At 37.9% G+C, this 144,179-nt stretch overlaps 1 protein-coding gene across 5 annotated transcripts; it reads left to right on the top strand.

Annotated features, from left to right (window-relative positions):
* The first annotated feature begins 38,287 nt into the window (after positions 1-38,287).
* LOC127429142 (transcription factor 7-like 2) lies at positions 38,288-140,004 on the top strand. Of its 5 annotated transcripts, none has more exons than XM_051677998.1 (12): positions 38,288-38,618; positions 38,715-38,781; positions 39,918-40,021; positions 104,974-105,088; positions 112,747-112,825; positions 117,561-117,647; positions 121,493-121,609; positions 123,798-123,960; positions 124,714-124,821; positions 126,387-126,463; positions 130,071-130,119; positions 139,781-139,923. In XM_051677998.1, the coding sequence occupies exons 1-11, from the start codon at positions 38,436-38,438 to the stop codon at positions 130,117-130,119; spliced, it is 1,149 nt and encodes a 382-aa protein (XP_051533958.1). In that variant the 5' UTR covers positions 38,288-38,435; the 3' UTR covers positions 139,781-139,923. The 5 variants fall into 5 exon arrangements, with proteins under 5 accessions (XP_051533958.1, XP_051533957.1, XP_051533956.1 ...); XM_051677997.1 differs by having other exon boundaries at positions 139,758-139,923; XM_051677996.1 differs by lacking the exon at positions 126,387-126,463 and having other exon boundaries at positions 139,781-140,004.
* The last annotated feature ends 4,175 nt before the right edge of the window (positions 140,005-144,179 follow it).

The raw sequence follows: 144,179 nt of genomic DNA, 5'->3' as shown, positions 1-144,179 counted from the left end.
TTGGATTTAGACCAATTAACTCTGTTTCCCGGGAACTTAGAAAAGGAATTAATAATTCTGTGGAGGCAAGGCATAGATCTAGTAGGGTCGGAGACGAATAATAAAATATCATCTGCCTAAAGCAAAAGCTTATGCGCCACACCTCCTGCCACCACCCCTGGAAAATCATCCTCCTTTCTTATTGCGGCTGCTAATGGTTCCAGGGCAAGACAGAACAATAATCGGGAAAGAGTGCAACCCTGCTGGGTGCCCCTATCCAGAGTAAAATAATCTGAAATTAATCCATTTGTTTGTACCGCTACTACCGGGTGTCTATAAAATAACTTAATCCAACCAATAAAAGTATTCCTGAACCCATACATTTCCAAAATCTTAAAAAGATAATCCCATTCTACCATATCAAATGCCTTTTCGGCATCAAGTGAGATGGCAGCGACCGGAGTCTGATCATGATATTGATGAAATGCCTAATGTTATCAGAAGAGCTACGGCCCTGAATAAACCCCACCTGATCTATATGTATAAAAGATGTCATAACATTATCGGTTAGCCAAAATTTTTGACAATATTTTAACGTCTAGCTGGATCAGGGAAATTGGATGGTAACTCTTACAATCACTTGGATCTTTGTCCTTTTTAAGAATCAGACTGATCCGGGCTTGCATCAGGGTTGGCGGAAGCTTTCCATTCTTTAATGATTCCGTATACACTTCTAGCAAACGTGGAGCCAGTTCTGTAGCATAACATCTAAAAAATTCAGCGGCAAAGCCATCTGGCCCCAGAGCCTTGCTTGTAGGCAAGGCCTTAATTACCTCACCAAGCTCCTCCAAGTTTATCTTAAAATCAAGAGAATTGTTTGCTCAGCCGTCAGTTTAGGAAGTTCTAATGGTTCCACAAAGTTTATAATATCCACATCAGTAGACAAAGAAGTGGAACTATAGAGATCAAGATAGAATTCTTTATAAGCATTATTAATATCAATGGTTGAGGTAAATATTTCACCACCAGCAGATTTCACTGAGGCAATGGTAGGAAAAGACTCTCTCTGTTTTAAATATCTAGCCAGATACCTTGTCCCCTGACTCAGAGTATGACTGTCTTGCCCTGAATAGTCCAAACTCCACCTTCCGTGACAAAATAGTTTTATATCTGTATTTTAATTGGATCAATTCTCTGAGGCCATCAGATGACATTCGGTGCTTCAGCTCTGCCTTGGCACTTTTAATATTCCCTTCCAACTCCACAAGTTCTCGTGCTTTGGATTTTTTGGTGAATGAGGCATACTGTATGATCCGGCTCCTCAGAACCGCCTCCCAAGCAACACCCACATAGGATACTGAGGACCATATGGTTTCCATATAAACATTGATTTCAGCCTTTAACATTTGTTGGAATTCATGATTTTGCAAAAGGGATACATTAAAGCGCCAACAATATGACTTCCTTTTCTCCATATGTGGCAACACCTCTAATCTCACCAGGGTGTGATCTGAGACTTAAATGTTAAAACAGATGAAATGAGCGACTAAGATATAAAATTTTTTTTTTTTTAATGTATTCTAGAATAAATATTATGGACTGATGAAAAAAATCAGAGATGCACCGGTCGACCAGCCATTATTCGGAACCAGACGGTTTTTTCTTTACTTCAGCCGATCTGTGTTCTGGAAGTGCACCCATGCACACAAACTGCTTTGGAATAATTTCCCAAAAAGTCATTTGTGTGGAAATATTACAAAGTCTGTGAATAGGATGTTAAAATTGTAACCTGTAATGTCTGCAAAGGAAAAGTTAATCGCAGAGGAACTACAGCAAAGACGTTCGGCACGACAAATTTGATCCGACATTTGAAAGTGCATCACCCAAAAGAACACGATTCAACCATCGGTACAATTCATGTTCCAGAAAACCCAGAGCTACAGCCGAGATTGTCAAAAAGCACTAGCCATTACAAAGAAAGTAATGGAATTTATTGAATTAGATGACCAGCTGTTTTCGGTTGTAGAAGATCAAGGTTTTCGCAGTCTAACTAAGAGCCCTGTTCTGGGCTAGGTGCTCCGCATGTGGCAGTTCCCTGTAAGGTAACCCCATGCGATATATATCTTCCACTAATTCGTTTCCTTGTTGGCAAACTGTGTCTTCCTTGGGCAGAGCCCCTCTACCCCAGTCTCCATGTTTGTAGTAACTCCTCCCCCATTGGGTAGAATCTACCTTGAGACTCTCCACATGGTCATCAAGACCATGTGACGTATTTTTCCACTTAAATATCCCCCCTCTCTTTGGGCGAGGTGTGGTCTCCGCGGTGTCCTCCCCTTGGGAGGGACACCCCCCGACTAGACCTGGTGGCCCAGTCAGATAATCCCCCTTCTTTTTTAGGGAGTGGAAAAAAGAAGGGGAAAAGACGCCACAACTGGGTTAGCCTGTCTCTGTTTTTGGGTAGTCGACTTGTCCCTAAAGGGCCGTTCAACACTCATAACTATGTTGGGGGAGGTTACGTGTCGGCCTGGTGTGCTGGCTACGAGGCACACAGTGGTCTTCCTGTCACACACCGCCAGTTCACGTAACACAGTTCAGCCAGTTGTGGCGTTTCGTATAGGGACCCCTAGTGTCACTACATCGACACAACGTCGAGTGAGTGACAGATAGGGAACATCCTGGTTACTTGCGTAACTTCTCTTCCCTGATGGAGGAAACGAGACTTGTCCCTCCTGCCACAACGCTGAACAACCCGCTGAAATGGCTGGACCTTGTCTCGGCTCCTCAGCATAAAACCTGAATGAGTGGTTGCATTCCAGCTCCTTTTATACCCGTATGTCTGGGGGAGTGGCATGCAAATACCACTGGCCAATTTTCATTGGCCTTTTGTCAAAGACTAGAGGTGTCTCGGGCTCCCAAGAGTGACCCCTAGTGTCACTACATCGACACAACGTCTCGTTCCCTCCATCAGGGAACGGAGGTTACGCAAGTAACCAGGACGTTTCAACCCGATGGAACAGCACATATTATATGTTGTTAAGTCTTATGGAGCAGAAGCATGCTTTAGGGGCATATGCTGCAGACTATGAATTACCAGCAACCCTTACTTCGTACCAATGGGGTCTAATCGAGAACATCTTGACTCTTCTTGCACCATTTGAGGAGCTTACAAAAGAGATCAGCTCTTCCACAGCGACTGCGGCAGATGTCATTGCCTCAATCATTGCATTAAAACGTCTCCTAAGAAAAAGTGCTGAAACAGATCATGGTTTGAAGACGTTCAAAACCACTCTTTTGGAAGCAGTTGAGAAAAGATTCAGCAATATTGAATTGGAGCCCATGTACTGTCTGGCTATGATCCTCGATCCAAGGTAACAACAATGACAACAACAAATTTGTTAATAACAACAACAGGCCTAGCAGAATGATATATTTAAAATGGCATTTAAGAACATGTACATACGACTATTAAAATCATACGAGTAGTTCTAATAAAAATGTAGGTCGTCTAGATAATAATGTAATCAATGATGTCGTTTTGTTTAATCAGAAAGGTACAAGGATCGATATTTCCCCAACACAGTCAAACATCAAGTATGAGAAATGCTTCAGAATGTGTTACAAACAGAGACAGGACAGAGGCGGGACATGCAGAAGACAGGAGCAAAGAGGAAAGCACAGATGCACCAGCAGAAAAAATACCACGCAGAGCAAGCTCACTGTTTGCAATGCACGATGAGATATTGGAAGGAAATTCTGAGCAGAATCAGGTCATGGGCAGCCCTACAGCATTGCAGATGCAGAGCTACCTGTCCGAGGTGCAGATACCAAGAAGCTAAGAGGCGTTGGTCTACTGGAGCACAAATAAGAGCTGCTTTCCTGCACTTGCTGAAGTTGCGCGAGCGTACCTGTCTGCACCCTGCACGAGTGTAGACAGTGAACATTTGTTCAGCTCAGCTTCTCATGTGGTGGACGAGAAAAGAAAATAAGCTAGTCTGAGCTTGTGAAAAGCTGTTGCTTAAATAAAGAAAAAAAATCGGCAATCAGTATCGGAATTAGCCCTTTTGCTTGTAAAAAATCGGCAATCGGAATCGACCATGAAAAATCATGATCAGTGCATCTCTAAAAAAAAATTATAGTCCCTACCAGATGGGTTCAAAAGTCTCCAAATATCTGTAAGACCAAGATTTTGACACATCCTGTGAAGCGTCAATGTTGCTCTAGGGGGCTTACACACTTTTGCTCCACTATGATCATGGACTGAGTCCATCAATAAATGAAAGTCTCCTCCCAGCATTATATCATGAGGGGTGCCAGCGGCTTGCAACATCCCTTCAAGATCTATACAAAATCCCTGATCATCAACGTTAGGTGTGTATATATTAGCCAAAATAAGACTTTGCCCCTGAAATTCTGCTAAAGCAATAATGACTCTTCCTAATTTATCTTTAATCTGTTTGAGACATTTGAGTTGTAGATGCTTACTTATCAGTGTAATGACAGTGTTGAAGAAACACTATATCATATTTCTTACACTTAAGAAGAGAAATAACCTTCCTTCTTTTTATGGGGTGCCCCAACCCATTCACATTACACATGGAGAGAGACAATCCACTCATATTAACATTTGACATTTTGACATAATAGAAAAAATAGATTGTCAAACCCCAAACTTCCCCCTGAACCAAACAAGCAGAAAAAAGAAAAATGTGTGCATTAACAGTCCATGTACACCTACGAGAGCCCCCGCGACAACTTTGCCGTCAGATTGCTCAAGTCCGGTGTTTCTCTACAAATTTTGTGAGACAGAATTACACAACAAAAGATCATCTCTAAAACAAACTCCAGCCAATAGGCAGAATAAACACAAAGAATGTGTCGATTCATCCACATAACTGTCCCGAAAGTGTGTTCCTCCACAAAACAAACTCCAGCCGCTAGGCAGAACCAGCACAAAAAATAAATAAAATAAAATAAAGACACTCAGTTTCCTCGGACAATCAAACGAACGTTTAGTGAGCCGGCCCATTTGGCTGCTACTTGAGTGCAACAAATGACCAATTCACTCCAATGATTTACAAGAAATACTTCACAAAACAAACTCCAGCCGCTAGGCTGAACCAGCACAAAAAGAAACAAAAAGGCGCTCAGTTTCCTCAGACAGTCAAAGGAATGTTCAGTGAGTCGGTCCACTCGGCTGCAATATGGGTGCCACAAAATAATTTACTCAATTGACTTTATTTAGGACATCGCTTGCTGGGGACATGTGAATGTTTTACGGCCATCCTTAGCATCTATTCTCAATTTGTCCGGGAACATCAGTGAAAAAGCGACCTTCTGTTGATCTAAGAGTTTCTTGTATTCCTTGAATTGATCACATTTCTCTCTTGTCGAATTCACAAAGTCTGGGAACAAGAAAATTCTGTGGTTCTTCCAAGAAAGTCTTCCTTTACTCCTTGCCTCGCCTAACATGAGATCTTTAATGGATGATCTCAGAAATTTGGCCAGAAGCTTGCTCAATTTCCAGCTTATGGCCTGTTATGTCGAGCAGACTCAGAAAGAGCCCGTACAGGAATTTCACCAAATCCTGACCCTCTTTGGCCTCAGGAATTCCAACAATACGGATGTTATTCTGCCAGCTATGGTTCTCCAAGTCCTCCAACTTCTCCCAGACATGCTCCAAATTCTCCTTGGTCGCTAGCGGATTAGCAGATAACTCCCTGTCCAATGACTCCAGATAATCGATCCGTTTCTCAACATCCCCCACTCTTGTAACCACCTCAGTGATTCGTCTCCATGGCAGTGATCAATCGATGTATTACAGCAAGATCCTGGACTTGAGGTGAACTGCGATGGCAAAAATGGAGACTTCATTGTGATCAGTACAGCAAGTGATGTTGACTTACACGATTTAGCCTCTGCTGCACACCAGTCTGTACTTGGAGATTGGAACCAATAAAAATTTTTTTGTAAGTTTGCTGCCCAATAATAATTTATTAAATTTGGGAGCACCAACCCTCCATCCTTTTTTTGTCTCTCAATGAGCTGACATTTGTGAGTGATATTTATTCCTAAGTATTTAAATCTTGATTTTGATATGCAAAAGGTCAAGTCAGTCTCCATGATCTGATCTGCCTTATTATTGATAGGGAAGCATATACTTTTTGAGAAGTTTAGTTTATAACCTCAAAAGTACCCATAATCTTCTAGTACTTTAACAACATCAGAGACACATGCTCATGGGTCAGATAAATATAGTAAGAGATCGTCGGCATATAAAGAAACTTTATACTCGACACCCATTCTGTTAATACCACTAATAGAATGTGACAATCTGAGTATTGATGGCAGTGGCTCTATAGCCAAAATACATAGCAAAGGGCTAAGGGGACAGCTGTCATGTGTATTTTGTTGATTAATGTTTTTCATGTCTTTTATTTTGAAATATCTAGTTCCTGTTTCATGTCATGTGTTCCCTAGTCATGTAGTTCCTATTTCCCTCCATGTTCTTGTGTCTTGTTTTCATTGGGTTATTGTCTTTTTATCTTGTTATCAGTTCTGTCTGTTCATTGGTTCCCTCATCATTGCTTTACCCCTTGTCCATGTATTTAAGCCCTCATGTTTTCCATTGTATTATGTAGTATGTAACTTTGGTTGTGAAGTCAAGTCAAGTTTATGTCAAAGTCAAGCTTATGTCAAGTCAAGTTTATGTTTATGTTTCATTCATGTTTGTAGTTAGGGTTTTGGATATCACAAGTTGGAATAAATTTGCTCTTGGGTTTTTTATTTCATCGCCATCGTCTTTGTCATTGCCAGTGCCAGCAACAACATTACAGAACGTTAGAAATACCTGACCTAACCATGAACCCAGCAATCCAACTCCTACGCCAACGTCAGGGGAATCATCCCCTGGAGGATTATGTGGATGATTTCTGTGCCCTGGCCTGCCGGGTGGACTTTAATGAGGTCGTCCTCAAAGATTGCTTCTGTCCCACGTCATGGTCGACGAGCCAGCGCCCCACATCATGGCCGCCAAGCCAGAGTTCCACGAAAATGGCCACCGAGCCTGAGTTCCACATCATGGCCACCAAGCCAGAGTTCCTCGTCATGGTCGCTGAGCTAGCACCATCTTTAGTCACGCCTCAGCCTGCTCCATGCCATGTCACAGCAACGCCTCAGCCTGCTCCATGCCATGTCACAGCAAAGCCTCAGCCTGCTCCATGCCATGTCACAGACACGCCTCAGCCTGCTCCATGCCATGTCACAGCCACGCCTCAGCCTGCTCCACGCCATGTCACAGCCAAGCCTCAGCCTGCTCCACACCATGTCACAGCCACGCCTCAGCCTGCTCCACGCCATGTCACAGCCAAGCCCCAGCCTGCTCCACACCATGTCACAGCCACGCCTGAGCCTGCTCCACACCATGTCACAGCCACGCCTGAGCCTGCTCCACGCCATGTCACAGCCACACCTGAGCCTGCTCCATGCCACATCACAGCCAAGCCTGTGCCTGCTCCATGCCACGTCATAACCACATCTGAGCTATTGGACCTGGAGATGGCTCCCGCCCGGTCTTTCAGCCTGTTGGCTTTAATGGGGTCCCTCGTCCCTCCAGCTCCACCTTGGTCAGTAAGTCACCTGGCTCTGCCTTGGCTCTCTGAACCTCTGGCTATGCCTCAGTCTTCCGATCCCCCAGCTCCACCTTGCTCCTCCGAGCCTCCGGTGCCGCTTTGGTCCTCCCTGCCTCCGGCTCCACCCTGGCCCTTCAAGTCTTTGGCTACTTTCCGGGTATCCAGTTTTTCATGGCTCTGCCCCTCGAGCCTCTCATGGCTCCACCCCCCACAGGCTCAGCCCTGATCCCATGCTCCACGCCCTGCCAAGCCATACCTCAAGACCCCCCCCCCTCCAGCTCCCCATTGATCTTTGAAAATTATGCCATGTTTTATGTCTTTTGTTCATGTGTTGGGGTGTCGGGAGCCGCCCCTTAGTGGGGGGGATATGTCATGTATATTTTGTTGATTCATGTTTTTCATGTCTTTTATTTTGAAATATCTAGTCCTGTTTCATGTCATGTGTTCCCTAGTCATGTGACTCCTGTTTCCCTCCATGTTCTTGTGTCTTGTTTTCATTGGGTTATTGTCTTGTTATCTTGTTATCAGTTCTGTCTGTTCATTGGTTCCCTCGTCATTGTTTTACCCCTTGTCCATGTATTTAAGCCCTCATGTTTTCCATTGTCCTTTGTCAGGTATTATGTCCACCGCAGCCCGCCCCCATGGCCCGGCTCCAACGTGGAGCCCTCTGCAGGAAGTAGACGCCACCCGTCTCGCAGCCAGCCGCTAAGAACCCGGAGCCCCCCGAGACGGGCGACCCAGGGGCGAGGAGACCCGCTTCTCTGTAGCTGGTCGACAGATCACTCCATCCCCCAGTGGAGGGCCGGGATGAGAATCTTTTGTTGCCAGCGGCACCCAAAAGCCTGACAAAAGAATGGTTTCCTCGTCCCTGGGTCACATGTCCGGTGCGCAAGGCCATCGTCATGACCACTGTCCACGTCCCATCTTGGCAGGTATGGCGCTCCAGCGGCGGACCCCCTGCCCCTGTGCGCCCAGCTGTGGCACAAATACGCCCACACGGGATTGGTTCCGGTGGACTATGGGGATGAGATCCCACCTCCCTCCTCCTCGGCCAATCTTATAGTGGGCGGCAGGAGCCAGGTAAGTGCTTTGATGTCCCTGGACTCAGCACGGCCACGGGGCTCGAGTCCCCTCAACATGGCACCTCGAGCTCCACCCCGCCACGAGGCCCCTCCCGCCGGTACGTCCGACGTGATCATTCCCTTGGTCCCCCTCACCCGAAGTTTGGGGCGTGGCTCGTGCTTTCCAACCCATCGCGATGGCTAACCCGGACCGTCCGACTCGGCTATGCAATTCAGTTCACCAGGCGCCCGCCCAGGTTCAGCGCTGTCCACTTCACCTCGGTGAAGGGCGAGAACATCAAGCATACGGCATCAAGATTGGTTCACGGTGGTAGACCTGAAGGACGCGTACTTCCATGTCTTGGTCTTACCTCGACACAGACGCTTCCTGCGGTTTGCCTTCGAAGGCCAGGTGTACCAGTACAAGGTCCTCCCCTTCGGCCTGTCCTTGTCCCCTCACGTCTTTATGAAGGTCGCAGAGGCAGCCCTTGCCCCACTAAGGGAAGTGGGTGTCCACATCCTCAACTATCTTGAAGACTGGCTAATCCTAGCTCACTCTCAAGAGTTGCTGTGCGCACACAGGGACCTCGTGCTCCAGTACCTCAGCCGACTGGGGCTTTGGGTCAACTGGGAAAACAGCAAGCTCTTCCCAGTTCAGAGCATCTCTATTCTCGGTTTGGAAATGACAGCGTGCCTCATGAACGAGCGTGCACAGTCGGTGCTGAACTGTCTGAAGGCGTTCAGACAGAGGACAGCAGATCCACTGAAATCTTTTCAGAGGCTCCTGGGGCATATGGCATCCTCAGCGGCGGCCACACCGCTCGGGTTGATGCATATGAGACTGCTTCAGCACTGGCTTCAGACTCGAGTCCCGAGATGGGCATGGCACCACGTGACACATCGCATGGCCATCACGCCGATCTGTCGCCGCCTCTTCAGTCCTTGGACTGACCTTGCATTTCTACGGGCAGGGGTTCCCCTAGAGCAGGTCTCCAGGTGCGTCGTGGTTACAACAGACGCCTCCAAGACAGGCTGGAACACCATATGCAACGGGCACACAGCCGCCGGCTCCTGGACTGGCCCGCGGCTGCATTGGCACATCAACTGCCTAGAGTTGTTGGCAGTACTGCTCGCCCTGCGGAGGTTCCGGCCTTTGATCCAGGGCAAGCACATGTTGGTCTGGATGGACAACACAGCGACGGTAGCGTACATCAACCGTCAAGGCGGTCTATGCTCCCATTGTATGTTATAACTCGCCCGCCGTCTCCTCCTCTGGAGTCAGCAGCGCCTCAAGTTGCTACGAGCCACTCACATCCCGGGTGAACTTGACACCTCAGCGGATGCGCTGTCACGTCAGGTTACCCTCGGGGGAGAGTGGAGACTCCACCCTCAGGTGGTCCAGCTGATTTGGAGTCGATTCGGGCGAGCACAGGTAGACCTGTTTGCTTCCCGGGAATCCTCCCACTGCCTGCTTCGGTATGCCCTGACCGAGGCACCCCTCGGTATAGATGTGCTGGCAAACAGCTGGCCCCCTGGACTACGCAAATATGCATTTCCCCCAGTGAGCCTACTTGGTCGGAGCAGGTCGTCCTAGTAGCAACCTACTGGCCCACTCAGACGTGGTTCTCGGATCTCACACTCCTCACGACAGGCCCCCACGACGAATTCCCCTAAGGAAGGACCTTCTTTCTCAGGGACGGGGTACCATCTGGCACCCGCGAGCAGACCTCTGGAATCTCCATGTCTGGCCCTTGGACGGGACATGGAAGACCTAAGTGGCCTACCACCCGCGGTGGTAGACACGATCACTCAGGCTAGGGCACCCTCTATGAGGCACCTGTATGCCTTGAAGTGGAGTCTATTCGCTAAGTGGTGTTCTTCCCGACGCGAAGACCCCCAGAGATGCGCAGTCGGATCGGTGCTTTCCTTCCTGCAGGAGAGGCTGGAGGGGCGGCTGTCCCCCTCCACCCTGAAGGTGTATGTAGCCGCTATTTTGGCTCATCACGATGCAGTAGATGGTAAGTACTTGGGGACGCACGACTTGATCATCAGGTTCCTGAGAGGCGCTAGGAGGTTGAATCCCTCCAGACCATGCCCTGTCCCCTCGTGGGACCTCTCTGTAGTCCTTCGGGGTCTACAGGGAGCTCCCTTTGTGCCCTTGGAGTCAGCTGAGCTTAAGGCACTCTCTTTGAAGACTGCCCTCCTGACTGCGCTCACTTCCATCAAAAAGGTAGGGGACCTGCAGGCGCTCTCTGTTAGCGAATCGTGCCTGGAGTTCGGTCCGGGTTACTCTCACGTGATCCTGAGACCCCGACAGGGCTATGTGCTCAAGGTTCCCATGACCCATTTTAGGGATCAGGTGGTGAACCTGCAAGCGCTGCCCCAGGAGGAGGCAGACCCAGCCTTGGCGTTGCTGTGTCCTGTGCGAGCTTTACGCATTTATTTGAATCGCACGCAGCACCTTAGAAGCTCCGAGCAGCTCTTTGTCTGCTTTGGTGGACAGCGGAAAGGAAGCACTGTCTCCAAACAGAGGATCACCCTCTGGGTCATTGACGCCATCACGATGGCATATCAGGCTCAGGACGTGCCACCCCCTGCGGGGTTACGAGCCCACTCTACCAGGAGTGTGGCGGCCTCCTGGGCCCTGGACAGTGGTGCCTCTTTGGCAGACATCTGCAGAGCAGCGGGCTGGGCAACACCCAACACATTTGCGAGGTTCTACAATCTCCGGGTTGAGCCGGTCTCGTCCCGTGTATTGGCAGGCAGGAGCAGGTAAGTTCTGGGACAGCTGGCCAGGTGTACCGCTTGCGCATAGCGCCTTTCCCCTCCCTTGAGGTGAAGACGTGTGCTCTTGACTCCCAGTCATGTTCACAGACTGTGATCCCTGGATGACTTTCCTCCTTAGCCCTCTGGCAGTTGAGTTTGCAGAGAAACTCGCTGACCAGCCCAGTATGTGCGCTAATAAGCCCCTGTACTGAGGTAGGTGCTCCACATGTGCTGGCTCCCCGAAGGCGACCCCATGTGATATCTTCCACAAAATAATTTCCCTGTTGGCAAACTGTGTCTTCCTTGGGCAGAGGCCTCTCTGCCCCCAGTTGCCATGCTCTGTAGAAACTCCTCCCCCTTCGGGTAGGACCTACCATGGGACCTCTCTACATGACATACTTCCGACAAGACTTGGTAAGACCATGTGACATATTCCACTCAAAATAGTTGGGCAGTCGACTTGTTCCTGATGGACCATTCGATGCTCATAAAAGTGTTGGGGGAGGTTACGTGACGGCCTGGTGTGCTGGCTATGAGGCACACAGCGGTCTGCCCGTCACACACCACCAGTCCACGAAACACAGTTCAGATAGTTGTGGCATTTTGTATAGGGACCCCTAGTGTCACTACATCGACACAACGTCGAGTGAGTGACAGATAGGGAACGTCCTGGTTACTTTTGTGTCCCTCTTGCCACAACGCTGAACTATGTGCTGAAATGGCCGGGACCTGGTCTCGGCTCCTCAGCACAAAACCTGAATGAGTGGTTGCATACCAGCTCCTTTTATGTCCGGGGGAGTGGCATGCAAATTCCACTCGCCAATTCTCATTGGCCTTTTTTCAAAAAAGCAGAGGTGTTTGGGGCTCCCAAGAGTGACCTAGTGTCACTACATCGACACAACATCTCGTTCCCTCCATCAGGGAACGGAGGTTACGAAAGTAACCAGGACCTTTTCCACTTTTTCCACAATACAGTGATAAAAAAGCAATATTTACCTACATATATGTTTACAAAACACTTTGTGTGTGTGTGTGTGTGTGTGTGTGAACAGGGTGTGCAAAACTTACTACTTCACCCAGTAACATTTTGAAATTCAGTTGTTACAGTATATATTAATATTATAACCCAACAATTATTTATTGTTGCCAAGATTGTCATTACAATATGATACAGTATTATTATTATTACTTTGAGGATTTGTTGTATACAATAGTAATATAGTTCTGTCTTATTTACTTTTACCTGGAGCTTATATTCTAATGCTGCAGTGTATTGTTCATCGTGTTGCAAAAGGCTGTATTTTATGCAGGCTAAGCATCATAGGCAATATTCATTACAGTATTGTAACAGTAAACATACAAGCCACGGTGGCCCCTCAGCACACTAGAGCATAAGAATAAACAAAAACATTGCCATTTATCAAGTGCTGAAACTTTGCTTGTTGCAGAATAATCTGGAATAATGTTAAAAATGATAAGAGTCAACTCTTTGCAGCCTGAACTTTTTCAGAACGTTAAATCTTTGTGACACCTGTGCTAAAAACAGTCTAGACGCAGCGCAATGAATGAAACAGAATGCAGGTGTCTCAACATGCGTTTTTTGAACCCTGAAGTTATTTTTAACTTGACACAGAGTCTAAAAATGTGCCAGTCCTGCATGAGACACTGAAGAAACAGCAAGACATGGTACAGCAGTCAAGGATGTTCGTCCAGCACATGTTTACATAGAAAAACAATGGAAAAACAGAGTAGATGCACGCAAAAACACGTTCACGTGTATCTGTGTGACAGTGCGTGGGTGAAACAAGTTCGGAAGGCCTGTATATTTATTTCATAAATTACAAACCCGAACCCAAAGTCCTACTGACCGGAACCCAGCAGCTTCGTGAACCACTCTGAGACTGCAGACAACGGCGTATTCACGTGTGTACCCAGAACAACATGTCACCCCTCAAGCGGTTTTTGTAGAGCTTTCCTACTTGGGCTGGGGGGCCCCCGACGTCCGGAGCCCCACGCAATTGCGTGGTTTGCATGGTAGTTAAAACCACTACTGGAGATAGAGCAGGCGAATTCAGGATCTAATCCTGCAAATAAGTACTTCCATTCAATTATATCAAATGCTTTCTCTGTGTCTAGACCTACCTCAGGATCATTCTCAAATGAAGGAGAATGCACAACATTAAGAAGTTTTCAAATATTAATAAAGGAGTGTCATCCCTTAACAAAGCCTGTCTGGTCCTGTGAAATTATATCTGGTATTATATGTTTGTAACAAGTTCTTAGTTCGGGGCAATGGAGGAGTCAGGAGACAACGAAGCAGGTTCAAGGTCAGACTTTTAATTTTTAGCTACACACAATCGACGGTAACCGTCGGAACACAATAAGTTATTAAGAACGGAAAGCACTCGTGGATGTTCGTGCTTGTAGGTCACTCTCTCCCTCTCTCTGATGCTTCGGCGTGCCTTTTAAGCCTTCCTCCGCTATCACTATAATGAGAAACAGGGATTAGAAATAAATATGAGCCAGGTGACGAGCCTTACCACTCTCCCTCTCCCGCAGACCGACACATGACCACGCCCCCTATGCCACAATGTTCTATTCTGGAGGCCAGTATTTTAGATAATATTTTGACATCTACATTTATTAAAGAGATTGCCCTATATGAACTATAGTCTAGGGCGTCTTTACCTGGCTTCAGAAGAACTGTGATATGAGCCTGTGTGAGGCTTGATGGTTGTTTTGACTGTTCAAGGGAATCACTGAACATACTAAGAAGCAACGGAGCCAATTTTGAGATTTTTTTTTTATAAAACTCGAAAGGAAAGCTGTCCAGTTCTGGGGCTTTACCACTCTGCATGGCCTTAATTGAATCCTCTATTTTCTGAAGTTGTAAAGGTTTGTCCAGATTCATCATTTGATCTGGTTTAACTGTGGGGAAATTCACGTTAGACAGGAATGTTGACATAAGAGAATCATCATGTGGAAATGCAGAAGTGTACAATTCTGAGTAATATTTTTGAAAAGTGGAATTAATTTCTTGGGGATCTACTGTAATTTCTTGAGATGTTTTCCTAATCTTAGATATAAACTGTGATTATGGCTGTGTAAGCTGTGTATAATGCTGATTTACTTTTTAACTGTTGGGCGGGAAGGCGACCTGCTTTTTTCGCCATGTTCGTGGAACCTGGCACGGGCGTATACCAGGTCACACTCAGTTTTTTCTGTTAATAATAAATCATATTGTGTTTAAAGGCTCAATTTTTCTCTGTATAACTCTGGCGTTGGAGCTGTAGCATATTGGTGGTCAATTTTCTGTATAGATTTAATAAGTTTATCCTGTGTTTGTTTCTTTACCTTTTTACGTCAAGCAGAATATGATATTATTTCCCCCTTATTACAGCCTTAATCATCTCCCACAGTAATGATGGTGAAATAGAATCTGTTTTATTTGTTAGAGGAAAGTTGTCTATCGCTCTAGAAATGAATTGGCAAAAGGCTGAATCTGAAAGTATAGTTGTGTTAAGCCTCCACACAGGCCACACTGGGGATCCAAAATTGTTTTAGATGCAGTAAAAAGTGTTTTTTTATTAATTATTATTGCTGCACCCCTAGCCCTATGGTTAAAATTGGAATGGTGTTTCCTGTAAAAAGGCTATTTCTGTATTCAGTCTCTTCAAATGGGTAAATATGCGATTTCTCTTCACTGGTCTGTTTAAACCTCTGATGTTCCAACTAACAAAGCATACTGCTGACCCTCTCGTACCTGTCATTTTATTACTAGTACCTGCCATTATTTGTCATTGTGAATGTTTTGTCAATAATGTGTTTTAAAAGACTTTTATATGCTAGCATGCTGTGCCCATATAAAGATCCTCTGTCCGCAGCTGAAGTCTTATCAATAGAGACAGGGAAGAAGATAGAAAAAAAAAAAAAAAACCTTTTTGGATGGTAAACCCCTACAAAAAATAGAAACTATACTACAATGTAGATTTGTCTGTTGAACAAAGACAAACCTCAGCTCCCAGCTATCACTCAGCTTCCGATGATCCAAGTTCATATTCTTACATTCCTTTTCCCCAGGGCTCCCGACATAGTTTAACAAGTAAAGCAATGCATACAATATAAAATCAGGTATATAAATATATACACTATATTGCCAAAAGTATTCGCTCACCCATCCAAATAATTGAATTCAGGTGTTCCAATCACTTCCATGGCCACAGGTGTATAAAATGAAGCACCTAGGCATGCAGACTGCTTCTACAAACATTTGTGAAAGAATGGGCCGCTCTCAGGAGCTCAGTGAATTCCAGCGTGGTACTGTGATAGGATGCCACCTGTGCAACAAGTCCAGTCGTGAAATTTCCTTGCTACTAAATATTCCACAGTCAACTGTCAGTGGTATTATAACAAAGTGGAAGCGATTGGGAATGACAGCAACTCAGCCACGAAGTGGTAGGCCACGTAAAATGACAGAGCGGGGTCAGCGGATGCTGAGGCGCATAGTGCGCAGAGGTCGCCAACTTTCTGCAGAGTCAATCGCTACAGACCTCCAAAGTTCATGTGGCCTTCAGATTAGCTCAAGAACAGTGCGTAGAGAGCTTCATGGAATGGGTTTCCATGGCTGAGCAGCTGCATCCAAGCCATACATCACCAAGTACAATGCAAAGCGTCGGATGCAGTGGTGCAAAGCACGCCGCCACTGGACTCTAGAGCAGTGGAGACGCGTTCGCTGGAGTGACGAATCATGCTTCTCCATCTGGCAATCTGATGGACAAGTCTGGGTTTGGTGGTTGCCAGGAGAACGGTACTTGTCTGACTGCATTGTGCCAACTGTGAAGTTTGGTGGAGGGGGGATTATGGTGTGGGATTGTTTTTCAGGAGCTGGGCATGGCTCCTTAGTTCCAGTGAAAGGAACTCTGAATGCTTCAGCATACCAAGATATTTTGGACAATTCCATGCTCCCAACTTTGTGGGAACAGTTTGGGGATGGCCCCTTCTTGTTCCAACATGACTGCGCACCAGTGCACAAAGCAAGGTCCATAAAGACATGGATGAGCGAGTTTGGTGTGGAAGAACTTGACTGGCCTGCACAGAGTCCTGCCCTCAACCCGATAGAGCACCTTTGGGATGAATTAGAGCGAAGACTGTGAGCCAGGCCTTCTCGTCCAACATCAGTGTCTGACCTCACAAATGCGCTTCTGGAAGAATGGTCAAAAATTCCCATAAACACACTCCTACTCCTAAACCTTGTGGAAAGCGTTCCCAGAAGAGTTGAAGCTGTTATAGCTGCAAAGGGTGGGCCGACGTCATATTAATCCCTATGGATTAAGAATGGGATGTCACTTAAGTTCATATGCGTCTAAAGGCAGATGAGCGAATACTTTTGGCAATATAGTATACAAGTGGACCAGGAGCATTGTTAACAGACCCAGTACCACATTAGTAAACATTAGAATAATGCAGTGCATCTTTTATAGGCTATTCAATGGCAATGTTTCTCCTCATCAATAATACTGAATGGACTGTTAACTAGCACGGTTACTTAAAGTGCATTAGGTAATATAGTAGGCCTACTATTTAACAAAGCGCTTTAACCTTAAGCCTGACATTAAACATAGGACCAGTAATATACTCAATGAATTATGAAAACAGGGCATTACAATTATGTCAACACAGAGAACAACATATAAACAGCTCTAAAACAAAATGTACACATAAACTATGGCAAAATAAGTCTTCCAGTCATTGTATTGTATTTGGTATTCATCATGGCTCTTCTGTAATTCACAACATTGTTGCAATATCAAGAGTTATTCACATTAGCAACCCGCTGATCGTAAAACAGCTGAGCTATATCGGGTGTGTTGAAGAATAATGTTTCATCTTCATAACAAACACGTAGTCGTGCTGGATTAAGCAACTGGAAATGTATACCCTTCTGGTACAGCAACTGTTTGACCTTTTTAGAGGCAGCGCGTTTCCTGACGAGATCGGCGGAGATGTCTGGATAGATTCTCAAAGTAGAGCCTCATGTTGTCTGGCCCATCTTAGCACTCTTTCCTTCTCCTGGAATATATGAAAACACACAACCAGTGGGCGAGGTGGTCATCCTTCCTGTGGTTTTGGGCCCAGAGATCGATGTGCTCGTTCCAGTTTGGGAGGTTTTTCAAAAACTTCTTGACCCATGACTTCCATTAGCATCTCGGACACAAACGTAGTTGTAGACTGGCCTTTCTCACTGTTCTCTGGAATGTTTTAGATCCTGAGATTTGCTCCGCGACCAATTCTCCAAGTCATCAACTCGATCCAAAAGTGTCGCATTTTGTTCTTGCAGAGTTTTGATAATTGTTTCAGCAGCAGACAGTGCACTGAAGTTATCAACCACCAGTGACTCTGTTGCACACAAGCGGGACTGGAAACCTGCCACTGTCTCTGTTAATGTGTACACGGATGCTTGAGCAGTATAATCAATTTCTGAATCAGGGCAGAAGTATCTTCCTTTATCGAAGCTCATTGCTTTGTCAGGTCTTTTACTAGCTGGCTCATGGAAACACCATCGTTGTTTGAAGAGGCTTCTTCACACTTTTCTGCACTAGCCATCGTGGCTAACTTGCTAGCTATACTGGTTCGTGTTGTTGGCGGGCATTTGCTACTGATTTGTTCTTACTCATCTTGCTATATCAATGTTATTGTATCAAGCACCACTTTGACACTTGTAAGGACGATTTAGATGCCTTGAATGGCACTATTAAAGAGTATATTATAAGAAAATGTCTGGAGCTCTGCTGTCACACGTCTGACCCTCACATTGCCAACCTGAAGTCCCTAATTAAAACATTTTTAACTTTAAATCATTACTTCTGGCCAGTGCTGGGATGCTGTTTGAAATGATCTAACTCTCGCGTGACATTCGTTCCTCTGTTGTTAACAAAGCGTACTTCTGACTTCTCACGTGAACACATCATTGTGCTTATGTCACTCGACAGCTCCGTGATGGGTCGACTGGTAGCAGGAAGCATTTTTTAAAAGTAAATAAAGTTTTAATGATCAATTTATTTTTTACACAAACCTTTTGTTTCAGAAGACATTAATTGATTGACTGGAGTCATGTGGATTAATTTTATGCTGCCTAAATATGACTTTTAGACAGCCAGCCGTCTAATGGCACCCATTTGCTTTCATTGTATGGACAAACTGAGCTTAAATGTGCTTATAAAAATCTTCACTTCGATTCTGCTGAAGAAGTAAAGTCATAAACATTTGGGATAGCTTTACAAAAACAAAAAACAAAAAAACAAATCAACAAATATATATATATATATATATATATATATATATATATATATATATATATATATATATATATATATACATATATTAGTCTTAATATGGACAGATGAATGTGGGTTCATTTGAAACACTGACACTCGTACTTTCAATACAACATCAACACCATCAAAACTAACTGTTACAAATGCAAAAGTGCATTAAGATTCTTTAAACTGGATGTAGCCTTTTTCAATGGATATAAGATGTTAATTTTTGTAGGGTAAAGATTGCATTGCTCAGTTATTTTCTCTGTGTCTCTATGAAAGTGAAGTTATTTCTGTATGTTGTCGAAAGAGAAATGGGACTGCACCTTTAAAGTATGAAGTGGTACCTATCACACATATTTCAGTCTCCAGCTCACACCCTCAGTCTCTTTTAAAATTGAGGAGCATAATTAGTCAATTAAGCACCTGTTATTGTCGTTGGCTGATTAGTAATATAATAAAAAATGTAATCATGTCATCCTTAACAAGTAACTGTAAACTGATCATGCATGTTTTCAAATGTAATATTATCTAATTACAAGTACTCAATTTATGTAATCTGATTATATTATCTGTAACTACCCAACACTGCTGACAACCAATTTTATTTACAATGCAAGAGATGCACCAACACTAAAATAGTAGCCAATCACATCTCAACAACAAGAATCCCATGATTTCTTGGATGAGGGTTCAAACAACTTTCTTCAATAGCACTCATGAGAGTGTCCTGACAGCGTGTCTGAAGGTCTTGGGGTGCGTTTATTTCTTTGCACATGAACTCCCTGTATTCATGATGTTGCTGTAAGCAAGTTGGAGAGTGAATGTATGTGCATAGAAACATTATGTTTGAATACAGTCATCATTTAGCAAAAGACTAAACACTCACTTGACAAAGCATACACACAATGATCTCAAACACTTTGAACCAGCAACTGAGGAGTTTTTACCAACGGAGTTGTGAACATTCTTGAGGTTCAAAGTCAGTTGTTTGGTGTGAATTTGACTCTGTGTTTCACATATAGGACAAACACACTCATTCAAATAACATGCCATCACACCATCATGGAGCACAATGTGTCATTCTTTAAATATCGCTGGTACTCAAAAATGTGGAACTATGAACTGTGCTTTTGTTTTTAAGTCCTTCCTCAATAATGGATTGATTTCTGTTCCACTGTGTTTCACATGCTGCGCAAAAACAACAATGTTGTGTTGTTATCAACATAAAATTATTGTTAAGGGTAATGTACATAAAAAATAACAATACTAATTCATATTTGAAGAAATTGTATTGGACAATTCTGAAGGAAAATTCATTCATTTTATTATTTGCATTAAAGGGATAGTTCACCCAAACATCCTCTCATCATTTACTCACCCTCATGCCATCCCAGATGTGTATGAATTTCTTTCTTCTGCAGAACACTGCTTTTTAGAAGAATATTTCAGCTCTGTAGGTCCATACAATGCAAGTGAATGGTGATGAAAACTTTGCAGCTCCAAAAAGCACATAAAAACAACATAAAAGTAATCAATAAAACTCCAATGGTTTAATCAATATCTTCTGAAATGATCCAATCGTTTTTGGGTAAGAAAAGACCAAAATGTAACTCTTTTGTCAATATAAATCTTGACATCAGAAGTCTCCTTGGCGATCATGATTTCAAGCTTGATTACACTTCCTGGTGCATGAGTCAAGCACTAGGAAGTGTAATCGATCTTTAATATCATTAATATGCCTAGAGACTGCAATGGAAATATGTATAGTGAAAAAGGAGTTATATTTTGGCCTGTACTCACCCAAAATCGATTAGATCACTTCAGAAGACATGGATTAAACCACTGGAGTCTTATGGATTACTTTTATGCTGTCTTTATGTGCTTTTTGTAGCTTCAAAATTTTGGTCACCATTCACTTGCATTGTATGGACCTACAGAGATGAGATATTCTTCTAAAATCTTTGTTTGTGTTCTGCAGAAGAAAGTCAGGCACATCTGCCATGGCATGAGGGTGAGTAGATGATGAGAGAATTTTCATTTTTTGGGTAAACTATCCCTTTAAGTTGGCATAGAAAGAGATTTCCATTATCTGAAAGTAGCAACTCCTATACTCAAAGTAAGTCCATGCCAATCTGTAGTGTTTATGTAAAAAGTAATTGGTTTACTTAATGGACAGGTCATCTGACATCTTCAGAATGTGGATCTAAACACAAGTTACTTTACAGATGACATTTCTGTACAATATAACATCTAAAAGACTCTCATTACTGTAATTATTTACTTAAAATTTTAAACTATATATATATTTTTTTATTTAATTTTTTTACTTGCACATTAAGATGTTGTGATGTGCAGAGTGGAGTAGCAGTATTGTATTTCCATATCCTGCAGTATACATTATATCTAATAATCTATTGTTTTTCATACGTCCGTGTTCGTGAAGCAGAAGTCGTCATATTTGGATAAACCTGAATGGCAGTGAATGGGGGACCACAGAAAATTCAATTTTATCTTACCCGTTTGTTCCAACAGCAAAAGACTAAATCACCGAATACACTTTCACAGCTTTGTAAAAGAAGATAAAAAATAGACAGTGCTGGATAACAGCAGTAAGAACAGAGAAACAGGCCAAATTTTCTGTCACTCCCTCAGCAGCTGTGTTAGAAGCCTCATTGCAGCTATGGTAACTGATTTTTTAAAACTTATTTCAGGGTAAAATAATACAAAGAACAATGTTATAAATTTACACTAAATATTTAAAAAATTGGAAATATAAAAAAGTTTGCAACATTTACATTGTTTAAGAAGGCAGAAAAGCATCATAACATGTCTGTGATAAGGGTTTATAGCTGCTGTTGTTTTCCCTCACATAGAGCTGTTCAACCAGGAAGAGAATTTGCCATGGGTTCCCTCGTAATTTTTCTTATGGGTTCTTATAATGGGGTTTTTGAACTTATGAGTAAAATAAGGTCTGTGATAAACATTACTTGACGAAACGAGGATGTTTTGTTCTACTACATAAATTACACACTTTCATACATCAAAAGTGAATTTTGAAGCCATACTGAATCATACACATTTTGTATTATTATTTTTTTAATGTATGGCAGCTTCAAAATTCACATTTGATGTATGAAAGTGTAATTTATGTAGTAGAACAAAACATCCTCGTTTCATCAAGTAATGTTTACCACAGACCTTATTTTACTCATAAGTCCAAAAACCCCATTATAAGAACCCATAAGAAAAATTACGAGGGAACCCATGGCGAATTAGACTTCCGGGTTCGCCTACAAATTGACATCACGGCTGAACAGCTCAATTCACCTTATTCAGCCCTGCTCCTTTTCCGCACTCCGCTCTTCCGCATTTTGTCATCTAACTTCTTGTTTGTATTCAAATGTACTGAGAAGAGTCGATTAAAATGGATTATGTGTAGTAGCACAGGAAGTATTTTTCACCAAGAGTTGATAGTGTGAGTCTACAACATCCCATTACTACATGAAAATGCTCGTGAGGTATTTTTCTGTCACTGTAAATGTTCATTTATTCCGACATCCACAGAGGTAAACTGGACCTGGCAGATCACATTCAGACAGCTATGACACACTGCACTTTTTCATGATACAAGCGTTTAATTGTTATACGTATAATTCTGCTTATTTCTTTAGGTTACAACTTGTTAATAATTTATGTTTATGTGTTGTTGACATGAAATTTCAAAATGACAGCTCACATAACAATTTCATAATGTTAAAGAATACAATTGTACTGTAAAAAATTGTCACCCTACATGTTTTAGAGGCTTAAATGTGATTAAAATTGTTGTAAACAGAATATAAATAAAACATACACTTTAACATGTAGGCTATATGTGTTTATGAGTATGTGTATAATTACACCCTTACCATCCCGGTATAACGCTTAAAAATCTACTCACCTTAACAATAAAACGATGGGTGAATGACACGAAAAGATGGCCAGCTAGAGGTGTTGTACAGAGATATTTTTAATGACTTTGTGTTGTCTTTTGGAGTTTCATGAGCACAGAAGAATATCAGTACGTCCACAGCGTGAAGGTAGGAACTTGTGGATTTATGAATGAAGTACTCTTGTTTTAAAATCTCCTCGCTCTGTTTCCAGTTGTTATGACATCCCCTGAACACTTTAAAATACTCATGATAGCTTTTGACAACTCTATAACCTGTAAATCCACTTCGCTAGCTAATTACACTTTGACATCAACACCACAGATATCTATATAGAACTGCTAGAACGGAAGTTCCGAGACAGAATTTTCAAGATGGCTGCACGCTAGTTTCTCTTACGCATAAGGTGAATAGATGAACCTCAATAATGACAATCTGAACTTCCTCCCTGTACCTACAGGGGTCAGTCATATTCTGTTTTTTTTTTTTTTTTTTTTTTTTTTTTTGGATAAACTCAAACATAGCTGACATAAGCTAGATATGTCCGTTCAGAACATCTTCTCTAAACTCTTAAACCTACCGTTCCATTCCAGTAGAAAATATTCTTTAGTGGAAATACATTTTTCCAGTGGAAATGTATATTTAACCCTAACCCTAACAGTAAATTTGCACATCTTGATTAATTATTTAGTTTACTGATGACACAAATACAGTATTATTGCTAACACTTCAAAATAAGGTTCCATTTGCTAACATTAGTTAACATTAAATAACAATGAACAATACTTTTACATCATTCATTAATCTTGGTTAATGTTAATTTCAGCATATAGTAATACATTTTTAAAATCAAAAGTTGTATTAGTTAACATTACTTAATGCACTATGAACTAACATGAACTAACAATGAACAATTGTATTTTTACTATTATTAACAAAGATTAAGAAATGCTGTAAAAAATATATTGTTCATTGTTAGTTCATGATACCTAATGCATTAACTAATGTTAACGAATGGAACCTTATCGTAAAGTGTTACCATTTTATTATTATTAACAATTCTTAAATTGACACACGCAAGTCATAAAATAAGTCTATATCACACCTTATTCATTATCTGTTTTGTTTGTAGTTAGGGTTTGGGATAGGATGTTGTAATTTTCATAAAATTATCCTGGCTATCTCCATAAAACTTACATGTTTAAGTCTATAAACATAAGTCAAGCATGAATATTCTACTGTGATGCGGTGTGTAAGTCGTTTTAGTATCATTGTCACTGTCATAATAGCATTTGTGCTTTTGTCATTGATTTTTTGACTTCTCATCTCACAGTCTGATGGTTTAATAACTGGATTTTTTAATAAATGTCAAGTTTCCTAGTGTGTAGCGTGTGTAATCCATTGTTTATCCCACAATGTCCCTCAGTTTCCAGAGCGTTTGGAGGTTGCTAAAAAGAGGATTTATTCTTGTTTTTCCATTTAGGCTCTTCCTTCTAAAAAACCATGCCTGTTGGGAGGAACTTTTAAAAACACTGATTTGCTACTTTACAGCTATGTTTATTAATTCATTCACTTATTCATAAATGAAGATCGTTCTTTTTGAATGATATCCAGTAGGTCCAAATAATTATCGAAATAAAAGCAAAAAATAAAAATAAAAATGTATTGTATTATGTGCTTTTTAATGAAGAAACAAATCTACAAAAAGTTCTACCAGTTCCATCTTAAATATAACAATATATATATATATAAAAGAATTAGTGGATGCAAAGTTTAAATGATAAGGCACAGTGAATAAACACATTTACACAGTAATAAACACACACATGGTGGTATGAGTTCACTTAAAGACAGTTATCCATCATAAGAATCTACATCCTGTCCAATGCCACATCAGTGTCCTGGCGCTATGGAAACACCGGCCCCAAAGCCACTGTTAAACATCAAGTCAACGTTCCGCCCGCCCGCTCACCACTACAAACACACCACACCAGCTCAACACAACTCTTCAAATCTACTCCAGCCAAAAGGAAAAACAAAGTTTGCAATTAATGCAGTAAATCAAATCAAATCACTGTTGCTCATTGTTCAAAATCCCACATTATGAAACCATTGAAAGATATGTCCTTCCTGTGGAAACCCAAGCCATGTGTATATTAATATTCTGAATTCTAAATAAGAATTTCTGACAGAATCTAAGAAAACTTTAACAAAATCAATGGAAATGTAAGGCACAGAAATATTTACATTAACATTACATTTCAGAACTATTGATTTAAAAATAGACTAATAATTTTAGAATAAAGTTAAAAATTAATTTAGGATTAAAGGCTTAAACAAATGAAAAATTGAAAGAATTTATTTTATTTTTTTTCAGGATGGGTTGGTTTCTCAGAGATGAAAGAAGGCTTGTTTACTGAAAAAGATTTCAATCAATAAAAAGTTAGTAATCAATATAGAGATCTAGAAGAGCTTAATAGAGTGTAACAGTCTTGTTTATTTGTATATATCAGAATATTTTGTAATAAACTTCAAATATATTGTTTTTTATTCTTCGCAATGCTTCGTGAGATTGTAGTTTTTTCACTCATAAAAGACGTAAGTACACAGTCTTGTACCTTAGTCTTTTTGTCTGATTTTCAAATACATTTTTGCTTCAAATCAAAGTTTGTGATCTGGTTCTTGGCTTACAACTCTTTTATGAAGGATTTTATGAAACCCCTGAAGGATCTAAAGATCTAATTGGAGTTTTAAAAGCAACCTAAGTGTGTGTGTGCCTGTGTGTGTACAGCTCCAAGAGAGCAAACATATATTTGTGTTGTACTTCATTTACGTTATTTTTTTAATTCTTTCACATAATGTTTCTTATATATTTACTAATTTCTTTATATTCATTTTATATGCTCAATTTTACTCATTCATTTTCTTTTTATACTGTTTCCTGATCTTGCTATGCATTTTTATTTCTGTTTATTACACGGGTCTCTCGAATTCTCAATTCTGATTGGTCAATGGTGCCATCTAGCGGTCTGATATTTCTGAGTAACAACCGCACATCCATTGACAAGCATTCTGTCTGTCCACACTAGGCATGATGTGACACCGTGATATTCATACACCAAAATTATGATATTTGACAATAAAATGTAGAAATCAGAACAGTCAGATGGAACAGTCTGTTTAGACACCCTTTCTACTATGGCAGACCCAAGAAGGGATAAATCCACAATTATACATAAACACGGCAAAGTTACTTTATGAATCGTGTCCAAATTCAGTCTGTTACCATTGTTTATGTTTACACTGTACTCCTGTTGTCATTTCACTGATCTCCAAGTGACAGGGAAGCGGAGAGAAAGTCAGAGTGAGCCGCTATGTCTGTCATTCCTGATCTCTTCTCCATTCTGAATTGGTGTGTATGTGACAGACTTCTGAATGAAGAGAGCGAGACCTCGAGCACAACATTCGGTAGTTGTGTGAAACCCTCAGCCAAAATGAAGTTGTTCTGAACCAGCTAGTGAGATGCTGACTTTAATATACTGTAATGAGAAGGATTTTAAATACATTTGTTGACTGGGCTGCCCGCTGTGATGTCACAGAAATAGAAACCATTCCAAAAATATAATGCCCTGTCGCTCGTCGCATGTCTAGTCTTTTTTATTTTATAGTGCTTTTCATGACACATCGTTTCACAGCAGCTTTACAGAAAATTATGCTATAACAGAAAATTAAGCTGTAATGTCTTTAGAGTCACCATTGTGCGGTTTGATAATAACGTGATTGTAAATTGTGCTTTAAAATTTTTTTATCAAATAAATAATTAAATAAGTAAATATTATTTGTATTTAGACCCCCAGTGAGCAAGCTAAAGGCGACTGTGGAAAGGAGCACAAAACTCCAGAAGATGTTGATTAATGGAGAAAAATAACCTTGGAAACCTGGCTCAAAGTGGGGGCTAGTTCCCCTCCGGCTAACAGCATGAATATAATTCCAATATTAGTTATTTATGTGTTGTAAAAGTCAAGATTTAAAATTAGAAAACTTAAGTAAGTGTTAGGGGCCAATTTTTAAACAAAAAGATTTTGTATGAACTATAAGATTAAATGACTAAAGTCTGTGAAGTCCATCCTGAATCTGAAGGCTTTAGTTGGCAATTAATTTGTTATCTAAGTATTCCATTTTAAGAGTGTAGTCCATCCTTTGACCGAGGTGATGCAGGCAGAGATCAGTGAGGTGCATCACAGTCTGGTTGGAAGCTTGTGGAAGTTCATTTTGGTGAAGTTTATCCTAAGTCTAAGTTTCAGGCAGTCGTCAGTGAAGTATTTCATGTCTTATGGTTGGAGTTGGCGTCAGTTCATCCTCTGGGAAGTCCGTCGTAGAAGACTGAAAAAAACTCTGTTTAACATGGAAAAGACACCCTTTATCGCGCTTCACGGCATCGCGTCGCGTCTGGTTAAGACATGGTGTTACTCTACATGTAAGCTAATAAAATAATTTCTACTCAAATTAATGTTTCATGTCAATTTATTTATTTATTTGGCAAGTACAGTAGTCTTGTAATAAGTTGTATAATGAGCAGTCAGACAGTCATTATTTACAAAATAACCCTAACCAACAGAAACCGGAGGTGGAATTCAGCTGTTCAGCGATATAGTTCTTCTCACATAATTACATAATTTCAACACAAATCAATATTTTATGTCCATTTATTTACTTAATTGGTTAGTAGTAACCATGTAATAAGTGGGATAATGTACAGTCAGCCAGTTGTTATCACAAAATAAACCCCTTCAACCATCCTGACTGTACATTATCCCTTACATGATTGCATGTTGTTGCTGTATTGTCTTCACAAGTTAGAGATAAAGAGTTGTCTCCATTTTAAGGTCTTCAGCGTTGTGAAGCAATAATTTTCCATTGTCTTTGCTTGGTATAATAACACTTATTGAGTTTATGCTGGTCAGACAAAGTCAGACTGAGTACTGAGAAACACGCAACTAAGATTATTCAATAAATTGTACACATTTTTACCATCACTTCATCTCCTGCTTTCTGTATTCCCCTGTTGCCACTGCCTGCCTCTTGGGCTGGTAAAAGAGTTAACATAACAAGCAGTTGATGTTGACAAGGTTTTGGATATCAGACACAACTCCAGGCACTGTTGCGCTCTACTACTGTATACATACAGTGGCAAGAAAACGTATGTGAACCCTTTGGAATTACCTGCATTTATGTATACATTTGTCTTAAAATCTGGTTTGATCTTCATCTAAGTTACAATAATGAACAAACACAATCTGTTTTAACTAACACACAAATGATTGTATTGTTCTTGTATATATTGAATATATATTATTCAAACATTCACAGTGTAGGTTGGAAAAATTATGTGAACCCTAGGCTAATGACATCAACATAAGCTAAATAGAGTCAGGAGTTGGAAAACCTGCCATCCAATTAATGAAATGAGATTGGAGGTGTGGGTTAGAGCTACTTTGACTTATAAAAAACACTCAAACAAATTGAGTTTGCTATTCACAAGAAGCATCTGCTTACGTGGAACATGCCTCCCAAAAAAACAGATCTCAGAAGACTTAAGATCAAGAATTTTTGCTTTGCATAAAACTGGAAAGGGTTACAAAGTTACCTCGAAGAGCTTAGATATGCATCTGTCCACAGTTAGACAAATTGTCTATAAATGGAGATGATTTAGTACTGCGCTACTCTCTCTAGAAGTGGCCGTCCAGCCAAGATGACTCAAAGGGCACACTGCAGAATGCTCAATGAGGTAAAAAGAACTCTAGGATGACAGCTAAAGATTGAAGGAATCATCAGACCTGGTTAACATCTCTGTTCATGAGTCTTCTATATGGAAAACATTAAACAGGCATTGTGTCCATGGCAGGACACCACGAAGCAAGCCACTGCTTTACAACAAAAACATTGTTGCACACCTGATGTTTACCAAAGACCACCTTGACACTCCATAATACTACTGGGAAAATGTTTTGTGGACTGATGAAAGTAAGGTTTAACTGTTTGGGAAGAACATGCAGCACTACGTATGGTGTAAAAAGGGCACCGCATATCAACATGAAAACATAATCCAAACGTGAAGTAAGATGGAAAGAGGATCATGATTTGGGGCTGCTTTGCTGCTCAGGGATAAAATGAATTCCCAAGTTTATCAAGATATCCTACAGGATAATGTCAGAGTGGCTGTATGCCAGCTGAAGCTCAGTAGATGTTGGGTGATGCAGCAGGACAATGACGTTAACATCGAAGTAAATCCACTACAGAATGGCTTCAAAAAAGAAAATCCCCCTTTTGGAGTGGCCCAGTCAGAGCCCAGATCAGGAAGAATAGTCCAAAATTCCTTCTGAATGTTGTGCAGTTCTAATCCGTAACTTTCGGAAATGCTTGGTTGCGGTTATTGCAGCCAAATGAAAATCCAAGGATTCACTTACTTACTTTTTCCACAGCACTGTGAATGTTTAATGGGGTGTGTTCAATAAAGACATTAAATATTATAATTGTTAATCAATCACATTGTGACTTTGATGAAGATGAGATCACATTTTATGACCAATTAATGCAGAAAACCAGCTAATTCCAAAGGGTTTACATATATTTTCTTGCCACTGTACATGTCCAATCAGAGCACTCAGAGCTCATTGAGTGCATTTACGTGCATGCCGATTTGCTAATAACTACCAAAAATCATCTTATCCAAACAATCCAACAACACAAGAAAATTGCTTTATACATGATATTTGAAATCATTGGACTATTCCATTTTTAAAATAAAAACTTAAACAGACATGCGCACATTGGATAAAGTGGTACATGCAACAAAAATGGGGGTAATGGGCAAAAATCTACCTGTGTCGATCGGTTTATTCTTAAGCCGTTTATGACCTTACGCCAATAAAGGAAAGTGATTTAAAGTGTTTTACATGACCACACACTTTGTCTTCTTAAAAGCATAATCGGTGTAAGAACACCATGTTAACGGCTAGCTTGAATAATACATTAATTTATTTATATGAAAACTGAAATAAGCAATAATCTATCAGCTGCTCAGAACAGTGCTATGGTTATTGTTAGTTATGTTTCTGTACTGGTGACAGAAGGAATATTAATGTTCTATTAAAGTATTACTATTGATTTAATGCATAATGGTACAGTAGGAATGCATAATTCATAAGAAACTTCACCTTTCCGATCTTCTAGTTTCTACTGATGGCCGTCCAATGTCATTCAATTTACTATGCATAATTAAAGGTGTGCTTCTTAAGAACTCATTATGTTAAAAACATCTAAATGATGAAGTCACTTTATATCTGACATGTGATACAACACCCCTGCTGAAAACTTAATTTCCCAAAAGATGTTATTGTAAATAATGATGCTGTAAGTTGTAAGCTCAAATGTAACCTCAGGTGTTTTATCACAGTCAGAAGAATTGCAGTTTGTAGACCGTTATACTTTTATCAAGATCAAATATCTTGTCATGAATACATATACGTAAAAGCATATAAATGCCTCTATAACCTTCAAGCCAGCAGAAGAGAGAGAGTCTGTAGAGACAGCATGCAACCAGTCTGAGACTTAGATAAATGGCTTTAACTGACAACAGCAATACTTTATTCGCTTCATTATGCATTACATATGTCCTAATAGAGTTCATGCATGAAGAGCAGTATGTGCAGTCCAGCCACTAACACAGTGTACTGTTACTGCCAGTTTTTCATGGCATGACTCATACTTTACCTAATTTATATTTCTAAGATTGAAATGAGAAATCCCTCACACTTCCACACAGGTCTCTCTTCCTCACTCCTGCATGTTTTAAGCTAAACATAAAATTGAAATGTTGAAACTGTATACGGATGACTCTCACAAAACCTCTCAAGAAAATGTTCCTATTGTACTCCAAAATCAAAAGAGATAAATAAGAAATTAAATTTAGCAAATCGAAAATGAAGCCTTTTTTGTGTGTGTGTGTGTGTGTGTGTGTGTGTGTGTGTGTGTGTGTCATTAAGATTTCTTACATTATGACATTATTTTCATGACAGTTATGCACATTTCACCCACAATTTTCATTATTGCAATGCAAAAAAAAAAAAAAAAGAAAAAAGAAAAATAAATAAAAAAAGTTATTTTATAAACCATAGTGGAACTCTCACTGCCTTTAATTTGAGCTGATTTTAATTAAAAGGATCGTTGTCCATCAGCATCTTTTTTACTGTTATAAAAACCAGTTCAAGAATAAAACCAGTTCATTTAGATGTTTCCACATTTTGTAGGTTATTTGATGAAACATTTTACAGTGTGTTGCAGTAATGAGAATTATCATTGCAAACAACTGGAAGAGTAAAATGTAGGCTTCATTTTCTTAATGCAAAATATTATCTCATATATTTTATTATTGTTTTGGGGTTAAATATAATTATGAGTATTGACTATACATGGCACTTAGGTTGTCGATTTGGTACTAAAATGAATGAATGAATGAAGAATGAATGAATAAGTTAAAATGAATCATTTACATTGACATTATTTCCTGGAAAAAAAAAAAAACAACAACAAAAAAACAATAAAGCCAAAATAAACCAAATCTCTGGATTTACTATTTATAGGTATGTGTTTGAGTAAAATGGACATTTTTGTTTTATTCTATAAAGTACTGACAACATTTCTCCCAAATTCCAAATAAAAATATTGTAATTTAGAGCATTTGTTTGCGGAAAATGACAACTGGTCAAAATAACAAAAAAGATGCAGTGTTTTCAGACCTCGAATAATGCAAAGAAAACAAGTTCATATTCATTTTTAAACAACACAATACTAATGTTTTAACTTAGGAAGAGTTCAGAAATCAATATTTGGTGGAATAACCCTGATTTTCAATCACAGCTTTCATGTGTCTTGGCATGCTCTTTTGCCAGTCTTTCACATTGCTGTTGGGGGACTTTATGCCACTCCTGGTGCAAAAAATTCAAGCAGGAATTCAACAGACACTGGAATGGAATGGCTGCCATACATGTAGAGATGCTGATTCAAGAATCATTTGGAGTGGTCTCTTCATTTTTTCCAGAGCTGTATTTATATATATATATATATATATATAACATAATCTTTTAAAGTAGCCATGAGAGAACTGCTACTAATATATTCAACTCTCACATTATTATAATCATTGAAATGACTGAAAATAAAATCCTTTACACTGAACTACTCAAACTTGATACAAATCCTTTTATTGTTTCATATACTGAGTTTATACTTCAACCTGCAAAATGAATGTGATTTTAAAAGGATAGAGAACTAAAACTGAATCTAGAACAAGTTTTCTATTTTTTATTTAATTTCTCACTTCTGTGGAATCAAGACGATTTTAAAACAACTACTGTAAAGGTGGTTGTTTGGATGATCCAAAAATGTCAAAATGCCTAATGCCTAAAATCAAAGCAAGTGCCATTTATTTGAAAGAAAAATAACTATAATCCAGTTCTCAAGTCAGACATGTTCAAAAAAGAAATTTGTTTGATTTTAAATGATTAAACAATAGATATCATGTTTAAAATGAAGGCAACGTTTTTGGTTGTAGAACATGTCCATAGTTAATGTGCTGAACTCCACCTCTGGTTGCTCTGCTAGAACATCTGTGTGAACTGGAGGGGAACTGACTTTTTATCCACTAAAATTATTTTGGGACCAGTTGGTTAAAAGCCATTGCAAAAATGGCTCAGAAAAGTGCAGTTAGATCTGAAAAAAGGTCTAGCATCGTTTGTTTACAGATATCACTTGGTTTAATATTTTGTTATCACAAGATACTTTTTGAGGCAACTTTAAATTTGAAATCCCCTCATAAGTAGTGTAACACACTGTATACATGTTTGAATAATCAATAATAGACAATTTATATAAAAAAATAATGTTTCTGTAGGAGCACCAGAATTATATAATTGTGGTTATATGAATGTTAAAAAGGACATTCTGTGCATATACATACAAACATTTATAAACTGAACTTTCCATTGAGGTAACCTACACCGGTGCAGCACATTTTTGCACGAGCGAGGTGATTGAATCTTGCATGTCTTAAAATAGAAGCCGCACTGGTTTACAGGCAGAAAGCAGAGAGATTACACTTTTTCATTAATGCGTTATGCACGAGAAAAAAAGTGAGCGTGTATGTGTGCAGGAGAGCTCGTGCATGTGCAGCATGTGAGCGTCACATATTGGTTTGTGTGTCAGTGTGGGTCTCTGAATGTGTATGTATGTGTAAAGAAGAGAGATTGAATGGTTGTGCTTCACATCAAAGACCCAGGCAAGACTCTGCATTAACAAGCTTTTTTGTTTCCTGCCAGTGAGATTACAGCAACAGGTCTCACTGCCAGTGGATTGTTTTGAGCTCAGGAGGGCACACTAATCTCACATACTATACAGACCCCCTTACTACTGAAAAAAAAAAAAAAAAAAAAAAGAAAAAAACTCAACAACAATACTCCTGCATAGTACATACTTGCAATACTTTCTGCCTGATCTAACCTTTACAAATAACTTATGCTTGATTTAGATACTGATAAAACCAACTTAAATGATGCACATTTTTAGATTAAATCCAGTTGTTTTGTTTTTAAACCAAGAGTCCATTGCAGGGGAGTATGTGGACTAATATATAAACAGAAACATTTGTTCTATATCTTTATTTAAAATTTACACACACACAAAAAAAGAACCTCTAATATGAATTTTGGTTGATTTAGTCGATTCTATAGATTGTAAAAATCATTAAACATGATTCTAGGACCTGACAAAGGGTGTAAAGGTATGATAAACAAATGAGAAGTAAACACAAATAAAGTTTTTTAATGTTATTAATGGAAGATATAATACAATTTTTTTGCTCCTTGTTGAATGTAGTTACTTAAAATGAGCCAATGTAACACAATTCTTACTTTTTTTGTCACTACTTAATTTTATTGTGTGCAATCAATTTAAATTTGTAAAATGTACATTTACTTAATCCATTTGCTTTGGGACAACTTAAATCATTTTCATGGGCCATAATCAGATGTACATGTGGTGCCAGGTTCACAGCGTGCAGACTGCGAATTAATGTCTTTAATATTTGCTTTTTATTGCAGTATTTGCACTGATAGTGTTGAGTTTGTTGTCCCTTTGGGTTTGTGTCATGTGAGTGCTTCTGTTTCCAAAAATATGATTTTTGGGTTTCATTGTCATTGTGGTTTGAGTGTTGGATGTTAAGGACCCCGTATGCCTGGTTGGAAAGCTTGATTTAAAACTCATCGGCAGGATGGCGTCCTCTATTGCTGAGACTACTTACACTTACAACAACAAAATGTTTGACAAAAAACAAAAAACAAAAACAAAAACAGAATTGGTATAAATTAAGTTGCCTCAACGTAATTAAAATGAAGACTTTGACACATTTTTATCTAGTAGATGTGACAAAATGAATTTAGGTTGGTTTAACAAGACTTAAACTAAATTAGTTTTTGATGAAAACAATGTAATTTAATTGTGTGGAAAAGTTTTCTTTAATTTTACTACGTTGGTTGAATGTTTTTATTTTTTGAGCGTGCAATATAACAACAATATGTCAATAAATACACTGTAAAAAGTGTTGATGTGCAGTTGTTAACTTGTTTCTGTCTAACACTTAAAATGACTTTAGTTGGTTTAACTTCATGTATTCAGGTTGATTTAGTGATGCTAAATAATATTTTTGACATGAATAACCTAATTTAGATGTTAACACATAAAGCACATTTTTAGTTTATCTGACATCGTGTAACATTTTCACAGTGCACAGCAAGAAACAATGTTTCTTAAAAATCTAGCAATGTGTTGCGAACATACAGTATACAGTAGCTATATTGTAATTCAAAATCAAAAAGAAGTTTTAACTGTATATCCAATTTGTTTGATTGTCATTTTTCATAACCAAGAGTTCCTGTTTACTGTGAGGAGTACAAGAGTCATTACTTATTCACAGTATAATGAAACTATTGGTGGCACATATTTGTGACATCCGAGCATTCTCCAGAGCGTGCCTGATATCGCTGCAAAGAACACGCTTCTGCTTGAAGGGTGCGGCCAATAAAAACACACAAGTGGCTTGAGTTAAGCTGTATTCTTTTGGATGTGGCCCGACCTCAGTTAAAGCATGTGATTTAATTATTTTGCTACTTAAATGTCCCTGGAGATTATTTAGGAAGCACAGTATATAATTTTTAGGAACTGCAATTTATTCTTGAAACCATCAAAGCTCATGTGGAAGAGCTGTGGTCCAGTATGAGTCCTGCATACAAGAGAAACACAGCTTGATTCTTTCATTGTTTTATTCCCTCACGGTCCGTTAGCACAATGCAGTTAGGCAAACTATTTTATTTCCTTATAGGCTATTTCCCCTTCCCTATTTTTCCCCCTTCTTGTTCTTCCTATTTTATTTCGAGGCTTAGGCAACCCCCCCCCCCCCCCCCCCACCCCCACCCCAAAATAAATAAATAAATAAAATAAAAAAGAATGAAAGACAGAAAAAAATGGCAAAACATCACCTAAGTAAGCTATCTCTAATATACTGTAGATATATAAAAAAAGGTCTAAGGTCTATTACAAATTTAATTTATGAAAGTTTTGAGACAATTTACATTCAATTGGTACAAGTACAGCCCTATCAATATGAAATGTTGTGTGTTTCACTTATTTTTTCCTGAAAACAAACAAACTTTCTGTCTTAAGTATTTCTTTCGCCATTGTGAACGAATGCGCAACAAAGGACAGATGCTTAGTTCAGAGTCTTGCAGACTTGCACTTTTCTTTCTCTCTTTTTTGTGTTACACCATTACATTTCCTCCTCCGTGGCTAAGAGAATGCTAAATTATACACTCTGACACCTGAAGTCATATACATTTCTATGCAACAGAAAAGCTAAAGATATAAAGAAATAAAGGGGAAACTGATCTAGCATAAAGCTGACATCAAAACATAAACCTAACTTACTAAAAAACAACAATGTACTCCTAAAATAAAGAGTGCAAACTAGAGCATTCAGACTATCAGTCTGAGAGCATGCTAATATAAGCTCAGTATGGCAAATAAAAACATTGAGGAATCATTAGGAAAATTATGTCGAAAAACTGATTCAGTGAAAAGCAGCTGTCTATATTTAATCAAGGCAAATAAACAAGGTCTCATTTATAATTTAGATTTGCATGAATTAAACAGCTCATTTTTAATCCATTTATTAATATGCATGGATGATATTGTATAAATATGCAACCTTATGCAAATACTAGACACATTTTTTGTTTGTATTTAATTCTTATTCCCAGCTGTACTTCATGGCAGTACATTTACTCAAATATTATGGCACAGCAGGGGAAAGCATAATTATTTTGCAATTAAAACTCAAAAGACTGTAAAAATAAAAAGAAAAAAAGTAATGCACAAGGTGTTATAGCTTGTATCCATCTCAGCAATCTACACTTGCAAAAAACTTTTGCTCAAGTTTGCTCATTTAAGACAGTCTGATAATACTTTACGTTATAGCTGATTAATTCTAATGAAGGACGTGTAATTAATATATTATTATTCTGTACCTGCTTTTAAATACATTTTGTTATTACATCGCTTGATTCTGATTGGTCAGTCGCAGCATTCTATGGTCAGATATTTTAATTGACTCTTGTCCCGGGCAAAAAATCAATTTGTTGATTTCCAACAAAGCTCTGCTAGTCTCTAATATGACTCAATGCTCTCTTTCTTCTCACATAATAAAATAACTTCTACTCAAATCAATATGCCATCTCCATTTATTTATCTGTTTGGTAAGTAGCCACGTAGGATAATATACAGTTAGCTCTGCTTAACTCCTAGGTTGGGGTCCCAAATCACCTTTCAGAGTTTATTTTGTGATAATGATTGTATATTTTGCCTTACTTAATGTTGACATGTAATAGACACTGTAATGTGAAGTTTTACCCAGTAAAGCTGAAATGTGGATAGATGTTTTAGTGTTTAGAGCACAATATTCCGGGTTTAGTTAACAGCGTTTGTGGCATAATGTTAATTTCCACAAAAAATAATTTCAACTGGTCCCTTATTTATAAAAAATAAAGAAGTAAAAATAGTGGTTACAGTACGTAAACACTAAAATACACACAATTTCAGAAGTATAGCCACAAGGCGCAAACATATTTTACATGTTAACTTGATTTTAACGGGATAAAATCGCTAACTTAACGGTGTAAAATTATATCTAATATTACAACTTTGTTGCCATGACAAAGAAACTCTATAATCCAAGTATTGGAAATAAATGTACCTCAAATTTTATCACAATAAATTCATCTTAAAGGTGCACTCAGTCACTTTTGTCTTAGTGTCGTCTTGGACTTACACTGACACCTAGTTGCTTGGATGCAGCATCATTTAAAATCAATAGTTTTCAGTATCAGATGTCATTGTAGAAATGTAGTATTCACAGTCAGCCATGATTACTTTAATCAATGAGTGAAAGTGTCAAATAACAGGATGGTTACTGAGATTAAGCGAGTAGTATTCGGCTGGTCATGTAATTCTAACATGGCAGCCCCCATGTGTGGCCCTCTCCATGTAGAATAAAACAGCTTTTATAAGGTTACTGTTATGACTGGAGTCTTCATTTTAATGTGAGTGATCATGATTTTCAACATATATTGCAAAATTACAATTAATGTCTTTAGGAGTTAAACTTTTAATGAGGAAAAAATTACTGAGTGCACCTTTAATATGTATAATGTTTAGATCTTGTAGCTAAATTTTTGAAACTGTATTTTCGTATTGATTAGCGTTACTGCTTTTTTAATAAGGGAGAAAGGACAAGGGACGAGGGACAATTTTGTTTTTATTTGTTTTATTTTTTTATATATATACACTATGCCACAAATGCTGTTAATTTAGCTTAACTTGTATTGAACATGGAACCCGAAAGTGATGAATAATGATTAGCTAATAAGAGCCTATATAATAGTGCACATATAGCTGTTTAACTACTGAGTAATAAATGAAGAACATGCATTAATTTGTAATTATTCGCGTAACTGCTTATTATCACATTTTATTAGTATTATTGATAAACTTAGTTAATTATAGTACCACGTTATAGACAGTGTAATGTAATGTGTAACCCAGATCAGTGTCAAACACAGAAAAAGTACTGAGCTGAAATCAATGTTAAGCTGAAATATGGATAGAATTATCATAGTGCAGTACTATAGTATAGTATGCTGTTCTTTGTCGTATATATCGTATAATACTATACTGCATTAGCAGTACTCTGTAATTGTATTAGTAATTAATAAAGGAACATAATATGAGTACACTCTGTAAACTGCTTTTTATTATTTTGTCAAATAAAGCTCAGTTAATAAAAACAGAGGCAGTATGTCGAGGTGAAAATGTTTCAGTGTTGAGAGGCAGATGAATAATAGTGTCGTGTCCCTTTAAGAGCGGAACCCCCCTCAGCTCATTGAAGCTGTCAATCACCCGTCGGTCCCTTTGATCTTCGCTGCTCTAAAGCAAGAGTGTTTGTTACTTTCAAGTCGCGCTGATCCACAGAGCACAACGAACTTTTCCTCTCTCGCGTGTGAACGGATCCTCCGAGCGCACAAAGCGGCCACAACAGCGACAACGACACAAACTCTATTGATAAAGTTGCCGTGTTGATCAGCGTCTGATATGCCGCAGCTGAACGGTGGAGGGGGGGATGATCTCGGGGCGAATGATGAGATGATTGCGTTTAAAGATGAAGGAGATCACGACGAGAAGATCCGCGAGAGCGCGTTCACGGAGAGCGACCTGGCTGATCTCAAATCATCTCTGGTCAACGAGTCGGAGATCAGCCAGAACTCACACTCTGCCGTAAGACTTTCAACTTATAATTGTGTTACACGACACGTTTATATGTGAGTTATGTGTGTTTATATAAGTGAAATAATGTGTTTGTGTGATGAGCAGGTGATCAGGAGAGGTCAGCAGGAGGATCAGAGACTTTACACTGATAAACGAGAACATCTGGACGACGGTAAGACCATACACAAAAGTGTGTGTGTGTGTGTGTGTGTAAGTACTTAGCTACAGTTTGGGGACAAAACTGCCCTCAGAAGTGAGCTAAATCTGACTAAACCTGCCTTTAGGGAAATTTGCAGACGTCCCCAAAGGTCAAATAATTCATAAATAAAATAAACAATGTTTTGTTGTTGTTGTTGTTATGGTTAAAATGCAAAAAGGTGTGGCGAAGAGTTGGTAATAGTCTGTAGCCATTACAATAAACTTAATAAAAAACATAAATCAATGATAGCTAAGCGTGTTTGTTTACTGAGCTATACTTAAGTGTCAGTTAGTGAGCTCAATCAAAACCTCCCTTTGTGGATGTCCTCTAACTGATAAAGAAAGCAGATAATTTTTTTTTTTTAAGTTTTATTTTAGGGGTAGCTTTAAAAACATTAGCAGTGTGAATGTGTGTACTTAGCTGTACTTTAGGGACAATTTTGTCTCAGAAGTTCAATAAATCTGACAAACGGTCCCTTTTGGGTCATTTGGGGATGTCCTTAAAGCTAAATATTATTAATAAATAAAGTTATTGGGGCTAACTGGGGTTAGTCTTTAGCTGTTATAATTTGCATTATATGACAAAATAGAAGTCTAAGGAACGTTCCCATTTAGAGAGCTAAATAAATGTGTGTGTGTGTTCAAGCTGATACACTTTTAATCAAAAACATTCATCTTGGCCATTTGCAGTGTGACGTGTAACTGATGGGCTTTTTTTTTTTTTTTGAGGGGGAAAACCTGAAATCTGCATCATTAATATTCTGTCGAGTTGTTGTTTTGATTAAGTATGTTCTAGATCAATTTCCCTCATTTGTGCTCCAGAACCAAATCTGCTTAGTAGAGGATCTTTGATTGTTCATTATTACATATTATTAAGAGAGTTATAAAAACACTTACAACAAACAGAAGCAAATCTATGTAGTATTCTCATACTATCCCTCATAGTACATAGTGGATACATAGTATCCCTCGGTTTACATAGCGAAAGAAGGACCTTACAGAGTTGTTCAGTAATTGCACACCAAGACCTTATATTGACCACTAGTTTTAAAAGAATTTCAAAGTATTATGCTTCTCTCTCTCTTCTCCATCTCTCTCTATCACCTCCAGTGCCAAAACATCAAGATGGAGGACTGTACAAAACTCCGTATTCTGGATACCCGTTTCTGATGTTGCCTGAACCGTATCTACCAAATGGGCCCGTCTCACCATCTGTAAGTTCTGTCACTTCTCGCTTCATTGCTGTTCCTCTGTTGCTGTTTTATCATTTGAAATCCAGGTGTGTTTTTAAGCTCAGGAGACCTTGATGAAATTCAGCTTAGTTTGCTGGGCCGCCGATAGGACTGTAATTACACTCACTAAATACCAAAGCTTTGATTTTAATGTCAAACTTAGAAGACGACATTTATATACTGCTTTAGAGGTGTCAGGGTTTACAACAATGCATACACTTTTCAGAAACACAGTTTTGACATATATTGATATCCTTTGTCACCTGGATTACTATTCTGACATGGTACTTTATGTCATATGAAGAAATCATAGTCACACAATACGATTAACAATATGTAATTGTGTGTGTATTTGTATGTGTGCTGGAAGAGCGTGTGAGTGAGTGTACATGCACGTTTCAATGTAAATCAACGGTGCACTGCATTTACGGTTTGTGAAAGTTGCCTAGTGTCTAGTTGCATGGACATTTACTTCAGCACTCTTTACGCTTTAGGGTGGCACATATTATGATGGCAAACGTGGCAAAACAACTTGTGTCACATTTAAGTATTTTCACAGTAGTTTTATGTACAGTGAATGTAGCGACACAATTGGTCAAAGTAATTTTAATAATGACATCATCTGATGTCTTTTTTGATTATTTTTTTAAACAGCGATCAGTGTGACCGTGTATTTACAGTTACTGAATCCTGATTGTAGAACACAGGAGGAGGTCCTTGAAACGTTTTCAAATGAAAATGTGTTACTGGCCAAAACCAAGAAGTTACATCTTTATATAATCGCCTGAAAATATTCATATTGTAGAGTTACCTGCGGAATAATATCATTTTAGTAGGTGTAGTTATAAGGTTATAATTACACAGGTGACAGTTATAACTTTTTTTGTCCTACTTTTTACACTCTCAGAAAAAATGTACTTTTTAAGGAACAAGGGCCATCACTGAGGTCGGTCCTTTCTTGTTCTGTTTTGATGCATAATTGTACCTAATAAGTACCTTTTGTGTACCTTTAAAGGTACATGCATATGTTTGGACCCTTTCGAAACAAAAATGCACCTGGATGGTACCTTTAAAGTCTCCTTAAGAGTACGAATATGTACCCAAAACAAGGATACCATTCCAGTGACGGCTGCTGTACTTCAAAACGTTCAGTTTTTTACCTTTTTCTGAGAGTGAATAGTGAGTTGTATCTTTTGTGTGTTGGGTGGTACATGTAGTTTATCTCTGACTTAAACTCTTTAATATCGGAATCAGGCTGTTTAATAATTTACGGGAGAATATTTCTTCTCCCAAGATGCAGATTCACAAAGGGATATTCAGGTGTCATACAGCAGCAACATCTACTGTAAAGTGCACATATATACAAGTTAAAACAGACATTATAGATAGCAAATCTAACATATCTGAATACATATTGCCTATGGGTGCATGAAAAATGATCTGGACTGTCGCTTATTTCTGAAATGGCTTCTATATTCAAAGTGTTGTCATGACAAAAAGGATTTTTTAAATCTCTGCTTTAATTATTGAACAATAAACAGTAAAACGGGCAATATATGCCCCCAGGAATTGATTTGCAGGTGCATTTTTACCTTTATGAGGGTATATTTTCTTATAACCATTAAAAAATGTGTTGTCTATTAATGTTAAATGCTTTATTTGAGTCAATTCATCTAAATTAACCATTTCATATTAGCTAAACATTCAACAGCACATCTTTTCAGACAGCAAATACACATATCTGACAACTAATGCAGTGTCTGCAAAGGCACTAAACCTGTCACTAGATACACATAGAATATAATTGATTATCAAGAAATATATCAAATGTTAGCTGACATATAAAAAATATCTATATTTGCCTCCACATTTTTTTCACCGTTTTTTGCCCCAAGCCTTGGTTAATTTCGGACTTTGACTTGTTTAGTTGAGTTTTTATGTCCTATACATCTTCCTCTCTGAATCTGAGTAATTTTTCACAGAGATGAGAAAGCGTAACATCTTAAGAGATGCCTTCTAGTTGACTACCAAATCCTAGGATTGTGCTCTGTCTCAGTGACATTAAAGGATTAGTGTTCATTTGTTAGCCCATTGTTTTGTGTGGAGATCTGCTGTACTAGATTACAATTGAAAGGCGCTGTAAAAGACATATTTTTTAACCACAATGCACAACTAAGCCTGATTAACCATTTAAACATTCTCAGAAAATATAATCCTTCTGATTTTACATATAATCGCCGATCCGTTTATATGTTTCATGTAAAATATCCAAACTCTATGTCCATTTCTTTCCCAAAAACCAAGAGATTGAGTTCAGCTAAAACTCTTGTGAGCTTATGTTGATCGGGGCTTGTTCAACTAGCCTTTAGTCTTCGAGTAAACAAAAGATGAAGACTGGCTTTGTGTTATAATCCATCTAAAGAAGCTCTGGCACCCTCGCTTTGCCCCTCTGACTGACAACGATAAGTAACAAACACAGAATTACACCCTCTTTAAGAAGAAAGCTCTTTAACCCATTCTGTGACTTCAATAACTACACAATGCATCACTAGAATACCGGAGTCTTAAACAAAATCAAGACTTATTGCAAATAAATCATCTTCCTCCGAAGTAAATAATTCAAATGAGAGCCATGTGATATATGGATCGCTGATGGCATTGGGCATCTCTTTAATACATTCATAAAAAATGACATCAGGCAACAAGTTGGCCCTCATATTGAAATACAGCTATTGAAAGAGAACCTATTCCACTAGTCTTTGAAGTGAGGCTGTTTAAAGTGAGCCTACACAGCTATTTATGGAGCCGGAAATATTTGTGAAATTATCAAAATGCGTCCGATCCCCTCAGATGTTTATAGCTATAATTATTGGTGCAGTCTTGTTCCGCTGCAAGAGAGAGAGGGAGACAGGTGTTTAAAGCGTTTGATAGCTATGCTTTAACGTGCCACTGCAAGCTCCTGAAGTCACCCAATTAGGGCTGTTCACCAGATACTTCTTGCATAAATAAGAGGAAAAACTTTTATCAGGTTAAAAGTCTACTGTCATGTACGGCTTTTTTAACTGAAATGGTGCTGTTGTTGTGCCGAACGACTTGACTGACTATGTTACTACATAACCTGCCCACAAACAAGATATTAACATTAGTAATTTGATTCAGTGTCTTGTAAAATAAAATCTATTAAATGATTGGTATGGGAATCTAACGATTCCGGTTCCTTAACCATTCCATTAACGATTCTTTTAGTACTTTTGAGGAAACATTATTTGGAAATAAGAAATACAGGGTGCCCACGCATCCTGGAAAACCTGGAATTTTGCAATGCAGTTTTCCAGTCATGAAAAAGTCATTGAAAATTACAAAAATACCTAAATGTCCTGGAAAATAATTATTTGTCCTGGAAAATATTTAAGTATAATAAAACTGTTTGACTTTGTGGCTAAAATGGTGTTAGTACAAAAACATGGTAAAGATCTGGACTTGGGATAAGTGTTAAAATATACAAATTCGTATAGTTATGTCACTGCCGGTGGCTACACATTGTGAAACAACGTCAGCGGTTGACTGTCATGAATGAAGTACATTCTCTGCTCATTTGCTGTCATCTCTGCTTTGTTCCGACGAAATAGTGCAAGTATTGATATGGTAAAAAATCCAATTTTTCATTCTAACATTGCTGTTTTTTGAATGACAAAAACATTTATGTTGTAAATCTTAGACAACGGTTCATGATCAGATTGCTGATTTTGAGTTCACAACCCGAGCGTGGTGATGCGGCCTTTACACCTCGGATGTGAATTAATTTTCAATAGTAAATGAACGATCCGAGTCCGCTTATATCGCGGTTACCACATGTAGGGCCCTTTGATTTCCGTGATGTGAAAAAAAGGGACCGAATCACTGAATCGAGTCACAAAAATTACATTAGCTATAAAGCGCGAAATGTCTCGGAATTTGACATATTTAGGACGAAAAAAATTTTTACATTTGATTATGTTAAATTATGTGCCAGGGTAGTCGATTAGTAGGATTGACTACTATCATTTCTATTTTTAGCGGTGGTTGATTTAATGGCAGATGCAGATGCCACTTCTTGAAGAGCGCTTTGCGTGATGATAGCTTGTTGTACTTAACAGTGAGGCTAACAGAGCCTATTTAAAGTTGTATTGGTTCCTTAACACAGACTAGTCAACTAGTCGTTCTGACAACCCACTGACTAGTCAATTATGAAAAATGATAGTTTTGCACATCCCTGGTTTGAATGCCCAAATAATCAAAGTAAAATTGTGATATGTCCTAGTGTGATTTTTAAAATGCAAAAGCCTGGGATTTAATTAAATAAATAATCTGCATGTGCTGCACGCTTCACAATGAATGTATGTAATGAATTCAGAAAAAATAACCATTCAATAACAACAATATACATCATGACCTTTCGTGTGTTTTTTCTTAAATATTACACCCGCTGGGCACATAAAATGTCCTGGAAATGTCCTGGAAAATTGTTCCTTAAAAAGAGTGGGAACCCTGATTGTAGTTCTATTTACATTTACTGCCCTCAGCAGTATGTTGCCAAATGATGAGATAATTTTAGATTTCAACAGATATAACAAATTAGAAATAAATGTAATACAATTTATGTAAAAAACATGTTTACACAATCAATTTAGAGGCATAAATGCAATTTGATAATGGATCCTAACTCCCATTCATCTGGGAATTGGACTGTTTGCACTTTGAATTCAAAAGAACTGGCTCACAAGAGTTATTTGATCACAATTTGGACTACACTGGACACGCTGTTTTTTTTTTTCTGTTTGGGAATTCCACTACATTGGTCAAGCTGAATGTTTCACGCTGTACATACAGTCGAGGAGCACTATCACTGAATAGTGCAGCAGGAAACGTTCCATCAGCATCGGTGGAAATTTGCTGGTTCAGGATCCGTTAATGGAATCGAAAGTCATGAAAATCATATGGTTTCTGGTATTTAAAAAAAAAAATTCTCAGATCCGACGAAGTATAAATAAAGTGGCTGGAGCCTAGGGCTGGGCGATAAAATGATATCTATACATTTTCAATATCGATGATAAACTTTTGAGTAATTTTCCTCTTTTGTTGTTTTTTTTTGTTTGTTTTTTTTCACCCAATTTGGAATGCCCAATTCCCAGTGCACTTTTTTAAGTCCTTGTGGTCGCGTAGTGGTTCGCCTCAATCCGGGTGGTGGAGGATGAACCCCAGTTGCCTCCACGTCTGAGACCGTCAACCCGCGCATTTTATCACGTGGCTTGTTGAGCGCGTTGCCATGGAGACATAGCGTATGTGGAGGCTTCACGCCATCCACTGCGGCATCCGCGCTCAACTCACCACGCGCCCCACCGAGAATGAACCACATTATAGCGACCACGAGGAGGTTACGCCATGTGACTCTACCCTCCCTAGCAACTGGGCCAGTTTGGTTGCTTAGGTGACCTGGTTGTTCAAACTAGTGAACTCCAGGGGTGGTAGCCAGCGTCTTTTACCACTGAGCTACCCAGGCCCCCCTTTTGAGTAATTTTCCAAATTTAGCCTATGTTCTACATCTAGACGATCAAATGAGGTACGCCTTGCTTAAAATGCAAGCAGTTCAGCAAAGTTAAAAAACAACTAGCTAACTGAATCACTCTCATGAAATCAGCCAGTTAGGAAGAATTAGCAAATAGCCCTGCTGTCATGGATACCAGCAATGAGGCTCAGTAGCTGCTAGCTAGCAACTATCTGGTTAATTTAATATCGTTGCGTACCGAACGAGAAAGCACTGACAGTACAATACAGCTATTGACTGAAAACAACAATAACTCTGACATCAACACCATTACTGTTTATTGATGTACTATTTAGTAAAAAAAATTTCATGAACCATAGCACTGTCACAGGCAAGAAAGTGTTTCTTCATCTTGTGATATTTATTGACGGTTCACAATCCATCTTATGGTGCATTACCGCCACCTACTGAGCTGTAGTGTGGAGCGTCACAAGAACGTCTTTCGGTGGAGTCAACGTCAGCTGAAGAGAATTAAATTGGCTAAATTTAATCAAAAAAGTTCACAAACCTTCTGTAGGAATCAATCCTAAACTGAGTGTACTTTAAAGGTATCTTACCCTCTGGAGCATATTTGTAAGCAAACAAGTCATGTTTAATTCATTCTTGAAGTCTAACAAACATGTGGAATTCAGTTCTGCCCCATTAATGGTATGAAATGTATTGGACCAGTCTGGCCATTCTCATGGTCATTAACAAGCAGTTTTTGCCCACAGAAGTGCCACTCGCTGGATGTTTTTTGTTTTTCACACCATTCTCTTTACACTCTAGAGACTGTTGTGCATGAAAATCCCAGGAGATCAGCAGTTACAGAAATACTTAAGCCAGCCCGTCTGGCACCAACAATCATCTAAATCACTGAGATCACATTATTTCCCCATTCTGATGGTTGATGTGAGCATTATCTGAAGCTCCTGACCCATATCTGCATGATTTTATACATTACACTGCTGCCGTTTGATTGGCTGATTAGATAATTGCACGAATAAGTAGATGTACAGGTGTACCTAATAAAGTGGCAGGTGAGTGTATAAATATAACATAAAATAGTTTTTCGGTGTAATCCTAAATGTGAAAATCTCTTGTGCTTGTGCATGGGTGGTTAGTGCAGCAGTTGCTATGGTTAGGAACGGTGTCTGCATGGTGCTTGTCCAGGTATCGCGGACTGAACATTCATTTTTAATTCAAGTAAAACTGGGGCTACACACAAACTCCAAAACATATCAGAGGAATTTGATCTAGCAGACTGACATCCACCAAAAAACGACTTAAATTGTCTGTTTGGGAGCATTTGAATGATTAAGGGTTACTGAAGATGACAGATGTAAAACATGCAAACAGAAGTCATGTACACATGCTACAAATGGGACTGGATGTTCCACTTGTCGTCCAACAACAAACTAGTGAGTTTAATATTTTTAGCTGTGGTGCTTTTAAAGTGATAAGTTATGAGATGGAACTTTTTGAAATGTTTAAGTGTGCTGATAGTGCTCGGTGATTTTACGTGTATTTACTATCATTGTAGTAAACTTTGAGAAGTTGCGTCTTAAATAATCCTCATTATTTAAAGCATTGCTTGTATACACCGCATTCAACAATACATTTCAATTTAAGTCATTATTGAACTTTAAATCGCCTGCTGTAATCAATATTCCTGTTATTATACATAGTCCACAGGTTTATTTGTGAGGTGTTAGTGGAGAGTATTTTATGGAGTCTGTTGCTGATTCTTTATAGTTACAGACAACGGATTGCTTTAATAAACTGTTGCAGAAGAAAAAACTGTTGGATGCCATGAACTACATGGTGCGCCCCCACAATAATCTTACAACTAGCACTTTTGAAACGTCTGCAAGCACTCTGTTTACATTGAAGCACATCATTCTCTGCGTAAGCGGTCTTGTGCCCTATGTTGGAGCGTCTCTTATTATATACCTTCTATTTTTTGCTGTGTATTTATTGGTTTTCCTATTGTAAGGCTGCATATATCCCTAAGAAACACGTCCACTAACACGTTCAATTGTGAACTTTTTTGCATCGGTGCTGCAAAATATGAAATTTGGCAAACAATCGTAAAACCAGTTAACCACAATTTTTTCTCAGACGGTAATCTAACCATCAAAAACTCACATCATGGCATCTCTAATTGGTACATGAATATGAATTAAAATCCACTGGTTTTAGGAGTCGGTGCAAACCAGTTGTTCCGGCCCAGAACCGCCTTTTCTGCAGTGGAAATACACAAAATGGTTCCAGATTGGGAGCTGGCATTCTGACTGAGTAAAAGGGGCTATAGTTAACTCCCAACTCCCAATAACCTTCAGCAACCAGTGCCGTTTGTCTGTCAAGTGTTAACAAGTAGGAGATTGGGATGTCACCCAGGTGAGTTACTAAACATCATCTGGATCAAGCTTGTTTACGGACATGTGCTAGAGTTAAACCAGCAGTTCATTAACCACAGGAAACTGATCAACCAAACTGGAGGATTGATGTAGGACCCCAAATGAAGAAAAAAATAATAATTTCTTGCAAGATTTATTGGAAGACTCCCACTGTTGACTCTAGTCTACAGTCTGAGGATTTGTCACCTTTTTCAATTTTTATCACATTGAGACTTTGTTTGAGCTTCAAACCGATGCCTTGCGCATATTCTGCTTATCTCTGTTTGTGCTACTGTACCTCTTGTCGTCAAAAGATGTTCTCTTAATGAATCAGCCTGCCACTCATCTTCACAAAAGCACAGTAAAAGTGAAAGAAAATCCCCCACCTCAAGGCAACCAACACTTTCTGACAGTCATTGATGTCAGTCAACACACAGTCAATGACGCATTTATGATCTAAGACGCTATTTTATCTTCCTGAAAAACAGCAGTGAATGATTTCGAGGAGACCAGGGGTCTCGGGTGACTGATGGCTCGTTCTCGCCCAGGTGTGTGGAAGTCCCTCCCCCCAGGCCCATTTGTGAGGTGTCAGGGTGGGAAGAGACCAGTCTGGGCATTGAAAGACTCGGGGGTTGGGAAGAGGAAGCACTGTTTAATGATTAGGGTCGCTATTCTGATGTAATCATGGCAGTGATAAACAAATGTGGCATTCGCCCGAAAAAGATTTGTACAAACCCCTAACCCTATAGGCTAGGGTATACTTTATTTTTCCCCTTACTGGTACGTCTTGCAAACAGTCGGCCAATCTAGCCATTCAAAGCATACTCTTTTGGCCGCATGCGCACGGATACGTTCTTCCCATGCGCACTATAACTGCTTAGTGATTTTGGGGGGGAGGGGGGGAGTTACAGTATGATTCCAGTGTTGTCATATTTTATTGCTCATTTGAAATGTGTTTTTCAAGATTATGATTACATAATCTTGAACAACCGTTTTTGAGATTTCGGTGGATCCCCGTTCAAGTTGATAGGAGCTGAACTGTCATGACTGGAAATAGCTTCCCGGGAGCATTCCAAAGATGGCCGACAGTGGACTGACTTTCTAGAAAGACTTTGGTAATAATCTTTAAATACTCTACTGTCAATTCAAAGCGCATGTGCAGACGATGCGCCAATATGCGCACTGTCCGCGTGTCTAGAAAAACTGGGCTGCATGCGGACAGTCAGCTTTTACTGTGCTGATAGTGCAGTTTGTGTTGTGCATACTATGTGCGAGATGTACTGGCACGCAGAAAGCTGAAATTTACTTTAGGATTTAATAGGGTTGGGTATCGATATCCATTTCCCGATGTAATTCGATTCCGATTCACAAGCTCTCAATTCAATTCCGATTCAATTTGATTAGATTCTGATTCATTTGGGAATATTTCAGTTATAATGTCTATTTTGCTTACATATGAAAGAAATTGTCGCTCAGCTAGTGCTAGTATGAATAAAAAGTTTTTATTTCAGGGCCCAAACTATGCAGTTCAGTTGCTATATATTTAACAGATATAATAATCAACACAACTAAAACTGAAATACATTTTAAAGTAAAAGCGAAAGATCAGTTTTGGCATTTTAAGAATCAATATCAACTGAAAATGTAATTAATCGGAAAATCTATATTTTTACCCAGTCCTATTATTAAACTTCACTTAACTCGTCCAGCACCGTTTGTACTACACCTCAGATCTTACAACTTATTGAGCAGTAATGCTTTCTTTGGAAAATGTAAAAATCTAGTTTACTTTAATGGTGGGAACACGTTTTGGTAAAACTCATTAGGTAATTTCTTTGTTTTCCTTCATGTTGCCACACTATACAAGCAATAGTTCACCCAAAAATGGAAATTCTGTTATTATTTATTCACCAAACCCATATGACTTCCTTTCTTCCTTTGGAACATAAAAAGAGATGTTGGACAGGATTTGACTGACAGCCTCATTCACCATACACTTTCAATAAATGGAAGAAAAGATGCATTGAAAGCAAGTGGTAACTGAGGCTAACATTATGCTGAACATCTCTTTTTAATCCTTATATGTGTCACACTTGTTTTAAGCACAATCATTTAGAACAAAGTGTCTTAAGGGTACATAGGATGGTGTTCCGTGATAACATGGACTTTCACACATGCTTTCACATGCATGCATGTTTCTGTGTGTGTATGTGTGTGTGTGTTGTTGGGCTGTACCCAGCTGTGGCAGTCGTGCTGTTGGTAGATGGGTATCAGATGCGAGCGGGATTAGGCTGCTGTGATCACACCCATGTGTGCCGCCCCATGTGGCTGCTGAGGCTCCAGTAGGTCTGGCCCGGCACTAATTCGGGGTGCTGGGGGCGTTGGCTGACCCCGGCAGTGGGAAGTGCAGCACAGACTCTTGTGGGACCAGCTCAACATGTGTCCCACAATTCATAGTTCCTGTTCTTTTGCCCTGATTGTGTGTCAAACTGTTTATAGGTGGACAAGGCCTCAATAAGGCAAAGAGCAATTTGCATTTTCTGAAGGAAATAGTGCTTGCAAGGCAGAAAAAGTGTAGTGTTAAAGAAATAGTTAACCCAATAATTAAATTTCAAACCCATTTGACTTTTACTCTTTGGTGGTTCTCACAAAACCTGTCAAGAAAATGGCCCAGTCATATTTAATCCCAAATCAATGCAAAAATGTATGAAATGTTATTTTGCGTTAACAAAATGAAGCACACATTTATGATAATTTTTGTATTGTGACATTTTTTTCAGGACAATTAAGCGCATTTTACCCCCTAATTTCCCTAAATTAACGTAACATATCCGGATGTTTTGCCTTTACTGTTCCCATTGTTTTCAGTGTTGATTTTCATTACCATTTTAACAGTCATATTTTTTTTTTTTTACCTTATTACAATAAAAACACTGTACAATAATTTTTTTTTCTGCAAGGGTATATTCTATGATGTTTATCTACTTTACAATTTAATATATATTTTTTCTTTCAAGTTCTGGTAATGAGAATATCACAATGACCATCTTTTTTTCGCATTGTGGAAAAGAGAATTAGGGGGTAAAATGTGCTTAACCATCATGAAAATAATAATTAATAGCACTAAAATAGGCTTCATTTTCTACATGCTAAATATAATTTCTTATTTGTTCATTTGAGAATAAAATATGATAAGCAAATTTACTTGTACTTGTCGAGTACTTGAGGGGCAGTTACATGTTCATAACTGTATATATAATAACATGTCTGACAAACATCTATGGCTGCTGCATTGTGTCCTGTTGTTCTAGTGTATCGTCTATTCATTATTATAGGCTTTTATAAAATAATATTTTACAAAATGTACAAAAGATTCAAAATATAATGGATCTTATTTTATCGTTATGTGAAGATTCGCTGTCCAACTTTGAAAGAATGTGCCAAACGCATGTCTGTCTGTTCTTCCTTCAGGTTACCGTAGTCTTCTTACTATCCTTACTATCTTAGTAAGTGCGCACCAGTTTTTTTAGTGACTGTCTGAACCGTCTATTTTCAAATAACAGGAGACGCCATAACCATTGCATTTTTAATATGCGTGATAAATTGAAGTTCAGTTTAAAGACGCTGCATTGTGTTCCATTTAGCTGCGCTCTGTCTAGCTGTTTGAAACACTTGCCTGCTGTATATGCGTTTCTTCAGCGCGTTGAGTCCACTGCCACATGTGCCTGGTGTGTGTGTGTGTGCGTGTCTCTAAATGTTCGCTCTTGTGAGGAAAGCTGCGATGCTCTGTATTGTTGTTGCTGTGATTCGTGAAGCGTTCCATTCAACTCGGAGAGTCTGAATTTCCAGCTTTCAACTGGGGAAAGTGCAATGGAATGACACTTTATATTGGACATCTAACTTGGAAACTCGTGCAGAAATCTTCAACTCCATTTCGTCGAGATACAGGTGCGTGTTACTTCACGCAGGGCAGGGAGGTTTACAATCAGTGTCAGACATTTACTTTTATTAAATAATATCCATTAACGAGTCAAAGTTCTTACATGAAATGACAATAAAACGTGTTTAGCAAACGTTTTGCAGAGACAGGTGTTCAAAACACGGTTAATTACACTCTCTTTTGATTATCGTAACGATAGCATTGCAGTGTTGTATCAGTTTGGTTGCTATGAGACGTTTCTGACAATCAGCGTACCCCTCAAAACCACAACATAATCAATCTCAAAATTAAAAATAAGCTCCCTTTTTGTTTGTGTGTTTAGTTGTCAGGTAATTGTCACTGGATTTCGAATTAAGTGAAAAGTCACATCATGCGTGATCACAATCGATCATCGTTTTCATGATCGATCATTGCTGCCATGCCCGAGTACCTGAGTACTCGAGTACTCTTGCTCATCCTTACCATGAATATGTCTTTATTAGGGGTGTAACGGTTCTCTGTAAAAATGAACAGTATGGTTCGCCACCCACGAGGCGGTAAGCATTGGATCCGCAGTTCACCTCAAGTTTAATGACGCATCTGGAGCACAAGGTTTGGCGAAGAAAACAAAGCGTCAAATAGACACGCACAGTTACAACCACAGCTAATGCACCTGAATGGATCTGTAAATGATACGCCCTGCCTGTGTTTCATGTGGGTCAACTTGATGACATCACTGTTCTGCATGCGTTGTGTGTAGTTGAAAATGGCAAGTGGAGAAAACGAGCCACTGATATTCAAGTCTCCTGTCTGGGAACATTTTCTTTTTGTAGTCAATTACAACAGCGATGGTCAAAAAAACAGGCACTGTTTGCAGACATTGTTTGCCGTGAGTGCCGTATACTGGTAATCGATATATGATTAATCTTGTATGTTGATATCACCTGGAGAAAGATCTGCAGGTGAGCCAAAACTGCAAACACTCCCTTCCGTTATTAAGCAGGCACAGGTTTAATTCAGACATACACGAAACAATAACTAAAACGCTTGTGGTGTTCATTGCCATGAAGTTATGTTGCCCTACTCTGCTGATGAAGATGTGGGAGTTCAACGTATGATTAAAACACTCAAGCCGCGATATTCCGGACCCTTCTCATTTCCATATTAATAGCAAGGTTCCTTCTATAGTGATGTACAGCTTCCGAATGTTGAATATACGTTGAATCGAGTTTAAAATACACTTTATGTTGATGCATGTAGCATAATAGTGCAGGCATTAAGTTAAAATATTGATTTAGTAATTAGAGAAAATTAGTTTTTTATAGTCCAGGTCCCTAAAGAAAATTAACCATGGTTTTACTATAGTAATATTGTAGTAATCATGACTAACCATGACCGCTGTCACCAGGGTTTTCTTTGCAGAAATCATGGTTTTGATACAATTAACCATGGTTTTACAATAGTAATACTGTAATTTCCATATAGTAACCATGGTTTTACTATACATTATAACCATGACAGTAACCATGTTGATTTTGTGGTTACTATAATTTTACTACAAATACCATGATTAAAATATGGTTACTGTAGTAAAACCATGATTTTTATTAAGGGCAAACTTGTTGAAGTGTTTGTTATCAAATACAGTATTCTTACTTTGGATTTGGAAGTAATATATATATATTTTTTTCTGAACGTAGCAAATATCGAACCGTACCGAAACCATGACCCTAAAACCATGATACAAACCGAACCGTGAGAAATTTTAACCGTTACACCCCTAGTCTTTATGTATCACTCGAGTTATACAAATGCAGGTATCTCCTGACCTCCTCACACACGTTTTTGTTTTCACCTTCGTCTCCTGTTGTTCAGTGGTGATTACATCATCTTCTAGCACTTCTTTGTGACCGCAGTGCCTCAACTGCGAGTGTTGCCACCTTGTGGACCCACTAATCAGTGCAAATATGTCCAAGCATATGCGCATACGCGTACTGCATGTTCAGATTACGCGTGGTTAGAAAAATCAGGCCACATACGTTTAGTGTTTGAGTACTTTGCTAATGACGAAATTTGTGACACGTGTCCTGTACGCAGACGCCTAGTGTTACGTCTAACCAACGTATACTTCAGTCACCATTCACTTTCATTGCATCTTTTATTTTTTGCCATGCAATGAAAGTGAATAATAACTGAGGTCAACATTCTGCTCAACATCCTCTTTTGTGTTCTAGAAGAAAGAAAGTCATACTCTTTTGGAACAATACGAGAATGAATAAAGGATGACAGAATTACCATTTTTGATGATTTATCTGTTTAAAGTTTTAGGTAAGTTTAGGTTTTATTAAATGCTATTATATCTTGTTCTGCATCTGAGCCACACTTGCGTGCCTTGTTTTTTGTCGGCTGTGCACTAGAATCAGCGTGTCTGTTGTGTTGCATCATTGCATTTTGATTGTTTGATTTGATTACTGAGCGTCCGCTTACAGGACGCATCACGTGACGCAAATATGCTCATCAGCAGAGTGCGCGAGCACTGAACATGCACAGCCCGATTTCTCTAACCATGCGTCTTTAAACACGCAGGATACGCATGCACCTGGAGTTATTTGCACTAATTAGTGGTCGACGAGGGGGCAACACTTACATTTTGAGCTGTTGCTGTCAAGAAGAAGTGCTGGAAGAAGGTGTAATCGCCGCATAACATCAGAAGATGAAGGTGAAAATTATAACAGTGGACGTGCAAGTCAAGAGCGCGTGTGTGAGGAGGTTTAGAGATACCTGCAGTTTAGAGATACTAGAGATAACTCTAGTCTGAAAATATATAAAGACATCTTTATGGGTCTAAACTCTTGAAGAGAAAGTTTGGTGTCTCATAGCAGTCGTAGGGCGCATGCACCAACCGCCTGTGAATGTGCGCACAGTTATATGGAGTATACAAGCTAACTGGTTAGCTTATTAACTTAGTATTGTTTCTTCTCCTCTTCATTTTCATCACGTCGCCACCTAGTGATACTGCGGTATGATTGTATTCTATAGAATTTTTAAGTTGCGGTATATTTAATAATTAAAAACAATTGTTCAGTTTTAATCTTTGTGGTTAAGGTTAGGTAGGGGTAGGGTTATGATTAGGTTTAGGGGTAAGAATAGGTGTAGTTGTAGGGTTGATGTGGGACTCCAAGGGACATCAAACACAGTGTATGAATTTGACATTTAAAAAAAAAGATTTAAAAATAACAGTAAAAAACATTTGCACTTACCTGGAGCTTACATAGAAACCAGTACTAACGGCTGGTTGTTTAGTAATGCACATATATAAACTCTATATCTACATAAAGGCCCATGTGTTGCCCATGTTCAGATATGTAATGCACATAGTGGTCTGATAAGCTTCCAAGTTTCTCGTACCGCTTCACATTTCCTTTTCTCCATAAAAACAGATTCTTGTCCATTGGTATGCATAACTCCTCACAAATCGATATAAATGTACCTTTGTGCCTGTGGCTATTCGACTATGTAATGGGTGATATCAAAATTTCTTATCATTATTATTGTATTTTTATGTATTTATTTATTTATATTTAATATTTATTGTCAATGTGTGATCTGGTGTGCTGTATTCTTGTTTAGTTATTGTGTTGTTGTGTGAAGCACTGCTGTAGCCCTATATTAATTGCCCTGCAGGGATTAATAAAGTTCTAATAGTAATAATAATTATAATAATAATAAGAAGAATAAGAATAAGAACCTAATACCAGTAGAGTAGAATTCAGAAAGTATCAAAATATTACAAGTATTGCCACACTTGGCTTTGCTTAAAAGCACACAAAGACGCCATCATGTCTCCTCACATCCAACACCTCGACGACACACATCCACAATGTCCCTTAGTGGACTCAGTTATAATTGCGGGATTTGGAGATATCTAGAGGGAAAGTACAGGATAATTCAGCGTTGCCCATGGCAGGCAAATGCGCAAAGGAAAATAAATTTGCGATATTGGCGTAGTGTTTTTATAGTCGACTAGCTGGTGCAGAACGAGTACTCGATTAGTCGATTACTCGTACACATCCCTAGTGGTAATAGCTGTGTAAAGATCGTTTTCACTTTTGTGTTCCACAGAAGATAGAAAATCAAACCGGTTTGGAACGACATAAGGGTGAGTAAATAAAAATAATAATTTCTGCCAATAATGATAGTTCCAAAAGTAACTATCGGCACAGATTAATCGGCAAAAATTATATTTCGGTCGACTACTACTAAATAATACAGAATTTATTTTTAGGTGAACTTTAGCCTAAAGACAAGTATGACAGGAGACAAAAGATTAGCCTGATCTTGCTGTGTTTCCGCTGTGGAAGTCTTTTTACTGTATATTTTTAAACATCTCCATGAGATGAGGACTGTAAACCTGGGAGCACAATGCAAGGTTCTTTGGAGTCATCAACAAAGCCATGGCAAAGCCAAATGCATTTGGCTTCTTTGTGCTCCTGTATTTTAAGTAACTTTTTTTCTCTTTTCAACATAAAATTTTGTAGAACATGTAGTGTAGTTTGTAATCTCAAAAGAACAATGTTTGGTAGGTGACTTCTGCAGTATCTGAGCACTATACCTGCGGCCTCTGGAAATATAGACGTTAATTTCAGCTGGAGGGGAAACATTGGGGCTTTACCACAAAGTGATCACTTTAAAAGAAGGGACATCCCAGATTTTCTGGTTGTTCCCTTTCAGATGTTATGGAACGTGGTTTTCAATGTGGGTTTTGCTCCCTTATGATCGTCTACAGACAACTGGAAAGCATTTGCCTGCTAAAAATAGCGCTCTGCCTATAGGACCGCGAACAAGGTCTTCTTGGCTCTCAAAGAAGAAAAAAGTAAAAGGCTAAAAAGCATTACTTTTTAATGACGAACATAAAAGCAAGTCTCAGCCCTTTTTTCTTTTGTGAAGTCCCAGGGTACAGTTCAACGATTTTCTGGGGAACCCCCCATTTCTGCATTCAGAGTGTGTATTTAAGTTGTTTGTTACTCCTTCTATAATTTTGTAGAACAATAATTGTTTGTATTTGTCAAAGGTTACCACTTGCTGAAGGCGTTCTGTGAGTTAAGAAGTGTGTGTGTGTGTGTGTGTGTTTGTTTTCATCAGTACGCACATACACATGCGTGTAACTGAGCTATGTGTGTGGCGGCACCACTGACATACATCCTACATCCTGTGTTCAGTGATATCAGGGCCAGAGCGAGGTTTCTCTCTCTGTGAGAGTAGAGTGAAGGTGAGGTGTGCTGTGGTTATCATCGTGAGTATTTGTGCAACTGCACTTTTACTACGATGCAAACGTTTCAGCAGAAGTTGTTGAAGAAGGAGAAAGCAAGTGTTCACCCAATCTCTCTCTGTCTGTGTCTTATCTGATGGAGGTGGAGGAGGTGGAAGAGGTGGGGTGTGGAGTAAACACTGTGTGAAGCTGCGCTCTTGCGGAAGAGAGTCAGCAGTAAACACACAGGCTGGTAACCACGCGGTGCACCTGGTGCACCTTGCTGTGAAAGACTTTAAACAGTCAAAGACGCTCTGTTTTCTTCTTTAACTCTTTCACAACTGTGGAACTGTGAAGCATTTTGATACTGCAGACTAAGAACCCAAAGACTGGAGCACCACTCCTGCAAACTCTTCACATCCTACAAACCTTAAATTAGGTGCAAAACGGAGTACACTCTAAAAAAGAAAGGCTCCAAAAAGGGTTTTACTGCTTGATGCTTTAGGAAAAACTTTTTTTAAGTTTGTATAATGACAGTAGCATCTTTTTAATTTCCTGTGGCGGAACCTTTTTTAAAGGAATATTGTGGGTTCAATACAAGTTTAGCCAGAGATTGCAGTATTTAGCAGGGATTGGCCACTTCTATTAAAATGAATGGGAGAATTTGGAACGCTCAACCAAGGAGCTCTGAGTGCCCAATGGTCAACGGATGTAGAAAGGAAGTCCCGCTTACAGTTAAAAGAGCCAATAACCTTTTAGATCCAGATATCCTCTGTCAATCAACTCTAAAACGCGCATTAGCTATACAATCCGTGGCCACATCCACGCTAATCTGTCTTTGATTGAAAACATCATCATTTTACAAAGTATGCAGTGATGGAGAATGCTTTTAAACATTCGGTTTTCAGTGAAGGGAAGCGCCTTTCTAGTGTGAATGAGAGCAGTAAACATAGCTAAACTTATGCATTTTCAAACAAAAATGTATTGGTGTGAACGTGGCCTAAGATATCTTAAGAAACGTTTTTTAAGTTCCTTTTCTAGGCAGTATGTTAGGACAACATTCGTAAGTTCCTTTGATGCCATAAAGGCGTGGTAATGTTTACCTTCGCACAGCGAAATTCCGTGGGCAAAATACAGTGATCTTAATGGAAATCCGCGCAATCGTGAATTTCGTGCAATGGACTTTTGGTGGCGAAGAATTTCCCCTTGCGGATTTTGCGTGGAGTTCAAGTTCGTTGAACTTTGTCAGGTGAATTCACCGCGTGGACCAATAGGAAGTTGGTTGGTTTGGCAGGGACCTATATGTGGGCGGTGCTTCATACACAGTTACACTTAATATTGACAATGGACAAGGATATCATTTCAGCTGTGAGTTTCTTTATAGCTTAACTCTCCCAGAATAAATAGTGCAGCATTAAAAAGAGGCTGCTTGGCAATTCGTTTTTTGATGGTTTCACATGCACTCAACATCCGCCAATGCCTTCTTTACCTGTGTAATTTCGCCGTGCAAAGGTAAATGTGACCGCGCCTTAAGATAGTAGTTCCCTTTTTTTTCTTTCAGCTTCATGTCACTTGGCGAAAATAATTAGTGATGAGAAGACGACTCTTTGATGAACCCAAGAGATCGACTGAAGAAGTATTTTTAAGAGTGTAGTTGCTTCATTAAGAAAGAAAAATGGTGTAAGATACAGGGAGGAAAAGAGGGAAATCTGCAGCTTTGAGATGATCCACAGATGTCATGTCATGAATAAAAGTTCAACATGGTTTCAATGGTCTTCCTCAAGAATTGAGGTACTGTGGAGACTCCATGTTGTTTTATGGGTGATTCACTTCATCTCCTAACAAATGTGAGTGAGATTTACAGCTGCACCATGAAGCAGGATGAGATCATTCCAGACACACAGCTTTCTGTGGTGGGACTCTCATAGCGATTGCTGCTGTGTCATCCTGCAGTCCGTACGTGTTCTGAGGTTTAAAGACCAAATGTGTCAGATTGAAAAAAATGACAGTATTTGTTCCTGATCTAAACCAGAGCCTCGTTCATTTCAGATATGTAGTCTTTGTTAATTTATGGCAACTTCTGCTTTTAATTAGGCTATATATTCTTCAAGCAAATGTTCTGTAACTGCTCAGTCTTTCTGATGAAAGAAAGAGACATTGACTCTGGTTTCTGGATAAATATGTGGTTGGAAAAATATTGTTTGCTTTTTGTTTGCTGAATGTTGGAGTCGTGTCCACAACGAGGGTCCAGTTGTTGTCTGCATTTTGACAGTTGTAAAGTCCATCATGTTCTTCTGCTAGGGACTGTGGGGTTGTAAAGGGTGGATGGGTTTGCTTTGGTAGGTCTTCTTTGGCTGCTCAAGGCTCTATGTATGTTTGATGTTTGAGTACAGTTGTGCATGGTAAAGTCTTGTGGTTTACCATGGAAAATGAGACCAGCTTGGGCCTTTTCTCCTCACCTGAAAAACAAAGCAGTCCTGCAATTAAAGGCAACGAGATGGAAACTTTTTACAGACTCGATAATCTTCAGTGCAATTTTACGTGTAGTATGGTTCTCTTAAAGTGTAGCAATTGTTATTCTATAATGAGTGAATTATTTTAAATCCACTTTTGATTTTTGGTTGTCTACACCTCTTAAATTTGAAGTAGAAGCCAGATGTACAATCTAAGTGGAGACATACTCAGGAAAATTTGAAATATATATTATTGGTATTATTATTATTATTATTATTTTTATTTGCCATTTTTTTCTTTAACCCTCTGGGGTCTGTGGGTGTTTTGGGCCCTGGAGAAGTTTTGACATGCCTTGACATTTGTGCTTTATTCAGTTGCTTAAAAATATATTAATGGCTAAAGTCTGATAACATCGTATTCAGCACAAACTGGGCTACAATAATATGGGAGCAACATGTATGTACATGTTTGTATTTTTGAGAAAATAATGTTTATGCGTGGTTTTTGAAAAAACAAATATTTTAAGTCACTGAAATAAGGCCATATAACACATAGTAAACATATGTTCACAAGAATTTTGAGAACTGGAGCCTAGAGTTTTTGCTACAAAATGATGTGAAAGCCATCCTGATCACTCATCCATACAAAACAGTATAGTTATTTAACTTTTGTAAGACACTTTTAGTGTTAGAAAGGCCATATGCGAGGAGGAGTGGATGATCATGAATATTGATGTGATTCACTCCTGAGGAGACAAAGACCCCTCCCCTGAGAGTGAATGAATGTGAGGAGACTTAATGATTGAATGTATTGTTTGTAGCTTATTCACAAATAAAGTTTAAGTTAAAAGAAGTAATCTGACTATACATTTTCTTTACATAAAGACTTTACTTTTACTTTTATTTAGACCTACACTACCGTTTAAGAGTTTTAGATCTGTAAGATTTTTTAATGTTTTTAAAAGAAGTCTCTTCTGCTCACCAAGGCTGCATTTATTTGATCCACAAACAGCAAAAACAGTGATATTGTGAAATATTTTTACAATTTAAAATAACTGTTTTCTATTTGAATATATTGTAAAATGCAATTTATTCCTGTGATCAAAGCTGAATTTTCAGCATCATTACTGCAGTCTTCAGTGTTTTTGAAAACAGTTCCTGTTAAACTGAACACACAAGTGAACATCACATGCCTGGCATTTCCAAGGTGTTACCGTGCTGTACTTCGCAAAGCATGCACTTCCGGCGACCAACAGTGGCACTGTCCTTTGCATTTGATGTCAGCTCAGCTCCTGGAACCGGTACATGGTCACTACTGGTCTGTTTTGGTGCTACTTTCTGTGACACACCACAGAGCTCTGCAATAAGCTGTTCCATGAACTCTTTGTGGGTCATGTTACAATCTAGCTCTTTGTGCATAATGAAAGCGTTGGTGGAAGCAATGTCCAATAAGTGTAGAAAGATCCACTTCATTGTTTTGTATTGTGCAGTGTAGTACTGTAACAGCTGATCAGACAGGTCAACGCCCCCATGTGTACAGCACATTTTACACATTTACACCCGAACAGATATTTGCGAGCACAAGTTTCGTTGATGATAATACTAGTTAAAATATAATCTAAACATTCATATTATTTTTATATCATATTACATATCATTTTTATGTAATAAAGTATACAATTTAAATACCTGCTTTAGCCGAAACAACATTTAAATGTAACTAAAACTTGCCTATTAGGACATATCTCAAATTTCAATCATTTGATTACTGGCTGGCAAGTCTGGAATAGTCCAACTAGTAAAATATGTACGTTTATATAAAATAGCATGTCAACTAATGTAAGTAAAACTAAATGACTTACTCATCTGAAATTGTATCCTCGGCTGGATCAAGTCGCTCTTCAAAATGCAAACGTTCATCGTCAGAGTCCCGCTCTTCTTCTGAGGAAAATGTGAACTCTTTGTCACTATCCAGGACCATCTGTAGAGCTTCCTCACCTGTGTAGTGTGCCATCTTCCAAACATGCAGGAAAGTGAATGAACTAGATGTTTTTTAAGGCACTGTTGGGGGCGTTTATCATTTGCATTGATCGCCTCAACACATTACTGTATGAATAGCTCCCTCTGCGCGTGGGTGGGATCACATCAGCGATAAATAGCTGAGCCAGGAGAAACTGTGCATCTCTTTAGTTTCATACAGATTACATTGCAGGAGAATATTTGTTTTAAATGTCAATAGTTTTATTTAAAAGTAGACATTTTAAGCTTTCTTTAGACATATGTTTCATGTTTGTCTGATAAGTATTCGCGGAGTTTCAGTTCATTTTTGTGACATATTTCAGAAAGATGCTCACGGAGACAGAGACGGCTGAAAGCACACCCTGTTTATTTTCTTTATTCTACAAACGCACAAGGTTTTGTTGTTATTGTGAGTGTACACAAATAAAAGTAGACCATTTATAGTCTCTAATGATGTCTTGCACTTATCTGTATGCCCAAAAAGAGTATTTTAAGTTGTTTCCGCTGTTATGAGGAAAAAATCCAGCAGGATGCGCCGGCACGTCCGTCGACCCCAGAGGGTTAAAAAGGTAAGGTAACTACCACAGATTTGTTGTGGTCAACAAATTTTGGTTTTCAAATGGCAGATTTTTTAACTATATCCCCAATACTGAACATAGTTACAGCCTTATGAAGTACTAATAGTTATTTATCAGTACTAACCCTAAAGCACTACATTATTTCAACCCACTAAAGATTTACAGAAAGTAAATTCTTGTTAAAAAATTTTTTCACACTCTCGATAGTTATTTTTATTTGTCTACTAACATTGTCCAATGATGTATGTACAATACATGCAACACATAAGATTTGTCATTTTTGTCATTTTTTTCTGAAAGTCATATAAATCATATCATAACGGTGTCATATCCAGCACATCTCAAATTCTGTATTGTGTCTATTAGTATTCTTTGGTGGAAATGACAATGATGGAAATTACTTTTTTAATGAATAAAATGTCCATCTTTTTTGTCTTGCAAAAACAATTTCAAAGCTAACATTTTATATATCCAAAATTCACACAATTAAATAATATTTTCATACTTTGTGCATAATTTGGCAAAATGACAACTTCATTGGGAATGACGCCCAGTAAAAATATTCTGCTCATAACTGCTTATTTTCTTCAAACATCACTTGTCTCATATTTCATTGCAGGCATGCTCTTCACTGACACGTTTGTTGACTTCATTTACAAGTACACTAACTTTTGAAAAAAAGAAAAAATAAATAAATTTATTGGGGGCAAATTTGTTTGGTGTGGTGAAAATGACGCCGCCACTGTGGAACAGTCGTAATTTTGGACTAATTGATAGAAATAATTTTCACACAATAAATATTGAACTGTTTTATGTTTATTTCGCTCTGTGTTAAGATTAACATAGTTATAAACATGTAATAATTTGTATTTTTATGGATTTAACATTAAATGTCTTGGTTTGGGACAAGGCTTAAACAGTAAAATCTGTACATAAAATGCATTTGAAAAGTACCAAAAATAAATGATGAAGGCCTAGTAATGACACCATATATCAAAAAGCAATAAAAAAACAACCAAAAAAAAAAAAAAAACATTAAAAAAAAAACATTGAAATCTGTTCATTTGAATGAAAATCAACCCCTGTGACATGAAATGGCCTGAAGTTGAAGAAACACTCATATACATAATTTATAACGTCGTTTGTATATAAAATAGTTACTTTTATAACTATTTTAATATAATAAAATAGTTAATAATCTTGTCAAACCTGTTAAATATAAAATGTTTTGTGATTGAGTGTTACAGTGTTGAAAATCAGTACAACTGCCTTAGCTAGCAAATATCATAACACTCTACCACAATATTCATTGTCAGTTTTCTTGTGCTTTGTTCCAAGCATAACATTTTAATATGTAATATTGGTAGCAAGTCACGGAGACACATGATCATGGAGACACACAGCTTTACTTATGTATTACCCCACCTTTCTACTTGTATGAAGGAATATTAGAGTAATAGTTCACCAAAAAATGTAAAAAAAAAAAAAAAATATTATGGCCTTTTGGCTTTTTAATGGGATAGGGAAAGTAGAGAGGTGACAGAAAATGGGAGGGAGAAGAGTGGGAATGGGATCGGGAAAGGACCTCACGAGCCGGGACTCAAACTCGGGTCACCCGCGATGCATCAGCACCACATGTCATGAGTGCAGCCCGCTAGGCTTCAGCTCTGAAAAAAAACAATTGTTTTTGTTCTGTGGAACACAAATAAAGGCACAAGGAAGCATAATCAAGCTTCTCTCATGATCCTGCCAAGGAGACTGCAGATGTCAATATTTGTTGTAGAGCCCGACCGATATGGGATTTTTGAGACTGATTTTAGAGGGGGGAAATTCACCAATTACCGATATGGTGGCCGATATAGTTAATGTTTGAGCTGGAATGAAAACAGACCTTTTCTATGTTGATTGTGCACCAATTTTGCAACGATATGACTATAAAAGGTACTCAGAAGGCTGCTTTCTTAAATATTTTTATCAAAGAATATTTGACATTATTATTATACATTGTCAACACTGGAAAAAGTACAATATACCCCTCTGAAATGTAGTGGATTGGAAGTATAAAGTAATAAAAAATGCCATGGTAATACTCAAGTACCTCTAAATTGTACCTCTAAATTGTACTAAATTACAGTTTTCTTGCTTATCAAAACATCATCAGCAATATTTTGCTATGTATAACAAAACAGTCACAAACAATAACTCATGGTTCGCTTCTGCCGAGTCAAGAGATAAACAGTGGCAGCGGTGTTACACTGTATTCCGGTGGAATACCAGACTTTAAATATAAAATGTTGTCAATGAAACAACTGGAATTGTTCAGTTGAAGGGGGTACCAAACTGCGAATCCTGAACAAAACAGTTTGGTGAATACATGTTTACACATTAGCTTCCACTCAGCTGACAAGCAATGAAAGTAGCTACGTGATTATCTTGTTAGCTATAAGCTCGTTGTCACGGAGAGTAAAAGACAGACATTGTTTACTTTCCAGCATTGTGTCTCACCAACTAAGTAACAACATAGCGAGAAATCAACACTCAACAGACACAACCACACCGTTGTCTGCTGAGCTGTAAAAAAAGATGCTCTGATGTTTACCTCTCAATCTGCTACATTACTGACAAACTATAGCTGGCTAACATAGCAAACAGATGTGATAAACATGAGTGACCTGGTTGTCATGGATAGGGTTAATGTTATATTAGTTATACTGAAAAGGGGAAATGATGGAGTCATTGTTTATTAACTTTCCAGTATGTATTTCACAAACTAGTTAGCAACTTACCGAGAAGACACCACTTAACTCCGCATCACTTAACTCCGCACTGTCTGCAGAACCACCGTCAGCTCAGCTCTGTAAATAATGGAGTCAGAGCGTGCTCTGCTGTACAAACTACGCTATGACACCAATTCTAAATCACCCAAGCATTGTTTTCTGCATTATATGTTCTGAAAAAAGTTTTAATATCTGCGTATCACCGATACGATATATCTGTGAAAGACTAATATCGGCCGACCGATAAATTGGTCAGGCACTAATATGTAGTGAAAAGGAGTTACATTTTGGTCCGTTCTCACCCAAAACCGATTGTGCCTCTTCAGAAGACATGGATTAAACAACTCAATACCAATGGATTATCTTGATTCTTTTTGAGCTTGAAAGTGTTGGACCCCATTTTCTTGCATTGTATGTTTAAACAGACATCATACCTCCTTCACAAAACCTTTGTTTGTGTTCTGCGGAAGTAAAAAAAAGTAATACGAGTTTAAGACGGTATGAGGGTGAGTAAATGATGAGAGAATTATAATTTTTAGGTGAACTATTCCTTTAAAACACGATTATCTATGAATTTGAAAACTTTCCAACTGAAAAACTTTTAACACAAAGTAGCTTTGATTTCGCTAGCTCTTGGCTAGTGTGTCGTAGCAGTGTTGCGCCGGATTGTGATGCATTGCGGGAAGTGTTTATTCTTACGGCAGATGCTGGAAGGTCGGCCGTGTCCATATGACTTATACTCAGTGAGGAGCGCAGTAGATGTGCCTGCAGCGGCAGTGACTCACTGCGGGAGAAGCCTTGGCCGCAGTTCCGCACACTGCTCTTGCCCATGTTGCTGTTGGCCATCAATGAAACGCAGCGTATGTTGCACATGAGAGGCTCTGCCTGTGGATCCATGTGACAGAGAGACGTTTACTGGCAGGGAGCTGCTCTCCATTAGCGTCTTGGCTCCGGGTTGCTGCTCGTGGAAGTCGGGGAGTCACTGGCAATTATGGGATGCAGAGGCAGGCAGGGCCCAGCCGGGTCCCCTCGGAGGAGACTGCGCTTACGTAGGAAACCACATATTTACATTACAAATCATCATCAAACAGTACGCCTGACCACAGGACAAATCGGATGCAATGTGCCGAACGGGGATGGTATGACAGCAGGGGAGGGTCGCATCCAATTCTCTCTGCAGCGCTCTTCGACCTGCAGTCCATACAGGCAGTGTGCAAAAGGGCCCTGGAGTTTTTTTATTTTATTTCTCGATTTGCTTGAGACAGGCTGACCACATCCATACAACCCTGATCCTTACAGATTAGATGTTCAAAGGATGTATTCATGAAACAGTTGTGCCACTTTAGCGTGCTGTATTTCAAAGCAAAACCCTGCATCTTATTCTGGATAGCAGTGGTGGAGTGAAACTCAAATTTCACTAAATTTGTAGTTACTGCATTTTCCTTTGCATGGCAGTACAGCTTGAATCTCCCGGCTGTGTGTATTTCATACCTCATCGTCAACTTAAAAGTATTCAAATACAGTCCATAACACACATAACACAACCCCGCTGTTGCATTCTGAGCTCTGAAAGATGAAAGCACACTCCTGAACATCAAATCAATACTCCATCGATAAAAACACGAAGAGAGATTAAAGAGAAAAGGATCAGGATGCAGCATGCTAATAGACGACATGAGAGCCAATTGGACAAGGCATCAGTTGATGTGAGCTGGTGCAGGGGAATAATGCATAAATGTGAAGTGAAGTTGTCATAATGGTCACGAGCTGATCTTCAGAGAGATCACTGCTTCTTTAATCAATTTCAGTTTTCAAACACATTAGCTCTTACATCATACTGTTCTTTCACTACCAGGGCTTATGGTCAGGCTTGTGAGCATGTTGGAAAATCATATGTATAATGTCTATTATAATGGTATTTTCTAAGGCAAGAATCACTGTTACTATTGCTCATTTTTAGGGTAAGTGATTTGAAAAAAGCCCTAACCCCAGGGATTAAAAATAAGTGTGTAACTCATCATGTATGTGCTATGGAAATGTTACCTCAAATCATGTGGCTTGTTAAGGAGAGATGTGCTATTAATTGTTGAAGCAATCAAGAGACCCCTGATGTAGAGAGTGTGTTAATTTTAATAAAATACTAGGAAAGTACAGATGATAATAGAAACAATTTATAATTATACTCAGCCTTTATCAAGTTTTTGTAATGCCTGATAGTAAATGATCTACCTTTGTGGAGCAATACTTCAGGCAATTGTAGAATAGTCCCATCAGTCACATATACACTTCATAAAATTGTGCTTCATACATAAGACTGAGTACACAACTATTTCTGGGGATAAAACAATACAAGAACCAATCAATGCAGAATATTGTATCTCATAAGAAATACAATGTGGCCCCCCATGTACTACTTAAAGCCAGATTTGGTGCTTGCACCCTGTACTCACCCCTGCCCTAGATTGTCTTCAGAACATCCTAGCAATCAACTAGCAATCCCATTGCAACCACCCAGAATTGCCTTAAAAAATTGCATATCAGCTTGCTAAAACCACTCAGAACAACTTAGCAATCACATAGCAACATCCTGGCAACCAGCTTGCAGCATCCTTGCAACTAGTGACCCTAGAGAGCTGGACCTGACACAACAGAGTGCGGCGCAGGACAAGTTTTCAATGCTGAATGCTGGTAGGGGTGGGAAGACACTGATGTGTTCGCAGGGAGCGGGAGAAAGAAATTACTCGCGGGACTCCTGCAAAATATAAATATCTAAAAATAAAGTAAAAGTTATTCAAATTTATTTTATGTTTTTAAGGTAGAGAATGTTATTCGTGTTATTCGTCTATTGTGCAAAAGCAACAACCACAACAACAACAACAAAAAGCGATTTACAGGCGCAGGGTTGGTGGCTTATTCTTCCTTGTACTCCATGCAGCGGAAAGTACCACTCTGAGGCAAAATGTCTGAGCATGAAGGCAGATCTCTTAGTGCTACAGATGTTAATAAATACTTTATTAAAGAAAGGTACATACAAAACTTTGCCAAATATATGTTTTACCTTTAGCTGGTTTCAATGTTAGAGTGTTAATGAAACGTGTTTTTTTTTTTCTCTTTCCGTTTTTTTATGGGTGGGAATTGTAAAAAATAGCCTTTTAAACCGGGGCAGGACAGTATCTTACGGGAGCGGGACTGAAAAATCCGCATAGACCTCTACCTGCAGGCTTTTGCAGGCAGGAGCGGGACAGAATCTCGTGTGAGCAGGTCTGACAAATCCATCCAACACAGACCTCCACTTGCAACAACCCCAGGGTTCCCACGCATCCTGGAAAACCTGGAATTTTGCAATGCAGTTTTCCAGTCAGTGAAAAGTCATGGAAATTGAGAAAAACACCTAACTGCTCATCTGCTGTCATATCTACTTTGCTCTGAAAAATAGTTTAAGTATTGATCACAGTAATGTGCTAAAACTGGAACTACAGCTCAATTAATGACAGTTCAACCAACATGGTTCGAACGGTGAATGTGCGACATAGTTACTACGGTTTCGGGAGACAGTCATGACTAGCTAGTTAATTTCTACAATGCTACATCGTACTATGGTGGTTAGGCAGTGAGTTACGTCGTTGTATGGGAAACGCACCCCAGAACAGCCTAGCAACTGCAAAAAATGCACTAAAATTCACTCAGAACAGTCTACTTGAGTCTACTTAATCTGTGTGTCTTAACTGTCATCAGCACATTTATCACATTTCCTTCCTGTTCTTCATGCTGATATGACTGAAATGGTCACTTTAGCATCAATCTGACCTGCTTTCATTACAGCTTCAAGCACGTGGGTGTTTGAAATAACCAAAGCCCTGCGAACATGTGCACATCTGATATCCTTGATATAGAACTTGATAACCTGTTTTAGGATGTGTTATCTTATTCTTTAGTGGATCCTTTGATGCAACAGGAAGTGATGTTTTAGACGAAAGTTCCCATGACTTCATTTCCTCTTCAAAGATCTATTAACACAATGACCTGATGAGGGATGAGTGGTTTAAATCTGATAAAACATTCTGTATTCTCAAAAATACACTTATTGTTTTGCCCTGAACCAGCTTTGAATTGTTTGGTGTTTACAGTAACTATATGACACTTGTATGTCATATATATATATATATATATACACACCGATCAGCCACAACATTAAAACCACCTGCCTAATATTGTGTAGGTCCTCCTCGTTAGAGGTCGACCAATATATCGGTTTCTGGAACTATCGGTTATCGGCAAAAATCCACACCGATAGTTTTCCTCCATTGCGTTCGGTGCTGGAGCGGCTGGGAAGGGTCCGCTGTCGTTATACAGTATGAGAGTGGCCTCTAGTGGCGAAATAAAAACTATCACTTCACTGATGCCTTGTGGTGTTTGTTTTGACACATGAGACTAGCGGAACACTTCAGATGCGGATTTAAAACATAAACAACGAAAAAGGTATGTATACAGTTCACTACAGTACACATTGTCATATCATTATAAAGTAATTCATTTGTTGAATAGATGCTGCATTAGTAGAGAACAGCAGTATGTTTGCCGACAAGGCTGAGAGGATGCTAACATTAAAGCTAACCTCAAGCGGTTAGAACAATGTGACAAAAATACACGCAAGTCGTAACCAAATGTTTAAATGTCACAATTGTTACCATCTATTACCTTCTATTTGCATTAGTTTATTTCCAGTTGGTCACGTTTATGCATTCGTTAGACAGCTAAGCTTTAGTATTTAAAGCTAATGACGTGAGAAAGCAAATTAATATCTTCATGCATCCGAGAGAAACGTATAAACAAATCAGAAACGCATCTGATTTCAATTCAAATTTTTTGCCCCACTGTAATACGATTACTTCAGATCGATCACATTCTTGCGCTAAAAAAGGCTAGACACAGTGCAAAGCTGGTGTCTCAATATGCTTTTAAAGTTCTTTTAATTAGACACATCATCTAAAAACAGCGCTCCTGCACGAGACTCTGAATAAACAAAAACAAAACAAAAACGTGTTTACATAGAAAAACAAATAGATGGCTGCAAATGCGTTCGGTGTGAACAGCCCCTTTGGCCATTGCGTCTTGCTTTCTTATAAACTTTTCTCAGATTAAGCAATGAGTTGTTTAAATGCTTTGTCAGGAAAGATGTTCAACTTCATTTTACTTTTGACTTAACATTTGAGAATATGGACCAACTAATACTTTTTATTTAATTTATGCACATTAGTTAAAAATGCTGAAGTGCTCTTTTTTAACAGCCAGGATAGGAATGTACTATGCAATAAAATAACGGTGCTGAATGGTTTATGTATTTACTGCGCACTCTTGTGGACTAAGGAAACAATGTCAATTTAAAAATCAGCTGACTTTAGAATATTATTTCATATATATTAATATTTATATATTTATTTCATTTTAAAAAGTATAATACATTTTCATGGTTCAGTCAGTACTGTTTATTTTAGTAATAAAGTTCAGTACTATTTTACTATGAGTGTTATTTTTTTATTCAGTATCAATTTTAAAAACTATTGGTTGATTAATCGGTTATTGGCAGGTAATGCCCAACTTAGTTATCTTAGTATCTGTAAAATCCACTATCGGTCGACCTCTACCCCTCGTGCCGCCAAAACAGCGCCAGCCCGCATCTCAGAATAGCATTCTGAGATGCTATTCATCAAACCACAATTGTAAAGAGTGAGTTACCGTAGACTTTGTCAGTTCAAACCAGTCTGGCCATTCTCTGAAGACCTCTCTCATCAACAAGGTGCTTCTGACCACAGAACTGCCGCTCACTGGATGTTTTTTGTTTTTGGCACCATTCGGAGTAAATTCTAGAGACTGCTGTGTGTGAAAATCCCAGGAGATCAGCAGTTACAGAAATACTCAAACCAGCCCATCTGACACCAACAATCATCCATGCGATTATCTAATCAGCCAATCGTGTGGCAGCAGTGCATTGCATAAAATCATGCAGATACAGGTCAGGAGCTTCAGTTAATGTTCACATCAACCATCAGAATGGGGGAAAAAATATGATCTCAGTGATTTGGTGCGTGGCATGATTGTTGGTGCCAGACGGGCTGGTTTGAGTATTTCTGTAACTGCTCATCTCCTGGGATTTTCAAACACAACAGTGTGAATGGTGCCAAAAACAAAAAAAACATCCAGTGAGTGGTAGTTCTGGTGATGAAAACGCCTTGTTGATGAGAGTGGACAACAGAGAATGGCCAGACTGGTTCGAACTGACAAAGTGTATGGTAACTCAGATAACTGCTCTGTACAATTGTGGTGAGAAGAACAGAATCTCAGATTGCTATTCTGAGATGCGGGGTAGTGCTGTTTTGGTGGCACAAGGGCGATCTACACAATATTAGGCAGGTGGTTTTAATGTTGTGGCTGATTGGTGTATATATAATGTCATAACATCTTCGTCATTGTTTTCTTCTCTTGAGGTGATGTCAGGCTTCTTTTTGTATGCTGTATAAAAAAAAAAACATGTGGTCCTATGCCATTGGGACTTTGGTTAGGGATCATATAAAGTATTCAAAAACATTTTCTTCATAGAGAAGCCACAGGATAAAGCCGCTTCAAGCCACTTTTCTCTGGTTTAATTTGATTGATATCTATAGCCACATCAGAGGCAGCAGCACTGTGATATTTGAGCTCAGCGACGATAATTAAAATCATAGATGCATCTATGAGGTCCGTTTATGGGGAACTGGTCAATGATCTCACACTCATCAGTCCTGAAGTCGTCTTCGAGAGACTTAACCAACCATCACAGACTAAACATTGTGTCTGAAAAAAATTCAACATTTTAGAAAAATATAGAGGGTTTGTCCTTAAAAATTTGGATTTTCAGCAGAAAAGGGAAATCAATTAAATAATTAAGATTTTTTTTTTTGGCAAATTACCCTTTAACAAACCTTGATGGCACTTCCACTGCTCATAGTTTTGTATCCGTGGCATTGTGCATTTCTTTGCTTGTCCTAGTGCTTTTAATGGAGATGTTTTCAAGCTGATAGTTGAATGGGAGAGTTCTATACTGACCTGAGAACAGAGGTGTGTGGGCCAGTTGACTTCTGCAAACACATCTGATGTCATTGTGCACAGATTTCAGGGTAGACCCCACAGGCTGCAGTAACCATGGGAACGTCAGGGCTGTTTTGTGGGGAGGCGAGGGCCCTGCCTAGCGGGTGGGCTGCAGAACCGCTGTATCTGTGCTGTATTCACGTGATTTAGTAGGGCAAAGTGAATTAATCAGAGGGAATAAATTACTACATGAAAGGGGCTCATTCTTTCTCCGTGCATGTTTGAGGCTCTCTGATTTCAACACATCTATCTCTTTCACACTGAAACCACTGTTTTCATTTCTCATCTTAAACAGTATGATAAAGTCTTTAAAGTAGGATTTTGCTCTTTTATGACAATCAAAGCAAACTTTATTTTTAAAATGTATATGGACTTTTTGTTAAATAGGATAAAAAACATACAGGAAACAAAAGGATTAGGAAGTATCCTGAATTCTGCGATTGAGCAATCAGAATCGAGTATTCCAGAGAGCTGTGTAATAGAGTGCAACAGTCTGGTTCTATTTTTTATATAGTAAATAATAATTTCATTATAATTTCAAACTTTAAGACATACAAGAACATTTGTGGTTCTTGCAAAAACTCTTTTATTAAGACACAATGCCATGAACCTGAGCCAACAAAAGCCATGAAACTGTCATCAGTGTATAATGCGCATTGAACTACGTGAAGACTACATTCTGTGATAAAAAAGAGCACTTTTTTTTTTTTTTTGTATTAGCTCCAATAATATTTCACGAGATTGCATGTCCACCTAGCCCCTGAAGTGGAAATGGTTAAAGCTGTCTGTAAAGGAAGGGCTCGAGCATGAGGGGCATGGGCATGCGGCTCGGCTCGAGCTCTAAGTTCCCCCCCTTCAGGGCTACTTATCTAAAGTTAGTTAAGTTTAATAATCAAGGAGTAGTAGGAGTGGTGGAGGGATACCGGAAGAATTGTCACGGGAGTGAGGGATAAGTAGCTGCTTATATGTACTTGCATTATGATTGATGGGACTAGCTTGACAGGCTCCTCCCGAACCTTTGTTTATAGGGGTTATCCCCTTTACTCCGCAATTTGACTTGCCCAATTCCCATTGCACTCTAATTCCTTGTGGTGGCGCATTGACTCACCTCGATTCAGGTGGCAGAGGACGAATCTCAGTTGCCTCTGCTTCAGAGACAGTCAGCCCGTGCATCTTTTCACGTGGCATGCTGAGCACATTACCGCGTTATAGCTCATGCTATTCACTGGGGCATCCAGTCACCAGGCACCCCACAGAGCGTGAGAACCACCTTATAGTAACCACAAGGAGGGTAACCCATGTGACTCAACCCACTCTATCACCTGGGCCAATTGGTTGCTTTTGGAAGGCTGGCTGGAGTCACTCAGAACACCCTGGATTCGAACTCGTGATTCCAGAGGTGGTAGTCAGCGTCTTTGCTTGCTGAGCTACCCAGGCCCCGTATATGTTTTTTAAGGTTCAATGATGACTGTATGGCAGATTTGCTTGTATTTGCAATTAAAAATTATAATATGCGACAACAAAGTTTAACCCTTTTGTACATGTGCGAAAAAGTTTCTGCCTATGAGGAGCGTTGCAATAATGTGAATCTGATGTCTGCTTTACTATTGTCAAATATGAAGTGCTCGAACTTTAGCGTTTGCCCTTGTCAGAGTAATGTTTCTTTTTTGCTGGACGCTGGTGGAAGAGTTGCGCGTCAGTCTACGCACAAAAAGAAACTGATACAATCGATAAATTACGAGATATTATTACAGAGGACGAGCTTACAGAATTATTCCGGGTTCAATACAAGGTCAGTCGACAGTATTTGTGGAATAATGTTGATTATCACACAAAAATGTATATCGACTTATCCCTCCTTTTCTTTAAAAAAAGCAAAAATTGGGGTTGAAGTGAAGCACTTACTATAGCTGGTTTCAATCTAAATGTTTAGCGTTTTTTAAGCGCATTTCTAAAAATGTGACTAAAGAAAATACGAATCGTTGCGCATTTCCATCCACTACGTCATGCACATTATCTTGAGGGAGCAGCTGAATGACATTCTTGCTTTGGGGAGAGTTTTATTTGCAGGACTGGAGCAATTGTACCTTGTTTTATTAAATGCTGCTAGGAGGCGCCACAGAGGTAAGTGTAATATCTGATAGAATGAGGGCTGAAATAGATGCGATGCCCTTACGCCGCCAGCCTCCGCATACATGGGAGCGCCCATGCTCAAAACTGTTCTGGCAGCGCCCGTGCTCAAAACTGTTCTGGCAGATTGTGAGGACCCACTTTAAAGACCAGCTGTGGGTTAAACACTTCCGAATGCCAAGGGCTATGCATGAAGAATTGTGTGCCAAAGTGGGACCTTTCAGTGGGCCAGTCACATAAAGCTATTGCACACTCATAACACATGCATGAATGGTCAAAACATGTCATAGTTTTGCGAATAAACTTTTTCCATAACCTAAATGCGTATTTTGATGAATGTGTAACTCTAGAAAATGCACTTCCTCCTTGCGCATTAAGGTTTATGCAAATTTTGAGAATTTATTCGCAAATCGAGCATTTTCATTCAGGATTTCTAATGTGCATTTTCAAATTGCGCACAAGAAATCCTGAATGGAAACACTTGATATTGAATGGAAACCCAGCTAATGTAAGTGAATGGGGGTAATCCGTAAATGTTAAAATACTGTTTCAAAAGCATTGCCACAAGACGTAAATATTATGTGTGTTAATGTTATTTTAGTGTAATAAAATCACTAACTAACCTTTTCTGTGTAAAAATATTACATTTTTTACAACTTTGTTTCCAGGACGAGGTAACGCCATAAACTCTAAAACGACCATAAAAAAGTAAACAACTTTACAGCTCATATAATACACAAGTTTTAACAGAAGAATTAATGCAAGTGATTTATAAAATTATAAGCGTCACATTTCTGCCTTTAAACCCTCCACAAATTGGCCCCATTCACTTCCATTGTAAGTGCCTCACTGCAACCTTATGCATTTTTTTTTAAAGAACAGGAGGGACGAGTCGAAATTATTTTTTGTGGTATTTGGCATTATGCCACAAATGCTGTTGGAATATTAATTTAAACAGTGGGGCTTTTGAGTCAGAAACATTGGTTTCAGCGTGTTTTTGAGATTCAGAGAAATGCCATAGTCGGATGCGTTCCTCTAATAGGCTAATCTGGGCAGCATTTCCCAAAAGCATCGTAAGCCTAAGCAGATCATATACCATTGGTGCCAATGGCCTTTATGATCAACTTAAGCTTTCGATACGTTTGGGAAACGCAGCTCAGATTAGTAGTCATTGGATATGGTTTTTTTCAGTGGTATATTTTGAAACCCTTGCAGTTATGTGGATAAAATGATTCAAAATCAAAGTAGTATTGTTTTTAAATTACATATTAGGAAATAAGGAAATACATGGCCAGTCAAAGAAGTTACGAGGGTGTTGCAGCCCCATAGCTGCTTTTCCACCATCAGGCTGAATGGTTGTCAGTGCGAAACCATGCCATTCCGTGGCGATCCAGTTTCTCTGTGGTGCTGCGATTAAAATGTACGTAACAGATACATCAGATGGTAACAGCGTGAGGGGCAAACATTGTAGCGAGTGTGCCGTGGTGGATGATCACATCTTCTAGTTTTCATGACCACTTTGATTTTTTTCTTTTTTTCAAGAGAAAAAGGTGAGAGGGTAACAATCATATGCTGAGGAGTTGTACTGCACTGGACACAAACGCACAAAAAATTATTAGATTTTGATGTAGTTTAATGAGCTAGCTAGCGTAATCTACCTCCCTGATGAAAAAGGGTTGTAGACAAATAATGTGTTATACTAGTTAAACCATCATCATAAAATTATTACGATTCACTAAACAGGGGGGCCTGGGTAGCTCAGTGAGTATTGACGCTGACTACCACCCCTGGAGTCGCGAGTTTGAATCCAGGGTGTGCTGAGTGACTCCAGCCAGGTCTCCTAAGCAACCAAATTGGCCCGGTGGCTAGGGAAGGTAGAGTCACATGGGGTAACCTCCTCGTGATCATGATTAGTGGTTCTCGCTCTCAATGGGGTGTGTGGTAAGTTGTGCGTGGATCACGGAGAGTAGCATGAGCCTCCACATGCTGTGAGTCTCCACGGTGTCATGCACAATGAGCCACGTGATACGATGCACAGCTTGACTGTCTCAGAAGCGGAGGCAACTGAGACTTGTCCTCCACCACCCAGATTAAGGTGAGTAACCACACCACCACAAGGACCTAGTATGTAGTGGGAATTGGCCGTTCCAAATTGGGGAGAAAAGGGAATGAAATAAAAATTTTTTTTTTAAAACATACATCACTTTTTATTCACTTTTATTAACTTCACCAAATATTAGCAAACTTGGTCAGCTACCTAGAAACAACTTACGAGTTACCTTGATGTTGGCAAAAGGATGATAGTGTGTTGCCACGTACAAAAGCCATTCCACCAGCACAGTTAGCTAACCGTGCCGAGAAATCTGGGCTGAAGTGGAAATGCTACTGGAACCGTGCCTCACCATGCTCAGAAACATTCGGTCCAATGGTGGAAAAGTGGCTCATGATTTATCTTGTGATGAATATTTGTAGTATTAAAAAGATATCATTGTATCAGATCATTTAAAAAGTGATATTGTATCGGGATTGCAGTAATAGTTGTAAATGTAGTGGTAAATAAAAAAAAATATTAATAAATTATTTTAAAAATAAAAATAAAACAGATGTAGAGCGCACTCTTTTGTGTGCTAATACATTTTTTGTGAAATAACCTAAAACAATAAAAAATAAGCATACAGCACTTTGTTTGGACAAAGTGTTTTCCCCTGATGACCCCATTTGTGAGTTTAACCGTTGTTCTGCTCAAACTTTTTCTCCACATTTGCAGCACTGATTTCCGTGTTCTGAGGGTGTGTTAGTAAGTGTTAGTGTCACTCTCCCCCGTCCTTGTTCTGGTTTAAGCTTTGATGTTGTAGACATTAGTAAAGAGTCCTCCAATGACAGAGACGCTACCCTACCTAGTGCACACACACACAAACACACACATCAATACTAGCTCCATCCCCAGAGGCATTACCACCAACAATTCCCGTCTGCCTCACCTTAACTTATACAGGGTCTCTTCTCTTTCATCTGCGGCTACTGCGCTATCCTCATGCTGTAATTATCATCATCATAACTGCCGGCTACAGAGCTGTGAAGGCACGTTGTGTACGATAAGCGCCAAACAGTGACGGGCCTTTTGCCTTAAAGTCCTCCTGGGAAGTTCCAACTTAAAGAAGTTTGGAAGTAGTAATTATGACGTGATGTGCTTTCAGGTGATTTTGGTAGGAATAGCATGGACGCGTTGGTTGATTTGATGTTTATTTCTCCTTTTCACTTACCAAAAAAAAAAAAAAAAGAAACTTTTTAGTGCTACAACAAAATGAAGAGCAAATAATGCACATTTGGTGTGTAACTGATGCTTCAGTGAATTTTTGCATTCTTTTGCTGCCACACAGAATGATTGGAAATTTAGTTTAGTCATGCAAACCTGTTGGCTCATAAACCGGGTAAATAAAATGACAGATACAATTAATTCTGACCAATTAAACTTCTGCCATAATTCTTTAATTCACACTTCCACAACTTGGGAAGTCTGGGTTAAAAGAAATGTTGAGTTTCTCACCCACCTTTTCAGCCATTTTGGATCCAGAAGTATTTTCCCCATTCATTTCATCCATAGGGATTTCTTTATAAAAGCGTTCTAAGCGATGAACCAAACCATCCAGCTCCGAGATGAATCACAATATTACAAACTTTGATTCGAAGCAAAAAAGTATTTTAAAGGGGTCATGAACTGAGAAATCAAAATTCCCTTGATCTTTTGACATATAAGAGGTCATTGTACTATAAAAACATCCTGTAAGTTTCAGAACTCAAAACTTTCTTGTTAGTCTAAAAACAGCTTATATTGAAGCCAATCTGCCAAATTGACAGGATGTGGAATGTGCCACTTTATTACGTAATAGCGTGGCTAAACCACCGTGTGTTACGATGAGGGGGGTCAAAACAGGACAGAAAATAGCCTATTACTTCTAAATTATGATGTTTTTTTATGTAAAAATCTTGATAACATTAGAAGTGGACCTCAGAAAACAGTACAAAATAAAAAAAAGGCAGTTCATGACCCCTTTAAATCAAAAGACAAAGGTACAAGACTGTGTACTTCCTGTTAAGCATTGTGAATGACGCAATCAAATGAAAAACTATTGATTTAAAGTAGTTGGTTGTACATATAGAAACAATATATTTCAATTTTATTGCAAAATATTAACATACAGACAAACATCTAAGTAGTTTGAGTGTAGGATGACCGACTCAGTTGCATCATTCACAGTGTGTCATGGGAGTGAGTGGTCGCTGCAGAGATTTTGGCGCACTTTATTGGCCGCAATTTTTTGATTGGTGGATAATTTCCCATCATGATTATGGGAAGTGTAGTTCTTCATTAGAATTGTTTTTAAAAATGAGGTTGAAATAACACAGACTGATCAATTTAACAGAAGCATATATCATCTATTAACACCCTTGGAACTCACTGTAGGTCTGTCTTTAAAGGTTTATAAGTTATCCTTAAAAATCAATTATCCTATGGAGAAAATAAATAAAATTTTTACTTTAGGATCGAGACTGTTGCGCTCTATTTTGACATTTTGTTGGTGTTTATGTGAGCTGATCTTGTAAATACAATCCTTCCAACATGACTTGAAGACACCATAACCTACTATATGGTGCTTCTTTCCCAGAGGTTCTCAAATTTTAAGTTGTGTGCCCTCAGAAGGGTTCTACTTCTAATGGACACCAGCCCCTCCGCTGTCTGAGGCTGAGACTAGTCTACAGAAAACTCAGAAGTTGCATATAATTCAGTTGTTATTATAAGCTTATTTAGTCATTTAAATGCAAGTTTAAACCGCTAGGATGACCAAGTACATATAGAGTGCAGTTGGGATCCGGAAATAAAAATCCTATCCATCTTTTCTATAGTGGAATTGATTTTTAATGATGACTGATGAACCTTTTAAAGACAGTCCTACCATGACCTCAGAGGTTGTTAATCTGTGATATACAGTATGCTGGTGTTGAAGCCATTAAGCATTATTTCAAATTCAGAGATGAATTTCTGGTGAAGAACTACACAAAAGGAGCTTCACCATAAAAAGCTCCACCAATAAAGATTTCGACAAACAAAGCACGCCAAAAGAGCTTTGCAGCGACCGCCTAATCCCATGACACACTGTTTTTTACGAGCCGTATCAATAGATGGCAACGCGCCTCAACAAACCTCACAAGCAGTGCAGCCACAGAATGAGAACCACTCAAGGTGGAAACACAAGAGGTGGGCGAATCAAAACAGAGTACAGGAATCCTGAGATGTGATTTTCAAAGTTTCCTCTACTTTTAACTTGACAAAGTGTCCTAAAAATGTGGCATTTATTAAAAATAGCACAGATGGAACGCAAGAACGCGTACTGTAAGAACTGGACACATTGACAAACTCTAAACTGTAAGCTTGTTCAATGAGATGAAAATAAAACACAATATATTGAGTTCTTAAGCCACTTTTTTTATTGCTTTATTCACCTTCCACAATAATGCAATTTATTTCAAACTGAATTTCAGTTAGTATTATATATTTATTATAGGCCCTACATATTATATTTATAAATATTTGAATTGTTATGCATTAATTATATGAAATATCTTTATATGGATGCTTTCTCAGCAAATAATGATGTATGCGAATAATTCAATTTATAAATCAGTATGTCATGTAATTCATTCGAATACAATTTTAATTAAAACATGTTGTTTGTGTACTTATAATCAACAACTTTAAATTCAAAGTTTGGTATTGTTTCATCATTTTTAATTTGTTTACGTCATTAGTAATGCTTCATGGGATTGTACTCTCTGCCCTCATGGAAGACGTTAAGTACACAGTCTTGTACCTTTGTCTTTTTGTACAATTTTCCATACTTTTTGTGCTGTAAATCAAAGTTTGTAATGTTGTGATTCACCTCGGAGCTGGTTGGTTTGGTTCATGGCTTAGAACTTTTATGAACGATTTTATGAAATCCCTATGGAAGAAAAAAATAAGAAAATACGTCCGGATTCAAGACAGTTGAAAAAGTAAGCGGACAGTGTTGCACTCTATTGAGACCAGCCAAGCATGTGGAGAAAATGCCACTGCAGCGCACTGGCAGTTCAAATATCACAAACCACACAAAAACATTAGGGCTGTGTATTGTTAATTTTTTTTTTATAACTGATTAAATGTTTTCTGTGATTAATCAGGATGAAATTATGGTGCATGATACATTACAACAAACATTAAAAAATCATCATAAATATATTTACTTTATACTTTGTCTCAAAGAGCTTGCAAGAAATTGGTTAGTCATCATTTATGTAAAAAAAAAAATATATGTAAATGTGTATGTAAATGTTTTTTTTTATTTTTTTTTTACTAATTACATTTTTACCAGTATTAATAGTTTATACAAGTATATGTATACATGCAATAAAATCTGTGAACATGTCATTAAAAGTTGAGCAAAATCTTTTTTTATGGATCAAATTCACTTCATACCAAATTTAACTGGCAAGAGAAACTGAAGTGTACATTGCCAATGCATTAGAAACTATACATACAGATATAAAAAAGTTTAAAATCTCAATACTAGTATTTTCTCTGGCAGCCGTTCTGTCTCTACAAGTATACTTGGCTGCAGCTTGCTGATTGGCCAGGTCCTTCTCAGTCTTTATAGTGTAGAGTCTTTCTATTTCACGGCTTTGCTTAAGTGAAGTTTCACCAAATGTCCAAAGGTGCCTGGGTTTGATCCTGGCAGGCAGCAGATGCCCTAACCCCACCCACACCCTAATCCTAACCATATGGAGCATGTAAGGTTCCCATTGCGTGAAGTTTCAGGAAGTAAAAAAAAAAGGATATTGTGTTAATTGTGGTTTTTTTAACACGTTAAACGAAAACTATTAATCGCAGAAATTAACACATGCAGTTTCCCAGCCCTAAAAAAAAAATAGAATTGTATGGAGCAATAAATAATTAATACATTAATAAAATTGATGACATTAATCATGCCTATAGAAATATGAACATATTTGCACACACCCCTTGCAACCACTCTGTCTAGGGCGTCGTGACCCGCAGTTTGAGAACAACTGTTATACGCCAATTTATGCAAACCTCGCCATCTCCTATGTCAAAAGATTTTGCTTTATTTTCAACTTTAAATTGTAAAGCCATTGCAAAAAAACCTTGAGAAATACCCTTATAGTCAATTTTAATCATCACTTTTGTCACAAACACATTAAGCGCATATCTGTGTGTTCTGCATTTCCAAGTAATATTGAGTGTAGACATGGGTTTTTTTGCTCTGGCAAGGTGTTTCCCTTTGGCTCCGAGGCTGGTTTCAGAAATATCTGGCAAATTCAAAGTGTCTCATAAACATCAGTTTCATTATGACAGGTCAAGTCTTGACTTTATTGTCTGCTTTGTCTACCAAGCATGGTTTGAACTCAATTATTTTCAGATTTAAAGACTTTTACTTTTGATTTCAAGTCTGTTTATTTAGTTTGTTTGTTCTATGACACAAATCTCCATCAGTTGTTTTGTCTGGTTTAAAAGGGATTGTTTCAACGTGTTTTATTGATGACGAAATGTATAAAACACGTTTCAATAATAATGCGCTATTCAAATCTTACTTGTGTTTGATTCCAGTCTAAACCACAAGACAAACATCCGTTCTTGCTCTTTTATTATATGTGTCCCACAGATTGTGTGTGTAACCACAGGGAGGGGAGTGTGTTTGTGATTGGATTGTGACATTTGAGGGTCTGCCTGTAGTTATTTGTCTTCATATCATCTTGCATACTGTAAACAGGACCATTCATCAAAGTCTAAATTTATTGTTACAAAGGATCTTTTAAGAATTCAGTTTCATGCTGTTTTGAATCATGAATATGCTTTTGTCTGTCTTTTGGCATAATTAATAAATACTTTATTAGTCTTCTGTTTTTTTTTTACTTATTATTTAGTAATCCAAGCTTTATTAAACTAATTAGACAAGATATTTCAATACAAATTTGAGCTACATGTTATGTCTTCATTTATATTATGCAGACGATGAGGATTATTATGAAATACTTTATTGTAATACTTAAAGCAAACAGAATTGCTAATCTGAAATGGTTACTCAATTGATGTGATCTATTAAAAGACATAGAATGTGAGTTAGTGGTTGATAAATATGGGTTTTTCAATGTCCGATTTCAATTGTATGGAGAGCAAGCTGAAATAATGCCTATATGTAATTAGGGATGGACAGTTTTGAGCAGTTTTGTTGTCGAGTACTCTAACCCACAAAAAACAAGTAATTGATTACTCGTAAATTTAAATGCACCTTCAAAATAACAGGTATGATGCGTACGTGAAATTTATATTGTTTTATTAACGTTACCAAGAGCGGTTTTAAAATACGATAACTTCAACAAACTATGCTTTTCTTTTAGCAAAATAAAAATATATAGCATTAATAAAAATGGAAAACAAAGACTTCAAAATAACAAAAATATTTGTGCACACAGAAACCAAAACCGATGGCATAAGTGTAATGCATATATATATAAACTAGGGATGTGCCACGGTTGTCGACTAAGTAGCTAGTCATCCAACAACTGACTAGTTGATTAGTGGGCTCGAACACTAAAGTTAATATTTTAGCTTTTAATGTGAGACTCAGTTCTTTGTGTGATTATAGCTTGTTGTACTTAACAGTGATTAATAGTCAGCACAGTAAAATCCTCTGCAAGAACTTTCATCTCTTTAATGCTTTAATTTTAGTTCATTTATGCACCACTGCTGTTGCAGAATCACCGCATTAACAAAGCATTACAAGACGATAACTGTTGGGTGTTCAATCCTATGCTGTGAGTAATGTTCCCGTATTTTAGGTGCCTTGGAGGGATTAAAGTTTTTTTTACTAGTTATATAGCCTATTCATTTGTTGAATAACCATTAGTTACCATGTTAAAATGCTGCACTTGGTGTCCATTTATCCTTCTGAAACACGTCTGATCAGGGTCACGAGATCAAAACAGAGCCTGTATTATAAATTTTTTTTAAAAACTTTATCCCCTTTTCTCCCAATTTTGGAATGCAAATTCCCACTAGTTAGTAGGTCCTCGTGGTGGTGCAGTTACTCACCTCAATCCGGGTGGTGGAGGTCAAGTCTCAGTTGCCTCCACTTCTTATCATGTGGCTTATTGTGCATGACACCACGGAGACTCACAGCATGTGGAGGCTCATGCTACTCTCCGCGATCCACACACAACTTACCACGTGCCCCATTGTGAGCGAGAACCACTAATCGTGACCACAAGGAGGTTACCCCATGTGACTCTACCCTCCCTGGCAACCGGGCCAATTTGGTTGCTTAGGAGACCTGGCGGGAATCACTCAGCACACCCTGGTTTCGAACTCGCGACTATTAAGTATCAAAATGTTACAAGTATTGCCACACTTGGCTTTGCTTGAAAGCACATAAAGACGGCATCATGTCTCCTCTCATCCATCACCTCAACAACACACTCATCCACAGCACCCCACAGTGGGCTCAGCTGTAACTGCAAGATGTGGTGAGAGATTCGAAGGGAAAATACAATGTAATTCAGCACTGCTCACGGCAGGCAAATGCGTTAAGAAACATAAATTTGCAATGTTCAAGTAGTGTTTTTTTATACTCCAGTAGCAGGTGCAGAACGAGTACTCGATTACTAGATTTTTATTGAAATAAAAAAAATATTTTTAATCAAGACTGTACTTAACGACTTTCATGAGAGAATGAACTACAATCCCATGAAGCATTGCGTATGATGTAATTGAATTAAAAACTATTGGTGTAAAGTTTTTGATTATAAGTAAATAAACTTATTGGAAAACATTTAGATATTCGCAAATGTGGGGGTCTGGGTAGCTCAGCAAGTAAAGACGCTGACTACCACACCCGCAAGTTTGAATCCAGGGCGTGCTGAGTGACTCCAGTCAGGCTTCCTAAGCAACCAATTGGCCTGGTTGCTAGGGTGGGTAGAGTCACGTAGGGTTAACCTCCTCATGGTCGCTATAATGTGGTTCTCGCTCTCGGTGGGGCATGTGGTGAGTTGTCCGTGGATGCCACAGAATAGTGTGAGCCTCCACTCACGCTAGGTCTCTGCGGTAATGTGCTCAACAAGCCATGTGATAAGTTGCGCAGGTTGACTGTCTCAGACGTGGAGGCAACTGAGATTCGTCCTTGAGGTGAGTCACTATGCCACCACCTGGACTTAGAGCGCATTGGGAATTGAGCATTCCAAATTGGGGAGAAAAAAAAAAGATATTTGCAAATGTACATGTACTTTTAGAGTGAAGGAAGACCAACTCGATTGCATCATTCACAGTGTCATGTGAATGGGTGGTCGTTGCAGAGCTTGTTTGGCACGCTTTGTTGAGTGTGATTTTCTGATTGGTGGATCTTTCTCTTTAGTATTCAAGGGTAGTGTAGTTCTTCACCAGGAATTCTGGTATTATTCACGATTTCTAAAAAATAAAGTTTTACTGATGGCTTTAGGGTTGGGTACGGTAAACTAGGGCTGTCAAATTAAAATTTGAAATTCGAACATTCGTCAAATTTATGGAAAAGAAAGCGCACATTTGAATGCATTCTGTTGAATTCTGTCTGTTTGAACAACCCCTCTCTGGGCTTTAATCTGAGCCGCTTCACCACCGAGTTCAGCCAAAAAGCTCTGCTATCTAGAAATGTTATTACTGTAAATACAACTGTAATGATTGAAAAATACTGTGGTATCTGCGTTTATATTAATGTTGAGTCTGAGGTAGTACTGTGGTGGTGCCTATTGAAGCAGTTTTCCCCCCTCATTTTACTTTTTACTTAACATTTGAGAATATGATCAAACTAAAACATTTTATTTATTTTTTATTCTATGCACATTACTTTAAAATGGAATATTCATTTTTAACAGCCAGGAATGTTCTCTGCAATAATTTAACACAGCGCTGTATCGTTTATTTGTAGGCCTATTCATTGCGCCCTCTTATGGACTAAGGAAACTATGTCAGTTTAAAAGTCTGCTGGCTTTAAAATTCAAATTTTGCTAATATTGAAGGTAAAAATTCGAATTTAGTTTCTCAGCCCACTTGACAGCCCTACCAAAAACAGTTTTTTTTGGGCAGAGCCGTTTCCATTCTTTAAAAAATACTGGAACCATATGATATTCATGATTTCTGGTTCCATTACGGTTCCCCTATGTGCAATTTTCCACTTATGCGGATGGAACGCCATACTAAAATACTCATACAGTGTTTCCATCAGGGCATCTCAGCAGCAGTGCTGTCCTTTACTGGGTCTACAGTGTAAAACCCACAGTGCTACCAGTGTATATTGATTCCCGAACAAATGACTATATTGAGCCAGTTCTTTTACATTTACACTGGTGGCCAAAAGTTTGGAATAATGTACAGATTTTGCTCTTATGGAAAGAAATTGGTACTTTTATTCACCAAAGTGGCATTCAGCTGATCACAATGTATAGTCAGGACAATAATAACATGACAATATTACTATTACAATTTGGAAAAAAAACTACTACTTAAACTACTTCAAAGAGTTTTCATCCAAAAATCCTCCACATGTAGCAATGACAGCTTTGCAGATCCTTAGCATTCTAGCTGTCAGTTTGTCCAGATACTCAGGTGACATTTCACCCCACACTTCCTGTAGCACTTGCCATAGATGTGGCTGTCTTGTCGGGCACTTCTCACGCACCTTACAGTCTAGCTGATCCCACAAAAGCTCAATGGGGTTAAGATCCATAACACTCTTTTCCAATTATCTGATGTCCAATGTCTGTGTTTCTTTGCCCACTCTAACCTTTACTTTTTGTATTTCTGTTTCAAAAGTGGCTTTTTCTTTGCAATTCTTCCCATAAGGCCTGCACCCCTGAGTCTTCTCTTTACTGTTGTACATGAAACTGGTGTTGAGCGGGTAGAATTCAATGAAGCTGTCAGCTGAGGACATGTGAGGTGTCTATTTCTCAAACTAGAGACTCTGATGTACTTATCCTCTTGTTTAGTTGTACATCTGGCCTTCCACATCTTCCACTCCCTACATCTGTCCTTGTTAGAGCCAGTTGTCCTTTGTCTTTGAAGACTGTAGTGTACACCTTTGTATGACATCTTCAGTTTTTTGGCGATTTCAAGCATTGTATAGCCTTCATTCCTCAAAACAATGATTGACTGACGAGTTTCTAGAGAAAGCTGTTTCTTTTTGGCCATTTTTGACCTAATATTGACCTTAAGACATGCCAGTGGCAACTCAAAAACAAACACAAAGACAAAGTTAAGCTTCATTTAACGAACCAAATAGCTTTCAACAGTGTTTGATATAATGGCAGTGATTTTCTAGTACCAAATTATCAATTTAGCATGATTACTCAAGAATGAGGTGTTGGAGTGATGGCTGCTGAAAATGGGGTCTGTCTAGATTTGATCAAAAATGACTTTTTTCAAATAGTGATGGTGCTGTTTTTTACATCAGTAATGTCCTGACTATACTTTGTGATCATTTGAATGCCACTTTGGTGAATTAAAGTACCAATTTCCTTCCGAAACAGCAACATCTGTACATTATTCCAAACTTTTGGCTGCCAGTGTACAATGCGAAAGATACAGTGCTTTTGGTATGGTCTATTACTAAACAAATTATTCTTATGAGCCAGTTCTTTTTAGTGAATCAAAAACACTTGTACATCATTCGGACCAGTTACTGAATTATTCTTATACTGATGCACAAGTTATGTCAAAGCGCTGAACGAAAGTGGAAAAAAGACAAGTTACAAGTGTCTTTTGAAATCTTATGTGACATATCATAAAGCAATGAAAGCTGCTAAGTCTAAGTATTTCTCAGACATTATAGCAAAAAATTGTTATAGACCTAGGACTCTTTTTGCCACTATAAATTCTTCCATTAATCCTCCTGTTATTGTTCACATTGATGTAGGGTTGCAACGATATCAGATTTTCACGGTACGATAACCGTTCATGGTATCACAGTATACGGTGTTACACAATTATTATTATTAGTTACAATGAACTTTAAAGGAGTGAAAGCAGATTATTATAACTGAAACTTGAAACCATTTTTTTAATGGAAGTATGTGTAAAAAAAAGTCTCCCTTTTGAAAATAAATAGAATAAATAAGAAAGCTAACAGAATTATAATGATAAACCGAATTATAAACATGATAAAAATAGCATGTAAATATAACGTTATATAACGAAAGCATGTTAGTTTACATGTTAGCATCACATGTTAAATTAACTACTAAATGAAAAATAACATCAGCTGCGTGAGCTTTTAAAGTAATGTCTTATGATTATTTTATTTATTTGTATTTTTATTTTGTTTTGGATTTTTTCCCCCTTTTCACCCAATTTGGAATGCCCAATTCCCAGTGCGCTTTTTTAAGTCCTCGTGGTCGCGTAGTGATTCGCCTCAATCCAGGTGGTGGAGGATGAATCCCAGTTGCCTCCACGTCTGAAACCATCAACCCGCGCATCTTATCACGTGGCTTGTTGAGCGCGTTGCCACGGAGACATAGCGCATGTGGAGGCTTTACGCCATCCACCGCGTCATCCACGCTCAACTCATCACGCGCCCCACCGAGAATGAACCACATTATAGCGACCACGAGGAGGTTACCCCATGTGACTCTACCCTCCCTAGCAACCGGGCCAGTTTGGTTGCTTAGGAGACCTGGCTGGAGTCACTTGTCTTATGATTATTAATAATTAACATATACTTTAGGTGCACGACAGCACAGTCAGACTGCTCCTGTCTGTACATTTAACTCAGTGGTTCTCAACTGGTTTTGCTTCGAGACCCAGATTTGACATTGGAAGTCAAGTAGCGACTCACTATAATAAAAACATAACCTGTATTTAATGTATCCTGGGTCGCATTTCCTTTTATGTTGCATAGTATTGTTCATGGTTTTCAAGTACAAGGACATGCATCAAGTGACATTATTTTTGTTGTTGATGTCAACAACAATATTTTATGAAAAATGGAGGTGTTGTATTTGACTCTGCACTGAAATTTGATAAACAGATAAATGCAGTAGTCAAATCCAGCTTTTTTCTAGCTAAGGTTAAAAGTTTTCAATCATTTCTAGAGTTTGAGAGAGTTATACATGCTTTTGTTTCATCTTGACTTGACTACTGTAATTCACTTTATATAGGAATAAGCCAATCTTACATTAAACGTTTACAAACAGTCCAAAATGCAGCTGCTAGACTTTTGACAAGTACTCATAAATATGAACACATTACCCGTCTAACACTCTTTGCACTGGTTGCCAGTCTGTTATAGAATTGATTTTAAAATGTTACTTTTTGTTTTTAAGGCTTTAAATGGACCAGCACCTCCTTATCTTTCTGACCTTCTGTGTATAAATACACCTGTTAGATGTCTCAGGCCATCTGATCTGAGACTATTGATGGTTCCTAGGTCTAGACTGAAGTCGAGAGCCGGCCCAAATCTGTGGAACAGTTTACCTGTGTCCCTCAGAACAGTTTCGATAGAAGTGATATTTAAATCTATCCTTTTCGATCAGGCTTGTAATCAATCTTGGAGTCTGTCATGTCCTTTTTTCTTGCATTGTGGTTGTACAGCACAGTGGTCAACTGCTGTTGTTTTTATTGTGCTTTATAAATAAATTGATTGATTGATTGATTGAATATCCAACTCGAAATTAAATAAGAACTGTTGAAGTCTCACAAGCCTAAAATATAACATTAGTCTACATAACAGTCTAAATGATCTCTGGAACTGTTATTGTTTATTTAATGTTGTACTTTAGACCTGTGAGACTTTAATCAAGCAGTGACTGCTCTGTAAAGAATGTCTGTAATTTTAACGGTAAAAGACTAAAAGTGCTACAGAAAACAAACGTTAACTGTAAAATATACAGTAAAAACTGTAATATATTTTAAAAGACCATACAGTAGTTTTTACAATAAAATGTTGTAAAAATAAACATTTTAGATGTAAAAAGTAGGATTTTCCTGTATAATTAATAGTAAAAATGTACATTGTTTAACAAGAGAGTCCACGTACTTTTTACAGTAAATTACTGTTAAAATTACAGTACAAAACAATAATCGGGCTTTCCTAGAATTCCCAGCATGACCCATCATATTTCATTATATTTTATGGGAATAGTTATGTTTCTTCTTATTTTTAATATCAGTTATGTGCATTGGGATGTTCTGTTTTATATTTAATGTAGTTTAGTTCATGTTTACTGCAATATTTATATTTCACATGTGTTACCCTGATGGTGTTTAGTGTTTGTGTGTGTGACACAGCACTGTCTCTACATGTTTATTGGTCATTGCACCTGGAAGAGCCACTATTGATGAACTTCATGACATCATGTGCTCTTCTGTAATTTTTACGGTGATTAACAATACCTTATAAAGTAAAATGCAGATTTTGACAGTTTCAGAAGGTTAATATCAAGTTTATGACGTTTGTTTTTTTACTGTAAATTTAACTGATTTTTTCTTTTTTTTTTTAGTGCCATTGTGGTCATGTAAAGTACAGTTTTAAACTGTAAAATTTACAGGTTGTTCTGTAAAGTTGTTTACATTTTTACTGTATTTTTTACATAATTATTCTAGCAACCACAGCTGCCATTTTTTTTTTTTTTTTTTTGGTAAAAACAACTGGATTTTATTTACAGTGTGGATGTTCATTTGGCAATGTGTAGTTAAAAATACAAAAGTTGAATTGTAATAAGTGGAATTCTTTAAAGCCATAAATGAATGAATGAAATATCACATGTTTTGTTTTAGTTTTTAGCATAGTTAGGATCAGTTATTGGATTGCAATTATTCATGCATCTGCAAACACAAATTCTGCCTTTTACAAGAATTGTATTAAATTGATTTCTGATTTGTTTTATCTGCTCTGTAGAAATCTGAAATGATCTCATCACTTGGCAACAGGCTGCTGAGGGCAGTAAATGCAATATGAATTGTATTTCTTATTTCAAAATAATTTCTCAAAAGTACTAAAAGAATCATTACTGGGTTCGTTAAGGAACTGGAATAATTAAGATGAATTGGAACAGGAATCATTAAGAAGAATCAGAATTGGAACCAGTATTGTTAATGGCAGAATCGATGGCTTTAAGAAAAGCATATAACAATGATACCTCGTAGCTCACGGTAGGTCTGCCTTTAAAGGTTTATACATTATTGTTAAAAATGAATTTGCCTATGGAAAAAATGAATGGGATTTTTACTTCCGGAAGCCGACTGTTGCACTCTGTAATCTTCGATATATCGCTTAAACATATAATTATGTGCTTTAACAACTGATTTAAACTGCTGAACAGATGTTTGAGACATGTTTTTGGAAAACTATCGATAATGACTTTTATATTTCTATTTTTGGCTGACGCTTTCATAGCAAAACCAAAAGTTAAAAGCAAGTGCATATGTTGAGTTATCAGTATAAGGATATTATTACTGAGACACGAGCACAAGATGAGTAAAGCACTAAGATAAAACCACAGGTCCAGAAACCCACTGTGACAAGAACTTTAACCATCAGTGATAACTGGGTTCGCTTAATTCAGCGCTCCGTCAAATATGTTTTCCATAAGACTCAACCTTTAATCTGAAGTGCTTGTTGATACGTGGACATGTGAGGTACACTGTAAATAAGTCTTCTCTCACAGTGTTGACTGGAGGGGTGTACGCGGGTGGAGAGAACGGCGTACCAGGTGGGGGTCGAGTGTGTTTAAACATGCCTCTGTTGTTATGTCTGTATTTCCTTTGAAGTTCCTCAAACCTCCAACTAAGTGGCACTCATTTTCCCCATCTCACAGATGCCGAATTATTTCCAGATTGTGGTGGTGTGCCACAGGGACGTGGTGTCAGTTGTAACGTTTGCGAGTGGGTGAAGGCAACCCTAGATTTAGCCGCTCTGCATTAATATCTTTGACTTTTTTTAGACTCATTTTCGGCTTAATTGATTGCTTAAGAGGAATCGAAATGAAATTGACCTCGATTCTAATAAACCCACACATGTTTACCCTCAAGACAACAGGAATAGATACACAGCCTTTAAAGACCACTGTGGAAATTTTGCTTATCTCACTTTCACTCACACAGGAAATTGAGTTTTTTCTCAGTTACAGTAATCTCAAATGCAAACAAACGCTCCTCTGACACCTCTGGAAGCTTTGCTCAGACTTATCTCGCCAATTTTGGGATCAAAGCCAATATGAAACTTTCTTGATATTTTCAAATCACGTCTTGTGTTACTGTGTAGCCCCATTTTTCTAGTTTAATTTGCACAATATCCATAACCTCACATGTATGGGTCATATTTAACCGCAAAATCAAAAGAATTAAAAAAAGAAAAAAGAAATAACATTTTTCATAAAGAAAATGAAGCCTGCTTTTGGACTTTTTTGTGTTTTTTTTAACATAATGTTCATGACAGTTAAGCACATTTAAACCCCCCTTTCCCAACTCTTCTTGTAATACGTCCACTTTATTTTGGTAAAACAGATGTATTAAAGTTTTGATTCTCAATAGATTCTCATTACTGTAATGCATTATGTAATTAAACCAGCATAAACTAAAAGTAGTACAACAAATACTACCATGATAGATAAATCCTTCACAGTAGAAATATATCATTCTTTTTTATTTAGAGCACAACAGAGCCCGCCCACTTTTTCAGTCATCTTGGTTCTGCATTTCCCCATTCATTTCTTCTGTAGAGTTCTAAGCCATGAACCAAACCAACCAGCTCTGAGGTGAATCTCAACAATACAATCTTTGATTTGGCAAAAAGACTGAATGAATTACAATGCCATGAAGCATGGCGAATGACGTAGTCAAATGAAAAACAATGGAAATATATGAATTATTAATTCAACTCAATCTATAATTTTTTTTTATTGAATTAGTTACATAGTATGCCAATTAATTAATCTAATTAATCGCAATTAAATGCACACACAAATATTTGCTGAGAAAGCCCCTCAAACAAGAATAATTCAATATATAATGATTAAATAAATATAAATAGTTATATTTAAATTATTATAAGTAAATAATAATACAGATAATTAAAATGCATTACATTATTTTGGCACACAAGTTAAGCATTAAAAAAGACAATTCAAAAAGTGGCTTTAGAATGCAGTATATTGTTTATGTCCATATTATTGAGCACGAGCCTATTATTGGCCTGCAGTTCACAGTCATTTATTTTGCAACTGAATTTGTCAGTCAGGGCTTGTCTAAGGACGAGTCAATGTACACCTGCGTCAGACAGATGCTTTTGGAGCGTCTCTGTTGCGTCGTTTCATAAACATACTGTTTTATGGTCGCTGTGTAAAGTTAAAATAAGTTTAAAACATAGAAAAACACGTCTTGAGATTCGGATTTATGCTCCATCAAGCTGTGTTTGTACACAACAACATGTTCTCATCTTGTGTTGTCTGCTCTCGGTAAGTGCGGCGTGTTCTCTGTCTATTTGAGCTGCACCTTGCCTATACACAGGCTTGGGGAGTAACAGAATACTTGTAAAATCAGGATACAACATTTTTTTTACTGTTATCTGTTACAGTTACATAAATACCCAACGTATTCAGATTACAGTTATATTTGATACAAATTGGGATTACTAGCAGGATTACAACTTTTTATTTATAACAAAAGATCCAACTGACTTAACATTATAAAGACCGCTGCTTGCTTTATAGTGGTACAGATATGATCAGACACACGCTCGAGATCTCTTCTGGTTCTCTCTCGTGACTGACATGAATCTGGCACCACTTACTGTCGCACACACAAACAACACCTGTCTCACATCAACACTGTGCTCTCCAAACGAGGTCAAACCATTAAAAGTGCTGTTTCATCGCAATGGAGAAATATGATTATTTTTGTGGAAATTCCAACATTCTTGTCACTTCAATGGAGAAAAGGGCAACAACATTACAGTTAGTGAAATTTATACCTTCCAGTTGTGAAGATGCAGTGTTTTTCCAAGGACCCGATACATAATTAAAAGAAGCATTTAAAGGTAAAACCCATACAAAAGTCATGTTAGTGAGGATAGGTAAAATTGGTCATAAGTGTTCCCTATTTTCACCGTCAGACCATCTTTCAATTGTTTTCGTGGGAGCAGGACTAGAAGCAGAGAAATGACCACTCCCCCCGGCAAATGGCCCGTATTCCGGTACACCGGACGCCTACTGTCGAAACTTTAGCGTGACTTCTCATTTCCATCTTAACTTCAGTTGAATGTGTTGGGACAGCATTTCTTTTTTTTCTTTGTTGAAAAAAATCCAAATTGTACACATGACTAGCAAATGAATTGAAAATGTTATTAAGTTCTTAGGGGAAAGAGCAATGGATAATTCATCTGATTTTGATACTTATAAATATATCGTTAAGAAGTTCAAAAGTATGGGTGAGGGAGAAATACTGGCAAATGTAACATTTAAAAACTCATAGAACGCAAGATTAAGTAAATCAAGACACACTAAAAAGGTTTAAATCTATTTTGATCTATTCTTTAAAACAAGATTTTTTCATATATTTTCTTTTTCTTGTTTTTTCTTTTTTTTTTTTTTTTTTTTTGCATTAAAATCCTCCTTAAACATAAACATAGAATCACCCATAAACGTTAGCTGGTGATGTTGGAATGTGGATCGTGAACAAACAGAGGACAGACACTGGAGGAATTAATAATAATGATGATGATGAAGATATCCTGTGATCTGCCTATTGCAATCAGAAGTTAATGAATGCTCAGTGGCAATTAGTCTACATGCTATCTGCAATACATGGCAGAATTGAACTTTGTAGTGTTTTTGAGTCTGAGGTATGTACTGTCAGATTTTGTTTAATGTTAACCAAGACATAATTCAATGCGTCTGTTCTAACTGTATTTACTTGATGAGTAAATAGACTATTTTCCAGTGTTGTAGTACTCGAGATCAGTCTTGGTCTCGAGACCAATTTTTGAAGGTCTCTGTCTCGTCTCGGAATCGATCGCATTTTTTCTCGGTCTCAGACAAAGAGGACTCTGGATTTTATTTCAAGACCGGTCAAGACCACAACTGAGGGGATATCACTAAATTGCCTGTGCATTGTCTGATTTATTTGTTAACATCATTACTGTGATTGGATGTAAAACTTCCTGCTTCAAATGCAAGCAATAACCCTCCCCGCCCCCTTCACACGCACTCCAAGAAAGTGAATGTAGGAGATAGGAGAAGAAACTGTGGCTGTCTGAGAGATGTCAGCCAAATCTTCTGTAATACAATTTGGCTACCTAAACCAGTGTTTCCCAATGACTGTGCCCACTAGTGTGCCGTGAAAGATTGTCAGGTGTGCCATGGAAAATTATCAAATTCCTCAAAATAAATAAATACCGTTTTTTCCAGTATTTTATGCAACCAGTTTAAATATTTTGTCCATCATAACATTATTGTTCTAACAAACTCTAGTCCACTGTCAAACACAACTCCTCACATGCCCACAAAATGATGCTTCATCATCACACTTGTAGTAAAAACATTCAGTCAGTGAAACGAATGAATGAATAGAATACAACAGGTGTATTGTTTTACTCAAAGACTAAAAGCTGTTTATTTGTGCACAGAATAGAGTTACAGATGTTATGAACAGATGTGGCTTACTTGTCGCATTTCTCTCATGAAACATAAAAAGAGTATGAGAAACTGTTACAAACAATTACTAAAAGCAAATTATCCTGTAAACACTGTGATACGATGTGTAGATTCTGAGGTACTGTAATCTTCACGAAGCACGTTTGACATCTGAACCGGTGAATCTGTTCTAAGATATTATAGATATTACAGTTTCATTTGCTGTTAATGCATGATTTTCTGTAAAGCTGCTTTGAAACGATGTGTGTTGTGAAAGGCGCTATACAAATAAAAATGACTTGACTTGACTTGACTTGAATGGAGGCTGGGCGGCTGCTCCCGGGTCCTAGTGCCTGCCGGATCCAACCTCTGTCAGTGCGACTTATGCATTTTTTTTCTCTCTATCAACAATGCGATTTTGACCTGGTGCGACTTATAGTCTGGTGCGACTTTATTTCTGGGAAATACAGTAAATAAATAATTAAAAAATGTATTTGCTGTGCCGTTGCAAGAATTAATTTGCAAGAACAAATCTACAAATTGGAAAAGATACAAATTTGTTGGTTTTTTATTATCCAATTAGAGCTCTTGGCATCTGTGACCTCATTATACAGCGTACCTTTGTTACTTGCGTTTTTTGCATAGCAGAATTTCAAACATTATGAGTTCACGCTACTAAGACAGACAGAAAACATGGACAAGTTTTTGAAAAGGAAAACTATCGACGATGGTTATGTTGGATAGTGGTGTGCCATGGGATTTTTTTATTGTAAAAAGTGTGCCATGGCAGAAAAAGGTTGGGAAACAGTGACCTAAACCACAAAGAGTTCATCTGCAAAAAAAGCATCCAAGAGAAAACACACAGCAGTATGTACATTCTGCAATGCAGCCGAGATGGCTGGGACCACGTCAAACATTTATCGGCATGGCTAGCATCTCTGGTGACAGTCAAACACCTGCTAAGCTAATGGGAGCGTTGCAGTTTTGTTTCCTTAAATGTCATCTTCCGAGCATCTGGCATTGAGATGCCTTTAGTCGGAGATCGGAGATATCAAGTGGAATATCTCACATCCGATTTGAATGGAACGCAGCATCTGTACCTAAACTCATCTTCACCCCTCACCCAAAGAGATTTAGCGAGTATTAGCTATACATATTAACTACCTATGTATTTACTGTTTTTTAGGGTGCTAGTTTCAGTTACTTGTCAGCTATTTGCCACCTAGCTAGGTGTGCAAGCTACCTAATTTAGTTAACATATATTGAGGAATGTTGCTAATGCAGTGTTAACTTTGTGAGAGGTTGAGGTGAAAGGGCATTTCAAATTGTTGTTCCCAAGTTACATTTTTGCTTGTTATAAACAATGACGAGTCAGGCCACATAAACTGATGTAGCTAATGTATATAAAGTTATGTTACATCAACGTTAGCTAATGTCAGCTCCGACATAAACGCTACTCGCCACGGTAACGCTCCCTCACTTGGGTGAGAGAGCTAGAGATGTGACAGCAGAGAGTGGAGACCGAGTAAAGCTCCTCCACTTAAATTATAAATGTACATTTTAAATAGGCTGCTTTGCTTATGTTTGACATTCTTTGTTCTGTTTTCTAGATTTAGCTATGTGGTTAGCAAATTGCACACATTTATACAAGGCTTGCTGTTGGTTCAAAAACAACAAAAAAATTACTATATTGTTTAAGAAAAGACAGAAAAAAGTGAAGACTGTTGTATTGAATAATTGTTTGATATATTCTGTACTTAGTGATGGTTTCTAGGGAAAGAGTCATCCAGAAAACCTGATGTGATGCTTGCACAAAAATTGTATTGTATTAGGTGGATGGTAAAACTTAGAAAATGAGTGTTGAATAAAGATGGTTAAGTTGATTTCAGCTCCTTAGTGTTTGTTTGTATTTGTTTGCTCATAGAAATTAGATTATTTTATCAAGACATTTCTCATGGTACACTGATACATACACACACACGCGCGCACACACACACACACACACACACATATATATATATATACATGGTAATAAAAGAGGTGAATGAAGAGGGATCTTCATTTGTTTACTGTGGGTGCTTTTATGGGAATTTGGATCTTTCAGATCAATTTGAGGAGTGCCTATGGTTTGCATGTTCCAAATATTATCGTAAGTGTGTCATGCAGTGTGGGACTTGCACTGGTCTGGTCTTGGTCTTGACTCGGTCTCGCCCTGCCTTGGTCTTGATTTGGTCTCAACCCCTCAAAGTCTTGGTCTTGTCTCGGTCTCGATACACTCTGGTCTTGGTCTTGACTTGGTCTCAGTTTAGGTGGTCTTGACTACAACACTGCTATTTTCTGTAACAGATCACCTGATTTGGTTAAAAAGAGTTGTTCTACATTTGAACATATTCTGTTTTCCTATTAAGGAGGCAGTGTCCCTGTTTTTCATGTTTTTTTCTTTTATTGTATATACTAATAACTACATCACTCATAACATTATTCAAACACGGTTTGTTTGCATTTGGAAGGCATGATTAAAAGTCTTAAATATTGCTTTTCTCTTGACTTTATTCACATATGTGATCTTGAGGTAATCAAAAAGTTACCAAAAAGCAATCTGATTACATTACTTTCTTATTGAGGTAACTGGGTTAAGTTACTGAATACATTTTTATGAAGTAATCTTATTTGTAATGGATTACATTTAAAAAGTAACCCTCCCAACCCTGCCAATACAGTGAGTTTCACTTACTGCCCACTTAATGAGAAAACATCATGCAATTGTGGGAGATTTTAATCAGAACAATGTCCTCCAATGGGTTCAATTTAGTTATAGAAAATTTACTTTTTCTTTATGAATTTCTGGATTCTTCAAGAGAAAAATAGTTATGCAAATGTTAGTGGTACTTGACAACACAAAATTCGCTGCCACGATGCTAGGGTGTTGTGAGTGGTTGCCAGGGTGTTTGCTGTGTGGTTGGAAAGGTGTTTACTGTGGTTGCTAGGGTATTCTGGTTAGTTGCTAGGGCATTCTGGGCGGTTGCTAAGTAGTTGCTTGCTGACCCAAGTCTAAAAAGCCTTGGGGGTACTAAGTCTCCTATACCCCTTTTCCACCGACACGATTCCGGGGCTTGTCCCTGGACCGGTGCAAATTCTCAATCTTGTTCCGCACGTTTCCACAGCAGAAAAGGCAGTTCCGGGGCAGAAAAACTGGTTCCGCACCGGCCCCAAAAGCTTGCTGGTCTTTAAGCAGGCACCAATTACGTCATCGGGTGGAGGGCGGGATAATATTTAATTATTAGGTAAAGTTTTCCGAAAAACAACAGTTTGGCTAGCTACTGTCTGCAGAGTAATTCTTTACTCTATATCAACGACAGCAACAAAAAACACCAAAATGTCAGACATCAAAAGCGTTCAGCAGTGGCCAACGGAGGAAACAAGCACTCTATTTGTGTTATGGTCTTCTACAGAGATCCAAGATAAATTAGGGAGCTCGCAAAGGAAATATCGGGTCTACAAGGAGATACGGCAAGAAAAGCATTAAATTCAGTGACAGTCAAGCTCGAGATAAACACCGAATGGCAATTGTCTTCTGCAGCTTATCTCGGTAAGTTTTGTAGCTTGAAAGTGTTGGACTCCATTCACTAGCATTGTATGGACCAACAGAGCTGAGATATTCTTCTAAAAATCTTCATTTGTGTTCTGCAGAAGAAAGAAAGTCATACACATCTGGGATGGCATGAGGGTGAGTAAATGATGAGAGAATTTTTAGTTTTGGGTGAACTATTCCTATAAGTTAACAGGTGGATTTCTCAATCAAGACGTAAACATAATATTATATGCTATGGCAAAAATCCAAATATAACCCTTTGCTACACCAATGTCAGTAATGCGTCCACTGTTTATAGTGCCTAGTTAGTTAAGCCACATTAAAAAGATCATACAAAATAATATACCTACGTTAGAGGACTGCATGGGCCTTACCATGTTGCCCAACCCTACCCGGCCCGAACGATACCGTCAGATTTTAAGCCTGAACCCAAAATTGCTTACTATCTAATTCCTTCTCCTAGCAAGTACTGTTGCTGTAGACTGTATTTTATGTAAGCATATAGACAACATTCGTAACAGTACTGAAACAGTGAACATACACAGTTTTAACAAGGCACAGCAGCCCCTCAGTACACTAGAGCAAAAGGGTAAAAAAGCATTGCCTTACCGTTTATTTGCTGAAACTTCACTTGGTGCAGAACAATCTGGAATAATATGAAACACTGCAACAGTCCCCTCTATGCAGCCTAAACTTGTTCAGATTATTGAATCTTTGTGACAACTGTGCTAAAAACAATCTAGACGCAGCACAAAGAATGAAACAGAGCGCAGGTGTCTCCACATGTTTTTTTTTATAAATTTGCCATTCTTTTTAACTTGACTTGGCTTGTAAAATGTGCCGGTCTTGTGTGTGACGCTGAAGAAAAAGCGAGACGCGGTGCAAATGTCAAAGACATTCGTCCAGCATGTGTTTACATAGGAAAACAATGGGAAAACAGAACAGACGCAAAAACACGTTCGGTGTGAACGGCCCCTAACTCATCCGTTCTGTGAGTGAGAGCGAGTGCGCGAAACAAGTTCGGTAAGCCTGTTTATTTTTTCATTTATACAAACCCGAACTTACGAAGTCCTACTTGAAAAACTGATCTGAACCCGGCCTGAAACCAGTCGGGTTCTCGGGTTGCAGACCTCTTACCTACGTTACCAGTTGTATTGAGCATAGTTTTCTCTGGAAATCTTGTTGAGCAATGTAGGCAATTTGGATTGCATTGCTCTGTATGTTTAAATAAGTCCTCAAAAAAAGGAGTAAAAGCTGTACACAAACACTGTGGTGCATCATGTTTGTTTGTGGGCAAGTTAGGTAGTTATGTAAAACTACCACGTAGCCACATAACCCGTTACGTAACATTTTAGTTCTAAAGTCAGTGGAAAAGTGGGCCGTTTTCTGATAGGCTCCGAGAACCAGTCGAGCACGGGAATTTCAGTGGAAAAGGGATTTTAGTCACCATCCACCAAGTATGATATTCTGCTCTCTAGATATGGCTTGCATCCTTCCTGCAATGTAAGTCTTAGGATTTGTTTTTGTCCACCAGGCAAAAACTATTAGTTGGATAGTGTATAACAGTAATATGAAATGTTTCTTTAACAAACCACTTGATTTAAAGTATCATTATGCCTGTAGCACAGAATAGCGCATAAAGCTTAATACTGGAGGTTAGGGGTTAATCAAATCCCTTACTCTAAGTATGAACAGTAGTAATAGTGATGCTTCCCTTAGCAAACAGCCCTATTAGGTATTCTTCCTCTGAGGATTATCACTAGCAACAAAAGGCTCTTCTAATTCAGTGATCTTGACCACATCAATGGCAACATAAAGCGTGTAAAATGATTGCTCTCCATTCAAATGCGTAGTGCACATCAGTGCTACAACAGGAGATTAAAGACGTAACACTCAAAGCGTGATCCGTTTCCAAAAGGACGTCTAATTTCCGCTTCAAAAAAGCACTTATGTATTTAAAAGCAAAGAATACATTAGATAGTAAAGTGTTTGTGACCGTAAGAGGCAACGGGACTTCTTCCTCAAACACTGTCGTGTCTTTTGTTTGCGTCTACATTCTTGTTCAAACAAATGTGGAATAAAAGGAAATGGCCACATCCAAATAGATTTTGTTTGATTACAGACTGAGATTCTAGGCATTGAATGCTGTGTGTTGCACTCTGATGTATGCAATAGTGTTGATATGTAAAGTTCACCTAAAATGAAAACTATGTCATATCATTTATTCATGTTGTTCCAAGCCTGTATGACTTTCTTTCTTCTGTGTAACACAAAAGGAGATGTTAGGCTCAATATTATGGACACTTGTGCAATCAAGATGTAAACACATGAATCCAATCCAGGAGCTGCTAATTACTTTTGGTGGGGAAATACATCGTGAAAAATCTATGTTAAATTTGTTTCAGTCCTGATCCCTAAATCTCAATCCGTGAATAAAGCTTTAGGGTATGTGCTTTTTGAATTATCATCCATTCGTATCGTAGTAAGAAGTTACAGAACAGTAACATCCTGATGATAATCCAACGTGATCTCATGAGAGTTAGTATTCTTACGTAAAGTTTGGTTCTAGCTAACGTACATTCTTTTACATTTGCATAGACACCGAAACGTAGAATATTAACGTATTGGCAGCATCTAAACATCATCATTTTATGTATTAACACCTATAGAAACTTACTAATGTTTACATGTACTGTTTGAATTGATTAATATTGAATAATTCATTGAATTAATCAGTTAAATACATTTAATTTATAATCAATGAGATTAGTTAAATGCCATCATATTTATTTAACGCAGTTGACATAATAATATGACATTTTAATGGTTTCATTCAGTTCTGTGTGATTTCTGCTGCCCTATACAACGCTTTAAAGGATCATATCACTTTAACCAAGACTAAACATTAAAATGTTCAAATGAATACAAACTGTAATCGATTAATCATTTATTAAACATTTAATTTTATTTTGTTTGCCATTGGACACAAAAGGAGTTTTCAGAATATGCCAAAAAGCAAAATAAACCACAAAAAAACACCATAAAACAATAATAAAATGAATCCATAAATGTGTTCGCTATAATCCAAATCTTCAGACTGCTATCTGTGAAGAACAGACCCAAATTTATTTAACGATCTCCATCTCCATCTGCCGCAGCGCCGTCGCGCCCACTGTAACCGTCAACCCGCGTTGGTTTCGTTTTAAAAATTCGAAAATTGCCGCCTCAGGCGTAACGACAAGCGGTTTTACAGTGATGTGGAATGCTCATTGGCTCTCAAGTGTCTCATGACCGTTTATGTATGAATATATGTATGAATGAGATATGACAGCGCCGTTATGGAGTGCATCAGGAGAAGATTTATAGCGATTTAATAATTTAAATTCTACTCTCCACCTCACACAATGCTATTGTATGCCATCAGGGAGCACATCGCCCTTTGGACTAGTTTAGTACTGAATTTTGCAATTTTTCGGAATAAATTATTGTGATTAAATGTATCTGCCTGTTACGTGTTTTATATCACTAAGAAACGGTTATGGTTAGGTTTAGGAGTAGGTGTGGGATTAGCGGCTGTAATATATCTATAAATTAGTATATTGTAACAAAAATTATTGCTTCTGTACATTAATCTGCTTGTTACATGTTTTATATGGTTGAAATGTGGTTATGTTTAGAGGTTGGGGAAGGGTTATGGGATCTAAAATATCTATAAAACAGTAAAAATATACAAATTTATTTATAATCGATTTGTGTATTCAGATATATTTGTAATGGATTTGTCAATATTTTATGTTTCCAACACTGTATATACGTAAAAATGTTTACATTTTAGATGCTTTCAAACATCCATATTGTACGTTATCAATGTGTATATGTCAATATGTATGTTTAAATGTTACAAATATTAACGTACAAATAGCTACGTATATTAATGAGATCAGGCTGGATAATCACTCGTCAAATCTGATCTGATCTACTTAGAAACATTCAGACATCGACTTTTTTTTTTTTACTCTCCCTGAGTCAAAACATTACAATAACAGTGAAGAGTGCACGCAAAAATATGTTTGTCAGTAAGAAGCTGATCTTTGTGTAGTTGTGTATTATTACTAAATACTATGTTTGATCTCAAGATTCTCCTCAGTGAATATCCTTCAGTGGAGGACGTTTTGAGTGGGTGTGATCTGGACGTGATCCTACAGTGATTTGAGAGTGATTCAGGTGTTATATTGGTGTAATATCAGTGTAATCTGGATGTGATTTGGATGTTGTCCTGGTGTGGTCTAGGTGTGATTTGGGTGCAATGTAGATTTCATGTGAGTGTGATTTGGGTGTGATGTGGGTATCATCTGTGTCTGCTCTGGGTGTGATGTGGGTGTAATGCGATCTGGGCAGTGTTTTGGAAGCTACTTTGAAATTGCAGCTTCCTAAGCTACAAGCTACTCATAACTAAACTACAGTCAAGCTACTCTTTTAAAAAGTAGTTAGCTACACTACAAGTTACAAACAAAAAGTAGCTAACCATATTAAAGCTATTTTTAGAAGAAACCATTATTAAATATACAGTAACAATCAGATGATATTATTTCATTCTGCTATCGTTCTGAAGACCTGATAGTTATTTAATTAGGTTGACTACACAGTGAGGGAGACAAAATTATATTGAACATAAACAATTATACTACACATTAACTAATAAAACTAAACACTCTATTTTAGACTACTAATTTGAAAACCTAGTGATAAACTCCAACAAAATTAACTATTTTCCCAAAAAAAAATAATAAAAAAAGAGGCTGCGCAGGGGTTCGAGTGAATTTACATTTGTTCTGTCTGAATGAACTGACTCACTAAAATGAATTGGAGATCCCAATGCTAAATACACAGACTGATCTTATTGTGAATTTGGTGACAGTAGATTGAAAGTTCTTTTGCTGAAATCGGTCTGTGCTTACTGAAATTGAAACCTCTGCCCACGTGGTCGAAGCTGGACTTGTTTTTGAACGTATGGGGACGTCTTTAGGTGAAATGTCCACAGAGGGGACATTTTGCAGCATAAGGGGTCGATCCCACAGAACGGTTTGTGCCCTTTTACTTTATTTTTCTATGTAAACATGCGCTAGACGGACGTCTTGGACCGAAGTGCAGCATCCAGCTGATTTTTCAGCGTCTTGCATAGGAGCGGCACATTTTTACACACTGTGTAAGGTAAAAAGAACACAAACCTTTAAATACGTGTCTCAAGACCTCTGTGTTTTGTTATATGTGGTTCGGTGCATCTAGCTATTTTGCACAAAACTGTTTAAGCGGAAGCATGTAATTTCTGAGACACTAGCGGAACTGAACGGAATTGCAAAAACAAACAATGTTTTCAAAACAGCTTTCTAAATACGCTCCTCGTCTTCAATTGTTCAAACAGTCCGATAGTCCCGCCCCCAACTCATGCCATTGGTTGAGTAACATTGTTGGGGCAGGTCTCTCAAAACAAACACAGGAATGATTATAGCGCCACAGAGACATGATGCTTACAGTTTTCGAGAAAATTTACCTACGAATGGCTTACTTGTTGTTTCTGAATACTAAGCTGGGATAGAAGAAAGTATTTTAACACTGAAACAGTTACATACTTCAGCTTTAAATGGCCCCTAAGCAATGTGTTTTAAAACGCTCCGTCTGTCTAGCATCCTGTTTGAACAGCACCTATTGCAGCTCTGGACACAAATACAGGAATATAACGTCACATTTGGTTAACTCTGTGCCCTAACCTAAGCCCCAGCACCCGACCTAACCATCAGTGCAGTAAAATGACATTTTAGAATGAAAATGCAACCTCTGAATCGTATTCACCATTGTTTATATGAACGTGATTACTTCCTAGTTTCCATGGGACCAGAACCCATGTTTCTTAGGCTGCTCGCACAAGGTTGCTACTTTTAGTTAGTTATTCCCCAACACTGGATCTGTGTGTGATGTGGGTGGACACTTTGAAAATATTCTCTGTCAAAATCTGTCAAATTCTCCAGTAAACACACACACACACACACAATTTTTCTCTCACACATGTAAGACTCTCAAACACAGATGAAAAGAAGCCCATATGAAAGGTTCGACAGTCAGAAGTTTGGCCAAGAAATGCGGCCGCTTCCAAGCATGCAACCACCATGACATATCATGTCAAACAACATGCTGTTAGCATTAGAAAACTGGATCTCACATAAGTTATTGAAGGCCATTTGTAAACAGAAACATGAAAGCAAACAAGCTCTTGTGCTGCTGGCCTTGATCATCAAAGGCCTATCGATCAAATGGGTCCTCCTCCTCCCATTGATTCATTCAGCAAATGTAATCAACATCTGACGCGCTCACACGCCGCCTTTTCAAGCATCGAACTTCAATTGACGCTCATGTTATTGTGTGTCTTGCAGTCCAACAAAGTGTCGGTGGTCCAGCAGGGGATGCATCCGTTAACGCCACTACTGCCGTACGATCACTTCAACCCTGGCCCTACACACATTCCCACAGATGTCAGCCAGAAGCCAGGTACGATCACACACACTATCCCTCTGCTCAAACATCCCTCATATAGAACACTGAACTCTTCAACAGTTTGTTTGCTTTTCATTAATCTCTTTTTTTTGCTCATTCAGGTATGGTTCCTTATATACTGTTAAAAACATTTGATTGGATGAGCCAAGGTTCAATTTATATACATACTGTAAATTTTTACTACATTTTAATACATGAGAAATGCCACACAGGGATTTCCATAAACATTTTTGACTGAAAGCAAATACATTTGTTTTTTAACCAATTCACCGAAACGGACAGTTTAAACTGATTCACAGAAATGAATTAAACTGAGATGATTTCCTGATTGGTGGAAATCATTTTAAGATTCCTGAAGACCCCGTGATTTTGCTGGACTTGCGCAGTTTTCTTTCCTGTGTTGATGTATTTTCTAATGAATCAGGAAGTTGGGGCAGGACATATCAAAGGACTCGTCCACTTTTTTTAAATAACCAATAGAGTGCAACAGTCTGGTTGAGGAAGTTAATTTTTTCCACGGGATTTAAAAGAAAAACAAATTATGATAAATTATAAACCTTTAAAGACTACTCTGAGCTCCAAGGTTGTCAGTCAGTTGTATATGCTACTGTTGAAGCCATCGGTCCATGTTATTTCAGCTTTTCTTGGGAAAACTTCAAGAAAACTTTTATGAAATCCCTATGGAATGAATGAATGAATGTGAAAAACTCTTCCGAACCAAGATGGCTGAAAAAATGGGTGGGCACTGTTGCGCTCTATAGGCCTAAATTTATGTAACAGCCATGAAATATTGGTGCATTCCAGATAACTCGGAACTAAAAGGTTACTGGATCTTTTACATGTAAGGCGGAACTTCCTTTCTACATCCGCTGACCATTGACTGCCGTTGGGCGTTCCGATTTCTCCCATTCATTTTGATAGAAATGCCCATCTCTGCTAAATAGTTTCTGGTGGGACATCTGACTTGTGAAATCGGGGTAGATCAACAGACCTTTTTCTCAGACTGTGATGAAGCGTTTCCGCCTTATGTAGCAGCGTAAATCTAGCAAACTTTTTTATATTAGCAATTTGTAAAATATTGAGTGTAAATTTATAACATCATGCTTTGTATTATATTACCCTGAAATTAGTGAAAGAGCACCTATTATGGTTTTTAAACGTGCCTAATTTTGTTTTAAAGGTCTCATACAATAGTTTTACATGCATCTAAGTTCAAAAAACACTTTAATTTGCTCATAATTTAAATTGCAGCATTACCTTTTTTAAACAGTGTCAAAAACGACTCATTCAATGATCCGTTCTAAAGGAGTCATTCTAAACTCCTCCTTTCAGAGAGCCTACTCTGCTCTGATTGGTCAGATGTCTCAGTCTGTTGTGATTGGTCTACCGCTTAGTGTAGTGTTTGAGAGCAGGTCAAAGCTGTTCACGAGTAGTCAGTGAAGACCAGAGGTGGGTTTTTGTTACCAAATTATATAGGTTAGTACAGGAAGTAAGTCTGGAATTACTAACGACTCGTTTCAGGTGTTCAGAATCAGTTCTTTCTTTTGGGAGTCAATAACTCCATTTGTCGTGCACTTTGATTTTTGAAACTTTGCAGACTTTTTTACATTCACAAACAGCTATATAACACACTACATGAAAGGTAATATTTGAAAAACCATAATAAATGCTCTTTAAAAAAAAAAATTTGTCACAGCTGCGAGGGGGTTTCTTATACAGCTGCTGAGAGAATGACAGTACATTGGTCGTAATCCACCACTCTCTATTTTTTCCTCTTCTGGAAAGTCATTGAAAAGTAATAGTGGATTTTTTCGCTTGCTGTTGGAGCAAATGGGTAAGTGAAAATAATATTTGCTGTGGTCTTCCATTCACTCCCATTCACTGCTGTCGAAGTTTACCCTGCAGGCTTTTACCTCCACATTCCAAAACCCTGATGGTGAAAAAGGTCTATCAAGTTAAAGCGGCATTTCCAAGATCAACGAGCATAAAGCATTGCTGGGTTTTGTAAAAACTTAAAAGTAAACTTTTACAACAACTGGAAGACCATTTCAGTGCATGTGCATGCCATTATATTTGACATGTGACCAAAGTTCCTTTCAAGCCAAGTCAGTCCACTCGGCCACCATCTTTGGAATGCTCCAGGGAAGCTATTTTCTTTGTATATAAGTGGCATAAAAGTACAGCTCCTATCTAACAAAATCTCCAAGATGGTTGGTCAAGATTATGATCAAAGAAAATATTTCAAATCAGCAGTAAAATCTGACAACAGTGGTATCAAAAATTGTGTTTCTTTATCTTACAAAAATCCAGGGTTCATTGCAAATTTGAAGCAATCTTGCCACAGATTCGCCACAAATTCACCAATTGATCATTTTCACATACAAATAAGCTTTGCGGCAAACTTGATGCAAATTGTCCATTGTTGCCAAAGGTTTGTTGCATGTTCACCTCTACTGGTGAAGAGCTGCAAACTTCTGGCAAACATTTGCGGCGAATATACAAGCTCATTTGCGAAACGTGAAAATAGCGAGTGGCAAATTTACAGTGTACTCTTGATTTTTGTATAGCTCTGATCACGGCAAAAAAACACCCCTCTATTTTTCAGGCTGATTTAGCTAATGTGCATGTGTGTTCTCGAGTTAACTGACAGGCGATGTCTGTATCTAAAAGGTGATTGGCTCTTTTACCTGTAAGGCGGGACATCCTTTTCTACATAGGGTGTTTTTAATTCCTCCTATTTATTTTCATAAATGCTTGCTATTTAGTTTCTACTTGCTACTTGCTAGTGAGTTCCATATTGGGGGAGGGAAAGGTTCTAGAGAGCATATTATGGTTTACCTGTTAGAGAAAGATTGTAAATTTTATATGTGTATATCTGTTTAAAGTGAATTTTGCTATAGTACACTAGCATACACAGGCCTACATGACCTTAAAGCAAACAGACATCAACTAGAGGCTCTCTCATTTCAATTTCACAGGCTATATAATTTTATATTGCCTGCAAAATCCATGCAGATATACAGTATTATGAATATTTGAAAAAAATCGCCCTGCACTAGTTAGTAAAGATGCTCACTTGTATGATTAGAGCAACACAGTAATCGGCCTAGAGACTTCCGTATAACACACATGTCCTCATCTCAACTCTGCTGTGTGTGTATATGTGTGTGTGTGTGTTTGTGTCTGTTACTCAACCACCGTGACCCAACATACTCCCATGGTGATGTTGACATGGGTATGAAATGTGTAATTACTGTACAGACTGTACATCAAGGTGAAGTACACGGCGGAATGAAAAACATTGAAAGTTTTAGCCTCAGACACTTACTGTATGTGAAGGTTTGTGTTTTACTGTACTGTGTTTGATATCGGGATAGTGTTTTCTGTGAGTTTGTGGTCCAGTCATCTCAAACATCATAGCGCTTTCACTTTCATGGGATTTGACAAACACACAGTGTAGTGAGTCTCACTGTATATTGAAAGGCTACTTTAAAGGCTGCTCATTTGCCATTTAACAAACACTTTTTCCATCAAGATTTGGTAATGACTATTTCCATCCAGTGTTATAACAACACTATTGGCAAAATGAGCGATATGAATGTTTTAATAGTGAATGATTAATTGTAATATGACTTAAGAAACTTTCACTTGCATTTTATAAAGTACACATGATAAGCTGTGGTTATTTTTCGCAGTTATTTGTATTTTAAACCTTCAGTCTTCTAATCATGACATTAGTATTAAAGTGCATCTCAAATCTCAAACCTGTCAAAAACATGTCCGTGTCATATTTCACCCCAAAATAAAATATCTAATAATGATAATAATAAATATAAACGTATTTTTGGACCATTAAGATTTTTTATTTTTTGTGATATTTGTTGGATTATTTTGATTTGTTGTGATGTTTTTGTGACAATGAATCACATTTCCCACAATTCTCATTACCATAATGCAAAAAAAAAAAAAAAAATCTCTTTACTGTTATGTAAAAATAATTATATTTTTTTAATAGTGAGGCATATATATATATATATATACATCATCATACATCATACATCATACATCATACACATCAAGGTAGTATTTGTTGTTAAATGTAATATGTAAATGATTAAAATATCAATGTTTTACAGTATTTTTACTGTATCACAGTAATGAAAATCACCATTGAGAATGATGGGAATTGCCAAACACTCAAGAAGTAACATATCTGGAGGCAACACAGAGGTCCAGACACAGTATTTATGTATTCAACAAATACTACAATGTGGATACATACTTTACAATTTACAGTATACTGTATTTATGTATATACAAGCACTGAGCACTTTATTAGGAACACCTGTACACCTACTTATTTATATGATTATCTAATCAGCCAATCGTGTGGCAGCAGTGCTTAAAATCATGCAGATTTGGGTTAGGAGCTTCAGTTAATATTTAACATCATCCAGCAGAATGGGAAAGAAATGTGATCTCAGTGATTTCGACTGTGGCATGATTGTTGGTGTCAGATGGGCTGGTTTGAGTATATCTGTAACTGCTGATCTCCTGGGATTTTCTAACACAACAGTCTCTAGAGTTTACTCAGAATGGTGCAAAAAACATCCAGTGAGCGGCAGTTCTGCAGACGGAAACGCCTTATTGATGAGAGAGGTCAACAGAGAATGGCCAGACTGATTCGAGCAGACAAAAAAGCTACGGTAACTCAGATAACCCCTCTGTACAATTGTGGTGAGAATAATAGCATCTCAGAATGCACAATACGTTGAACCTTGAGGTGGAAGACCATGTCGGGCATTTTATTAGGACCATAGTGTTTCTAATAAAGTGCTCGGTGAGTGTAGAGTGTATAGTATATATAGTGTATAGTAATGAGAACTGAGGTCTTTTCTTTTGATTTTGGAGTGAAATTTAAGCCAGGCTCATGAGATTCGCAGGTACAGCAGTCCTGTAATGGGGGAGTAGATGGATCACGAGCAGGTTGACTCAGCCACATTCCAGCACAGTAGATTTATTGAGGGTTCGTTCACAAACAGGCCCAAAGCAAATGCAAATTATAGTCATCAAGTGGCATTCTTCTGCACAAACACTGGTTCCTTCAGGTCTCACTTAACTGGGGGGTGCTCACTGATGACAAATGACTTCCTTTGGAATATCACAGCGACCACTCTTCTTGTGGGTTTTTGTTTCATCAGTCACATAATATACTGTCACAAGCCACCCTGTCAACCTTCAAACTACAGTCTCCACAACATTAGATTGAGGATTTTCACCCTCTCCAAAGAGATAATCCCTGTGTCAAGATTCAAGCTATTGATTTTTCTGCTAGACACTCCAGTGTTTTGGAATTGTTTGGAAAAGCTTTTGTTCAGTCTGTTGTTCCAGTGAATATCATCTTGTAACTTTGTAAAACATTCTTGTTTGGACTAAGACCTTATGCAGTACCTTGTAAACTCAGAAATCATTACAGTAGCTAAAGTTAGCCATTGCTCAGTGAGAGAATTAAGGAAAGGTATACTTTGTTTTTCCACATTTCGGATCGTATTGTGCCCGTCTGGTCGCGTTGCGTTCCAATGTATACTTTTCTGATTGCGAGCAAATATGAATGTGTTCGATGCATGCGCACTACTATGGTTTGTGATACTCTTTTAGTACAGTCAATAGCCTGCGCATATGCCAACGATGCACACAGATGAGGACCCTGTCCATGGGTCAAGAAAATCTGGATGGCTGTGCTGATGATGAAATTTGCATCACACATACTGTGCGAGGAGCGGTTAGCAACGCGGACAAATTAAGTATACATTGACCTATAGAGTTAGCTTACATGAGTGAGTCAACTGGAAGTATATTTTGATGTTTTGTTGACCATCTTTTGAAATTGTGATATTATCATACTGATTTTTGTAATTTTATCAGATGAGATTAAATGTTTTAAAGAGACACAAATTATGCCAAAAAGCGTGGCAGAATTAATCAAATCCATTGCTAGTAATTGTTAGTGCTGTTGTTTTCCAACCAAAAATGATGGAATACACATGTACATTAGCTAGATCAGCCTGAAAAATAGCGGGGGGTTTTTGGTGTGATCAGAGCTATACAAAAATCAAGTTATTTTCACATTTCGCAAATGAGCTTGTATATTCGCCGCAAATGTTTGCCAGAAGTTTGCAGCTCTTCACCGGTAGAGGTGAACATGCAACAAACTTTTGGCAACAATGGACAATAAGGGACTAGCTTTTGTTAGTAAAGGGATGTTACAACAATAGTTAAACAAAATTAAAACAATAAATTGCTTAAAAATGGAAATTGGTTAAAGTAAAAAATGAAGAAACACCTGGAATATTTATAAAAAAAATTGCTAGTTTTCCATATTTGAAGTGCATAGGGACATGGATAAGATTGCCAAACTCAAACCAAAGTAGTGATATTATTTAAAGTTCCCGATCACTTAAGTGCTATGGTAAAAATAAAATAAACTCGATACGATTTTCATCTTTTAAAATTGTCAGTTTAATATTTAAGGTTTCCACTGACATGGAAAACCTGGAAATATCAGGGGAATTTTAAAATAGGGATTTCCAGACCTGGAAATGAATTTAATCTTAAAAGTCATGGGAAAGTAATGGACATTTATATGGTGAATATATATTTTTCTACTTATGCTCTAAAACATTTAATTGGCTAGAAATTGCTTTTCATGTGTAATCTCTTTAAAATGATTATTAAAATCCTTATCCAGTAATCCAAAATGATTGGAAAAATAATAGAAAATTAATTGAAATATCATGGAATTGAATTGGTCATAAAGTGTGGGAACCCTGAATATTTTATTCAGTATATTAAGACATGTACCTATGTAATGGGGACATGAAAATGTGCTGTTAGTGAAGTTATTCATGTTCTTGTCTGGAGGTTTCTGTGGATTGCTCATGGAAAATGCTCTTTCTTTTAGGCTTTAGCATGAATACACCAGATTTTACAACTAAAATCACTCCAAGAACAACAATATTGCAGAAAGAAACCCATGCTAACACCAGTGAAAATGCTGAATATTACTGGGGTACGTGAGTGGATACCTAAACATGCATCACCACAGCCTGTCTGAAGTTTGCCAAAGACCACATGAATAATCCAGAGAGAATGAATTAGTTGAACATACTCTGATTCAGCTTTCATGAGAAATGATCCCATTCCAGCTGTGAAACTCAGCATCCAAACAGCTCGCAGGCATTGACCTTTGGACCGCACCTGCAAATTTAACGTGAAAGTAGCGTGATCTGAAGAGATTACTCACTGCAAGAGAGACTGAGAATATCGGTGAAAGTTTTAAATAACTTGTAAAGGAAAATATCATAAAATCATGACCGTAGCCAGCATAGACATTGAGGGTGACATGTTCCCCACTAATATTTACTTTTTCAATAACAAATTCTTAAACTCTTACTTTTGGTTCCCCTAAACCTTGCATATTTGGTTACATCTACAATAATTGCGGGAGCAGAGCTCCGCCTCTTTGTCTCTGGCTGTTTGTCCGTGTTTAGTGGTGTTTGACCTTTGCGATGATGCCGGTGTAATGGCAGGTTCCCAGCATGTTAATGATAGCCTGAGTCATGTGACCGTCCTCCTCTCTTTGTGTCTTACAGGTGTTCACAGACATCAGTCTCAAGACATTTCCAGTTTCTACTCGCTGTCTCAAGGCCAGATCCCCCCCTCCATGAACTGGTAAGATTTAACTACTCACATCTCACCAATTTCTATACATCCCATCAGCTCACTTCATGTCTGCAAATTTGATGCATTTTGAGCAAACTGAGTTGCATCCAGTGTTTAGTGGAGTTTAGAACAGTACTTAAAACAATACTGAGGGTACAGTGGCTTCAAAAAGTATTTGGACACTGAAGTCATACATTAAAGTGTGTGAATGTCATTGCATTAGATAACAAAATATCAAACCAAGTGGCATTTATTTAAAAGAAATTCAGCACAACCTTTTTCTTTTTCATATACTGTTCGAAATGAAACTATTGAAGGTGCTGTGACACTTTCTGGTTGTCATGTCCATAGTTAATGTGATGAAATGTGATTTTCATGTCAAGAACATGTCTAAGTCGTGTTTCACCTCAAAATCAAAAGAGAGAAATAAGAAATTATGTTTTGCTTAAAAAGGAATATAGTCCTATTTTAGGACTATTAAGTTTTATTCTATTGGGACAATATTATTTTATAATGAATAATGCACAATTTTCTTCATTTTTAAATGAAACTGAATTTTATATTTAGTTACTGTAACATAAATTACTCTCTTTTTTGGCTTTTTTTGTTTGTCTCAGCTCTCCTTATAGCTCATTTTCAGTTGTTAATTTTCAGACCTTCTCCAGATTTTTTGCCCAAAATGTCACCTGGAAACATTTGCATTAGAAACTAGGGCAGTGACAAACATAAGTCCATTTACAGTGAGAAATGCCAAGTTTTGTTTCACTGGTGAATAAAAACAAAATGTCAACAGGGCTCCAGACTAACATTTGAGAGGAGTAGCACCGGTGTCACCAAGTTCTACAGATGGTGGCATCAGCACATGATTTGGTAGCACCAGTAGGGGAGTTGGGGGTCTGGGGGCTATAAAATGAAAAAAAAAAAAAAAAATATGGACAAAAACTAATAATATTAGTGAAATGATTATGATTGTATTGCAAAAATAAGTACAATTACCAATAATATTGCATAGGTTTTCACATTGAAATACCCACTCAACAGTAAAACATTTATTTTGAGTTGAGATAAAGATGTAAATTTACTGATATTAACAACAGTAATCTGTAAAGCCAAAACATTAAGACTACACAGGTGAAGCGAATAACGGTCATCTCCTAACAAGGCCACATGTCAAGGTCTGGGTAGATTAGATGGTAAGCGAACAATCAGTTCACGTAATCAACGTGTTGAATGCAGGAGAAATGGGCAGGAGTAAAGACCTGAGTGACAAGGGCCAAATTGTTATGGCCAGACGACTGGGTCAGAGCACCTCTGAAACAGCAAGGCTTGTGGGGTGCTCTGGGTCAGCAGTGGTGAGTACCTACTGACAGTGGTCCAAGGAAGGACAAACCACAAACTGGCGACAGGTTGTTGGGCGCCCAAGGCTCATCGATGCGCAAGGGCAACGAAGACTATCCCATCTGGTCCAAACCGACTGAAGGTCTACTGTGGCACAAGTCACAAGAAAATGTTAATGATCGTTACGGGAGGGAGCCTGGGTAGCTCAGCAAGTAAAGACGCTGACTACCACCCCTGGAGTTGCAAGTTCGAATCCAGGGCGTGCTGAGTGACTCAAGCCAGGTCTCCTAAGCAACCAAATTGGCCCGGTTGCTAGGGAGGGTAGAGTCACATGGGGTAACCTTCTTGTGGTCGCTATAATGTGGTTCGCTTTCGGTGGGGCGTGTGGTGAGTTGTGCCGCGGAGAATAGCATGAAGCCTCCACATGCGCTGAAAGGATTGACAGTTTCAGACGCGGTGGCAACTGAGATTCGTCCTCCGCCACCCGGATTGAGGCGAGTCACTACACCACCATGAGGACTTAGTGCGCATTGGGATTTGGGCATTCCAAATGGGGGAGAAAAAGGAGAGAGAAAAAAAATATCGTTACAGGAGAAATGTGTCACAACACGCAGTGCATCGCACCCTGATGTGAATGGGACTGCGTAGCCACAGACCACTCAAAGTGCCCATGATGACCGTCGAAAGCACCTACAATGGGCACGCGAGCATTGGAACTGGACCTTGGAGCAGTGGAAGAAAACCGCCTGGTCTGATGAGTCCTGTTTTCTTTTACTACACGTGGATGGCCATATATGTGTCTGCAGTTTACCTGGGGAAGTGATGGTAGCAGGATGCACTGTGGGAAGATGGCAAGCCGGTGCTGGAGGGAGTGTGATGCTCTGGGCAATGTTCTGCTGGGAAACCCAGGGTCCGGCCATTCATGTGGATGTCAATTTGACACGTGCCACCTACCTAAACATCGTTTCAGACCAGATACACCCCTTCATGGCAACGATGTGCCCTGATGGCAGTGGCCTCTTTCAGCAGGATAATGCACCATGTTACACTGCACACATTGTTCGGGAATGGTTTGAGGAACATGATGAAGAGTTCAAGGTGTTGCCCTGGCCTCCAAATTCCCCAGATTTCAGTCCGATTGAGCATCTGTGGGATGTGCTGGACCAACAAGTCCAATTTACAACAGCTTCTCCTCACAACTTACAGGAGACCCAACAGAATATTAGGCAGGTGGTCATAATGTTTTGGCTTATCTGTTTATTCTGACAGTGGGGATGAGTTAGTACTCCTTAACAGTTTCCTTTCATCAGGCTTTTACTGATTAAAATACAGTCATCTGAAGACAGACTAAGCCAGTTACTTCTTCCTGCAATCTGAGAGCATTAGAACAGAATTTACAGAAAAACCGAGAAGATTGGTCCATAAGTCACAAAGTTAATTGCTTTAATGCCCTTGATTCTAATTTTCCTTTATGAAAATGTACTATAAAGTTCTTCTATAGTATCCATAGATCCAGGTAGTGCATAGGGCTGTTTCATTCTGCTTTTAAAGCATTTGCTGTTTTACATTTGAATACCCAACGGAAAACGACAGCACATCAGAGAGAGTCGGATAACTTTAGAGTCGCAACAGTGCATTCTCTTACCAAATTTAGTTGCACTGGCAGAAAATATGGTTGCAAAATGTAACCATTTAGTCACAGTCTGGAGCCCTGGTCAATGTGTTGCAGTGAAGTGAAGAATCAATTAGAAAAGCCATGCAGGTTAAATTGAATGCGGTCATTGTTCACACAATTTAGCTTGTACCCACAGAACATACAGAACCAAATGCTGACAAAAACAACTTAAATGTTAACATCAATATATATTAGTATTAGGACTGTCAATTTAATGTGTTAACTTTGTGTGATTAATTCTATAAAAAATAACACGTTAAAAAAATTAACGTAAAAATAAATACAAAATAAAAATTAATCATGTCCCCGGACTGTAGTAAGGAAGATTCCTGAGCAATTCAAGCTTGAAGTACCACCTGTTTTCTCCAGGGGGCAGTAAGTGAAACTTCAGCTGTTTAGGCAATGCGCAGCTTATACAGAGAACAAACCAACCCTTCAGCAGACAGCACAACACGAGGACACGCTCTTGCATTTAAAATACAACTTGATGGAGTGCAAATTCGAACTTAGGGGTCTCAAGACGTGTTTTTCTAAGTATTAAACTACGTTTAACTTGACACAGCGACCTAAAAATTGTATGTTTATGATAGAACGCAGCCAAAGTGAGATGATCAAAAAGCATCCATCTGACGAAGGTGTACATTGACGGGTCCTTAGAAAAGCCCTTATAATAAATCTCGAACTGACTGACAAATTCAAATCTCAAATGGATTGCTGTGAACTGTAAGCCAGTGATTGGCTTATGTTCAACAATATGCAAATAACAATACATCGGATTATTAAGACAATGTATTAAGCCAACTCCTCTGCCACAATAATGTAATTAATTTGTAATTATTTGAGGGGCTTTCTCAGAAAATATTTATATATGCGGTTAATTGCAATTAATTCCAATAATTAATCGGGACACCATGAAATTAATTCGATTACAAATTTTAATCGATTGACAGCCCTAATTAGTATCTGTAATAATAATGAATAAAACATTTGGGTTTTACTTAATATTACAACATATTTTTGAATTAATGAGCACAATATTAAAATACACCTATTTATGTGTCCATATTTCCCCTTTGTGCTTTTATTTTAATGACTTTACAGTTACTTCTCATAAACATCCATTGATTTTGTTTTCTTTTGTTAGACTTGGGGAACTATAGAAATTAATCTCCAAAGTTCTCTCATATGCTGTTTCATTTACTCTCTTTTGATTGCATCACTCATTTTGGTCAAAAAAGTAGTACTTGCATGTTTAATGGCGATGTCTTTAAGACATCCTTCATCAGACATTCTTATCATCGGGTCTGATGTGTTGCTGTATCTACAGTGTGATGAATCTATGACCCTTTGAACCTCTTTAATGTTGTTTACTAAGTCTTTTTGATTTGAACAAACCCCTGAACCCTACATATCAAAGTTCGACGTGTAACTCGTGTAGTTACGGTTCTAAGTCTTTAGAGACCACAATATCGTAGAGACTTGGGGGTGGACTCTTTTGACTTGAGCCAGTAAGCATTCATCTAGCAACTAATGTGCTAACAACCACTCAGAGCACCGTAGCAACTTTTCACAAGATTAATAGAGTTTTCGGCCTCCTTTCTTGACCTGTTGGGTGTGGAGGCTTTAGTCCCGTGAGGATGTCTGAGATTCATAGAGCGACCAGAGGCTCAGTCAAAGCCAAACGTTAACTGTCTCCCCCTCCGTCCATTCTCACCCCCTCATGACCCTAAGGCCCAATCAGCCTGTGTACCCTCTGCCCTCCTGTGGCTTCAGACAGTCCTTCTCCTCCAGTCTACAGAGCAGCTCGTCTTACCCCAGGTACAGTATCACAGCATAATCTGTGCTCATGCTTCCCGCTCACCGCAATGCTTCGGCCATATGTGTGTCACAGCTCTGCTCTTCCTGGAAACCTACTGGCAGTGTTTCCTACATAATTATCCCCCGTTATTGGTCCAAACTTGTGGTTGATCAAAATGGGTTTTTAAATGACCGATGCCAATATCTAGAGAGCAGGGTGCTCGATGGCCAATAGCATGCCATATATATAATACAATTTAATGAGAGTTATTAAGATGTGTAAGGATGTGCTGATACTAAAAACATTTGAAAATATGCACTTTCCATTAACAACGCTGTTGGTAAGTTCCAGTAATGACAAAACACTAGTCCTAAACAACTTGATCTTATGAGTATTTGAAAGTATTCTTACGTAAAGTGTGGTTCCAGCACACATACATTTGCTTATGTTTGCATAGACACTGAAACGAACAATATTGGCGCATTGACAGCATCTAAAATGTAATGATTTTACATACGATTTAAGTACAAACTTTAGAGATGTACATATGTTACAAATCCTTATTGAATCCATGTAATTAATTGCTTGCTTTTATAGTATTTAGAATCAATGCAATTAATGAAATATTCAATGCCAGCACATTCACTGAATCATGCATTTGACACATTTACCTAATTTGACATTGTAACGATTTCAATCTGTTCTGTGTGATTTCTGGTGTCGTATTCAACTTGTTTAGAAGAATTCCATCACTTTAACCAGGATTTAAACTTTAAAATCCAAATGTTCAAATACTTATAAATAATAATGAGATCAGGCTGTCCTAAAATGAATACTGAACAAAACAATGCTATTTTTGAGACATACAGTATTTTAATGCATTTTGTTATTAAAATCGAATTTATTACAACACAACACGTTTGTGAATGTGTAACATCCAGACACTGGTTAGGTTCGAATTGGCACACTGCTTACTACCTACTGAGTACTTGAATACTGTGATTCAACAAGTGGTGTCTAGTTATTAGCTTTGTAATAAAATTTAAACCAGAACTTTTGAGTCTTTTTGACCGATTCATTAAATTCATATTCCGGGTTCAATAAAGGTTAAGCTCAATCGACAGCATTTGTGGCATAATATTTATTACCACAATAAAATATATATATATATATATATTGACTTGTCCCTCCTTTTCTTAAAAAAAAAAAAAAAAGCCAAAATCTGGGTAAAAGTGAGGCATTTACAATGTAAGAAAATGGGGCCAATTTTTTAATGATTTAAAAGCAGAAATTTTATAAAAGCACAAATTGTTCTGTTAAAACTTGTGTTTTATTTGAGCTCCACAGTTGTTTAAATAGTCATTTTTATGGTTGTTTTAGTGTTTTAGGGTTTACGGTGTTATGTTATTGTGACAGTGAAGTTGTAAAATCTGATATAACTGCACAGAAAAGGTTAGTAAGCGATTTTATCACACTAAAATCATATTAGCACGATTTTTGTCTTGGGGTTATACTTTTGAAACAGTGAGTATTTTAACGTTTACGGATTGACCCGCTTACATTCATTGTTAGGGCCTCACTGGAGCCCAGATTTTTTTAAAGAAAAGGTGGGAAAATAAAAAAAAATTAAAACAAAATTGGTGGTAATCAACACTATGAAACGAATACTGTCGATTGAGCTTAACTTGTACTGAACCCGGAATACTCCTTTAAAAGAACCGGCTCATTTGTTAGTTAATTAGATGACATTCTCATCTAGGGGATCATGTATTTTCTTTTGCCGTGGCTCTGTAGATTGTGCTGTGGCGCAGTGCTGCTGGTTAATAGCGGTGCAGGAAACACTGCCTACTCCTGCATATTAATGTCTGTCAGATTGTCAACACATTTACATAGAGTCCAGATAGAGGGACATGTTTAGTTGTAAAGCAGTTTCAAGGTTCTTGTGCTATAGATCTTCACCTGCCTCTTGGGACTTTTCTAAGATTTTGCTTCTGAGTTTTGTTTTACCATGCTCAAGCTCAATGCTTTCTGTGTGGTCACCTCTGGCTCTGTCTTCTGCAATGCGATTGCTGTGGCTTTTTCAACTTCACGATCTCAAATCCTTCCTTTGTAACCCAAGACCCGGATTATTTGAACAAATCATGTTAATATGCTTACAAGCAGTAATACATCCAAGCTGTGCAAATGGTTTTATTTGAATGTCAACAGACACCACACATCTTTCTCCATTCTTTTCATGTCAAGGGCACAAATCCCAAACAGTCTTGAGCGGAGGGGATTGGCTGGTTTCTTTTTGAAATAACACAAAGAACGGGGAGCCGTATTCCCAACAGTTCTAAAGTCAGTCTTAACCATTTCTGTTGTCTGTTCATATCACAACAACAGGATTGTGTCTTGTAATATTAGGGTTAGGGACATTAGGTTTTTTCAAGTATGACACACTTTTTGCTTTTTCTCTATTAGTTTAATTTGAGTACTTACATCATCCAACAGTGGATATACTGAACATGTATCACAGGAGAAATCTGTCATTTTTGTTATCTCCACTTCAATCTCAAATGATCAGATTCTGTGGTGGAAATAATGCTGGACAAATCCAGAGCATTTTATGTATCCCAAAACACACAAATGATATTAAATGCAGCTTAAATAAAAATAGCACACAATAAATGGGTGTTTCTTTAACTTCGGGCACTTTTTGGTCTGTGGACTTAAGTAAAGTTTTGTTCAAATATTTCGCAGTGCACTTGTCTCATAGTGCTCTTCACTGACACTTTTGTCCACTTTATTAACAAGTACACTAACTTTTGAAAACTTTATTGGGAGCAAAATTGTTTGCTGTGAAATGAACCCACAACTGTCGGAAAGTCGTATTTTATTTTTTATAGAATTAATTTTCACACATTAAAAATTGTACGTTTATTATTATCGTAGTATTAAACGTAACAATTATAGTTAAGTATAGAAAGTACGGGTCTGGGACAAGGATTAAACAGTAAAATTTGTACATAAAGGCATCTGAGGAAATGATGGCACAACTGAGGGAGAGATTTGTATATGGTCTAAAAATGTATATGCATTATTTTTACACAATAAATAGATGGTTTTTTTATTATTATTATTATTATCAAAAGTTTTAACATTTAAAAAAATGATGGTGGTTTTTCATATTTTAAGATAGAAAGTCAGAGTCTAGGATAAGGCAAAAACAATCAAATCAATAAATACAATGGATTTAATAGCAAAAGATAAATAAAGTCCAGGTAAAACAAATTAAAACATTTTTAAAAAAAAATGAATGTGACCTTCCTAAAAGAAAAATAAATTAAATGTTTTTAAGTTTTAATATAAATTAACCCCTGGCACATTTAAGTGCCCATAGTTAAAAACACCCATAGTGCTTTTTCTTTTTTAAAAAAGAATATAATTTTGCAGTTGAACTTAATGTTTTCTTTTGAATGGTTTGCTGGGTAATGCTGCTTAAATGCTGTGTTTGTTTTCTGTGATGCAGAACATGTTTAATTCACATGTTGAGTTGTGAAGTCATTTCGCAGTACAACATGCTTGCAGTGCTTCAGCAGTGCAGACAGAGCGCCACCTGCTGGTCACATCATGATACAGTACCAGGCTCACTGGTATTAAAGGGGAACTCATAGTTATTTCATTTTTGTTATTACTGTAAATATTTGTTTCAGTTTTACAGCTGGTTTCATCACATCTTTCCCCTTCGTATTTCTTTTGAATACAGCTAAAAAATGTAACTTGTATGAGTTGGTATGAGTTCCCCTTTTAATACCAGCACATCAAGGAAATGTCATATGGGGTCAGATAACTGTGATCTTCTTGTGTTTGTATGTGTGTGTAGGTTCTCTCATTCTCTGATGCTTCAGTCTGGCATGCACCCCACAGGCATCCCACACCCCGCCATTGTGCCTTCTTCAGGCAAACATGAGCACGACCAGTTTGACAGGAGCATTTATTCGTAAGTTCTTCCCATTGGACAGACAAATCACAAATGGATCTCCGTATTATCTCCATATTATTTTTGAAATGGAATATCATTGCAGTGATTTTGCTGGTGATGTAAAATTATGCAATATCGTGAATATTCCAATGATTTTAATGCACTTTTTATTTGACCTTTGATTTCCTAAAGAGCACTTCATTAGACTAATTTCACGATTCTTCAGGGCTGTACAATTAATCAAAATAACATCAAAATCATTATATGGTCTTATGTGATTACTAAACTACAAAAGCTGAGATTAAATGAGTTTTTTTGCCTACGTGATTTGTGGGCACTTCAGAGTAAATGTGTGACGTGCTCTTTTGTGTTCACACACGGGGCTCACGGATGCACTCAGAGCGGTTCATGTGCTATAAATTACTATTGTGTAGGCTAAAATCTAATCAAATCTAATCCTCAAAATAATACAATAATCCACAATAATAATTCAGTTTTATAATACCATTAAACAGGGTTAAAAAAAAAAAGAAGCTTGTTATTCACAGGGAACATGTTTTAGCAAAAATATAGGGAAAAAAAATTGTATATATAATTTACTGTATGTTTGTGTGAAAATGATTACATTTGATTCCTACTTGTGTTCATTCAGTGAAAAACTGGGGAAAACATATCTTCATTATTTTGAACTATATTATTCACTTTGCATTTTGAATCTACTTGTCTAGAATGCCTGTTTTGTTGAAATGATGGTGCATCTGATTAAAAATATTGCTTAAAGTAATTTGAGAGCAAATGAATAATTTTATATATATATCGAATAGGTTGAAAAATATCAGGATATAGCCTAATATTTGTAGCAATATCGCCCAGCCCTACTGTTGTTGTTTATTTCTGATTCAAACCATTTTTTAAGCTTTTTTTTTTTTGTTTGACAAAATGGATGAGGGAGAGCAATTCACATTTGACAACACAAAATCAGCTTTATCTTATACAAAAAAAGAATAAAAGTAATATATTTAAATATAAGAAGAAGAGGAAGAAGAAATAATAATTTTATATGAATTATACAAGGCATATTTGTTATATGGAAACTATAAATGGATTTAAAATGGGCTTTTCATTTCGTTTTGACGCACTTGCGGTTTTAAGGGATAGTTCAACCAAAAATAAAAATTCTCATCATTTACTCACCCTCATTCCATCCTTCATGTGTATGACTTTCTATCTTCAAAAGAACACAAATGAAGATTTTTAGAATACCTTAGCTATGTAGGTCCATACAATGCAAGTGAATGGTGATCAAAATTGTGATGCTCCAAAAAGCACATAAAGTGAGCTTAAAAGTAATCCAGAAGACTCCAGTGGTTTAATCCATATCTTCAGAAGTGATATGATAGTTGTGGGTGAGGAACAGATCTAAATTTAAGTCCATTTTTGCTAGAAATTCTTCTCCCTGCCCATGAAGAATGCAAATCAACAAAAACACAAGAAGAAGAATGTGAAAGTGGAGCTTGACTGAGCTGAGACTGAGACTTAAATATTGATCTGTTTCTCACCCACACCTATCAGATCACTTCTGAAGACATTGATTTAACCACTGGAGTCATATGGATTACTTTTATGCTGACTTTGTGATTTTTGGAGCTTCAAAATGTTGGCACCCATTCACTAACCTTATGTGGACCTACAGAGCTGAGATATTCTGCTAAAAATCTTAATTTGTGTTCTGCTGAAGATAGAAAGTCATACACGTCCAGGATGGCATGAGGGTAAGTAAATGATGAGAGAATTTCCTTTTTTGGGTGAACTATTCCTTTAAGCCCGCCCATAAACAAATATGTTTCCATTGCAACATATACAGATACAGATGAGGGCTTCGCTGCACAACCCTACTATCCACGTTCATTTTATAGCTCTGTACTCTTTATGTTAAAAATGAACTTATTTGTGTAAGGTATTTCAGGAGAAACATCTTAGAAAAACTTAAAACATAAATGAAACTTCAAGTCAAGTCAAGAGCTTTAAAAAAGCATCCTCTGAGCAATAACATTGTCCCCTGGATTTGCACAAACAACAATAAAGGAGTAAAATAATAATCTTAACTTAAAGATTCTAAATTAGGAATTTCTGAAATATGAATATCATTTTTTTTTTTTTTAAACAATTGATCAGTAGTAAAGAGATTTGTTCCTGTTTTCGGCAGGAAACCTCATCCAGAGGCGAAGCGAGAGAAAGAGCCCAAAAAGCCGGTGATCAAGAAACCTCTGAACGCATTTATGCTGTACATGAAGGAGATGAGAGCTAAAGTGATTGCTGAGTGCACACTGAAGGAGAGCGCTGCCATCAATCAGATCCTGGGACGACGGGTCAGTCACGACTATTCCGAATATTTCATTTTACACTTCATTTCTTATCTGTGTTGTGCCGCGATCTTGCTGCAAGTGTGTGAGAGCATGATTCATGTAATCAATTAGTATAAATATGCCTGCCATTTTGTTTGAAAGAGTAGTTTATATGGAAATATTTGATTTACTGAGATTGGTGGGGGTTTTTTTATCTACTACTACTACCAGGGTTTTCAAAACGGGTGTCTGTGAAAGGTACTGCAGGGGGTCAGTGGACTGATCTAATAAACAGAAATTCTTAAAAAAATAAATAAATACTACGTACGTTTTTAAAAATGGATAGGTGTTTTTTTTATGGTCAAAAGAATCAACCTCTTATATCATATTTGGTTAATTCCGTTGTTTCTAAAACCCACAATTACTAGATGAACACTTGTTTTTTGTTTTGTTTTGTTTAGTTTTTTTGGTTTTGGGTTTTGGTTTGTGTTTTGGTTTTGTTTTGTTTGTTTTGTTTTTGTTTTGTTTTGTTTTGTTTTGTTTTGTTTTGTTTTGTTTTGTTTTGTTTTGTTTTGTTTTGGTTTGGTTTGGTTTTGTGTTTTGCTTGGTTTTGGTTTTTGGTTTTGTTTTTGTTTTTGTTTTTGTTTTTTGTTTTGTTTTGTGTTTTGGTTTTGATTAGTTTTTTGTTTTGTTTTGGCAAATATTCTGTACTGTATTTATGGCCTGAGATGGTTAAAATGAGCAGTTTTTTTAATATATGTGTGTGTTGTGTAACAGTGGCACGCTCTGACCCGTGAGGAACAGGCTAAGTACTATGAACTGGCGCGGAAAGAGCGACAGCTTCACATGCAGCTTTACCCCAGCTGGTCCGCACGCGACAACTATGTAAGTGATTTCTCATTTCCATCTCAGTACAGTCTCATTACCATCTCACCTCTCATTCTTTCAGTCTTTTCTGGCGATTTAGGAAAATTAGGGTGTATGCTAACACTTACGTTACCAGTAAAAAGTTTGGAAAAACTTAACTGAATTTGTTTTTCATGATCTTGAAAAACATTTGTTCTAAAGGTTTATGCTTAAATGCTTGAAATTAGATTTGTTGACAAATTTCAATTGTGCCTAAGCAATAATTTCTTTACAAAACTAAATTATTAATTACAAATATTTTTATAACATGAAGAAAATAAGATTAATAAAGAAAGAGTGAGTCCACACTTTTGACTGGTATCGTACTTGGGCACTAGCTCATATTTGTGTTTAGTTCAGCCTGTTACAGAGAAATCAAAATTCATGACACGATTATGTCTATTTATGCTAATGAAATCCTTCTAATAAAAGGAATGATTAGTCATGGCTGTAGAAATGGGTTATCATTTATTCTAATGTCACATATATCTTTTGATTGACATTTTAAACAAAGTAGATGTGTTCAGGGAACTTTTAAGAAGACATTATTTAATCGCATGTGTAAAGGGATGAAAAGATACTTTGATAACTAAGGAGAAGGACTACTCCAGATTTATTTTCTCTTATTACTTACTGAATTTAGCATTAAACATCATGGGGAATGTTTGACTCTATTAGGAATACAGTCAGTGACACCAAAAGTCTTAGACACTTAAGTCACACTGTCAGTTACATAACAAAATATCAAATCAAGTGTAATTTATTTTTTACTGAAGATAGCACAAGCACACTTTTCAAGCAAACCATTTCACAAAAGATTTTTAAATGACAAAACAGTAGCTGTAGTGCTCAAAATAAAAAGACAAAAAATATTGTGAATTGAACTTCACCTGTGGTAACTCTACTAGGTGTGTGAACTTGAGGGGAACTGACTTCATACATCCGCTAAAATCACCTTTACACCAGTTGATTAACTGTCATTGCATAAAATGGCCCAAAAGTGAAGTTAGTTATGAGAAAAGCTCTATCAGCATTTGTTTGCAGATGGCACTTGCTTTGATATTTTGTTATCAAATGCAATAAAATTCATGTATGGGATAATGTACAGTCAGACAGTCATTACTGCAAAATGCTCTGGTCTGGTATCCCCCTGTTTGGGTTCAGTTTTGCAAAAATTACCATCTGACTGTACAATATCTTGCTTATTACACGGCTACTCAACATCAAAATAAACAGACATAAAGTATTGATTTTTTTTATTATTATTATATGAGCAGAGCTGTGACCGTTGCCTGGGACAATGGTCAGGTAAATTGTTTTTTATAATTTAGCGCTTATTGTACAAAAGTATTTTACAACAGAATGCCGCCATTGACCAATCAGAATCAAGTATTCCAGAGAGCCATGTAATAACAGAGGATGTCAGTGTTTATTTACAACAGTAACAAAAGTATTTCAAAAACTTCGCTGGTGAAGTGCAAGTAATATTATACAAGTTGGTGTGGCTTAAGTGTGCAAATAATTCTCTCATCCTGCTTTTATAGAGGATGACAGCAAAAACATGTAAAAAGAAATATCACCCACATTTAGAATCGTCACCTACATGCAGAGAGGAAACACGGTAACAACCCACGCAAAGATATTAACTGCAACACTATGCGGATGTCTCTATGCCCACACTACACACACATACACACTCTCACAGTCTGTGTTTGGGAAAGCAGGGGGTGGAAGAAACCAAAGACGTCAGCAAAGATCAGGCATGCTACCAGATAAAAGAGGAGGTTATATTAAATAAAATGTATTATTATTAGTGGTGTTTACAAAGTCAAGCATCATGATTACCTAGGGCTGCATGATTATGACAAAAATCATGATCATTTTATTACCACTGTGATTAATAGAATTTACATTAACATAATGGTAACACCTCACAATAAGGTTTCATTTGTTAACATCAGTTAACAGCATTAGTTAACATGAACCAACAATGAACAATACTTTTACGTCATTCATTAAACTTGGTGAATGTTAATTTCAACATTTGTAATACATTTTTAAAATCAAAAGTTGTATTTCTTAACATTAGTTAATGCATTGTGAACTAACATGAACTAATATTGAACAGTTGTATTCTTATTAACATTAACCCTTTCTGCGCGAGAAAAAAAATCATTAAAATATTAATAACTACAGCCTTGACCAACACAAAATAGGTATCATTTGAAAGCTTAGAATCTCCACTTTCCAATGTATGCTGGCATTATGACCAAGACTGAACAAGTGCTTTGAAATTTGCAGACAAATTAGAAGTGTTCCTGTGGCGAGCAGGGCAGGACCGAGCGGCGTCTGGGCAGAGCGAGGCCGGGAAGATAAGTGGTGAATGAGGTCCACCTGTGTGCCACATTGGTCTCGCGTTCCAATGAGGGGCAGCGGGAGTATTTAAGGAGAGGAGACAGCAGCAGATGGGAGAGAGAGACGCATGCACACACACACACACACACACACACACACACACACACAGACAGCTTCTTGCATCTCTCTCTCCCATCTGCCCCTGTCTCCTCTCCTTAAATACTCCAACCGCCCTCATTCACCACTTATCTTCCCAGCCTCGCTCTGCCCAGACTCCGCTCAGCCCCACCCTGCTCGCCACAGTTCCCTTTTGATAATTTATTTTAAAAAATTGTATTGTACATATTATTGCAATCAGTCAAAACATCAAACTCATCAAATAGTCATGTGTCATATGTTGTTGGAAAGCTCTCAAAGAGTAGAATACAGCCAGCCTATTTGTTACTCACAGACAAAAATATAGCGAGTAATAGCTAAGTATATGTCTTTGTGTTGGTGTTGCTTTTAACTTCAAGAAAAGTAAACGTACCATAAAATATTGCATATCATCAATTAGAGGTGATTAGTGGTCGACCGATATATTGCCGTGGCCAATAAATCGGCCGATATTCTGACTTTTTTAATTATCGGCATCAGCCGATAAATTTTCCCGTTTGGCCGATTTGTTTGTTGAAGATGCCAAGAATTGCCTGCTTGCATGTGAAGCAATTGAGACATGTAAACGATCAGTTATGGTTCGTTTTGTTGTTACGTCCTCTATATACATGCCATCGTGTTACTACAATAATAGGCCGGTGTGCAACACAGTCTCATTTAAACGGTCTGCATATCAGAGGCAGACGTGTTTGAGCTCATAATGTTAAAGTGCTCACCTGTTTCATTCTCCCTCTCTCTCCTCAACAGTTCCCTGTAACTTTTAACTGTCTTGTCTAATGAGGAAAATGCAAATATCAATAAAACTAATCTCATATACTGTCTGCAAATATGTGCATATCTCGTTTAAACAGATGTAATAAACCAACCTCACACAACTTCAGCAGATCCAGCATCCTGTGGAGCGCTCATAAATCTTCCTCTGAAGCACGTATTCTAACAGTCTCTCCTCAACAGTTCCCTGTAACTTTTCTAATGATAAAAGGCAAATATCAATAAAACTTCTATTATATACCATCTGCAAATATGCGCATATCTCGTGTAAACAGATGTAATTCATGAACCTCATGAAAATCCAGCGTTTTCTTCCCATCAAGCGCTCAACTAATATCTTCCTCTGAAGCGCGTATTCCATCAGCCAGAATCAAAAACTTCAGCAAAGTTCCTCTGATTCACAAATCATGACGGTCACTCCGTGTCAATCAAAGCAGGTGATCCAGGCCGTTTAAACTGTCAAGAGATTGCTGCTCGTGCTGGATCCGTATGAGCGTGTGAGTGCAACTTCAAAGTAAAAGTGCTTCACGTATGCTATAAGTAAATGTCTTATTCACTATGCACTGAATGCACAATTGGTTTGATTTGGTAACGTGGACATGCCATCCATGGTTGCTGGACTACTGTACTGTTCATGTTGTGTACTGTTATTTTCTTCTTCCTAATCTATTAACAATTTCTTCATGTGCAAATAAATTACTAAAATCACTAAACAGAAATCAGAAGAAACGGCTATCTACCATTTAATATTATTTTTTAGATTTTTTTTTTACAAAGTTAAAGTTTAGTGTGAAATTGAGTAAATATAATGCTAAATAAGAGTTTATAATTTTTTTTAGCAATTTTATATTTATGTTATTTACTATATTAAATTGTGTGATATATCGGCATTGTATATTGGATATCGGCATTGGCCATTAAAAAACCCATATCGGTCGATCACTAGAGGTGATTATCTTTCAAGTGAGTCCACACAATGACAGTGTGACTTAGATAATCCACATGAAGCACAAAGTTACATATGGCCACCAGGAGATGGCGCCATGTAAATGACACAGACTCGATGCATATTCATTGATTCAAAACACACTCATTCTGTGAATTCCCATTACTAAAATCATGTCTGCATGCTTTGCATACCTTTAGTCTTTGTTGTATTTGCATGTGTAATTAGTTCTTATGTATAATTATGTTTTATTTGTTTGGAGAGTCTTTTGGACACTATGATAAATAATTTATGTAATGCTATAACTTTTGATTGCTTTGTCATATCAACACAAAAATGTTATCAGATACAGTTGACATGATTGGGAACAAAACAAAAGCAATTTCGGAGCAAGCTTATTTACACCCAGAGATATATAATGTCAAATAAGAAAAAATGTAAATTTTTGGCTACATTTTTCTTGTGATTTTTTTTCAGCAGTTTCCTAGGCTGAGAGTCTCAGAATGTTTCATAATCTTTATCATTAAAAATGTAAAAAGTTTCTTTACAATGAAACCAAACACTTGACCCTCCTTGTTCGTTTGTTTGTTTGTTTGTTTGTTTTTTGTCGAGTTATAAGCCTTTAATTTTGGGTGTGCCACTGAAACAGGAAATCTTTAAAAACACCTTCAGAGCTTAAAGGGTTAACAAAGATTAATAAATGCTATAAAAACTATATTGTTCATTGTTAGTTCATGATACCTAATGCATTAAATAATGTTACTGAATGGAACCTTATTGTGAACAGTTATCGGTAACACTTTACTATAAGGTTCCATTCGTTAACATGTTAGTCCAGTTCATGTTAACTATTGTTGTTAACTAATGAAACCTTTTGGAAAGTGTTACCGAATTATTTTGTGTGGGGCATCAGACAGTATGCAGGGTGTATGTGTGTGTGTGTGTGTGTGTGGGCTTATCAGTGTGTTTAACATCACTTTCTGATCTCTCATAACTGCAGGGCAAGAAGAAGAGAAGGAAACGAGATAAACAGCAAGACTCCAGCATAGGTACATACACATGTTTTATGTGCTTATGCACAAATGCACTATTTTAACTGTTCAAATGCTTTCATAATCACTAAAGAGCATATTAGACTTCAGAAAATATTAAAACATATTAGAATTCAGTACAAAAGTACAAGTCATATCAAGCATTTGCCCATCAATCTTACTTTATTCTATCTTCATTCTGGTAGGCAAAAACAGCGTCTTCATGTGTATATAATTTCTAAAACCTTAAACTGTTTATCCAAAATCTACAAACTGTTGTTATCATATCCAAACAAGCTGTTTTTATTAATAAAGTCCATATTTGGATGAATTACACTATTATACAACTGATAGTTTAGACTAAAATCCAATTTGATAAGCCGCATTCAAAGCGCACAAATTATATTATACTGCCAAGTTGTGATGCTATTGAGCAACCATAAACCATCTACAGTAAGGCTAATGAACAACTTGGAGGAAGAGTTGTTTATTCTGACTGTTATTAATAATAATTGCAACTTTTCATTGAATATTGGTGTCTTTTATCATATTGCTTTTGCAGACGTTTTATAAATATTAAACTTACAGTGATTTTACCATGATTAAGGGGGTTATAGGTATTCCACCCCTTACTCATGGTAAAATCTCTGTAATGCACAGCCTCGAGTGGCTTTTTACTTTATTCTAGATAACAATATCAATTATTGACAATCTCAATAGTGACATATCATCATAATGCTCAGCAATTCAGAATTCAGGATTCATTCAAGGCATAATATCCATATTTTCAGCAATCATTTGATACCCAGATGGGGAGGCAAATCACTAGAATTATCTGTATTATAACCCTTAATTTAAGCTTGACAGGAACATTGCAGCTATAGGTCATATGACATTGACAGCCTCAATCATTTATGTCCATTACTAAAAGTACTGTGGCAGTACCATAGTTCCCTTAAAGAATAACATATGGTCTAAAAAGGAAGACATTACCATAGTACCGTGTCCAAACAAATATGGCAGTTCTGTGTCAATTTTTGGTATACTATTTCCAAAGCAGCATACAGTACTAGAAGGCAGTGTGCATGCACTACATACAGTGGCAAGAAAAAGTATGTGAATCCTTTGGAATTAGCTGATTTTCTGCATGAATTGGTCATAAAATGTGATCTCGTCTTCATCAAAGTCACAAGTATAGACAAACACAATGTGCTTAAGCTAACAACACACAAACAATTATAATCTTTCATGTCTTTATTGAACACACCCATTGAACATTCACAGTGCTGTGGAAAAAGTAAGTGAACCCTTTGATTTAATACTGGTCGATCCTCCTTTGGCAGCAATAACCTCAACCAAGTGTTTCCAGTAGCTGCTGATTAGACCTGCACAATGTTCAGAAGAAATTTTGAACCATTCTTCCTTACAGAACTGTTTCAGTTCAGCCATATTCTTAGGATGTCTGGTGAGAACGGCTCTCTTGAGGTCACTCCACAGCATCTCTATTGGGTTAAGGTCTGGGCTCTGACTGGGCCACTCCAAAAGGGGGATTTTCTTTTTTTGAAGCAATTTTGTAGTGAATTTACTTAGATGTTTAGGGTCATTGTCCTGCTGCATCATCTAACTTCTACTGAGCTTCAGCTGGTGCACAGCCACCCTGACATTATCCTGTAGGATATCTTGATAAACTTGGGAATTAATTTTTCCCTTGATGATGGCAAGTGGTCCAGGCCCCGAAGCAGCAAAGCAGCCCCAAATCATGATGCTCCCTCCACCATACTTCACCGTTGGTATGATGTTTTCATGTTGGTATGTGGTGCACTTTTTATACCATACGACATACGTAGTGATGTGTGTTTTTCTAAAACAATTCAACCTTAGTTTCACCTGTCCACAAAAGATTTTCCCAGTAGCATTGTGGAGTGTCAAAGTGGTTTTTGGAAAACTTCAAGCATGCAGCAATGTTTTTGTTGGAAAGCAGCAGCTTCCTTCATGGTGTCCTGCCATGGACACCATGCCTGTTTAATGTTTTCCATATAGTAGACTCATGAACAGAGATGTTAACCAGTTCCAATGATTCCTTCAAGTCTTTAACTATCATTGTAGGGTTCTTTTTTACCTCATTGAGCATTCTGCATTGTGCCTTTTGAGTCATGTTGGCTGGACAGCCACTTCTAGGGAGAGTAGCCACAGTACTAAGTCATCCATTTATAGACAGTTTTTCTAACTGTGGACAGATAAATATCTAAGCCCTTTTAGATAAATTTGTAACCCTTTCCAGCTTTATGCAAAGCAACAATTCTTGAACGCAGATCTATTTTTTGTGAGGCATGATCCACGTCAGCAGATGCTTCTTGTGAATAGCAAACTCAAAATTTGTGAGTGCTATTTATAAGTCAAAGGAACCCACACCTCCTATATCGTTTCATTAATTGGATGCCAGGTTTGCAAACTCCTGACTATAATTAGCTTTTGTTGACATCATTAGTCTAGAGGTTCACTTACTTTTTCCACAGCACTGTGAATGTTTAACGGGATGTGTTCAATAAAGACATGAAATATTATAATTGTTTGTGTGTTGTTAGCTTAACCACATGTGTTTGTCTATACTTGTGACTTTGATGAAGATGAGATCACATTTTATGACCAATTCATGCAGAAAACCAGCTAATTCCGAAGGATTCACATACTTTTCCTTGCCATTATATTATGATAGTATGCTACTTCAAACACAGCATATAGTTCTATTTGCAAGACAAACTCTTCTGAGTATAAATGGTAATATGGAGAATGAAGATGTGTATTGAACTGGGTGTCTCTGAAAGGAAGACATAATGCATCTCTAATGACTGCACAAGAACATTTGGATATTAGTCAGATTATATGAGCAGCATGAAAATGTATTTATCTGTTTGCCATAAACAAAATCAAGCCAATATTTTGGTTTCGAGAAATCTGAAAATGAGCTGGATCTCAAAAAATGCTTGATTAATCAGAATAACCACTGTAACTAAGCATTCATTTATACCAAAAAAGAAATTCTGTGTGATATTAGATACAGACAGTTGGAGCGAAGACAAGACTCGATTTGTTTACTAATACTTTACAAACATTAAAAGAAATGTCATAGCTTACATTTGTAAAAGTATCATGACTTACATTTTGCAGGTCATTGTGCTCTTGTGTGTTATTGTTAAAAAATGGATAAGATTTAATCACTTGATTAAATTATTGTCCACAACTATTAAAATGCAGCATAATAAATGGCCAAAGTAACCATCTCCAGTATTTCCACAAGAGAGCAGCAGGACAAGAATGTGTGTGTCTCTTTCAGAATAATAATCAGATGACGATGTGCATGGAAACATGATCTCTTTCTAATGTCTTGAATTTGATAGCTTTTCTTTTTCACCTCGTCTTTCAATAACTTTTCTGCTTTGCTGGTCTCTTCCCCATCTCCTCTTGGCTTGCTCCCTTATCTCCGGTCCTGTCTCTTTCTTCCCCTGTGTGCACGCATGCTGCCTCTCGCTCAGACCCCGGCTCACCAAAGAAATGCCGCGCTCGCTTTGGCCTCAACCAACAAACGGACTGGTGCGGTCCCTGCAGGTGTGTACTTCCTCTGTCCGTCTGTCTGTGCTGCCCATGCTCTGCTCTGCATGAATCTATCACTAACACGAGTGCTTACAAAACCACTACACTTTAAACTTCTGCACTTTAAAATGCCTTTACGGTCTTTCACTTGACTTGTAATGGAGAATCTCTGTTCATTATGTTTTAAAGTCTTGCAGCAGACTTGTTGATCCAAGTCCTGCTGATGTGATGACATTTAAAGGAATAGTTTACCCAAAAATGAAAATTGTGTATTCATCTATTTCATGTCTCATGTCATTCCAAACCCATATTACTTTCTTTCTTCTTTTGAACACAGAAAAAGAATGTAGCAGAAAGTTCACGCTGCTCTTTTCAATACAATGAAAGTAAATGGGGACTGATGCAGCCAAGCCCAGAAAGGCACAAAAAAGCACCAGGGGCAGTTACAAAACCTAACCTGGTTAGAGTTTAAAGGGGCACTAAGTTACAATTTATGCACTACTAAATATTTGAGCATTGCACCATTTACAGAAGCCTCCGATCAGGGCCAGTTTTGTGTGACAGACTTCAAACCGATAAACATGATGTAAAAAAATGATCAAAACGGTGCACTTTACAGTGTGCATCGCCAGTGTCACTAGCATGTAAAGTTTCAACACATACAAAATATATACAGGGTTCATACAAGGTGCTTGAAGTTGGCTTTTTTATATTTAAGTACTTGAAAACCTTGAAAATAGCCATTTTTTATCAAGAGGTGCTTAAAAAGTGCTTGAATTATAGAAAGACATTAAATAGGTTGCCGAAATCATTAAATCACTTAAATGTAGATATAAAATGTTCTGAGATTTGAATGCGGATCAATGGAGGATTTGATTTTCTGAGCCATCAAGCGCCCTCTTGCAGAAAGAAAGCTTTGTGTCACAGGTAACGGCTGACAACATTTGCAGTTTCGGTCAGTTCCTTGCATAAAGCTGTTCTATGCCTTTAGAAAACATGGAACATAGCACATGAGTCATACAGCCCCAGTTATTCACTTTCGTTGAAAAGCTCTCATTTGCTTAACCGCAAGTTGTAAATTTCATCATTACTTCAATCGGTACTATGAGAATGTTTAGTTAAAGATGCCCAATTACATTATGAGTTGTGTTGAAATAAGTGGTATTTTATAAAAATAAATGAATATCATATTTTTTATTATTATTTAAAATTACCAAATGAAGAATATGTTTGATGAATGACATCTCATGCATAGTCCTCAAAATGAGCTTGAAAGGTCCTTAAAAGTCCTTGAATTTAATTTTGAAGCATCTGTATGAACCCTGTATATAGGATAAATACATTTCAGTTTTTTCAGTCTGTTGTATTAGTATGCATTGCCCCTTATTAATTATAGATACAGTTTCTAAATATTATTATATAAATATTTAAAATGACTAATTATTGTATTTCCTGTATATTCCTGTAATATTTATTACTGCTGACAGTTATGTGAAACAAAAAGATTTGACCATCAACCATAAAAAGATAAAACTGAAATGAATGGCTTTTCAACACATCTGTTTACAAATTTGAAGGCTGCTTATTGGATCAATAAAGATAAACAGTATATATGGGACTATACATTGCTTTACACAGTGTATGTGAGCTGAATGTTGTGTAAACCCTGTTCCTGGAACCCCCCAACTCTGCACATTTTGTAAATCTCCCTTTTCTGACACCCAGTTCAGGTCTCGGATTCTGCACTAATGAGTTGATGAGTTGAATCAGGTGTGTTTGATTAGGGAGATATCCAAAATGTGTAGTGTTGGGGGTCTTCCAGGGACAGGGTTGAGAACTACTGCCTTAGTTTAAACTTTATGTCCTAACTTAAGTTAGACCTTAAGCCCAATGTATACTTCAGTCAGACACGAACACACATACAGGACGCATGATGCACATTTAATCATCAGCAGAGTTCTCAAGCACTGAACGTATGCGGACCAAATTATTCACACTAATTAGTGGGTCCACAAGGTGGCAACACTCACAATTAAGCCGTCGCTTTTACGAAAAAGTGCTAGATGAAAATGTAATGGCCAATAAACATCAGTAGACGAAGGTGGAAACAACAACAGTGGGTTTGCATGTCAAGAGCGTGTGTGTGAGGAGGTTAGGAGATACCTGCATTTGTATAACTTGAGTCTGAAGATATATGAAGACATATATATTGGTCTAAACTCCTGAAGAGAAATAGTCCAGTCTCTCATAGCAGTTGTAGCGCCAACCGCTTGTATATGGGTGCACAGTCAAATGAAGTATACTTTAAAAGGCTAGTGTTTGAATATACGCAGATGCTAAGCGTTTGCGTCAAAACCAAAGTATACTTTCGGCTTTACTCACAGCTGGTGCAGCCCTTCCCAGAAAAGTAGTAAGTCTTGTGCAGTATATTTCAAGATTTTTGAAGTCATATGAATGCTTTGTGTGAGGAAAAGACCAAAATGTAAGTCTTTTTTTACTTATTTTTTATTTGCATTTGTGTATATTCAGATTTGGACTACTTTTATTGCTCTCTTAATGGTGCCTTTTTGGAACTCAACAGTGTTCACTTTCACTTTCATTAAAATAGCAGCGTGAACATTCAGGTAGACAACAACAGTTTTTGTGAACTGTTCTTTAAACATCAGTGACGTAAGAGTTGGGACAGCTTTGTGCATCATCACATTATGGAAACATCCCAAACACATTGCTTTCACTCACACGCAGTAAGAACAAAGTGAACTTGCTGTGGATTCAAGAGCTTTAGCAATCCCTCTTGTAGTTGAAATGCACCTAAAGCACTGCTAACTGATGCCATTCACACCCACACATCTGCCTGTCTCTGCCTCACTTGCGCACGTTGCGGTCAGCTCGAGCTGCGTTTGATCACAAACTCTTGACATTTTCAAGCAGCACCGTTTGCAAGGCCCACCCCTACTGCTGTGGCCGCGAGTCATTGCCATTCCTCTCCGACTTTGATGCGGGCGAGAGAGTGTGTGTTACTTTGATTTGTGTGTAACGTGACAGTGGAGGATCAGAGAGGCTGTGTCTACATTTCCATACTCTCCTGACTCGCACTAGGGTGCCACTGTGGTTTGGTAGCTGTGCGGTTTCAAAACAATATGCCCTACATGTGCTCAAACTTTTGAACTTAACACATAAATTGGTCCACATAACCATCACATAAACCACAGGTTAATAAGGAGCAACATTAGTGTCCTTGGATCATATTTAAAGATCACGCCATATGTAGGTATCAGAAAAGAATGAATATTTGGTTATTTTTTATTTGTTTTATTTCATATGAAAAGGTTAATGCTGAACTTTCAAGAAATCATATTTTCCCACCACAGGCCCAAAGTACCAAGACTGTTACCACCATAGACATTGGAGGACCACCATAGGGTTATCATTATCTCAAATCCTTAATATAGGGTTACAGCCTTGCAAAGTTAACAATAGTCATTTATTATTAATCCCTAAGCATAATTTGTATACTTATAATTGGAATAGATGACAACAAATTCTGGTAGTATTACTCAGATTTGCTGTGCTGTAATATTTAAAACTTTCTGCAAAATGTTTTTCCCAGTATAGAGTTGAACCATTGAGCTTGACAAGGTCACTATAAGTGTAAACATAAATATAGCCGCAAGCGGCAACTATAGGGTTTCAAGAACATGTTGAAGATACTAAAGACAAATTTGACAATAGATGTTGTGGTTTGTTGTGTTGGTATGGAATTTTAACTGCATTCTTCACTATCACACAATTAGGATGTTTTCCTACATTATATAGCGCCTCTTAGCATCGGAAATTGTTGAAATCTGAGAAGGACATAGCTGCAGGCAGTGCTCCAAAAAGGAGCAGGAGCTCCAAAACAACAGTAAAAAAATATATGGAGCCCCTTACCTAACCCTTTCCCTAACCTTTACTGTGAGTGGAAGTGAAACCCCCTTTTGGAGTTGGCTCAACCCCCATTTGGAGTAACTCCACCCCCATTTGGAGGTCTCCGGCCTGCAGCTATACCTACTTGTGAAATTTTGCTTGTGCCCTCAGAATGTCTGGTTGTCCATGTGTTCCAGGTTTTAAGTTTGAATATTGCACTCACAATATACAGACCAATTAGTTATTGGCTTATATCTTCTAAACAATTAAATAAATCAAATTTATTTTAATATCTTTTTATCAGGAGCAACATAATGCATTTACACCTTGTATTAACATGTATTTTCAGTGATCAGATCACTATCGGATACCGCTTGACCACATTAAATGACAGGTGTAAATACACCCAAGACGCATTGTGATCGGATCTTAAGGTGGTCAGGAATGGATTCTGATCTCATTCAAAGCAGGTGTAAATGCACATGCATTTTCATTATCTAGATACAACTACGTAAGTAGTTAATTATGTGGTGAGGTTATGCTACAGTCATCAGTTGTTAAAGCACTGTGTTGTGGATTCTTGCCTTTTTCTGTTAATTCAGCCATCGCAGTGCGTAGAACAAAACAGACACTGCCGTCTTGCAAACTTGCTACCCGAACAATGAACTATATTCCATGAATTCCACTGAAATACACTTGAAATAACTCATCTCTCTTCTCAAATCCACACTCACTTGTGTCTCTCCACTGTTCCCGTGACACTCACATGAAACCATATTAACAGATTCCACCCTTCACATTGCATGTGTGAGTCCCAGATGCGGCAGTTTCGACGGCGAGCCTATTTTTGCCGCGTGGCTTACGTTGAAGTCAGTGGCTCTGGGTGCAGTAGAAAACTAAAATAATCAGGAGATTTTAGAAAAGGCGCAAAACAGCCTGCCCAAGAGTGTTCCATAAGATGACCGCCGAGTGGACTGATTTGCCTTGAAAGGGACTTAGATATATTAACCAATCATGACCATGTACGCTGATAAACAAGTGCAAGTGACTGCCCGCCGTTGCCGTAGGAATGCAATACATAGCTCACGCCCCGCTCATGGAGTATGTGTGAATTCAGCGTAACAGGTTTGAACAAAGTGCAGGGACAACAACAAATTAAGCATTTTTCTCATATACATAAAGCATTTTAGAAAAAATAATACATAGTGAAGTGCAGTGCCAGTTTCCACATATGTGGACATCATGTTCATAAGGGCGCTGACGTACGAAAAAACAGATTTTTTAATGCGGCATATCACACAAAACTAGAGACTCTACTCTTTTCAACAAAACAGGTTTCAATGAAAAAACGTCAAGAGATTTCTTACCAGAGGCACTTTTGTTGGTGCTACGTCTGTAGGAGCACTTTACGGAAATCATCAGCATATTCATGTGTCATGTGACTCGTGCGGCAGACCCATAAATGACAGTCTAGAGTCTTGTGAACAGTATTCAGTCAGTTTTATTCATTTAAATTATGCGTTGCGTATAGCGAAGCCAAAATACAATGTCCACGCATGTGGACGTGGGGGTCGCACAAGGTGATTGAAGCCTATTTTAGGACCGTTAAGATTTGTATCATTGTACCATTATTTTCATAACAATTAAGAACCATTCTTGTTACTTGTTAACCATACTTTTTGTTTACTATGAATATCATGGATAAAATATGGTTACTACATTCTACTATTCTTTTTTTATAGTTGAACTATAGTTAATGTAGTAAACCTGTAGTTAATTTCCCTAAGGTATTGGTGAAGATTTATCTTGAATGCAGTGTAAGTCACTTTGGATAAAAGCATCGGCAAAATGCATAAATGTAAATGCATTGCGAGTGAATGCAAAATTGTTTCAGAAAATAAATTCCCTCCCTGTCCTCTAATAGGCTCTGTACACATTATGGTAATGTTCATTTAGGGTGGAAATCTGCTTAATTGTCATGAAAATAGTAAATAGTCTTCGTTTTCCTTATATTTTGGGAATGAAATGTGACTTAGACATGTTTCGTGAGATTCACCCATAAAGTATCCACATATTTCTTTTTTGTGTTGTTTTTATTTTGTGTCATTGTTGTGCAGAGTTCATGTTTGTGACGTTTCACATTCACGCTTTATTCACAGATAACTCTCTTGACTGTTCCTAGGAGGAAAAAGAAGTGCATTCGCTACCTTCAAAGAGGACGCTGCGCCAGCCCCCATTCTTCCGATGGAAGTGCTATAGACTCCCCCCCATCACCTGTCTATCACCTGCCAAACCCCGCCTCTCCCACGCGATGCTCCTCCTCTTCCTCCACCTCCCCCGTCAGCAGTCCCCGCCCACACAGCAGCAATCGCCCCGCCCACCCACCCAGACTGTCGCTCGACTTCAGCCGAGTTAAAACAGAGAGCACGGTACACCAGTCACAATAATAAATCAGATACATCAGAAGACTGACGGCTCAATCGCACTGTCACTCTGAAGACTCGTTTCCTGCATCCACTCCACATATATTCTTAAAGTTCTCCACGCTTCAGTATTCTTAAGAAAACAAATGTCAGATGGGGCTTCTTCTCATCTTTCAGGAAGCAATGGCACTAGATTTCCTAATGGGGGAATTTCATGAAGAACGTTTGTGGCTCATATTTAAGTATATTTTGCATAAAGAAAATGAAGCCTGTTTATAAGACCATTAAGATTATTATTATTTTTTTTTTTTAAATGGTATTTCTACAACATGGTAGTACTTCTACCTGTAATTTTTGAACTATGTATTAGAAATAAGGTGATGTGATGTCATACTAATGTACTTTCCTGTTTGTTTAGTTATTGTATTGTAATTTTTTGAATGGTGGTGATCGTGTAATATGACGCAAAGCAAATTTCCAAGAAATTGGACAATATAGTATTACTGTTATTATTATTATTTAAAACAGTAATGAGAATCCCCATAAACAATCTCAAAAGTAAAACATCTGGACGCATTACAGTAATGAGAACTTGCAGAAAAATGTTTGACATGCAGTAAGATCTTCAGACATTTTCTTTATGGAAAATATAGTTTAGTTAATTGTTTCCTTTTGTTGTTGTAAAAGATGACCCGCACATGTTCTTTGCGAGATTAACCCAATAGATTCTGTTGGTGATTGGTGGTAAGGTGCAGTTTACATCACTTCCGGGTTCTCATGAGGATAATTGATAAATAAAAAGGCACGTCTTTACATCACTGAAAACAGTGTTAGTTCTCACAATCACTCTTTTACAATCAAATGAATAAGTGTTGTAAAGCTTCATATTTTATAGATATGAACGTCCATAACTAAACTTTTATATGTTTGTATGTAAAGGAAAAAAAGAAGAAAAAAAAAACATTCCTTGGCTGTTCATTTCTTTTTATTCATTCATTTTTATAGTTTGTGATGTGTAGATTTTATGTAGTGTGCTACGCCTGTCATTCATCCAAACACAGCTGTATGAAACTAAGTATGTGCATGTATTTTGTATGTTTCAGAAACTGCTCTATTTGTTGTTTGTGCTATCTAGCAGCCGTTCAGTATTCACTCAGGTCTGTTCTGAGGCTTCAATCATTTCTGCGTCAGAATACAGCCTGTGAAGTCAAACATCCAGCAGACGGAGCTGTTTCATCGACAGTATTCACAAATATCAATATATGCCAAACAGTCTGCCCTTTTCATTTGTCGTTTTGCTTTTGATGTAATGATAATCCTTCTTTAGATTTATTAAAATATTTTTTTAAATCTGTTTAAAGGATACACAGTTCTTTCAGGGGTGTTGTAGTCTTTTCTTGAACACAATGAATTGTCTGAGGGTTTGGAATAAACACTACCAGACGCTGCTCTACAATCTATGACTGTTTACTGCAGTATGTACAGACTGTGCAAGTTTTCTGTATGCATGGTCTACTACCTACATTCACACAGTCAGTGTTTGGGATTGACGACCTCATTTACTTACACGTGTGAGTCTTGAAATGTCCTGTTCATACAACATCTTATAGTAGCGGCTTGAATACTGTCTGTATGAACGAACAACGGAAGTCACAATAGTGACAGTGACTAAAGTAAATATCACAGATGGCGACGTCCATTTCACCGGCATGTCTTACCACAATTGACTCCGAATTATTAAATAAACAAGTCCAAATGAGGCGCGACAGCAGCTTTAAATGCTTTTTAACTGAGTGTAGAGCGCAGCATTTGTCACGCGGCTCGCAATGCCCAGCAGCTTCGGTTAAAGAGCGGTTGAGCTCATATCGCCATCTCTGAGTTAACAAAACCCCCATGATTAACACATTATATGACGTGACGGACAACTAGTTGTCCAGTACGGTTCTGTTCACACAGCACAGGTTTGCCAAAAATGCGGTTGTGTGAGTCCTGAATATTTGTGGTCAGTTCGGTTATAGAATGCGGTTGTCACTCGCGCAAATAACCGACTTGTGTGTGAGCGTAACTGTATTAAGCACTCAAAACAGGACTGACAACCGTATTCTGCTGCTGTGTGAACGTGCCTATATGTGCAGTATATCAGCGCACACTGCAATTGAATGGTGACCAAAATTTTGATCCACATGACTCGTTTAAATCCATATCTTCAGAAGTGATTTGATAAGTGTGAGTGAGAAACAGAACATTATTTTTTATGATCAATCCACGCTTTCACTTTCTTCTTTTGGTTTTGGCAATTCGCATTCTTCATGCATATCGCCACCTGCTGGGCAATTTTTTAATTTATAGTAAAAAAGGACTTAAATATTGATATTTTTCTCAGCCACACCTATCATATCACTTCTGAAGATATGGATTTAACCACTGGAGACAAATGGATTATTTTTATGCTGCCTATATGTGTTTTTTGGAGCTTCAAAATTTTGGTCACCATTCACTTGTATGGACTACAGAGCTGAAATATTCCTCCAAAAATATTTGTGTTCAGAAGACAAAGTCATACACATCTGGGATGGCATGAGGGTGAGTAAATGAGTGAATTTTCATTTTTGGGTGAACTATTCCTTTAAGGCCTGAGAGACTTTAATCAGGCAGTGCAGTTACTGACTGGTTGTTCATATGAAAATTGTAATCAGAGAAAGTTTATAAAACAATAAATGGTTTACAATTGTTTATGTATTAGGATCAATTATTGGATTGCATTTATGCCCCTAAAAAGTCTGCGTAAACAAGCCTTTTACAAGAATTATATTAACTGTATTTCTCATGTTTATGTGCTGTCAAAATCTAAAATGAACTCATTATTTGGCAACAGACTTCTGTGGGCAGTAAATGCAATAAGAATAGCATTTATTATTTCCAAATAATTCCTCCTCAAAAATACTAAATGAATCTTTTAAATTCCTTACAATTTCCACCCCTGCAGTATGCGCTTCACTTCACCCTCCATTTCCACTGTGATGAATGAACCGCCACTGTCATTACAGCCACAATTTTTAAAAGTTCCTTCTTGACTTATATGATTGGACAGCCAAAAGCTTTTCATTGATTGATGCATTATACATACTATTTTCTTTAAATAGTAGATAGTATACAGTACAGGTGCATCTAAAAAAATTAGAATATTGTGGAAAAGTTACTTTTTTCCGTAATTTAATTCAAAAAGTAGAACTTTCATATATTCTAGATTCATTACAGAGCGGTTGAGCTCATATCTCCATCTCTGAGTTAACAAAACCCCCATGATCAACACGAGACACTTTCACAAGTGAAATATTTCTTTTCACTTTTTTTTTTATTTATTTTTTTATTTTTTGGTAATCTTGATTACGGCTTACAGCTCATGAAAATCAAAAATCCAGTATCTCAAAATATTAGAATAAAGAATTTATAATACAGAAATGTCGACCTTCTGAAAAGTATGTTCATTTATGCACTTAATACTTGGTCAGGGCTCCTTTTGCACAAATTACTGCAAATAATTATTGCTGTGGCCAAAGTCCTCTTTTCAGATGAAAGTAAATTTTGCATTTCATTTGGAAATCAAGGTCCCAGAGTCTGGAGGGAGAGGCACAGATTCCAAGTTGCTTGAAGTCCAGTGTGAAGTTTCCACAGTCAGTGATGATTTGAGGTGCCATGTCATCTGCTGGTGCTGGTCCACTGTGTTTTCTCAAGTCGAGAGTCAATTCAGCCGTCTACCAGGAGATTTTAGAGCACTTCATGCTTCCATCTGCTGACAAGCTTTATGGAGATGCTGATTTCCTTTTCCAGCAGGACTTGGCACCTGCACACAGTGCCAAAACTACTAGTAACTGGTTTGCTGACCATGGTATCACTGTGCTTGATTGGCCAGCCAACTCGCCTGACCTGAACCCCATAGAGAATCTAAGGGGTATTATCAAGAGGAAAATGAGAGACACCAGACCCAACAATACAGACGAGCTGAAGGCCGCTATCAAAGAAACCTGGGCTTCCATACCACCTCAGCAGTGCCACAGGCTGATTGTCTCCATGCCACGCCGAATTGAGGCAGTAATTAAAGCAAAAGGAGCCCCTACCAAGGATTGAGTGCAAAAATTAATATACTTTTCAGAAGGT

This window comes from Myxocyprinus asiaticus, chromosome 38, assembly GCF_019703515.2.
Source record: "Myxocyprinus asiaticus isolate MX2 ecotype Aquarium Trade chromosome 38, UBuf_Myxa_2, whole genome shotgun sequence".
In the NCBI taxonomy this organism is placed as follows: domain Eukaryota; kingdom Metazoa; phylum Chordata; class Actinopteri; order Cypriniformes; family Catostomidae; genus Myxocyprinus; species Myxocyprinus asiaticus.
This window is presented reverse-complemented; position numbering and strand designations above follow the sequence as displayed.

What these genes read in the sequence shown, in the direction of transcription:
- LOC127429142 (XM_051677996.1), top strand. Translation starts at nt 38,436, where the DNA reads ATGCCGCAGCTGAACGGTGGAGGGGGGGATGATCTCGGGGCGAATGAT. An exon ending in TTTGACAGGAGCATTTATTC is followed by an intron (nt 121,610 to 123,797) that starts GTAAGTTCTTCC and finishes TGTTTTCGGCAG; the next exon opens with GAAACCTCATCCAGAGGCGA. An exon ending in ATCAGATCCTGGGACGACGG is followed by an intron (nt 123,961 to 124,713) that starts GTCAGTCACGAC and finishes GTTGTGTAACAG; the next exon opens with TGGCACGCTCTGACCCGTGA.